General features: G+C 37.7%; 4 protein-coding genes across 6 annotated transcripts; 2 read left to right on the plus strand and 2 right to left on the minus strand.

The window, feature by feature from the left end:
* The first annotated feature begins 6,404 nt into the window (after positions 1 to 6,404).
* PPID (peptidylprolyl isomerase D) lies at positions 6,405 to 20,908 on the plus strand. Its single transcript, XM_038134751.1, has 10 exons — positions 6,405 to 6,575; positions 8,345 to 8,485; positions 8,931 to 9,037; positions 12,367 to 12,555; positions 13,308 to 13,430; positions 14,944 to 15,050; positions 17,565 to 17,706; positions 19,941 to 20,027; positions 20,105 to 20,147; positions 20,679 to 20,908. Exons 1-10 carry the CDS (start codon positions 6,491 to 6,493, stop codon positions 20,765 to 20,767), a joined length of 1,113 nt encoding a protein of 370 aa, XP_037990679.1. The 5' UTR covers positions 6,405 to 6,490; the 3' UTR covers positions 20,768 to 20,908.
* Positions 20,909 to 21,256: 348 nt separating this feature from the next.
* ETFDH (electron transfer flavoprotein dehydrogenase) lies at positions 21,257 to 40,948 on the minus strand. Its single transcript, XM_038134750.1, has 13 exons — positions 40,791 to 40,948; positions 38,681 to 38,827; positions 38,037 to 38,266; positions 37,112 to 37,193; positions 36,722 to 36,840; positions 36,327 to 36,404; positions 33,641 to 33,787; positions 31,757 to 31,897; positions 29,666 to 29,809; positions 24,612 to 24,780; positions 22,728 to 22,910; positions 22,154 to 22,375; positions 21,257 to 21,861 (listed from the first exon to the last, which is right to left on the minus strand). Exons 1-13 carry the CDS (start codon positions 40,822 to 40,824, stop codon positions 21,698 to 21,700), a joined length of 1,860 nt encoding a protein of 619 aa, XP_037990678.1. The 5' UTR covers positions 40,825 to 40,948; the 3' UTR covers positions 21,257 to 21,697.
* A 37-nt stretch (positions 40,949 to 40,985) lies between these two features.
* On the plus strand, positions 40,986 to 42,559 carry C4H4orf46 (chromosome 4 C4orf46 homolog). Its single transcript, XM_038134753.1, has 2 exons — positions 40,986 to 41,251; positions 41,347 to 42,559. The coding sequence occupies exons 1-2, from the start codon at positions 41,090 to 41,092 to the stop codon at positions 41,500 to 41,502; spliced, it is 318 nt and encodes a 105-aa protein (XP_037990681.1). The 5' UTR covers positions 40,986 to 41,089; the 3' UTR covers positions 41,503 to 42,559.
* On the minus strand, positions 41,730 to 90,459 carry RXFP1 (relaxin family peptide receptor 1). 3 transcript variants are annotated; one of them, XM_038134748.1, is made up of 18 exons: positions 90,008 to 90,459; positions 73,395 to 73,550; positions 61,258 to 61,362; positions 60,354 to 60,459; positions 59,013 to 59,084; positions 57,363 to 57,434; positions 56,256 to 56,327; positions 55,381 to 55,452; positions 54,548 to 54,622; positions 54,199 to 54,270; positions 53,214 to 53,285; positions 52,417 to 52,488; positions 51,948 to 52,019; positions 49,904 to 49,972; positions 49,448 to 49,677; positions 47,582 to 47,992; positions 46,844 to 47,062; positions 41,730 to 44,761 (listed from the first exon to the last, which is right to left on the minus strand). In XM_038134748.1, the coding sequence occupies exons 1-18, from the start codon at positions 90,054 to 90,056 to the stop codon at positions 44,460 to 44,462; spliced, it is 2,298 nt and encodes a 765-aa protein (XP_037990676.1). In that variant the 5' UTR covers positions 90,057 to 90,459; the 3' UTR covers positions 41,730 to 44,459. The 3 variants fall into 3 exon arrangements, with proteins under 3 accessions (XP_037990676.1, XP_037990675.1, XP_037990677.1); XM_038134747.1 differs by having other exon boundaries at positions 49,904 to 49,975; XM_038134749.1 differs by lacking the exon at positions 90,008 to 90,459 and adding an exon at positions 81,448 to 81,549 and having other exon boundaries at positions 49,904 to 49,975.
* Positions 90,460 to 127,887: the final 37,428 nt, after the last annotated feature.

The following is a 127,887-nucleotide window of genomic DNA, read 5'->3' on the forward strand; positions in this document are numbered from 1 at the left end:
TTATTTTGGACTGATTGCAGTCTGGTGCTGTCAGCAGAATGCATGTCAGTGGTTGAAGAACACTGAATGCATTTCTGAAAAATATGTGGTTTAGTTTCATCTGAAAATGATCCGCTTTGTATGCCTGGATGCCACTCCAAAATGTGAAGCAAGACAAAGTCAGTGAAGACAATTGGGATACTCTCTTCACAAATAGCAGTGTAAATGCACCCTACATCTTGGCCCAGTGCAAAATTAGTTCTCAGTGTGTTCTGTTAATGTGTGTGACCATCACTACTGAAATTGAGAACGACACATTAATACACTAGTGTTCTGAAGGCTATTTCTGAAAAAAAAGAAATCAAAAAGGGAAAACAGCAGAATCAGCAAAGGACTGCAAAATAATTTTCACAATCAGAATGCACTGTCACACCCCAAACAGAGTTGGGCTATAAAGAACACCTGGCAAAGCCAATGCAGTGATTTTTCACTGACCCCAGAGTGCAAAATAGGAGCAGATGTAAAGAAAATAGCCATATCAGCTGTCAAGCAAAGATCATTTACAGCAAGACAGTGTGTCTACAGCCCTCACTCTTCTAGGAAATACAGGAAATAAAAATGACAAAAATCAAAAACTGATATTCTGTCTGAGGGTCAGACTCTTTATGTGCAGCGAAAGACAATTTAGTCATTTAAATTTCAGTCAGAAAAAGAGCCAGATTCTCAATGCAGAAATAGATGAGACCTTGTTAGGAAACTGACAATACATACAAAGGATCATTCAAATCCAGCATTGCTGAATGCTCGGAAAAGCATATCAATGTTTCATGGTGCATAAATCTCTTTTAAGATTCTTTCCCGAAAATGTAGCCAGGTTTAATCGCCAGGACAGGCACGATTAAAAGCCAAGTCTTCTAAGTCACACTTGGCTTCCCCATCACTTACACCTGGATGAAATGTTGAGTTCCTTTGTGGATGATTTCATTCCACTTTGCTCAGTCCTTAATGCACAATTCCAAAATGCTCCTAAACCTCTGTTGTCAGAACTAGGCTTTGGAGGTACTGCAAAGAGAAGCAAGAGGCCAGAACAGGTAAACTCCAAAGATTTAACAAAAAGTTTGGTAATCCAAGTTGCTTGTTTATGATTTACTGCTTAGTGCAGTAATTCATGCTGTCTAGGTTACATGAACACAGGTAAGTCTTGATACACTTCGCAATGCATCAGCAACATTTTTGATTCTGTAAAATAAATAAAATTCAGTTTGTAATGCCAATCCAAGCATGCCAAGTAAAATGTGATATGAAGAAATACCCAGAATTATTCTCTCTCCATATTGTTATTATTACTATTTAGCACATTAAATCTAAATTACTCTCCATAGAGGATTTAAAAACCTATTGTAAAATGTATTTCACTTCACAAGCACAGACAGAAACTGACAGAAAAGGAAAGCTTGGGCTTACAGCCCCCTGCAAACCAGCTTACTCATCCTTCATTGAAGCATTATATAACTTGAGCTGTTGCTGCAGCAACTTTCCCCAGCCCCTGAACAGAGCCACAAAGGTGCTGCCATAATACAGATAAGCAGTTTCACTGCCTTTTTACATGGAACACATATTCAGTTAGAAACCAAAGAGAGTTTGAAGGGAAATACTAATTTGTTTCAAAACTACTGGGAAATATTGATGTATGTTATGAAACATTTAATTTTCAATAGTCTTTGGTGTTAAAAGCAAAGAGAATGGCCAGATGAGGAATGTCTTCTTTTAATCACCAAAATATAAATATCAAGTATAATATGGAGAGAATAGGATTGTGTGAAGGTGGTAAGTACAGTCCTCTGGAATCACTACTGTACATAAGTATCTTGTCAAATTTCCTCAAGCAAGGGTACACTACTTTTTCCTCCAGAGGACCCTGAAAATGTACATATCTGTGAATGGTCAAATACCTTTTTAGAACCTGGTTTGGTTCCTCTTCTCAACAAAGTTCTTAGCATTGGTAAATTGTATTTGTAAGTCTCCTGCCCAGGACTCCATCCAGAGTCTAGCTGGAAATCCTCATGTCCTGGATTTTCAATGGTGAAATCTGCCATGGGCCTTCCTATTTGCTGGCTGCACTCTTGTCTTTAACTCCATGCAGATGTAGTTCCCCTGGAACTCCATCCTACCTATGTTAGGTGCAGACCAAAACCATTTTCTACATAAGAAAGACTGCAGTCATTATAATTCCTATTTCAGTACCGTTTGAACTGTGATAAACATGCATTTACATGAAATTGCAATAATATCAGGACATACATTTGTATCAAAACTGAGGACAGAAAATTAGCAACAAAAGTGATATCCTGCAATACTGCAGCAGTGACCAGCAGCTAGCTGACACTTTGGGCCTTTCCTTGAAAGCCATGGCTTCTCCTGTTATCGAGAAGTCACAGGCACCCTCTTCCATTCCTCCTCACATCCTGAGTTCCTAAGCACTAATCTGAATATTTGCATCTAAAACATGTTTTAAGCAGACCTAAAATACATAGCAAAAAAGTCTGCTTATTCTTGCTTGGATCTTAACCATTTCTTCAGGGATCAGCATATCAAAAAGTTAGTGACAAGTAAATGCATGACTTTATTTTCAGTTTCTGTCATGTCATCTCTGTGTGGAAAATTTTCTTTTTAAAACATCCTCAGGCAAGAACATGTAGTTCTTTCATTGTTTAACATTGCATTTTAACTCAGCTTAGAGGAATCTGCACTAGTTAATGACTGCTCAGTATGAGTTTAATCTGGGCCCTCTTTATTTAATTTTATGCAGAAAAATACTTGGTGCAGGTGGGTAACAATAAACCTGATGGTGAAAAACCAGATTGCTTTTTCCTGTCTCGTGTGTCTCTCATGAAGGTGACATGCTTGATGTTCCAGGTCACATGGGAATAGCACATGATGCACCCTGTGTGTCACAGGGCACAGGGAAGGCTGAGTGGCTGCTCTCTTTCGCAGCCAGCAGTGAAAGCATCCTTTCCAAGAATGTTTGCATGTTGGGAGCTTCTTGATAGCTGTTCTGAAAAGCTGATGAGGTATGTATTTGAATTGCTTGTCAGATGGATCCCATCACTACTGCACCATATTCTGAAGCTGCGGTTCAGTCCAATGAGAACCTCACATATGATTACTTCTGTACAAAGCAAAATGGCTTTTAATATCCTTAGACAAGGCAGTCCTGCACTGAGCCAAAGCACTCACTTTCCAGTGGAATTAGCATATTCAAGCCTCTATTTTCTTTACAGTGTCAAATACAGATTTAAAGGTGAAAAAGAAGCAAGAAAAACAAAAAGAAAAAAAATCCTAGTCTGTATGTGTGCACATTTGCCCATCTTAACACAATCTGCAGCAACTATAAATAATCTTTATTTTACAGTTTATTCTTTCATGAATGCAAATTGACAAGCTAATAGAATAATTATGAAATAAATCCACTTATTTTGTATTCCATCAGAATACCAGTTTTAGAATTACATATGTATTTCTCTGCATTTATCAATGATTGCTTGCTTATTTAGTCAGCGAAGGAAGAAGAGGTAAAACTAAAGATTTATAACAGGCTGATCTTTTGAGTTTAATTAGGCTCGAGGGTCATACTCCAGAAAGTATGATGTACTTGGTAGAAGGGAGACCTGTACTTGAAGCCATTTGCTTCAGGATTTTAGGGCTCACAACACGTTTATCTATTGATAATACTCAAACTAATTTACTGGGTAGCCAAACCTGTATGCATGGAAAAATAAATACATGAACTAAAAACTAAAAAGCAGACAATTCAGTTATAGTGAGTATTTTCAATGTACTGTTTTACAGGCATTTACGACATAAACAATTGGAAGTGTCAAAAGATAAGAGGTATTTTGGTGATAGGAAATATTTTTAAATTACAAGACCACAAAGGATTAGAGGATCACAGGGGTGGTTTTACTGCTTGAAAAGAGATTTCAGAGGACTTTATAATGGAAGTCTGACTTTGTTAGAGGTTACTTGTGTATAAATTCAGTGTATAATTTAATACATGAATTTGAACATGAAATCACTCAGTAAATTCTTGACAGAAGTCACATCATGTTTGTTTTTTACAATCTGTCAATGACTATAAATTAATGTGAAACTAATTGTGCTACTGCAGTGCTTGGGAGATATTAATTCAGCTCACATATTTTCCAGAATCTCCTACTGGAACTGAGAAACTCACTTGATTTCTCTCTTGTTCAGCTCACATCTCTAAATTATCATGGAGATGCCTCTTTCTTTGTACTGCTAAAGGACGCTGCACATAGGGACTTCCAAGCAACTAGTGTAAAAATAATTACTCATCTAGAATCTAGACTATTCCAGCTTCACCAGCAAAAAACCCTGTAGGGACTGAACAAGTCTACTCCTGGAAGAATGAATCACTGCTTCTTCCTGAGAGGAAGCTGCCAACAGCTCTTGCGGGGGACACACACCAACAACACACACTTTACTCTGCTGTCTGCTACAGAAATCTCTTATAGACTCTACTCACTTGGCTAGCAACTGACTCACTGAGATCATAGAATATTTTAGGTTGGGAGGGACTTATAAAGGTCTTCTAGTCCAAGCCCCCTACAATGAGCTAGGATATCTTCAATTAGACTAGGTAGTGCAGACCCCTGCTCATCCTGGTCAGAGATGTTTCCAGGGATGATGTATCTGCCACTTCTTGGGGCAACCCATTCCAGTGTTTCACCACCCACATTATAACACCGTTCTTTCTTTTATTTAATCTAAATTGATGCTTCCTCTGTTTGAAACCATTAACCCTTGCCATATAAAACCAGGCCCTATTAAAAAAGTTTGTCCCTGTCTTTCTTATAGGCTCCCTGAAGTTCTCCATTTAGTTCTTCCCCAGAGCCCTCTCTTCTCCGGGCTGAACAATCCCAGCTCCCTCACCCCTTCCTCCTAGAAGAGGTCCTGTAATCATCCCTTCATCCTTTACATGATCTTGGTGTCTCCTCTGGACTCCCTCTAACAGGTTGTCATCCTTCCTGTGCTGGAAACCCCAGAGGTGGATGCAGCACTGTAGGTGGGGTCTCACAAGGGCAGAGCAGAAGGGCAGAATAGTCTCCCTCACCCTGATGGCCACACTGCTTTTAATGTAGTCCAGGACATGGCTGGCTTACGGGGTGGCAAGTGCACATTGCTGGTGTGAGACCACTTCTCCTACACCACTGCAACTCATCTACGCTAAGCATAATGATAAAAATATCTCAGCCAGTGACCATGGCCAAATGCCTCGTGAATTACAGATGACTCAAGGCTTTGGTGGCCTCTGACATCGTGGAGCATGTGAAATCCCTGACACAGCTGCATGACCTGGCTCAGAGAGAGAAATGCCTTAGTGTGGTTCCACTGATTTCTCACTAAGTGTTCCCAGATGTAGCAGATGGCTTTTCCTTCTGTTAAGGGTTCCCAGATGCAATGTGTAACAGCACTCCATGCCGATCACCTCTCCTACCCAACATCTGTGCAGATGTGTGGGAATGATTACAATGCAGTATATGGACTGCAGTTATTAATATAAATGCTACTTTATATTTTCTTTCAATCTGGGAATTACAACTGCCCTCTGACACATCCAATATTGAGAACATACTGAGAGAGATGAAAACCAGCTTGATGAAGCTCCAGTCCAGACATATAGACATGAATTACCGGAGAAAGCCTTTGGAGAACACAATGAATCAAAGAATGAGAGGTTTTGGGGATGGATTAGAGAAGTCCAAGAAATAGAGGCTCATTTTGATTGGCGACATTCCCAGAAGGACTGTAAGTTTGCAAGAGTCAGACCCCAGAACTCTTCTGCCCCTTCTATTTTTGCCATAGGTACCTTGCCTCCATGATGCTACTGAGTGTGGGACTTGGCCATGTTGGACCATTCACCTGCTTGGTAATCAAGCACCCGGAGGAGCCCCAACCAAGTGTATCACGTCCATTAATCAACACAAATGTCCAAAAGAGATTGTTTGCCTTGGAGCAATTATTTTGACATTCATCCTTTGGGATGAAACATATTTTGTTTTCAGACCTTATGAAGGCTGGAGTTATTCTGCATTTCTAAATCTTTATGGGATAATAGTCACTTCTGACAATTTGCCCATTTTACCACGGATCACCACTTTTCACACAGCCTGCCATTTTTCTCATAAAATACAAACCCAGGCAAAATCTAAAATCTCTCTCCTTCCCCATATTTCCAGGCCTTGTGTGTGTGTATAGCCTCGAGAAAGCAATGCTTCTTCTCTGCGGATTATCTCCGAGTCACTTAGGGCCGCTCGGAGGCAGGACAGGGGAGGACCAGTCCTGCAGCCATCTGCGGGCTCCGGGCTCCACGGGGACCGGCCGCCCGCCCCCGCCGGTGGGAGGAGCGCCGAGCGGCCCCGACCCGCGGGCGGCCGGGATCGCGGGCGGCCGAGCGGGCGGAGCCACCGCGCCAGCGGGCAGCTGCGGCATGTCGCACCCGTCCCCTGTCGCCCGGCCCAGCAAGGCCAGCAACCCCCGCGCCTTCTTCGATGTGGACATCGGGGGCGAGCGAGGTGGGGAGGGGGCGCGACGGAACCCGGGCGAGCGCCCCGGGCCGGGGCGTTGTGCGGGCCGCGCGGGGCCCGGGCCGGGCTGCAGGAGCGGCGGGAGCGGCTCCGGGCCGGGCCGGGCCGGGCCGGGCCGCAGCGTTCAGGACTTGGGGGAACCCTGGGGGCTCCTGGGCTGTGAGCGCACAGCCCCAGCAGCGGGGGGAGGAGGAGGAGGAGGGCGCCCCGCCAGAGCGAACGGGCCTCCCCGCGGGGCTCCCCCGGCAGAGCGAACAGGCCCGAGGAACGTGGCGAGAAAGGCAACATGGCAGCACAGGCCCCGGCCGGGGTGATGCCGGGGGTCGGGCACGTCGTTCCCATGGCAGCCGGCGCTGCCCGGCCTCGGCTCCCGGCGCTGCCCACGTGTGCGGCCGCTCCCGCGCCGCTCTCCACGTGCTGCGCTGCGCCGAGCGCGGCCCCGCTCAGAGCCGCCCCCCGGCTCCCGTGGCTGGGCCCCGCCGCGGCCGGGACCTGCCGCGGCTCGGCGAGCCTTGCCTGGCTGCCGGGCCGGCAGTGGGAGCTGCGCGGCGAAAGCTCGGGGAAACCGCAGCCCTGGTTCTCTTGGCAGCGCCAGTGCTGCCAGAGGTCACTCAGAAATCTGGGCAAACGGTCAAAATCGAAATAAGGAAACAACAGCAAGTTAGCTGGGGTACTGCTTGAAAGGTTTAAAAAATTTACATGGAAAAAGATAGGGACTGCCTAAATCTTGTCAGGATACTGCTTTCCATTTATTCATTCTCAGAAGAATAAAATTTACATGGAAAAAGATAGGGACTGCCTAAATCTTGTCAGGATACTGCTTTTCACGTATTCATTCTGTTACTCAGAAGAATAAAAGAAGAAAGTCTATGAGATGATTTGCCTTTTATTGACTTTCAGTTGTCTAATTTGTTTTCATTCCTGTATTAATTAGAATCAATATATTTACATTTAGCTACCGGTAGAGTGAAGTTATGTTAATTAATTGACTGTGAGGCTGATGAGAAAACAGGAGTGTCAACTGATGGAGGCTGCTAGGAGTGAGAAATAGCTCTGTGAGAAGCCAGTTTGTGAAGGAATGACAATTCAGCACAGAATCCATTTATCAGCTATTACAGGATCTGTTTGCTACTCAAGTTTAATTTCCTTCAGTTAAAACATGAACAGCAATTGTTAAACAATTGCTTGTGGTGTCTCTAATTGTAAATAGCCATTATTCATATGCATATAAAGTGTATCACTATGTCTTAGTTAAATTCAGGTTTAAGAGAGTGAGTGGTAAGGGATGTGTTTAGCATAAGCTTTTTTATGGATTAAAAGTCTCCACAAAGCAGTCTTTGTATTGTATCTACTTTTGATTGAACAAACTACATATATACTAAAATTGACATAAAATAAGTGTGCATATTAAAATTCATAATTTGGCTTTAATAGACGTGTGTGTGATTTCCCACACACCTTGTTTTTGGCAGAAAATGCGTTCGGCATTTTCATTCGTTTTTGGCAGAATCTGCCTTTATCCCTGCTACATTATTCTTGACAGGGCAATTCACTGTTGGTAATAACATTGCTAAAAAACCAATGTAACTCTGTGACCAATTGCAATGGAGCAACCCCAAGATGGAAATCGAATAGTAATCTAAATAAAAATAATAATAAAGCTTGAAACATTAATTTCTTTTGACATATAATGCTAAACGCATCACTGTGCCAAGGACAAGACTTAAAAATGTCTTACTCTCTCTTTGTCATTTCAGTTGGACGTATTGTCTTTGAATTATTTGCTGACGTCGTACCTAAAACTGCTGAGAACTTCCGTGCGTTATGTACAGGAGAAAAAGGAACAGGGCCTACCACTGGAAAACCTCTCCATTATAAAGGATGTCCTTTCCACAGAAGTACGTTTTGTTAAATCCTCCATTTTCCTGTTGGTAACGAAAGTTGTCTACCATGAATATTTGAAATAATATTAAATAATATTTCAAGTACTTGTTAAAGAAACAACTTTACTGAAGGAAAGTTTTTCACTTTCTGATCCTCCTAATGACTACATGTTCTTGCCATGCACTGACAATAGTACATTATAAATTTACTAGTAATTTTTCAAAACTAGATTACTCTGAGTTGTAAACAGGTTGAAATGAATTTCAGGTAAATATCAAATGATATCCACATAACTGAAAAGGAGTACTTAGGTGACACTTGGTAAATAAAAGATGGATTTTGGTTCCATTTAGGTGCTGGTGACAAGGATTGCTTTTCATCTTAGAATTGTTTAGTATTTTTTTTTCCCTCATGCTTTTGTGCCTTGCTGATACATTTTATAACTATTTTCTTTTACAGTTATTAAGCAATTTATGGTTCAAGGTGGAGATTTCTCAAACCAAAATGGCACAGGTGGAGAAAGTATATATGGTGAAAAATTTGAAGATGAAAACTTTCATTATCAGGTACTCTATTGAAAACACTGATTCTATTCAGTTGTGACATTTCAGTGATGTTACTCCTGCTTCAGTGATAACAATTGTCAGCATTGGCACTAACCATTTTCATATCATGTTATATGTGGAAGCATATGATGGACTCTAAACAACACTGACTGAAAAACTTACAGATACCACTGTCCCGTGGTTAAAGCAAAGCCCTGACTGCAGTTGTACTTGCCCCCAAACAGTATTTTAGGAGAAGAAAATAGAGCAGTCTTCTACTAATCAGATAACAAAATCCTGTATCAGGCTCACAAAATCACTGAGTCCGTTAGATTGGAAAACACTTACAGCATCAGTGAGTCCAAGCCTTGACCAATCGCCACCTTGTCAACTAGAGTATAGCACTAAGTGCCATATACAGTCAGGTCTTGAACATCTCCAGGAATGATGACTACACCACTTCCCTGGGCAGCCCATCCCCTTCTGTCAAGAAATTCCTCACAATGTCCAACCTTAACCTCCCCTTGTGCAACATGAGGCCATTTCCTCTTACCCTGTTGCTGATTGCCTGGGAGAACAGACTGACCCCCCCCACCTTGCTTTCAGGTAGTTGTAGGGAGTGAACCTACAACTTCCTACACTACTTTCAGGTAGTGTAGGGAGGTGTAGGTCACTCTTGAACCTTCATTTCTCCAGGCTAAAAAACCTCAGCTCCCTCAGCCACTCCTCACAGGACTGAAAGGACTTAAGTTTGGAGCAGTAACTGGAATTGTGACTCCAGTGTTCATCATAAGGATAATTCCAGTTGTGTTCTCTGAAGTCTGACACTCTGGTAGTGCCCACAGCACTGCTGCTAACAGTGTCTGTTCATTGGTACTGTCACAGGATCACATCCCTGAAGATGACTTTGTGTCATTATGTTTTTGGTTGTTCTTTGAGATCTGGAGGTAATTATGAACATGATACAAATTATTCCCATTTCTGTACTTCTCAGCTCTAACAAATGTTGTCACAGTGCCAGAGATATGTTGAAGAACCCATTTGGATCCCGTACAGAGTCTAAGAGCTTGATTGCTGTTATCTGTTTGCAAAGTATGTTAGGATTTTACTGGGAGTTTGAATGTCTGTGTTACGTAGAAATTCACTGGCTCTTGCACTTAATCCAGCAGCCCTGCAGTGTTCTCACCCACTGTCTCAGAAAACAAAAGAATTATTTTTGTTGATGTTTAAGGACACTGGAACTGTTTGTTCTTGTGCTGGTTGCATGGACTGTTGCAAATTGCAGTAAACTGCAAAACTTTTTGTCAGTAGTCACCTTATCATCTCAGATCAATCCCACTAGGCTTTTCTTGATGCCACTTCTCCAACTAACAGCTCTGCTGTTTGTGGAACACCCAACTTACACAACCCCAAGCACTGTTACTATGGCATAGTTTTGCAAGCCTTGGATCTGTCAGAGAATCTGATTTTGTTCAGATTTTTTTGCTTGCTTTATAAGCTTACAAAATGACCGCAGAAACCATAATGGGAAAGACACCCCATCTGTCTGCAGTGTTTTTCAAAACACAGCAAGAAAGAGACTCTCGTAATTGGGGACTAAAATTGATAATTGGGCCCAAACAAAATAGGGTGGTGTATAAGTGGGGAAACTGAAGGCACCAGACTGCTCTCCAACTTGTCCCCCTACATCTTTACAGACAAAAGGTAAACCTGGAGGTATAAGGCAACACCTGAACTTACTGTTACTTGGTTTTTTGTTTACAAACCCTTGCTGTCTAGCATTAGCTGTAACTGGGGAGAGAGGGGGGGAAGCTAAGATTTACAGGTCTTAGGCAGTGAAGCAGTGACCAGCCTCAAATGGTATTTGCAGAAATCTGCTGAGGGGCAACCCTTCTGTTTGACTTGTTTGCCAGCAACTACAATGCAAAGTGTCAGATATTTGTTTTGGAGGCTGCAATTCTACCAGCTGCCTTCTCTTGCTCTGGAACACGGGCTCCTCTGTCATTTGCCATCTCTGACTCCCAGGGCAAGTTTCAAGGTTAAAACAGTCAAAGCCAAGATTCCAGTAGCTTTCTGTTGGCTGGGTGTGATTCTGGCTCTCAGCTGTAGAACCTTTTCCCAGAGTTCCTAAGCCAAATCCTGACTGAAGAGATTCAGACTTACTGTGCCTTATGACCAGATGAACAGTTCAGGCAAGGAGGTCTCCCTACCACTATGGAAATCCAAACACTGTGTGGGAGAACAATTTTCAAAACAACAGATTCTTGAAAGTGGTAGAGAATGTAGGGGAAAAAACAGATGCTTAAATACACCAGGCTCAGATTGTTATCTCAAACTAGTCAACCTTTCATTGAGCTCTGAAATCTGTTTCTACATCCTTTGTGCTATCATCATTTTTTGCCCCTCCTCTCATTCCCACAGTATCAAGTTTCTTAACAGTACCACAGCATGAATGCTTTAGATGTGTACCAGTGTCTAGGTATAACATCCTCACTTATATTAAATGGAGTTCCTTGCACTTAATAACCAGACCAACTTGGGGAGAGTAACATCTTCATGGCTGGGTTGTGCCAGTTAAACAAGACATTCACAACACATAAGAAAAAATACATTTTTGCAGTGCAGAATAATCTACGTGATAGGACAAGAAAAGTCTTAGTTCAGAAAAGGAAAAAGTACTTGCAAGAAACAGGATAAACAGTATCTTCTTACATTAGGCTGTTTAACAATTCTCTTTTAGTTTGAGGCCTAGTGGCTTAAGTGGCAAAATAATTATATAGTTAAAAATCCCAACAGACTAAAAACTGTGTCTCCACTAAAGTGAAGGAGATCCCCCAAAAAAATCACCAAATGATGAATTTCAAAGACCACAGTCCTCTAAACTCCACAGTTCTACACCATACTTTGTCTGAGTAGTCCTTATAAAATTGGCATTACATACCCATCTTAGCAGCTCAACATTAAAGTTGGTTTCAGTGGTGTTTAGCCTCATTTCTTAAGCCAGTGGTCTTAAATAATTCAGTGAGGAACTTCACTCCTTTCTCAGGTGATCTGCCTAAACTCATCATCTGTGTAGCGGGTGGAGTGCAGAAGCTGCAGACAGGTGTTACAGCATAAAGTCACATGTGGCTGTGCTTGCTAGATTGGTAGGGTGCAGGTAGAGACCCAGAGCTGAGCATTTGCCCTCTTCAGTCATGGTAGGTAAAATTAGTTGGCACTTGTATGTAATTGGTTTACCAAGTTGTTATAGCTGTCCTGGCTGTGTTTATGATCAGCCTTACAGAATCTTCCATATGGTTTTATAACATATTTTAAATGTTGATGGTGATTTTTTTTCCCCCCCAATGCAGCATGATAAACCAGGTCTGCTGAGCATGGCAAATGCAGGACCTGGTACTAATGGCTCTCAGTTCTTTATTACAACGGTGCCTACTCCTCACCTGGATGGGAAACATGTGGTGTTTGGCCAAGTGATCAAAGGAATGGGTGTAGTTAAAATATTAGAAAACGTTGAAGTTAAAGGAGAAAATCCTGCTAAGGTAAGCAAAATGCAAAGCACTGAGGGATGATGTTTATTATTTCATTACATGATGTATAATCGTTTCTTCTAAATTCTTGGTGTAATATTTAGAACTATTAAATGTTAGTTATTTTTACTAACTGGTAATTTCCATTTTACTGTCCTTGTTAAGAGGCTTTTGTTCTTGCACTGTACGTTTTCCTTGCACAAACCATTTATTGTTCAACACAGCTGTGAGGGTGGAAGCCTTTGCCAGAAGTGTAGGATGGGCGATGAAATTAAAAGGTGGAATTCACAATCCCACCTAAATGATACGTAATTCATATAATTTTTATGTCAGAAGTCATGTTTCTGAAAAAGCAATTGTTGTGCAGGTCATAGCAGCTTGTGGGTGTTGGATGAATTAATACCTCTAACTTTAAAAGTCTTGGCAGTTGAAGAAAGAACCATCTTCTCTAATGTAGTAGAATTTCCATGTCTTGTTTTTTGCTGCACTTCAGCTTGCTGCCAGTTCCTCTTCCAGCCTCCCAGTGAAGCGTGGGTATGATGTTTTAGTAATGCTGATCTTCTGAACACAACACTTGTGTGTTGGATAGGCTAATGTGTGGATAGGCTAATGATGTGATGGGTTTCTGAAATAAATGCACCCAAACAACAGATGAAAAAGCCTTTTTATGGACTTTCAAAAATTTCAAAGAGCACTTGGAAGTTATTGCTTTTTAAAAAATTGTCTTAATAAGCAATACTACTATTTACACTTCATTTTTTCAGTTGTGTGTCATCGCCGAATGTGGAGAGCTAAAGGAAGGAGATGACTGGGGAATAACTCCCAGTGATGGATCTGGAGATGCTCATCCAGATTTTCCTGAAGATTCAGATATAGACTTGAAAGATGTAAGTATTTTTCTTCTTGGGTATTTTACAGATTGCAAGACTTGCAGGTGATCTGAGTTACGTGGTGTCAGTGATGATGTTCATTAAGCTTTTTTTCTTTAGGATGGATCCAGGTCCGAATTAAATGGTGACATTCCATTTTAAGAAAGAGAAGGCTGTATGGGAAGGGATTGTTATCTCTTTTTTTTTCAGTGCTAATTTCAGCCATTTTTTCCCCCAGTAACTAAAACCTCACTTAAAATTGTCACATTTATTTTCTACTCTTGATTTCTTTTTATTTTTGTTTGTGCTGTAATGTAAGGTTGCAATTACTAGAACTCCATCCTGCAGATGTCTAACTTAATGTTGTTGTCTACACACTTTTTAAAATACTCACCCTTTAACAGACTCTGCCTCACTTATTAGAAATAAAGCATTGGCCTTTTTAGAAGGTTTTTACTACATCAGAACTAGTTGTTTTTAATTCCCACTAGTTGTTTACTTTTTAGATTGTTCAAACCTGCAGAAGATCTGTTGTTGGGAGTTAAGGAGCAGACTGGTCAAAGCAGCTCTTCTGCAGGGTTTTAATTTCTCATGTAGATGAACTAGACAAACTGTGTACGTCAAACAGTGATTTGTGAGAAAGGGAAGAAAAGGGGGCTGCATGAGAATTAGAATAGTAAAAATCCCTTTGAGCTAGAAAACAAACTCCTTGGCTGTTGAGAAGCACTTCAACTTATGAAAATGTTTTTGGATAGCATTTGATGTGGTGCAGAATCAAAGTTGGCAGGTGCCTGTGCCCTTTAACTTAAAACTTGTTCATATAAACCAGCTACAGAAACCATGGTGACATTGGTCTTACACTGATCAGTTTTTGCCAAGGTTACTGGTTCTAGTAGGGTAGAATAGACAGCTGTAATTATAAACTATTTATAATTACCACTAGAAAAGTAACTTGAAGTGTACAGTTCTGGAAGTAGAAATTGTGGACTTGATAAAGACAGGCAGTTCTTTTCTCCTTGCATTGAGACTTTAAGTGTCCAGAGAGAAGGAGAATTGTGTTGACATGATTTCCACTTTGAGTGTGTGCAGAATTCATGTGAGTGATACTGTTTTGAGAAGCAGAAGACAACATTTCATCAGGAATAAGACAGTCTTGGTTGAATACTTTGCTTGTAAATGGATCTTCTTTTCTTTGAATAATGGTCAACACCTTTATATATAGCTCTATGTGGGTAGCAGCATTTAGGGAGAAGAGTTGGACTATTCTGTCTTCTCTAGTATTTTCTCACCATTTATACTGTAGAAAAGCCACTAGGAATTTCATCTTTCAGATCTTTGTGTTACATGAAGTAGAGAATATTACGGAAGTGGTTTGAAGGTAGTATTTTGTCTAAAATTGCAGTATTTCTATTCTGAGATTTTATAAACCTTGAAAGAGGATGGGCCTGGGATTGTACTGTTAAATGTTAGTTAATTCACAACTTCTTTCATAAATACGTTCATACTTTATATTTCCCATCTGTTTTATTAGGTTGACAAGATTGTGGCCATAGCAGAAGACACAAAGAATATAGGAAATACTTTCTTCAAATCACAAAATTGGGCAATGGCAGCTAAAAAGTATAGTAAAAGTTTACGGTAAGGCTCTCATCACTCAATCAGGTAGTTCCTGTAACCAAAATGAATACCGCTATTAAGCAATGATTTGTGACTTTTAAGGGTGCCTGGTGCAGTGCTCTTTTCTTTTTTAAACAAAGAGCCTTCTGAATATTGAAAACATCTGGTTGATTTTTAGCTACGTAATCAAGTAGGTCTTCTACTCATTGCTAGGTAAGAGCTACAGGCAGGAAGTATTGCTGAGAACTGCCTAAATACTCTTTTAATAATACTGCCACTGTGGTGGTACATACCTGGGAAGAAAAGCACAGGAATATCCAGGGTAGTTAATGGACAGCAAGGAAGGGAAATACTTTTTCTATGATTTATAAAAAGCAGTAGGTTTAGGAAATTGATAAGTTCAAAAGACAAATGCGGCCCTTACTCATTCATTACTGGCTTGTTTTCTGTGGGTCCATACCATCATCCTGACTTCATGTATAATTCAAACTTGCCTTCAAAATCATAGTCTTCCTGCTTTTGTTTCCATACTGCTTCTTTCATATTTTCATGCTTTTTGCTTTAATATGAACATCTCCTAAAAATAAAGTTATACTTAGTGACCTTTATCCCGACCTTCTTAATGATCACTGGTTAAGCAACAGTGACAATAATGAAAGAAAAAAAAATCAGGCATATTTAATGCTTCAGCTGAGATTTTAGCAGACTGGGTTTCAAATAAATGTCACCTTTCTGAACCATAAAATGAATCCTTTAATTGCAGATGTTAACCCAAGGTGCAGTGTCTCGACCTGCCCCCAAAAAGCTCATCATAGAAACAGAAACCTCAAAGTAAAAAGGATTTCTATGCAAACCTTTTGGAAATTGTACATAAAAAAAGGCTGGAATGGATCGTTAAGGATCTTTGTTGTATCTGTCCATTTTCTCTCCCCATTCTTAAGTAAATGCCACGTATAATTACACCATCCCTTCCCATTAGGTGTCTTGCTCACTTTTAAGCACACCCAGTGAAGGCTGAGCTGCTTTGGTGCTTAATTCTTCTTGTAGGTGGAAATCATAGTAATTTTTCTAGACTAAACAAATCTGATCTTTCCAGCTTTTCCTTATAGGCCATACTTTTATGGACATGCCCTGTATCTTAGAATCTAATACTTTATGTAGGATGGTGACCTTTAGCTGGCACTTCACCAGAACTGATAGGCAAAGAATAGTTCTTACCAGGGTATCCCATGGCTTAGGTACAGTTCACCTGGCACACCATCTGAAAATGCATTTTCTTTTCACCTACAGTAACCATTATAATCTTCTGTTCTTCTTCTTGTTTTATTGCTTCTTAGCCTTTTTAAAAAATACATTTTATGTGTTAAAATTGACACCTTTAAAAAAAAAAGTATTACTTCCTCTTATCTCCCTTGATATTTACTTCACTGATTTCTTTAACTTGGAAGCTCTAATCTTATGTCCAGAATGGTTGCAGTCTTTCATGTTCTGGTGTGATTTATAAATATTATACATGTGTTCCATTTGTTTTGAACATAATACAGATTTGTGGTATAACTCTCCTTGCCTTTTACATGTTTGCTCTTTCTTCTTGTTCTCATCTTTCTCATGATGCCTAGCAAGTGGAACAAGCACTGGGACTGCATCTAATTTGCAAGCACAAAGCATCTAATTTACTTTTTAAGTATTGCTAATTTTTGTGATCCAAAGGTTGTATATGAACAACAAAAAAGACAGGACATGCAAAAAGTGAACTTCCATAGGCCCTGATCTGCAAAGACTACATTAATTCATGGCATGCTTAAAATGTGAATCTATGCAAACACAATTTTTTAAAAATAAAACTCAGAAAAGTTCTATCAAATAGACCATTTAGGAGTTAAAACTTTTGTATCCACTGCAGACCTTTGCCACTGAAAATAAAAACCAGACAGCATTAGCACATTGTAAATTAAGAAATGTGCTTTCAAAACAGAGATGTAGTAACTGCTGTGGCTCCGTCCTGAACCAGTGTCAGTTTTGAAGTTCAAGACAGTGGGAAGAAGGTGGTGTTACTAATGCTCATGAACCACACTCCTTTACAAAGTAAAGTTAGCTCCAGATTTTAGCCACAAATGCCTAAGCTAATTAAAAGATTATTGAGGGAACTCAAGAAGAGATGAAGCTTCTCGTGAATGTGGAAGGTGTAGTGGTGGTGTTGATTTTCTGGTACTGATGAGCAACGTGTTGGAGAATAAACTGAGATAAATTATGATGTTTTCCTGCAGTAGAATTGTGCTTTTGTCTCAGAAAAAGAATGTGCTAATACAGTGGAGGACTAAGAGTCACAGGAAAACATTCTTTAGTGAGTTGATTGGTTTTTATTAGGGTGGGTTTTACGTATTTAGTTTAATAAGGAATTGTAACACTTGGAGCTGCTTTAGAAGTAGTATGGATAGGCCAGCTCACACATATCTGTGGAGAGATAGCTAAGGGCAGGACAAAATGGAAGTTGCAACACTAATCCATGTTGTGTGTGAATCTGTTTTTCTGCAGGTATGTAGAAGCTTCTGAAGCAGTGGCAGAGGAGGCAGACAAACCCAAGTTAAAGACTGTTGCTTTGAGCTGTGTTCTAAACATCGGTGCTTGCAAACTAAAACTGTCAGATTGGCAGGGAGCCATTGAGAGCTGTTCAGAGGTAAATGTCATGTTCAGTATCTTGATCAAGAATTGGCCTGTATAGACACAAGACTACTAAGGTTTTTTAAAGTCTTCCGACAAGCTTATGATTTGATAGTAAACAAGCAGGAGCTCATGGTGAAGTTCATACTAACTTTCCAATATGTGGCTTTTTAAAGACTCTGAAATTGAAATGAATCATTAGAAACAAACAAAAGAGGGCTGTTGCTTACTGCTAGGAAGAATGCACATCATTGTCAATTTGGTTTTTAGAGCTATTTCTTACATTACAAAGAGTTAAACTGTGTTTGGTGAAAGAGAAATACTTTTCTCGGGAAGACGAGTATGAGCAAAATGTTTTACTTGCCTCTAGATTTGATGGCCTTGTATTTTATTCATGGCAGGGACTTTCTAACTAGATATCTAACCTTTCAGGTACATTTAGTGGTGAAATAAAATGACTGAATAGGAGGAAAGAAACAAGGTAATCATAAATCTGGAAAAAAAGAAAACCAGGAGAATTAAAGGAAAAAAGAGGAATGACGACATGGGCATAGTGAAAATCTAGTAAATTTAAGGAAACTTTAAATAATTCAGTAAAACTCCAGTAATATAAAGGAATCAGAGGAAAGAATGCTCTTATCTGTTAGCAAAGGATCCTGAGCAGCATCTCCTAGGGCCTTGTGCTGAAAGCAGGAGTCTCAGCTAATCTGTGTGTGAGGTCATTAGAAAGCTGGCTTGCTTTCTAGCTTGCTGATGGTAGAAAACCTTCGTAAACCTATATTTAGAACAGACAAATGGGGAATGAGGAAAGGAGAAAATAGGAAAAATATTGTGTAATGTGATATCTGTCACCTAGAAAATGGTAAAAACTGAAACAAATGTGTTACAGGTAGAAATAACTATAACTAATAATACATGCCATTGTGGGAAGAAAATTACTCTTCCTTTTTTTAAGAGTAAACAATTGTTAGATGAAGGCAACTCCATAGCTATAATAGACTTCTGTAAGTCATTTAGCTTATGTCTCATAACTGTGTCAGTGCTTTAATCAGAACACCAGTTTCCTAAAATTAGCTAATAAAGTTCTAGGTAATTGTTAATGAGAAACTGTACACTTTCACTTTTATGATTTCACATGGCCAAAAGCAATTAAAGTTAACAGCCTGGAATACGTGCATTGTTTGGTGTAAATAATGAATTATGAACAGCTGAACCTGTTCAAACAAACCTTGCATTGAAATAGCTGTAAGCACGATGGTCAAGGTAAAACCAAAGAATGCTACCTCTGTGTATGCAATCCAGACAACTCATTCTTAGCACAGAAGAGGCTGAAGGCTTTATAGTAGGTAGATCAATAGGAGCACCCACAGTAATACTTCCTTTGTATTAACAGCCAATACTTAAGTGATTTAAAAAATATGGATGTGTTGTCTATAAATGATTTAAAGTTAATAAATTAAATTAATAAAGCAACACATTGCTGTGAAGACATTGCCTATAAACACTGAGAAATTATATTCTTTAAAATAATAAAGACACACAATAGAAGAAACTGCAATAAAAATGTGATCTTCACAGGCAAGATAAGGTAACAGCTAGCTGACCAAATTATCCAAGGTATTCTGAAAAAATAATCCAAGTAATCAAATAGTGGAACAATCTCTTTGCCCAGCCACTGTATTTCCTATTTTGATACTGTCATATTAGAGCTGGCATATACACATTATTGAAAACATTCAGCTGAAAAAAGGCATAATGACTGGAACTTGGCAAAGTTCCTGAAGCATGATGAGATGGATTGCTTGCATATATTTTTCTAGCCCACAGTGAAAAAAATCTTTAGAGGAAATCTCTTTATTTATGATGCCATTTGAGGAGGTTTTGGTATGAAGGAAGGAGCTGCAATAGAGAGATGCCCTGTGAGACTCAAGGTTAGGATAATTTGAACTGCAGCAACTCCTCAGCCTTGACAGCTATCTATATAGACACGCACACACCAGCTGTTCCATTTGGGCCTCGTGTGTGCTCATCCTTCACAAAAGATCACTTTTGCTGCAGTGGTACTGAAGCTGATTACTTGCTATTCAGTGTGCTGCATTATAGCATTCCTTTTTACACAGTTAATGTTTTGACAGCTTACCCTCAAACCAACTGTGAAGATTGTCTGCTGGTGTGAATTGTGCCATTTGTGGAGATGGGAGGCTGTGAAGTATAAGAAATGTTAATGTGACAATTTTATTAAATTTACAGGCTCTTAAAATAGATCCAGCAAATACTAAAGCACTCTACAGACGGGCTCAAGGATGGCAGGGAATAAAAGATCTCGATCAAGCACTGGTAATGATCACTTCTTTTTGTCTTTTTAAATTTAAAATTTTGTCAGATCATTAATTTGTATTTTTCTTTTATTTAAGGCTGATCTTAAAAAGGCTCATGAAATAGCCCCTGAAGACAAAGGTAAAATAAGCTCTTTCTTTTAAAATTCCCATAAGACTTTAACAAAGTATCTAGGGTAGTATTCAGTTGGAATTCATACTAGTGTGATGCCTAAAATGCTAGCTTCTTAAACATTGATGTTCTAAGCACAGAACCCACTGAGGTGGAAAACCTGATTTTATACAGCAGTGATGCTTCTGTTGCACTGGAAAACCTACTTATGTAGGTCAGCAGCATTCCTCTTGAACTATGTCTGTATCTCACAGGGCTCTTACTAGCTTATTTCCTGCTCTAATTGGGTGAGATTTTTATCTCCTAAGTTCTCTGTTGGCACCAACGCCATACTTGCTGCATGCTCCTCGATGTGGTTGCCTTACTAGTTGAGACAAAGCAAGGGGACAAGGCTTTTGCTGCTAGTATCTGACCTAATCAAAGATTAAATGCAGTTTTATGAAATAACATAGGTAAGTTCCAGCAGTGACCTGGTGTTAACCTATGAGGAGACCTAATGTAAAGAGATGACTGTAACTCTGTAATTTTCTTTTTGAGCAGCTATCCAGACGGAAACACTCAAAATCAAGCAGAAGATAAAAGCCCAAAAGGAGAAAGAGAAAGCAGCTTATGCTAAAATGTTTGCTTGATTTTTTTCCTAACCATTTAAATCTATGCACTAATTCTTGCAAAAGGATAAATGGAGCTGCTTCTTTCATTTGCCCTCTGCTGCAGTTTTCAGTATTTACAACACAAAGGTCTAATAATAAAGACAAACTGTTCAAAGGTGATGTGGTTTTCTCTTCTTTTAAGCTGTAATAACTTGTGTTTTGCAACTCAGGTATTTTTCTAATGTGTAAAGCAATGGTGGTTGTTTTCACAGCTTAATAGTGCTTCCTGAGCAGCTTGGTTTCACATGAAGAGAATGTAGGCATTTTCATAGTTCCTATTAGAGGAGGCCTGATTTGTAAGGAATAAAAATGCTGGTAGACATAGAATGAAGATGCAGATTTTTTTTTTTTAGAACCACTTTACAATAGGTATTCCCTATTGTCATCATCAGAGAAAAAAAAAAAAAAAACAAACCCAAACCCGCCCCAAACTGAAAATTCGATGTAAAATGTAACACTTTAAAGCAGTGACAATTTTCTAGACTGATTTATTTCCCTGACTGCCAGATATGATTACATGTAAATTGCTCCATCTCGAGAGAGAAAATACTTCTTTAAAGGAGGGTACTAAATTATTCCACTATATGCACAATTCTGGATATGGCTGCTGTTATCACTGAACTTCAGCAGTAAATCCAAGATCCAAAGCTCCTTCGTCAGTCCTGATAAGAACTTTTGCCTGCCATACAGCTCCTGTAAAGAAGTGCTATTTAAATAAGGCTAGGGTTTAACCAGAAGGCACCAACTTTCTATTTAATGCAACAGTCAAATGTAGAATTCAGAATGGCACATTAGTCTCAAACTCTTTTTAACATTCAAGTCAGTGCTGTACATTAATTATGCTGCAGCATAAAATACTCCAACATATTTGTTGGTGATCACAAGTCACTGAATAGATCTCCTGTTAGTTTACATTCCATTATAAGCTGGTCCTCCTCCACCTTCAGGTACCACCCAGTTAATATTCTGACTTGGGTCTTTAATATCACATGTTTTGCAGTGGACACAGTTCTGAGCATTTATCTGCAGCCTTGATCCTTCTCCCGTTTCCAGAGGAACATACTCATAGACTCCTGCAAAGACAAGAAAGGAGCTATCACTTTGCCGAACAGCTTTCCCCTGCCTGTATACTCCACTTATCAGCAAGTGTAACAAGGGAAGTATATTACTAATTCCCTTCTAACACATTCAACAGTTATTTCATCACAAAAGTACTGCTAACATGTTTTAAGACCTTCAGTTGAACCCCCTTCTGGGAGGAAAATTGGGATAGAATGCTTGAAGTGAGTAGGAGGCCAGGTGGATCCTTCCTACTTAGTCTTTCATCTTGCAGAAACAGCTGACACACACATTTTTGTTACCTACCTGCTGGACAAAATCTTTGCTCTGGTCCATCGAATACAGCCAGATTCCTGCTCACAGGGATGCTGTCATCTTTGAGAGTTAAATGAGCGGGCTGGTCATGTTCATGGTTTGTACCACTTAAAGCCACAGATGACAGGAGATCAAAACTGATTTTTCCATCAGGCTTTGGGTATTCAATAGGGGTGCAGTCTTTGGCTGGCTTGAGCTGAGCAAAATCTGGTCCTAAATACATTTTAAATAAATTTCAGTATAGAATTACTGTAACTTGCAGTCACTCAAGAACAATTTTAACTACGCTGTTTTAACTTCCCTCGTCATCAGAATGAAGTACTTAATAAAAGGTAGCCTTTTTCATGAGACAAATATCTATACCAAGTTATACTAAGCAGTGTTTTAATGTCTTAATTTACATTGCGTGGTAGGTGATACGACAGTCTGTCTCAATGCTTTATCATCCATTTCTTTTGTACACTTTAAGGCCTCACAACTGGACCAGAGGTGCACTAGCTGAAACTAAGACCAGAAAAGACTGACATATAATTTGAGAATCTTCTTCAGGAGATAATGAAATTACCTGGATGTTTTAATGTCCATGGTTCCATTCCTCTCAGTAGCCAATAAAATATGCCTGTATATATCATTCCTCCATACACACCAAGTACGCTATGGCAGGATGGTCGGATGTTTCTCACCGCATACAGCTCTTTCCAGACCCAGGACTTCTTCAGGTTCTCTTCATATTCTTGCACATCAAGTCCTAAGGCAGTACATTACTTGTTAGGTACCTACAGTACATCAAGACTATCCTTGAAATAAAAGAATAGATGCTGAATAAAGGCAACTGCTAGCAATGAAATCAGCAAAATGAGAATTTCAGAACAGTAAGCTAAGAATAGACTAAATAATGTGTTTCAGCCTCTTGAATCAAGGGACCTGTTTTGTTGGCAGACATGTACTGCTTCCTTGTAGCCTCTATTAAATGAGCCACAAGCAGCATTAAATTGCCTCAAAACTCAGCAAAATATAATCAGACAGGTGGCTCCATTGGCACCTCTGTGGGAAAGCAGCGACTCACAGAATCTGAGCGCTGACCAGTCTACCTGTGATCCAAAGCCAGGTTTGCAATTTTAACGTCAAGTTCTAAGCTTTTTCCAAAGAAGTTTTGCAACCTAAGTCCCATTTCAGTAACGATGGCTATGGCTCAATGGATAATGCCAATGCTAGATAATTTCTCCCTTTGTAATCAGCACATTTGTGAGATGTATTTGACTGCAGACTTTTGATTTAAACTCTTTGTATTTTTACAAATACTAGACATTTCACACTTGATACATCTATCACAGTGTAGCTAAAGTCAAGTACTTATCTGTAAAAATAATGTTTCTTCAAATGAAAATTATTTGAGAGCTTTCTCTTCACCATTCTCCATTATTACTGTATAGGAATAAATGTTCTAAATAATAACTTTTAAGCCCTGTCTACATATCAAAATCATGCTTCAGTCCATATTTCCCATAAAGCCCATTATCCCTGCAAAGAGAAGAAAGTGGGCGGTAGTAGTCCAGCCTTGACAAGACTGCATCTAAAACCTGTCCATAATCAAGCAGGAGTGGCACACTACCCACCAACAGTGTTTATAGCTTCAGATGGATTCTAAGCATTTTAGCATGTCTAGCTGAAGTCTTAGTTGTTCAGCACGCCTGTGTATGGTGTTTTAGCTCAATGAGAGCTCATTAGGCCTCAATCCACCAGTACAGAGAGAAGATTTCTAAAACAATCATCATGTGGCACCTGGGTATAGTCTAAGTTCCAGAGTGACTGAAATTCTAGTTCTCTCTCACCCCCTAAAGAATTCATTAACAGATTTAAGGGGACAACTAAGCTTAAACAAAGCACTACACAAAGTGGTCAGGACCAGGTGATTACTATAATGTGCTTGTGTTATGTATAGAATAAAACACATGTAGTCTTAAACTGAGACAGCTAAAACATTAAAAGACAGAAAAAAGGACTGGACAAAACCAGGATCCTAACAACGGTATGAGCAAATTTGAAAAATCTCATGCTGTTTTGCTTCATTTCATCTATTCCTTTTTTTTTTTTCTTGTTTCAGCAGGCTTTCAGTAACACTTTCTGAATCATAAAGCACTACTTTTTATTGTGTTTGTAGGAACAAAACTATTCTTGTTTACTTATACAGGAAGCCTTTTTCAGATGGTCATTAGAGCTTCTAGCAGTAGGATCAATACTTATGAATAACAGCAAATATTAATTTCTTTCATAAATCATTTGACATTATCAATAGTAAATAAACAATAAAATATATTTTAAACACACTAATTTCATTATTTATTCACATTTCCAACTAAGTCGTTCAGCCTGATTAATTACTGCTGTTAGTTGGTGGTGGGTCTAATTGAACACAAGGTAATTACAAATCAAAGTAAAATGATCTTACCTATTGTCTTTGATTGGAGATTTTCATTGATTAATCGACTAAAAATGGCTTCTGAAGCCAACATGCCACTTTTCATTGCAGTATGCGTTCCTTTGATCTTGGGAACATTCAAGAGTCCAGGACTGCAACCAATTAATAATCCACCTGGGAAGGTGAGTTTGGGTATTGACTGAAGGGAAAAGAGAAAGAAAGGTTTTGTTCTTGTCTCTTTTTGTTCTTGTTTGTTGAAGTGAAAATAACATTCTGAAATTAAACGGGCCTAAGGCTTGAGTGTCCTTTCCATTTTCAGACTTGGCACGTGTACTCTCTAAACATACACCAGTTAACTCCACTCACTCATGGAATTTGAGCATAGTACGCACATAGGAATAGAGACACTTTACTTGTGCTAAGTATCAAAGTGATATTTTCCTTATATCCTCTCTACAGCTGCCTTATCTGCAGCAAAACTCTGTAGTGTCACCCACCGATATGGTTTTCCTCCTTCAATCGCAAGTGAAATTTTTAAAACAAAAAACCCAAACTCTCATTTTTTTCCCTGATTTCCACACAGTAAGTTGTACTCATCTCACTTCACAGTGCTTTTTTCCACAAATCTTTCTCTGTGAAACTGCACAATGCTATCATGCCTGCCCCCCTCCTCCTTATTTTAGAAGTTGCTCACAGCCAGCAAATATATTTTGGTGCAAAATCACCATCTTACTCCCATTCTGTAAGCATATCACAGAGGATGCTCAACTCAAAAACCTAACACAGCCAAGATGATTTGCAAATACCAGGTCAATAGTATTAATATACTACATTACATCTATATTAACTAGGAAATACCTCAACTACCAAGGTGATTAAGACATTACACTGGGAACAGCTTCAAAATGCAGACTGACTGCAGAACTTCGAGCAGAAAGCTCTGATCAAAGCCTAAGTCACAAATTGCTGAAGGTTAAGTTTTGAACATACCCTTCCTCCAAAAGTCTTTCATGCTCAGCAGCACATCTTAATCTAGCATCCTGATTTTTATTAAAACTGTCTGAAAGAATTAATTTTGCTAAACAAGTAGTTGAATTTAATGAAAAATGTCAAAAAAATTTATCCCTTGGAATTCAAGATAACCCAAACCAAAAGTTTTGTTTCTTCTGCTTGTTCAATTGTTACCTCTTTATTAGTCACCCAGGGCTGCCTGCTTTTGTATAGTCATATAGCAATCACTAAAAAAAGTTATATTACACAGCATTTCCTCTGTGTTTTGTGCAATTTGTTTAATCAGAGACGTAGTGATTTGGTTCATAGGAAAGACAATTCAGGCTGAAAACACAACTACAACTTACTTTTCTGGGAAAAGAAGTTTTAAGTTCAGCTACATAACACTATTTCAAAGGGATTAAGTATGTGGGATGTTCTCTCTTTTCTCAGAAAACAGCCATTCTATGTTATCTATTAGGATTCAATGGTGCAGCACTGACATAAGCATAGGAAGACTTCTTGACTGACTCTGAATTGCACAGAAAGATGGTGATCAAGTACTTCTCTTCTGCAAACACTGTTTCACGTAATATGCACAATGGCCCACCATACTGCTAAAGAACAAATGAGATTAAAGATGAGTCATGTAACACAAAAGGTAGCACATACTGCAGCTTTGGTAGTAATTCTCATTATTAGTACTATGGCACTTGGTGCCTGCTTTCACAGTCAGTGGAAGAAACACATCATACCCCTGAGATACAGACACAAAACAAGACTGCTTTAGAGAAAGGGAGACACCTGCTCCCTGCAGAGTCTTTCCTGCTGGCAGACAGGAAACCTCATGTTCTTCCTCCCCTTAGCTCCAGATCAGGGCTTAAAATCTGTTGAGTCTAATATTTGACACTTTAATGGGTTGTCAGGTTTTTCCCCCTGATATTCATAGCATACACTGCTCAATAACTGCAACACCTTTTTCTCCACAAAACTCTTAAACCTTTCAAAAGTTTTTGATAAAATAGAGACAAAATAGAGGGTGCATGGGAATTTAGGTGCTTTGTTTTGCAATTTTAATATATATAATAAATAGTATCTACAGAGATTAAGTTACTAAACTCTCATCCTTCCTTCCACATACATTAAAAAAACATGTGCACTTTCTCTCTCCCTTCAGTCTGTGCTAAAGATTGAAGATCACAGTCATTAGGTTATGTATAACAAAAAAGCTGAAGTTGATGGTAACTCTATACACCTATGTGATGATATTCTGTTACCAAAATCAAAAACTAGAGCTACGGAATGACTTACATAAGAAAATATTCCTGGACTACAGTGATACAAATGAGTCAGACTGCTACAGTTATTAATCAAAGCAACACATGCAAAAGAAGAGCTAATCTTAAAACTCTTCCTAAGTGAATCATCAATAAAGCTTTTTTAACTGAAGCCATGTATTAAAAAAAGTATTTTAGAAGAGTGACTTCATGATCACCTAATCAAATCTATATACAGGAAATTAAAAAAAACCACCATAAAACCAACAAAGCAAAACATATTAGGAACAATGGAAAGTAAGGGACATATTGGTTTAAATTCAGCAAAGATGTCCAAAGATGAGGCAGAGATGTGCAAGATCTGTAGTTCTACTGTGTAACTTAGCGCAATGTCTTGAAGTGACTTAAAAAAAATACTGCATTCTTTCAGCTATAGGTTTTGAGTATAAGGAGGATGCAACTAAAATCACAATCTGGGTACTTCACCAAAGCCAGAAATTCGATGACTATGTGTGACAGAGAAACCAGTGCACAGGGTGGAAAAAGAAGCCCCTCTTGCATAAAAGTCTAGATTAAAGCATCTTGGTATTTTTCATGGTATCTGTGCTAATAATGGAGTGGCAATGGTTTTTGAAATAAGCCAGGAACACAGCTGTGTTACAATGTGTTATGACATATTTCCACTGCAGAGTGGACAAAATCAACGCTCAGATGGATTAAATGAGCAGTATGGGTGTAATCAAGATGCTGCTTCCTGAACTCACATGACGCACTGCCAGGAATGCACACTGGGGTCAAAGCCTAACTCCACATGACTGTGACAAGAGTGAAGCTGTGATGAAATTCTGCTCGTATTGCAAGAACCTCGTGAAGCCACGTTTATACCAAGAAGTTCAAAAAGGAAAGGCAAAGTAGTCAGAGAGCAGAGTGGCATGACCCCACATACAGGCTGCAGATCATGGACACTCAGACCAGTTTTAAGGTCCAAACTGAAAGGAGCATCTGGAAGATGGATCTGGGAGTACAGAACATACTGCCACACCCTGTGTTTCAAGATGAGAAGCTAACAGGTTGAATGTACTTTAAAACTGTTAAATATAAACTCCAGAACATTTTTACAAGCTTTTCCAGCCCTTTCAACTGATCTTAGTCAGAAAGGTCGGTATTTAAAGGGAAATGTATTCATCAGAAAGCCTTGAATACATATATGAATACATATTCAAAATTTTACCTTTTGCACTACTTAAGTTAACAAAATAAACAAAGTATTCCACCTCCCAAGAAAGCAGAAATTCAAAGTTGTGCACAAAAGAAACTCAAGGTATTCATTTTTGAAGAGGTAAAGGTTTACCTGCCAAACTACTTTACAGTTTCAGCACCATCAGTGACTTAAGGCTTAAGCACTGAAAAGGAGTTTTTTTGCTGGGATAAATAAGCAATTTGGAAAACCTCAAAAGAACAGATCAGCGGTATTACCCTGTCTTCCCCAAGATTCCAGGCAAAACAAAAGATTGTCTGTGGCATCTCTGCTGCTGAACATTCTTGACTGCAATATAAATTCCACTTCACTGGCTGCTCACAGCTTGGACAAACACTCTGCTGGGTAAAAACTCTGAATATCTGGGCTCAGAGAATGTTGATGAGTGGAGTTACATCCAGTTGGCAGCCAGTCACTAGTGGGATTCTGCAGGGCTCAGAACTGGGGCCAGACCTGGTTAATATCTTTATCAATGACCTGGACAAGGGGATTGAGTGAATCCTCTGTCAGTCTGCAGGCAGCACTAAGATGGATAGGAATGCTGATCATCTGCAGAGGGATCTGGACAGGATGGATCTATGGACCAAGGCTGATTATACTGACGTCCAGTAAGGCAAACTGCTGTGTCCTGTCCTTGGGTTACAACAGCTCCATGCAGTGCCTTAGGCTGGAGGAAGAGTGACTGGAAAACTGCCAAGCAAAAAGGACATGGGGAGTCCTGCCAGCTGAACATGAGCCAGCATATGCCCAGGTGGCCAAGAAGGCCAATGGCATCCTAGCTTGGATCACAAATAGTGTGGCCAGCAGGACCAGGGCAGTGATTATTCCCCTGTCGTCAGCACTGGTGATGCTGAATCTTGAATCCTTTGCCCAGTTTTGGGCCCCTCACAAGACATTGAAATGCTGGAGTGTATCTAGGGAAGAGCAACGGAATTTACGAAGGGCCTGGAGCTCAGGTCTTATGAGGAGCAGCTGAGGGAGCTGGGGGTGTTTAACCTGGAGAAAAGGAGGCTCAGGGGGACCTTACTGTTCTCTACAACCAACTGAAAGGAGGGTGCACTGAGGTGAGGGTCAGTCTCTCCTCACAAGTGGCAGGAAGAGAGGAAAGGGGCTCAAGTTGTGCCTAAACCAGAGGAGGTTTAGATTGGATATTAGGAAAAATATCTTCACAGGAAGGGTTGTCAAGCACTTGCACAAGCTGCCCAGAGAAGTGGTGGAGTTGCCATGCCTGGATAAGACATAAAGATGTGGCACTTAGGGACATGGTTTAGTGGTGGACTGGGCAGTGGTGGACTAGTTATTGGACTGATGTAAATAGTCTTTTCCAATCTAAATGTTTCTATGATTCTGTATTTCATTTAGAAAGTAAAGTGAGTATGTCAGAAGATTTTCAGTAAGATAGAGCCTAAGACTAGCAAATTTCAGCAGCCAGTACCCAGCAAGACAAGAACTTTTTTCTGTCCAGCAAAACATTTGGTATAGCATGCAACCCAAATCTACTGCACTAAATATATGGCTATAGAGAACTCAAAAATAAAAACTTTGTGAAAAAAAATTACCTGGATACCACCTTCATTTAAAGCTCTGGCACCATAAGCAATCCTTGTTCCACCCTCCAAAGTAGGCTGTACACTAGGATGATGCTTCCACCTCTGAAATTCTCTAAATGGATTCAAATAGGGATTTTGATAATCTAAACCAACCTTAAAAAAAGAAAAAAGTGCACATCAATAAAATAAGGTATGAAATATCAACAAAAATTTCAAATCAAAGCAATTGCATATTACCACATCAAGTCTTTAAATCTATTTTATATTAAAGCATCCTCAGGTCTTTCTACTTAAACTACTGCCAAAAATATATTTTATTAATGGTATAGCAGGAGCAAATCTGAAAATTTGCTGCTACAGGTCTGCTCTTGTCCCCACATGAACTATGGAAAATATTTAATTGCATTGTAACCTCCTTTCAGCTGTCTTTGGTATAAAAGGATTAAATTAAGCATGATTTAATGGGTGGGATAAGCAGCAAAACTTGTTTTAAATTTGCATTTCATACCTCTGGCCCAAAAAAGCTGGAAAAAGAGGTAAACAATTAATTTTTGATTGTTATGTCCTTGTGCTCTCATACTTTAAACAGTTCTTCAAATTGTTTAGTAGTCAGTTATAATTTCCAATTAGGTGAGCCATTGTAATAAAGCACAGGAGAGCAATGATGAAAGCAGAAAATGGGGTAAAACAGATTGCTAGTGGGCTGGATGCCCAGGATTCTTATACATTTGAGAATTTGACCAAATATATACTCTGCATTTCCCATCTTTAAGATACTCTTAAAAATAATTAACTTGCTGAATTTTTCTCTTTTGAGAAAGGGATTATTTCTGGTTCCTGTGAGCTTTATTGGAGATACGTAACAAAATACATCATGAGTCAGCAGCAATCAAGACTTTGGTATCTGTGGCAGCTCACTGCTTTTAGAGCAGTGCTTGCATCTGCGTTGCTGACAAGACAAAATTAATGAACAAGTTCCAAAATAAGGGTAAAATAACCCTACTACAAGAATCCTCTCAGACTGAAATAAAGTTCAAAGAAAAAAAGTGATTGTGTGTCCACAGGGAAGTTGATTTTTTCCTCTCTGGAGAGCATATGAACGTTACTGATTGCCTACCATTCTCTGCAAGAATCAGAGCTCTCACCCCCTCTAAAATCAAACAGAAATTGAGTATCTACTGTATGTACTTATTAATTCCAATACTGGAAATCTGTACAGGACAAGTATGTGTGTCTGAGAAAGTTAATGAGTTTTTTTTCAATGCTTCTTACAAAACAGACACAAATAGAATTTTTCCACACACTCTATAATCCTTCTGAAATCTAGGACACGGAAGTGTCAGCTCAGTCCCATGCTGCTGAAAGTCCAATTTGTATGCTTGACTCTTACAACATCTATGTTGAAGCACGTGCACAGGGTAAATAGTGAATTTTTCATTTTGGACTGTAGGTGAGAGAGAACATTTCCAATCCTTGCTCCTCACATCACGTGGCTGCCAGAATGACACCAGACTATCTCTAGAGATCTCACAGCTTCTGATGTAGTGGCAATAAGCAGGAAGAAGCTGCCTGCCCAATTCAGAAAGGCAGTTGCTAAAGAGGGCAACGCCAACAGGGTGGAAAATACCAAAAACAAAGTGAAGAGCTCAGAAATTAAAGGGACATTCCTAGTAGCATTGCAGTGCTTCCACTTTAGACACTTCTCCCAAAAAGTGGCGTTACACACAAGATTGACACATGAATTAGGAAATGGAACTGTACAAAGTGCATGTGATTTAGATTTCCTAACTTACAAGAATCTTTTGAGCACAGTTTTGATTAGTCATTTGGTTTTGCCATTACCAAAATTTGCTTGATTTGCAAAGAAATTATGAATAAGTTTTCTAGTTGGTCTGAATAAAAGACACTGGATTAAAGACAGATTAATGTGACAAATTAACTTTCCCTAGTATGGGCATAAGTACACTTAAGATTGAGAAAGGATTAAATTTCATCTGTTCCTATTCTTGTATTTACATTTTCTCATTAAAACAGAGAAAAGAAAATGCATGAAATGAAGATCAAACAACATGTAAGAATGAAAAAACTAACTTCACTTACCACAAATCCAAGAGCAACTAAAGGCTCACGCTCATTTAAGTGATAAAGAAAGGACCCTCCATATGTATGTCTGTCTAATGGCCAGCCTACAGTATGTTCCACTCTTCCTGGTTTCCATTTCGATTTATCAATAGTCCATAACTGAAATGAGGATGACCAAAAAATTACTTCAGATTGCAAACTAATGGCCTTTCAATAATATATTAAAACACACAATTACATATAGGAGAAACTTAATTTACTTCTATGAGCAATGCAAATATTCATACAGCAAAATACCAACTGTTCAATACAGTTTTTTGGATTATCATTTAAGGTTTTCCTAATACCTCTCTTAAAATGCTGTGTATCAGAAAATGTGACTGAGACTCCAGTACTACACCCAAAATTTTAATTCAACCACAAGATTCCTAATATTAGTCACTTTGACAGATACTTCTGCCACAGAATGCAATGCTTATGTTGACTTTTTTCTTTGAAAGTATTATTTTTTCATATGATTCTATGAATTATCTTGTGAGTTTTTCAAGGTCAGGACAAAGCAATATGCCTGAGTTGATCTAAATATTTCCTGTCAAACAAATTGTCCCATCTCTGCTGTCTCCTACATGTTTTCAGTGCTCCACTGACCCATGGTGAACTCAGAGATGCATTTTCATGTTTTCAGGATTGAGTCCATTTTCTGCTCATTTCACAAAACCATGGAGGTATATGCCAGGCACAGTCTAATGACAGGAGGGCAGTTGAGCACCACAGATCAGTTCAAGCATTGAGGGCACATCTACAATAATGTACAATAATTCCAGTTTAGATTAAAGAGCACATTTTTGAGCGGAACTTCTGATTCCTCCCACTTACTGTGTTTTGACTCATATCATACAGCAGCCATGGAAGCAGCCATGGATTCCTTCAATGTGAAACTAAAAGACAGGGTCCTACAAGTCCATCTAAAACATTCCAGTCATGAAAGGGCACTCAGTCCACGGGACTAGATCACAGCTAGTCCAAAATAAAAATAAACCTGAGGCGTGTATAGTACGGATCACAGCTCATCAGCACTAGCTACTTCAGATCCACTCCTGTTGGACTGCACTATTTGCTAAAGCAGACAGCCTCATCTGGAAGTAAGGGAACTCTACAGGAAAACAATTCTTTGATGACAGTCTCAGTATTAGACACTGTAACTAAGATTATGTCATATTTACAGAATGGTTATTCTCTACAGAGTGTAAACTAATCAGTTAACAAATATTCTGTAGCTGTAAGCACATACTGAAGTAATTCTGTTATAGTCAAAACTCTGAACATATTCTAAAACAATACAGCTCTTTTTCATGAGTGATATTTCCTGAGTATAGACTATTTTAAAAAGGAAACTTCATTCCTATCCCAATTTTATACACCCAATGAAGGGAGTTTTTTTTTAAAGAATGAAGCACCTTCTGGATGAGCCTGAGACCACGATTCATCATCTGAAACAGCTCTCCTCTTCCCCCTTTCACTAACATACAGAAAGCATTTTCTTCCTTCCTCATGTACTAAAGCCCCCACAAAATTAGGCAGCACAAATTCCTCCCTTGTTTAGCAGATATATGGAAAACAGGTACCACAAACGACTGTAATTTGAAAATGTTTACAGAGCAGATTCACAGGGGCCTCTAGTTATAACAGATACAAGAGAAGCAGCAGCTGAAGTGGGACAGTCCTGATATTCAGGGAGCATCTGCTCTGATCAGCTTCAGAACAGCAAAGATTCTGAAGTCTCAAAGTGTAACTCAAATTCTTTAATTCTTATGTCTTACAAAAATTACCTAAAAAGCAAACAGAATCTACCTTAAAGTCTTATGATATTTTCTTTAATTGTTAAAATTATGCAAGTGGTACCTCTTTCAATCCAATGCCATAGCTCTGGGGTTGACAATTCTCCCTTAGATTGTATTTTTTGTACAGCTGTTTGGCTAGATGTCCATGACAACCTTCAGCAAAGACTGTGACTTTAGCATGGAGTTCCAAGCCTCTTTCAAAGGTAGCCTGCAAAAGTACAGCATTTCATCAGCAGTTACATCTGTGCCACACCACACTCACAGCAAGAAAATGGAAAGTAATAAAGTGATTTTACACTGCTTGGTAACATAGCTCAGACACTACAGACCATTGCAAATTATAGCTCTAGTTCAGTTGTCTTTTCCACCTAACCATGACGCACCCCAGGCAAGTCCTGGAAGGGGATTCCAGTAGAGCAGCCCCACAGTGAATTGCTATTCATCACTGAAAAAGAGAATCTTTCCAGATCAGAGGGTACTTATATCAAATCTGCTCATTCACAAGGTGCAAAGGAACTCTGACAGACAAAGAATCTTTACCTGTAACATCACACTTTAACTTTTGCTCATGAAGTCACATTACAATAAAAAATTGTGTGTGTGTGCCCCAACACACATGACATAGACTAGACAGAACTACCATATCTGAAAAACCTGAATCACCCCTGCTCCCAAAAGGACCCACTACTTCAGAATAATGATGTTACTCCAATCTGGCATGTTAAAACATACAATAAAATTAAACTAAATAAAATACAACTATAAAAAAAAATCTAATTAAAAATTCCAACAAGGATTGAGAGCCAGGTAAGGGGAATTGGCATAGTGCTGTATGAGTACATCACCTGCATGTGTGAGTGCACTGGACAAGAATATAGATTATGTTTAAAATTTTTTTATAATGAAAAAACCTTGATTTCAGTCAGAAAGTTTGATGTTGAAAAAGACAAGGAAAACGGTTTTGGATGAACCTCTCCAGCAGTACTCAAACCATCTCAAGGTAAGCCAGCATAGGTTCAAAAGAAGCTTACTGCTTTGCTTTTTAATTGTCTCTCAGGTGCAATCTGTTTGTAACTCACAAATGAAAATGTTCCCTCTAGTTGAGAATTACATTTAAACAGGAGTCAGGGGATTTTGTGAAATTTTTTGTACCCTTTGAATTTCTGATTGTCAATGTGAACATGAATTCATTTTACAAAATACTAAACAAGAGTTACCTCTTGAATATATAGTGTCCACTTTCAAGTAGCTTTATATAAAACAAATTAACTACAACTCCACATTGTAAATATTAGAAATTAATTAATTTGAAACATTTCAGTAATGTGACAGAGCTGTATTTTACATTTAACAACCTTTTCCAGTATCTACACAAGAATCAATGTGCAACCTGCTACAATGTTTTTTTTTTTTTACTACAGTCTTTTTTATTTGGTTGGTGCTGACTGCAAGGGGAAAATCTATTCATTAACCACAGTCTATCTGATTAGGCACTGTATAAACACACTGAAGATACTCTTGCCTTGGAGGTTATACAAACTTTGCCTATTTACCTGAGCCTTTTTGCACTGGAGGTAGTACCAACTGACAAAACTGACAGCTAAAAAACTTGAACTGAGTGACAGTGCAGTAAAAAAAGCTGCAGTAGAGCACACTCATTATGCACATGAAAGAAAAGACACATTCTCCCAGAACAAATGGGGGAAAATATGAATCTGTGTTTTGAGGATGTTAAGAAATACACCTAAAATTGTTCCTTCCCATCTTAAAACAAACCCAAACTCCCTATGAAACTGCACACGTTACTTGTGCCACCTTCTGGACAAAGCATGCACTGGAAAATGAGAGCATGTCTGTCCCCTACAGCAGATACACAATAATACACTGGAAAAATACACTACTCCTCCACTGGCTATATTCTCTCAAAACAAGAAAGAATCTTTTCTTCTCACTCCCTGCCTTAAATGGGGAAAAACAGCCCACACTTTATGTGAAAGTGAATACCTCTTTGCAACTCTAGGAAACTAGAATAAAACTTTATAAAAAAGGCAAGTAAATGTTAAGAAAACACTTGTACTCCTTATTTATGTAATCAAATAATTCCGTGTGAAAGTTGCTCCAACAAGTAACTCTGACGTGCCACATTCTCCCAACATATTTTACAGGGAAATAGCACACTTAGGGCAGCTTCTGGATTCCACTGAATACAACAAAAATCCAAGTCTGACACTTAGGGCAGATTACTGCATTCTTTTGGATGTAGAAACATGACCAACCAGCATAAAGGTATAAAGACTCAGTGTGTAACTTGCCCCAACAAGGTAGACAGACTGTCAGCAAGCGCAACTGCAGCTGTAAATATCAAGGAAACCAAACCAGCCAGAAGCACACTCTCCTACATGTTGCTAGTTACCAGATGGACTAAAGCTTTCTATTTCACCTTTGGACCTTTTTTCCAGGTGTTCTTCCCGTTGTTTCCAGATTTCACATATGCCAAAACACCCTTACATAATCTTCTTCAAGACAACTTTTATGAAAAGGCTTTTTCTACTAATCTCAGAAGAATTTTACAGTGTTCTGAGATGGGAACTTTCACAGGCAATCAATTCAATTAAATAGAGAGGGAAGACAGGTACTGAATTTTACAACTTTTCTTATGCTGCAGCACAACTACTGATGGCAGTAGAAGCAGATGTATCACAATTTCCATTATTAGACCCCTAGTTATGGGGAGGATAGATACTTACTTTAGGTGCTCCATCCTTCTGAATGCCTACATCATTAGTTGCTATCCCTTTCACGCTACCGTCTTCATGAAAAAGTACCTTTGGAAATATTTAAACAAACAAACACAAAGCATTGTAATGAAAGTGTACTTTGAATTTATTAATTAAAAGTTCTAAAGCAGAACTTCTAAGCACTATGAATTAAATGGTCAAACATGAAGATTATGTATTTATTCATGTACTGTATGATCCACTTGCACTTTGCTGGATCTGAGCCAGGGAACTGAGACAGAGAAACACAGTTTTCACAATAGGTATCAGTTAAAAGGAATGTTGCACATGTACAAATGATCATGACTGCACTGAGGGGGGTTCCAAAGCCACTCTTCATAAACACACACTGATGTCATTAGTACCTCAGCTGCTGCATAGCCTGGATATATCTCAACACCTAAAGCTTCTGCTTGTTCACCTAGCCAGCTCACAAGGTGGCCCAGACGTACTATGTAATTTCCATGATTCACCATCGGAAGCCCTAGGCAAAAAAAGACACACACACATATAACACATCGGACACTAAGCAAAACAACCAAAGCTGCAAACAGCAGATGTCACATCTACAGCTACTACCTTCAAGCTAATCTCATGTGTTATCAGAGCCATTACCTACACAGACTGTATCACTGTAACCTATTATAGTCTACATACACTTGCTGCACTACACTGAATCAAACTTCTTTTGATTCATGGAGAAGTTCTAAAAGACACAGAGGAAGCTGACTCTCTTCTCCCTCACTAAACTTTACCTGGAAGAATTGGCACTGGAATTCTTGATGTCTCTGTTAAAATTCCAAACTTGTCTTCAGTTACAGGAGTATTAAGTGGAGCCTACAAAATATAAAATAGAAGAATAGAGAGTTATGTTTTCTCAGCCAATCCAACAGAAACAACAAAATCAAACAATCAAACTGGCAGTCAAGTACAGGTTTAGTATAGCACTTCTATAGGAAGGTGTCACAAGAGAGAAGATAAAGTACTTCACAAGGCAGTCATCAGGCAAGAATCAACACAACTACTGAGGTAAAAAAAAAATACGGCTTTGCAAATAACATCTATTGGACACAGGCCTGTTCTTCATCAATATTCTAGACCTTTTTAAAGAAGGCAGCCCAACTTGCAGATTTATCACCATAAGGCAAACCAAAGCATTGACAGCTGACTTCTTGCAGCTCTCAGGTGATAGCAGGCAGCTGGCTGCAAGTTGGATGGCTGTTCTGGGATTTCTCTCCTAAAATCATCTTAGGCCTTTGTTACACCACAGTGTCAGCACAGAAGTCAGTATCAGTCATCTCCAGGAAGAGCTATTGTACAGATCCAGCACATCTGTCATTGCTAAGGACCAAACATCTTCCTGCTTGTACACAGGAGCTGGACTTTGCACAAAGGCTGCAAGTGCAAGCTGCACCAGACAAATTGTGTATATGCAGTAGGACTACTACAGAAAAGAGCAAGGGCCACAACATATCTGTGTAGACAGAAAACATTCAGCATTGTTGAACTACAGGAAACAGACTAAAAAGAAGGTACCAATTTTTGTTTTGTTCCAACAATGTATTTTAAAATGGTACTTATTACTAATGGTACCAGGTACTAACTCAAACCAGAATGAGTCAGATATGAAGTTCATTACAATCTGGTAATGAACTTCAGTGTTTACATGCTCATACATACCCCTCGCTCTTTCCAGTCTGGAAAGAGCTCTTCTAAGGACCTTGGCTCAACACAAGCACCAGACAACGTATGTGCACCAATCTGAGAAGCCTTTTCCACCAGACAAACACGCACTTCTTTGCTGTGCTCAGCAGCCAACTGCTTGAGTCGAATGGCTGCAGAAAGGCCTGCAGGGCCTGCTCCAACAATGACAACATCAGCTTCCTCCGCAAATCTTTCCATGTTTACACCTTCAATAGAAAAAAATGATAGTAACATAAGCCAATCCCCAGTTTCTTCCAACCTCTCTCTCACTAAACCCAAACCCTCACGGTAAGAACAACTGAAAAAAACCAAGCAGATACATACTGAACAGAACTAAATCTTGTTGTGATAATCCCTAAACCAAAAGCTGCTTGTATATTTTCTTTATGAAAACAAGCACAAAGTTTCTTCTGATATTATATTATAGCATTAAAGACACTCATTGTGACATGGCAAGCAAAAATTTCATTTGAAATATTAGTACTGTATTTAAGCATCGAGAATTTCCATAAAGAGAAAAAACCAGCAACACATTTTAGTGTCTTTAAGACTCAGCAATGACAATCATAATAATAATGATAATAATAATAAAGCAGTGTTTAAAGAATGCAGTGTTTTACCTTCCCATCGTTTGTCTTTGTCCCGAGGATGAATGGTGTAGTGCGTAGTTATGCGAGGCACAGAGGCAGTGGAGGCACATCGTGAGACGCGCAGCGAGAGAAGGCAATCTTTCTTTATCAACTTCAGAGCATGAAAGCACTGACGTGCTGCAAAAACCAGAAACAACTTTGTCAAATCAGAAGCTTTCCAAACTTTTCAAAATTTCAGAGATGCAAGTAGCACAACAAATATGACAGCTTTCCCCTCCCAAAGGCTACCAGGTGATGTGAAGATGAGGAACCATAAACACAGATTTTTAAATTTTCAAGTAAGGAGGATGCTGTGTAATTTTTTATCAAGGGGAAAAAAAAAAGCAGCTTCCCCTTTAAGCATTCTTTACTCAGTACTCAGGCCAGCCATGCACAGCTGACATAGGATAATATACACAGGTGTCAAACACATTTTAAGTTCTGATTTAATTTTGAAATTCAAAAGGTTTATTTCAAACTGCATTAAAAGTGACCAAACAATGGCAGAAACAGGACATGCAAGTTTAGCTCTGACATCTCAACACATGTTGAGACACACAGCTTGGGCTACTAACACAAGGCACTTCACCTGAAGTAAATGCCATGGTTGGCAGTAAAAGCACAGACCTGAACCCAAGTGTGCTTAGCCAAAGCTAGGAACAGTAGATACAGGTAACCATTACCTTTGCTGCAGATAGAGTAACTGTTGTGAAAACAAATTAGAATTTCTGTGTAGCAAATGACGGAAAATAAAGTTTCAAATTATCAAGCCAGGACACTTTTCAGAGGGCTATTACATGTCATAGTTTCCCTCTTTTAGAAACAGATAATAAATGTGTGTGCTTTGTAATAAAAAACTCTAGAACAGTTAGTATGAAAACTAGTTATGGTTAAAAGGTCTGTGAACTAATGCACCTTGACTAATAATTTTCTTTCCTTAAAAAAATTCTCTATTTTCAGGGATAAAGAAGAATAATACCATATTTAAAGTGGAATATTTCTGTAAAACTACATAAGTAAAATCACCAGCATGCTATGACTGAAATGTTTAGTTGAGAATGGCTACCCTTGAAAAAGGCCAGCACAAGCATCCTGTGTAATAACCCTGCCTGGTGACAATTAGGACAGAGGTCTCTATATGCCAGGTAGCAAGTATTATCCGTGTTGGTTCCTTAACAGGAATTCTGTACCTAACCAACATAACATAAAAGTTATTATCTATCATACCACCCCACGATTCTTAGTTATCTTTTACCTGCAACCAGGTAAAGGTTTTATATATATATATTTTAATATATTATATATATATATATATATATATAAATAAATAAATAAATATATTAAAAAATGAAACTTTAACTTAACTTTCAGGATTTTTTTTTATTTGACCATAAGTGATGGTACTAAGAATCACACTGCGTATAAAAAAAAATCAATTAATTTGCACACATGCAAAAGAAATGAAACTCTGCTCTGAACACCTCTGATAATAACAGAGGTGGGTGGAAACGCTGGACGGGCAGATTCTTGCCCAGTGAGCGCACAGAGCCTGGGCCACGACGCTATGGAGAGCTCAGGGACTCGGAAAGCGATGGGAAACGCCTGCACGAGCCTGGCAATCCCCAAGGAGAAACTTTGCGGCAGCTCCTCAGCAGCAGCTGTCGGGATGCTGTCTCCACAACTACTTCCCAAGAAGGACACTCATTCCGCTACTTTATTTCCCCCTCTAAAGGAGGTGACACCTAGCCTCGCTCAAAAATCCCGCCCATCTTTTTAGGCGCCCGGCTGCAGGTGAATAACCCAGGTCAATATCACAGAGCCGGGCCGCGGGCAGCGCTCACGCACAGCGCTGTCCTCCCGCCCTCGGGCGCACAGAGGCCGCGGGCAGGGGGAGCCGCGGGGTCCCCGCCCGCCGGCCCCGCTCCGGCCCCGCGCCCGCCCGGACACCGGCGCGACCCAGCCGCGACCTTTGCTCCGCCTCGGCGCCGCGCCAGCCGCCGGCCCCACCCGCCGCGCCGAGCGGCCGCCGCCGCAGCCCAGCCCAACCCAGCCCGAGCCGAGGCCCCGGGCCCGGGCCCTCCAGCCGGCCCCGGCGCGTTACCTCGGCCGGCGGACGGGCAGCGGCAGAACAGCATCGCAGCGGCCCCCGGCACCGTCCGCTTCCCGCGACCGCCCCGCGCACACCCCGCCGGCCTCGCCCCGCCGCGCCTGCGCGCCCGGCCGCGGCTCCGCCCCGTGCCGGCCGCGGGACTACAGCTCCCAGAGCCGCCCGCGGGGGCGGTGACCGCGGCGCTGCCGACCCACCCGCGGCCCGGGCGGCGCTGGGCGGGAGCGGGCCGGGCGTGCCGTGGGCGGCGCTCGGCCGGGAGGCGCGCCCGGCGCGGGAGAGCCGAGCGGGACATGGCCGAGGCGGGGCCGCTGCCGCCCGCCGCCGTGCCCGAGGGATCGCCCGGCGCCCGGCCCCGGAGGGTCCGCGGCGGGAGCGAGGGGTCGGGGTCGCCGGAGCTGCCCAGCGGCGACACGCGGGAGCTGCTGGAGGAGGTGGAGATGCAGATCGGCGACGTGAGTGCGGCGCGCTGCCCTCGGGCGGGCTCCGGGGCCCCCGCGGGGACGCTGCCGGGCGCCGGCGACCCCCAACCTCTCTGCCGTCCCTCCAGGCCGCCTGCTCGCTGGCGAAGATCCTGGAGGCGACGTCGGCCGTGTCGGCCCAGGTGGAGGAGCTGGCCACCAGGTGCTCGGAGAACGCCCGGTTCCTCAGGACGTGGCGGGACCTGCTGAGGGAGGGCTACGAGTCCCTGAAGCCCAGCGGCTGAGGCCGGCCCTGCCCGCTCGTCCCGCGCTGCGGCGGGGCTCTTTGCGACCGCCGCCTTTAGGGACCTCACGTGGAGTTTTGTTTTCCGCCAGAGTTCTTTCACAAATACTTGAGGGCTCTCGTATGGATGTTTTATGTTAGTCTACCGAATAAAAAAAACTTTGTTTAGGGAATCAGTTTTGACTTTTAGATTCTTCGTTGAAGCGCAAGCGATCTCATACTCTCCTCTTTTTTTGCTCTCGTGCTAACGTGGTAGATACAAAGTTAGTATGGGTGCTACTGCAGAACTCCTTACTAGTAGGGAAGTGGTGTCCTACAATAAAAAATTGTCAGCCCTCCTTTTTAAGAGCTATCACCAGCAGAAACCCTGCCAACCCCAGAGAAACTTTAACTACAGTTTTTTGTTACACACTTTTTTTACTTGACGTTAAGTATGGGATAATGTGACAAGTTGTGGCTTATTTATGAGCTGTAGAATAATCCTATCTCCCAAACAATTTTTAGCAGTATTGCAATGTATGTCTATAAAACTGCAGATTATTTTTTGAAAGATGTTTTATTACTGCAAACAATTTTACCCGAGCTTTTGTTGTAATAAAGTGCCTTATGATGGACCATATACCTCTGCAGGGTAGAAGTTTAGCAGCATTGTTTACTGATAGGATGGATTATTTTGAACTGTAAGTAAAAGCTTCTGTTAGTTAGAATAGAATCTGTGTCATGTATTCTCCCGTCTCTGGGGAAGCACCTCAGAGCTTTTCCAGTATTTGGTCCTGTTTTTTATCTTTGCCTTAAGCAGTGACTAGCTTGATAGTCTAGAGCTTATTGTTAATAGAACCTTTTGGTCTGAAGGATGGCTGATCTGCAATAAATAGCTGTCCTGACACTCCTGTACCTTAACCAGGCACTGTGGAAAAAAGTAATGCTGAGATGCAAGGACAGGCTGCAGGAGAACGTGACTCTGCCATGACTTATTAGCAGGCCTTATTTTTACTTATAGGATTTTGAGAAAGACTCACTGTAGCTTGCTTATCAAAACAATAAAGAAGTTGCAAAAATTATGAAGTATTGTCTGTTATTGTTACTGATAAAAACAAAGGTGAAGTGAATATAGCCATAATCACATGTAGTGAAAAACAAGTAATGGTGAGGTCAGGCATCCTTGCACATCTCACCAAAGGCAGTTTTGGAGTCCTTGGGAGGGCTTGGCCCCTGAATAAGGAACTTCTATTGAATTGAGTTCTAATTGTCCTAGTTAAAGACAATCCACGTGGCAGGATTTTGCTTAGGTGTTTTTAACCCCTACAACCCGAAATGTTGCTAAGCAGCTTGGAAAAGAAGTCGTTTTGTTTAGCAGATAATATTTTATTTCAGTAGAACATACAGTAGTGGAAACAAGATGCTTAACAATCTTCAGTTTCAAATCCAAAGATAATCCAAAGTTCTGTAAACAGTTGAAGTGTGAGCCACACTTTTCAAAATTTTACTTCTTATACTGCTAAGAAGTTAAGTGTGAACATTGGAAGTATCTTTTTACTTAATTTTAAATAGTTTCAAATCAATGCAAAAAAGAAGCTTTTTTTACCTTTTTGGGCTTCTAGGCCATCAGACTGAATACGGTACTGAAAGAAGAAGGGAAGTTGTAATAATTCATAATAGAAAACATTCTCTTCATTAAGAATGTATGAAGGAACTGCCTCTAGGGGATTATTTCAGATGGGATATTTTTTATTTTACCCTTGTAATTCTAGGAAGTAAAGTAATGCTTCAAAAAGTGCTGAATGGCTGTGGTCTTTAAATTACTTTAACTATAATGCATCCAATCATGTACAAAGTGATTAAAATTTAGATGTCATGACACCTATTAAGACTGATAATTTTCTATTTGACCATCTCCCTTGTACGTAGAGAGACATCTTAATACTGGAATTTGCTGAAGTCTGCAAGCTGTGATGAGCTACTTTTGGTAGCCTGTTAAGAAAAGTGAGGAAAAGAGCAGCAGCAAGGTGCTGGGATACTCAGTCCAGTCTTTCCAGAGTAAGAAGGGAGAAACTGCTACCAGTTAAATGTGAGGGACACTCACTTGGGGGAAAAAATCCAAAACAACCAAACAAACCAAACCTCTCCTTTCTATTTTTTTTTTCTTCACCACAGTTCTGGTTCTGCCTGAATTACAATCTTAAAGATCATCTAGTCCCAGCCTCTCCCTGCCATGGGCAGGGACACCTTCCAGTAGACCAGGTTGATCAAGGCCATGTCCAACGTGACAACTGTATCAGCACTATCACTACCATTTCACTATTGCCTTCACATGAGTGAAATAGTCTGTAATTTATAAAAGGAATATAATTTTCCCTTGTTTGGCTTTGACAAATATAGTTAACTGACCTAATTAAGAAATTTGAATGTCTTTCTTACGGCTATTGCTCCTTAAAGCTTTTTAAGAGATGATGCAGCCTAAATAGAGCCAGTCAGAAACTTTGAGGAGAAAATACATTTCTTAATGAGGAAAACAATTAACTCCTTAAAAAAATCAGCTGTTGAAATGGGAATTTACAAGAAGGAAAAAGAAAATACAGACACACACACACACACACGCACACACACACACACACTTCCCCATAAATAGATGATTTTCAAACAATCTGCTTTCAGGATGAGATGTTTCAAATGACAATTCATTTTTTTTCCACACTCTTGGCATCTGGAAGAAAAAAGCCCCAAACAACTGATTTCTCATTCTGATCTAGGATGAATTGTCAAAATGTCAGGTGCTGCTGTGAGATGGTAAAATGCCAGTTCTACCTGCAAACAGACACATGGCTCCCTCTTCTTCCCGCAGTGGTTCACATGAGCCCTGATGCCACACGTCCCTCATTTTCCCCGTGGCTGTAAAGCAGCAAGCCCACGGATGTGAAGCTAACAGTGCCGATGTCGCTGTGAGGACTCAAACCGTCATTACGTGTAGGAATTTAGTCTTGTTGACTGTGTAGTCACTGAAGCATCAGAAGAGTCTGTACAAAGCACAGGCTTCGTAACCTTTGGCGTGATTTCATGCATTGGCCACATCTCTACCCAAATGAATGATGGACCGTACGGTTTCTGGCTGCCTTTACCTCTTTTGGATCTTCTCTGTCTGTAGTTGTACCAAACCTGATGTATCATTTCTTTGAAAGGTCGTGTAGTCAAAGTGTAGAGAAGAGGATTCAAAGCACTATTTATTGGCAGTATAAAAATCACCACCCAAGAAGTTATGGTACCTTAGGGAGGGAAAAAGAAAGGCAGCTGTAATATGCATCCCAGTGTTTTCATTCTCTAGTTAGCATAAGCACTTGATGCCAATGCAGCACAGCTTGCTGGTGAGAGAGGGAGATCATGTGCTCTTAGGCTCAGCTCCTGGCTCAACAGGTGCTTTTCTTTTCCTTCTTTCTGTTACAAATGCACTGCTTTTTATCTCCCTCCGTTTTCAGTACTCCCTGCAAAAGCTGACATTTATTTATTCTCCCAGTAGTTCTATTTGTCCCTCTTTTCTATGCCACAGCTCCCTATTTGCCCTGACAGACTTCTTGTTCTGGCTGAGCCCCTTTTTCTTGCCCCAAAACCTTTTGTGTCTGCTTTGCTCCTTTTCTCTTCCTGTGATCTCTGTTCCCCATCCTCTTCCCAGGATTGATGACATGCAGTCCTAATCATTCCCCTGGTGTTCTGTCCTCCTGCAAAACTATCCTCCATTCCCCGTATCCCCTCAGAGCCTAATTTTCTCTTCTACACCAGGACTACTTCATTCCTCCCCCTGAAAAAGAGCATTGTATACATCCTCCTAATTTCCTTATTTTCCTGTTGGTAGGAGTTTCTGCATTCACTGTCTGCCTATGTCAGTCCGTGCATCTCTTCAACATCCCTTTCTCGTCCTTTACTGTTTGGGAGATAAGTTACCTGAGGGGCAGCTGGAGAAGGGACAGGATTAAAGTGCTGAAAGGTGTCAGTGGGTGCCCTCCATTGTGTTGTTTGACTTTTAAAATTGTTACAGAACTGTTCCAAGAGGCATAAAAACCTTAATTGACTCTCTCCTTCCGGGACACCCGTCCACGCCCCTCTTTGTTTTTACAACTTTGTTGCAATATCAAGACATTCCTGTTGACGCCCATCACATTGGCTACAGTTTTGGAAACTGGCAGGTGCTTAGTTCTAAAACTGTCACAATGTATCACCAACACAAAGCAAATGCTATCAAAAGAGGTTTGCAATTTGTGTCAATTTGGACAGCTAGCTGTCCCGTCTTTAGTTTCACAAATCGAGTAATTACTGCTTAATCTGGTTCATCTATTGCAGGGCACTAATTTGCTGAGCCCAAGATCACGCTGTGATTCAGTAAGATTTCTTCAAGGTTTCTTGACTTATAATACATCTGCTTCTACTTTTCAAGATATTTTCTTTCAAATATCATAGGTGGTTTGATGACTTCTTGAAGAACAGTTAAAAATATTTGAAGTAACCGAATATTTAACATAATCAGTGTAACATTCAGAGATTTGAGATGCAAGTCCAAACTTGGAAAATTTCAACTCCCAACTGTCCTGGTCAGCACATAAGGCAAAATCATCTGAGCTAAAACATTTTCTTGCCAATGTAATATTGTGACATACATCTGTACACTGAGTCAGAATCTGCTGTTGCTGCTTGTTCTCTTCATGCTCACATACCCTTTCCAACAGGGTTAACAAGCCTCACACAAAGAGGCATCTGGCATCTTTTTTCTGGCATCTACTGGTATTGCAAGGAGAAGGAAAAAATTAAGGTGCCATTTTAGTCTTTTAGGTTACACCATGGGAATATATTCACATGTATGAAGAAGATAAGCAGATTTTTATGTGACTTAATGATTTGCACTATAAATACCAGCTTGTAAAATAAAGTCATTTCAGAATAAGTTACATTATTGAATCAAGATAGAAAACATCATATTGTCCTGAGACATTTAGGCAACAGAACAAGCAAAAGTCCTGAGATGAGAAAAACCAATGCAACTCAGCCTTGATTTTCAAATATGTTTTGTACCATTTATAGATATTATATGCAGACAGACTTGAATGGTTTGAATTTTGGAGGTTTTTTATGTAACTCAAAGGTGGCTAATCTTTCATGATTATAGTAATAGAGCTTAATTAAATAGTAAATCTATATAGTTCATTATATATTGTGTATATATATATATATATATAGATATAGAACATGAAGTTAATTTCAGCAATACAGTTAATTTCATTAAATTATTTTTCTTCAGAAGTAGAAGGAACATTTCATGCAGGCACTGTTGAAACAGCCTCATAAAAGGAAGGACATACCTGGTATTTCTACACGAAGTAAAGAAAGGAGTTTCAAAATAAAAATAGGTATCCAACATAGTGCATCAGTAAATACAATGAAGAAAAACCGTTTAGCAAGGATCATCTCTTTTTTAATATGATTCCGAATTTCAGTAGCCATAATAGCTGTCTGGTGAACACTGTAGAACATACTCCCATAGGAAAACACAATGATGATAAAAGCTGCCAAGTTTACACCTGTTTAAAAGTTAAAATTAATTATACCTTCAAAGAATAATTGCAAGTCTACATCACCTATTTGCAGTCTGGGTAATAAAGAAGAATATTTCATCTAAACTGCAAGTTCCATGGAATCAAGTGGCCAGAAAAATCTCAGTCTGTCCTCATCCTGAAGACTGAATTTTTGTCTCTACTCAGGTATTCATTTTATTCACTGATAATTGGCAAAAGACTGCCATCTGATTAAAACTGAATTGTTCTTCTTTGGCCTTTACCATTGCTCTACTTCCCTAACATGGTCTATTAATTCAAGAACATAATAGTCAATAATTTCTTTCTATTTTCTCATCCCTTCATGCATTTTAAGATAAGTAGGCTCACATCTAATACAGTAAAGTATTTATATTGGAAATAGTCTTTAAATGCTTGCTGAAGCATCTAAATCCAAGGAGGTGTGAACATCACAGTTATCTTAATTGTTTGAAAACTTGGTTCCTTTGCAGCTCTAGTAATACATAAAGAAGAAAAGCAACTTACCTAAGAAAATCACAACAGAATAAATCTGACTTCCTGAACTTTCTGATTGTTCTGAGTGAAGAGGAAAACAGACGCCATTGGTGCCATAGTAGTTCCTGAAAAATTCCTTATTGCTCAGTGGGATAAAAGCAACAGCAAACCCGATTATCCAGATAAGAACCAAAATGGAAATTGTCCTGCATTTTCTGGGCTTCAAACACCTAAAAGGATAAACTATGCAGATGTATTTTTCCAAAGTCAGATAAGTCAACAGTAAGACTGACACCTCTGTAGACAGAATAGCCAGCGATCCAACCAATTGACAGTGGATACTGTCCATCCACAACTGAGCGTGCTTGTTGTATTCTCCACGATATTTAAGATCAAAAGCTCCAATCACAAATAAATATATTCCCATCAGACAGTCAGCACCTGTGGGCACAGTGCTTAACATCATTATTTACACATCTGAATTTCCCATTCTCTCTGTACATGTGTATTGGAAAACAGACACACACACACACATACACACATAAATAAATATATAAGTATCTACTTGCAAGTAAGCTACTACATAGATATAGATGTAAAATAGATATTAGATAGAAAGTCAATATTGCATAGATACAAAATCAATATTACATCTGGAATAGTACTATGAATTATAATTAAGTAATTATAATTACTTAATTATAGTAATTACTTAGTAATAAAGTAATTATATTCCTTTTTCCTTTTTTTGTTTTCCTTTTCATTTGGTCTGACCATTCATGATTCATACCTGTTTCCACTTTTTAAAGCTCTGGTAAAATTGTTTTGCAAATAGAAAAATATACAGTTTTATTTATAGAAATATTCTTGCAACCCTTTTTTATTAAGTCATTTCTTTATTTATTTCTATATTAACATTTGACTTAAGATAATTTTCTTTGAGTAGGCTGGATCTCTGCTGGATTTGAAGTTTATTTTTTCCACCTTTTGCTAGTTCAAAACTCATGTGCATAGTCTTCTAAGACTAGTAAGGGGAGATGACAGAACTGAAGGCTTCATGGGTATTTTGCTAAAAAAATTGCATAGTATTCAGATTGTTTTATGGGAAAAACAAAGTTTCAAAATCACTGACACTCTATATTTAGAAATGTTGTAATAATTTTGTACAATGTTGACAAATACCCCTCAAAATGCATCTAATTGCATTTGTGCAATCCTTGTAGACTCTCCTGTATTGAGAGAGTCAGGACTGTAGAGAGTGTATTGCCAAGAAGTTCATCCATAAACTTGTTGTGCTTTCAGGACTTACATTAAAAAAATCACCCCAATTCCTAATATTGGGGAGCTAGGACAAATTAATTTTCTGTATTTGCATAAACAACCTTTTGTTTGTGCAAAAATAGAATATTTTAACACAATAATTACATGCAGAAATCGCTACTTACTGAGAAATGCATAGTAAATTCTAGGTTTTTGGGCATACAAAATATTGGAATAGTTCTTCTATTTTTAGAATAGTTCTTGCTGAAGAAAGTGGGAATTTGACAGAGTTCCCACAGCATGAAAATCAAACATGAAATCTTTGGAATGTCCCAGTTGCCAAAGGCAGCATTTAATGAGGCCTCTTGGTATATAAGTCACAGCATTTAAAAAAAGACTGGATGTGGCACTTGGTGCCATGATCTAGTTGAGGTCTTGGAACATGGGTTGGACTCGATGATCTTAAAGGTTTCTTCCAACCTAGAAATTCTGTGATTCTGTGATTTTGTGTTTTCATTCGTAGTGTCACAAAAGCAGAGTTAATCCAATGCTGGAAATACGTCACTGTACTATAATAACAACTATCATACACGCCACAAGCAGACTAAAAAGATATTCTAGATATGGAGTACTCACAGCAGAGAGACATTATGGAGATGGCATGCAGCTTGTTCTCCGATCTGATGTAAGGCCTCATGCAGATAACAAAAATATTTCCAAAGCAGGTAATGGCAGATACAACCCAGACAAACACTCTCTGTATGATGCTAGCTAAAAGATTCTCGAGGGAGGAAATCCCATCAGTGTTGGGTTTGCAGCTGCGCACGTGAGGAGCATACCCACAGTACTGGAATTTCTTAAAATATCTGGTTGTGAGAAACAGATGAGAGATCATTCTAGATTGGTTGTCAGAATATCAAAATTATCTAGTAACTACTCAGAAAACATATTCTGAAAGAAGAAAAGTAAATAAAAAATGATCAAAATTTGACAACTGCTCACATGCTGCTTTTCACACACCTTTGTTTTCAATTATCCAGTATTGTAAAATTTAGGCCAAAGAAAGCAAACTTTCTAAAATAATCTACTTACATGTGGGAAAGGTTTCTCAGGGGACTGAACATTCTCCTCTGGATGTTTGCAATTTCAATGCCCTCCAAGCTGCTGTAAAAATACATTCTCAGTAAAAGGCCATAGAAACTCAGTAGCAAAAACCCAAATTTTATGAGCATTTAGTTGTGGTTTTATGATTATAGGAAACTAGAGAAGAACTTTATGGCATCTAATTTGTCAACCCTTTGAAACCTGACCAAAAACCCTTCGTAAAATCTGGAGTGGAAGAAAAAGGAATTGCAAATTATTTTAATAAACTCACTGTTCTTCCAGATTCATGAAGAAAACTCTTAGTGCTGCTCTCAGTCATGAGAATTGATTAATGTCTGATTAATATGTCACCCTTTCAAAGTACTATTCTACTGATGTTCTTTCATCATCTCTGGGGAAATAATAACTTGTTCTAGTAGTAATATTTTTCTCTTTTCTCTTCTCTCTTTTATCCCAGGGAGTGCTTCACTGGACAAACAAACCAACCCAAGAATTCAGTCTTCATTATGTCAAAAACAGCAGGAAGCTGGGACACAGAACACAGCATGTAAGAAAAAATGCTGGCTTTTTTGTGACGCACAGGTGGGACTCCTTATTTTAAATTTTATACCTATATATATGAAAGCAGTAATATTTTTTCCCCTGCAGTGCTAGATCAATAAAATTTAACTCTGTAAGATGTTCTTTTAGAACTTCAGGTTCTGTATTCCAGTCCCTCCCATTCTCTGGTTAGATGTGCACCTGGTCAGGGGTCTTTTGTTCTTCTTGTGGGGAGCCTCATTTGGATTTATTGTTCAAAGATTTGAATGTAATAATCCTGTGAGTTCTGAATTCATTTAGGCAAAAATGGAGAAAAGTACAGACTTACTGGTTAGTTGATGTGGGTTTGTGGGCATTTTTGCTGGCAGATAAGAAAGCCGCAACATGGAATTATGCTACTTTCATTTAAGTGCTGCAATGAATCCTAGGGAGTGCTTTCCCCAACTATTTCTACTATTTCAAACAGATGAACAGGGAACTGGTGATCTACAGACTGCCAAAATACAGTTGCCTGTTAATCTATCTCAAGATTTAATAGTTTTTTAACTAAAACTGGTGGAAGGCCATCATCACTGAGTTGTATGAGTTCTTTGGTGTTAAATAATCGATACAATGATAAAATCACGCTGTAGCTTGACTGTTAAGGAGGTAATTGGTTATTATTTTCTGTGCTCAGCTGCTTATTTGCATAAAACTTATAGAGATTTAGGATTTTCAGTTCATTTGCCTTTTACCAAATTTAGTTGCATTTGGCCAGGGGATTCCAGTCACGGTGAGGAAGCAGGTCTGATCAACAAAGGTATGTGTACTGCTGGCTATGGCTCACACATAATGGTATCAGGTCAAACCATAAACTCTTACTACACTGCTGTCCAAGAAAACATCTGGTTTTTAATCTCCACAACCATTTTTAGTAGGGCCTGTTGCAATAGGACAAGGGGTAATAGTTTTAAACTAAAAAATGGTAGATTTTAGACTAAATATTAGGAAGAAATGTTTGATGAATAGCTGGTGAAACACTGAGTAGGTGGTCTAGAAACATGGTAGATACCCCATGCCTGGGAACATTTCTGATCAGGCTGGACAGAGCTCTGAGCAGCCTGACCTACTTGAGGATATTCCTGCTCATTGCAGGGGAGTTGAACTAGAGGACTTTTAAGGGTCACTTCTAAAACAAGCTGTTCTATGATTTTGGAGTGATGTCTGACAAGAACCAATACTTCAGAGGTGAAGTGACCAGTGAAGAGGTACTTATATCTAATGCAGGATAATTTTAGATTTGCAAGATTGTTGCTGCACTATCTCAGATTTTTAGGAGAAGCTCTGCTGGCAGAATTCCAGTTAGAGCTACTGTGTTAGTGCACCTGCAAAACTCCCCCTAAACTCTTCAGGGGCAATTTCTTACAAAACATATTCTGGATCATGTCCTACTGAGGGAGATGTGCAAAATCACAAAGAAAATATAGCTAAAATATAAAAACTTGATACTTACAGGGATTTGAGTTTAATTAGAAAATCAAACTGGTCTATTTGTATTTTCTTGATGGGGTTGTAAGAAAGGTTCCTGCAAACGCAACAAAAATAACTTTGGCCACATTCCTTACAGCTTGTTCTAAAAACAAAGTCAATCTACTTTTAAAGTTAAACCCTGACATCATGTTAATTGTTTCCATGAAATTATTAATTTCTCATGATGTAGCTAGCATAGCTCATCTTGCATGGACTAACAAGATCTAGAAAAGGTAGAATTTGAACATGCTGTCTTTTGGGACATGAAAATGCACATCTTTGACAAAATTATTCTGGATACAATTCTATAGAAAATTTCTTTTGGTTTGTTTTTAGGCAGAGCTTAAATGATGCATACAAACAAATGTGCTCTTTTCTGACACATGTGACTGAAAACATAATATCAAATGAAGAACACACAGTTATGTATAATAATAAACAAGAATCCTTACAGTTGTGAAAGCTCCTTTAGTTCCTTAAATATATATGGAGGAAGTGATTCAATCTTGTTGCCAGCTAAATCTCTGCAGAAACACACAGGTTACAGTAAGTTTTTACTACACACAGTAATTTTACTGAATAGTTTTGCAGTTTCAATATACACAATTTTATTTGCCAAATAGGATATTATTTATTCTCTAGGTTATCAGAAATCTGGACTACAAAAGAATGATGTTAAAACAAGGTGGGAAACTAGATCTGTCAGATCTTGCTTTGTCTCATTAGTTCAGATATACTGTTAGATTCATAATTTATTGTTATTTTACTTCTTATTTATCAAAAAGAAAGTAAGATACCATTAATTTGACTTGTAGAATCTTACAAACTAATTGAACATATTGTTACATGATGGGAATGTTTGCACATGGGCTAAACTACATTTATTTCTACCTTTCATCTTTGACTATGCAGAAATCCTAACAGGGGAATAAAGGTCTCAGTCCAGCCAAAACTGTCAAGCTGGTCTAAAAGACACTGAAGGCATACATGCACCTAGATTGTAGTGATACAAGAATAAATAATATTGTTATATTCAGGGAACACAGTGTGAGAAAAGCCCCAATATAATTGATGCAGATGATGTATTTTATTGATTATTTCTTTCCTGTTCAATATATCTTTAAAAAATATCCTAAGGAAGGATGCCATCTCCAGAGCATGTTATATGAAATAGAATTTATGATGAATGATATTTCTAATATGAATCAGAAAACTGTGTGATTTGTACAAAGAGAAGAAATCTACTTACAATTCATCTAACATCTGGAGAGAAGAAAAGCTGTTTTCATTTAGGGAACTGATTTTATTTCGTCTCATCACCCTGAAAGAATAAAACAAATCTGTTTTTTCTTCTTGGTGTCTACTTAATTTTGAATATAAGGTTTTATAAACTTTAAAAGTTCTCTGTTCTCTGCATCTTCAAATATTTGCCCAATTCATTTAAGAAGCTAATTACATCTAGAAGTTTGCCATTTTATCATTTGATAAATAACTTTTTTTTGCCTATACATGCATGTACACATGCATGTGCATATACCTATATATAAACATACTTGTGCACTCATTTCACACTTCCATGAGGAAGGCTGGTGCAAATTGACTGAGGGCAGGAGGAAGATTAAGTGGGCTGGAAGGCATGTGACCTAGTCATGTCTCAGACACAGGTACACGGTTGTGCAATTTTTCATTCACCCTTATTTCATCTGCCACTGAGATTGGGAAGCCAAGAACATGGGTACTGCAGAGGAGTAAAAAATTGAAAGTGACACTCACCATGGAGCCTACTGATCTACTGAAAAGTAGAAGGGATTTTCTGAAGATAGTTACATCATCACTGAAGAAACTTTGGAGAAAATTCTAAAATTTATGAGCCAGTCAACTCACCAGCCAATCAAAATAAGGAACAAGTGATGTATTTTGTATGTTTGCTGGTTCTCATTATGAGATCTTTGACTCCAATACAAAGATTGTAATGAAAATTTCTAAATCTTAGTATCAGCCAAAGTCTCTTCAGTGAAGTCTTGTTATATATTTCAATGCTGAACTTTGCTGTAAAATATAAACAGTGGATATTCTGTGTGGTGCCCACTTCAAACCAAACATTTTAATTCAATATCCTCAAGAGATAAATAACCATCATACTCAGGAAACTTTTATATTAGCTGTAATGAATCACTTGACTGTTCAGTATAAGCACATCTCACTCTGGCTAGCTAGCATATCCAATTACTTACAGTACAGTTAGAGTGCTGCAGGACATGAAAGTGGCATTTTTCACATGATGGATATGGTTGCCTTCAAGGTCTCTGGGATACAAAAGAACCCCATCAATCATTGAAAATAAACTCAGGCACTTATTCTAAGGTAATTGAAGGAAAATGCTACCGGAACTTGACTACACAGAAGAGAGTGGGAGGCAGACATTTAATACTTCTGGACACTTAACTGATGACTTCAGGCCATCAGCTCTGCTGTGACCCAGCAGGCACTCTGCAAGATCCAGCACCCCTTAAGAAAAGTGGTGTGGAAGTGCCATACAAAGACAACAAAACAATATTTTCCAGTGAAATAAGGTAGACTCACAGCCAGTTTAATCTTGGCATATATTGGCACAGAGGTTTATCAGGCAAACGAGCAAGAGAATTATTCATCATCTCTCTAAAAAAAAAAAAAAAAAAGAGGAATAGTACATCTGGTTATATATGCACAGTTGTATTATAGAAAATATTCATGTCTCTTATGTACTTTTGAAAAAAAAAGACAACATTCCAATCTTGAACAGTTTTGAAAGTAGTGTTATTTTCTTCAACTTCCACCTATTTTCCCTGTGGCATTCTGTGCAGCAGTATTTTATCCTTAGCTTGCTAATGTCCAGGTAAAGGAAAGATATTCACTCCACTTCACTGCCATTAAAATGAAATTTAGAAATCCAACACAAATCCAGTCAGAACATATAACTTCTATGGGTGATGGAGGAAGTGGGATGTGGAGGGAGGTTTCCCTCTGGGATGCAGGAGAAGAGGGTCCCTCATCTTTCAGGCTGGAGAGAGCAGTGGCAGGTCATAGACAAGGTTTTGGGGAGGGGGGTCAGGGACTATGGCACCTCTCCTGTCCCACCATGGCTCTGGAGGACACCTGGAACTCAGTGCTGCAGCTGCCTCGACCCTGCCCTCTCAGTGACACCTTTTATCACTTTCTCCACCCTTCTCTCTGTTCTTTTCCAGACACTGTGTGTCCACTGCTGCCAAAATCCTCCCACTCTAGCACATTTTGCCTGGGGTAAGGGAAAGCTGCAGGTGTACTGCCAGCGCTCTGGGGTGAGCAAGCACAGTTGGTGTAAAAAGGTTTTTATATGTGTATGCCTTTCTTATTCTATTATTTTAAATAGCACCTGTTTTATCTTGTTTCATACTTACAGAAGAATAAGGGATTTGAGTCCATAGAATGTTAATGGATAGATCCGATTTATCCTGTTGTTTTCAATTATCCTATAAATTACAGCAAAATATGTATCAGATTGATAATTGACTGCAGTCCTAAACTGAAGAGATAATAAGAGGTGACAAGCTTTGTGGTGAATTTCTTCAAATTCCAGTCAAACTACTTATAAAAATTAACACAGTGTTCCTTGATGGGTTAAGATATAAATTTCCTTTCAGAAAAATTTAATAAAAAAGTAACTTAGAGAAAATAATTTCTTTCAACTTAGAAAAAAGCATTTTCCTTTAAGGATTTAAATAATTTGATCAAGACACTTTGAATGGATTCTCTGTAAAAACAAAGCAGCACAACCTAATAGTATTCTGTGGCAATCCAACAGTCTCAAACATGCAGAAGAATGTAAGATACAGTATTTGCTTATTTTTGATAACTCATTCAAAATCTCTCTGAAAAGCAGTAATAGGCCAATATTTCAGGTTTTGACAGTAATTTTATTTGGACAATTTAAGCACTATTTACAGGAAAAGTCCTGCCCAAAAAATATCTGTCTACTGTTTTATAGTACCTAGGTTATTCAATATGTTCATTTGTAACAAGTGATTACTAATAAACATGGTTTGCAATTGTTAAAAGTAATCAATCATTGAAGCCATTAAGGTTCAAGAACTATTTTCTGCTCTCAGCAAAGCCAAATGCAATTTTACCTTGCACAGTGTAACAGGAGTTCCTTAGTTATTAGCTAGTCTAAATTAATGCCATGCATAGAAATGAAAGCAATCAAAATCTTTATATATATTTTTAACCACTTATTTATTGAGTAAATAAACAAACAAATAAGAAAACAACATACAGCCATTCAAGTCTGTGGAGGTCTGCAAACACAAAAGGCTCCAAATTTGTTATCTTGTTGTTGCTCAGGTATCTAAAACAAGACCAACCAAAGATGAATGAATGGAATGACTATTTAGCAGCCAACACAGGAAAAGGGGTTTAAGACTATTTTTCCTTGATAATTTACCAGAATACTCCTTTTTTGTTTACATATTTTTTTAACTTTGGAAATCTTCATGCCATTGTTTGAGAGCAAGGCAGGATTCTCTCTAGTGAGGATTTTAAGAGCAATTATGTACAGCACTTTGTCTTATCTACAAGAAAGCACAGCCAGCTAAATATTTTCACTGTGTCATATTTTAGACCCTTTCCAGTTTCCTTCTGTGGAGTGATTTGTTCCATTCAAGTTTCCAGGATCCCGTTCAGTCTTTGCTAAGGATATTAGTCATAAATGTAGATACCAGAATAATGGAAAAAGAAAAGCTGAAAATGAATGGGGAGAGGTACTATAAATGGTCTGGGAAGATAATAACAGCAGCTGTAATAACAGATAATCAGCCACACTTGTGTGATGGAAACAATAAGAGGTACAGCTTTGTAAAACTTTCCTTCTGAAAACATTGCAGTAAAAGTCCTGAACCAAACAGCGCAGTTTATGTGTTGTATCTTTCACTGAGCATTTCCCTTAAAAGTTAGAAACACCTTTCAACAACTTGCTGCAAAATAAAGAAAAAAAGTGTTCCTTTCATCACCTATACTGGTTACTATGAATTGCATTTGCAAACCAAAACATCGTGTTAAAGAATTTTCACTCATCACAAGCTCTCACTTTCATCTTTCTTCATTCTCTTTGGTTTTTTGCAGGGCAAATACCATACTGTCTCCTCCCATTCAGAGGATTTGGGGAATAGGATGGAAGAAGTATGGAAACAGCTTGTGTTTTCAAAGTCCTGTCCTGCCAAACTTGCACAGAGATCTCCTAATCTGTCTTTGCTTTCTCAATTCAATCATTGTATTAAAGTTTCGGACCACTCTGCAAGCTCCTAATATGGAATCAGGAAGAGAGAGATTCCCACAGCTCTGCCTGCTGCTTTTTACTTCAGTATCCCAAAAAAGCAATACTTACAGTTTTGTCAAGTTGTATAAACCTTTGAAAGCACGTTCAGATATGGCTCTGATTTTATTATTCTGAAGATACCTAGGAACATACAAACCCAAAATAAGTTATTCTCTAAACAAGTGAAGTTAAAGCAAACATAAGTAACCAATTGAAATCTATCAGCTAAACTGAATGCACATTTGATACTTTAAAATAAGCTTTTATATTTCTTACATCTTGAATTTTACAATAACCATTTCACAGCTAAAGCTGGAAAGATTGCAAGGCTGTTTTTAAAGAAATTCAAACAAAGAGCAAAATCATAAAAATAATTCCAATGGATGCTTGCTTTGCTAAAGATGAACAGTGGAGTGGTGGTTTGCAACCTCCTTGATTAGGTCCTAACCTTGCAGTGCTCACCTGTGTGACCTGATCTCTGTGTTTACCCAGATCTTTGCTGCAGCCAAAATTTTGCATGGTAAATGTAAAACTATAATAAGTTTTGATTTTTTTTGTGGTACCAGAGAATTCTCAAAATACTGCATTTGTAAGATGATATATTTAAAAATATACAGCAAATCTTATTAACCTCCTGTTAACTAAAGATACTGGTTTTTTAAATTCTGGATTTCTTTATCTATTTTGATGAAGTAATGAATTGAAAAGTATCAACTGCAAATGCCAAGTCTTTTTCAAATAATTTTAATGCATTATAACATTATTCTCTGAATAATATTTAAACCTAAGTCCTTTAAATCAAATTCCACCTAATGAAGCATCTAGATGCATTCCTGCTGGAAAGCAGTAAGAAATCAGACATTGGCTTTTGCAAAATGGATTTCTGCCAAACACTGCTCAAGATCTTTTGGAAAATGTAAAATTGTCTGTCAGAAGGGTGTGAAATTGATGTTAGAATATTTTTTTTTATACATACATATATAGATAGAAAAGGATTTATTTATTTTAGTGAAAACTTACCTTTCAGGAATTTAAGGGACATAATGGGCCTTGACTTGCAGAACACAAGATGGTGCTGCAGTGTAGCACAGCTCCCATGAAAGAACACTTTGAATAGGTTACATAGAAGCCCTACTCTAGACCTCTGCATTTAATTTTTATTTCATTACTTCTATATAAAGAAAACTTGTTAAAGGCTATGATTTTTGAACAGCATGTATGTTACATGCTGGAAAACATAACACAGTATTATATTGCCATAATAATTTGACTTGTTGGGCATTATCAAATCAGTACCAGACATAATTAGGAGTAAAACCATGTGCCATGGGAATGAGCTTTCCATGATAATGGGAAGTTTGAGTTTCCAAACTTTTTTTTGCCAGAATAAATCAATTAACTTAATTTAATTCAATTTGGCATATTACTGTTTATTATAAATGTAGCATCCTTCAGACAAAATTAAAATGTAGTATTTTTCTGGTATAAAGCAGTCTATAAACATAAACCTGGGAATATGCAGAAATTATGGTTTTGCAAAAAGACAGATGTCAATACAAGGTACTTGAGCCAAACAGGGTACACATGAGGTACCAAAGGGTGAGACAAACCAGACTTTTGGTAGTTAAATGTTAAGCTCCATGTGTGTACATATGGGGGAAGGAAAAGATGAATATTTAAGACACCAGATAGGTATTTTATATTATAGCACTCCCTTACAGATTTTTAAGATCTTGGTATTTCTTGAAAACATCAGCAGAAAGTTTCCTTAGCAGATTCCTCTGAAGAGACCTGTAGGAATGAATGCATACAGTAAAACTACTGTCCCAGGTTCCTACAACACTTTTGTTATTTAATAAGGGCAGCTCTCACTCTGCCAAATAACAAAAGCAATATGAAACCATCTGAACATGCTACTTCTGTTTTTCTGTATGCTTGTATCTACTTAAACAGTAAGAAAAATACGTTATAGTAAAAAAAAAAAATCCATGTCCCCAGGAAAAAGTGGCAAAATAATAGTTAAATCTAAGAATGAGAAAGATTTGAATATAAACTACAGATTTATTTAAAACCTTAAATGCACACAGAGTGTATTTCCCAGTTCAGGCGTCCCTATGTCCCATCTCCACTGGGGACACTCAAGTGTCCTGTCAAGAATAAAATTCCTTTAGGATGGGGTCTGATTAGAAGAGAACTTAGCCTGAAAGCCAGCTGAACTCGCTGCTTTTGCTACAGCTAGAACTGGGTCAGTATTTTTGAACTCTTTTTCAACCCTGAGCCAGAAGCCAGTTTAAATAGATGTTTGACATTCCACATCAGTTTTTGTTAGGAATGGTTGCAGTATTTGAATGTGGACCCAACAAGGAGAACTTCAGCCACATGTGAACACAGACTGGTACCAAAAGGAAAGATCCATGACTCGGATCTACAGGGGAGCTCCTCAGGTAAGGACATGGAATGCTGCTCCCTGCTCACCACAACTAATACTGCTTCTCAAACAGCAATGTGCACATCAAGAGCGCATCAACCATATTCTGATCTCTTAAAAAAGAGTTTGGCTTACACTTACATATCTGCATGATGAGTCAGACCAATTAAATCCTTTCAAATAACAGCATATTCAGAGACATCAAATGAGAACTAAATAGATTTGCTCCAGCAGGGAGTTCCACCAAGTTCAAGGTTATTGACTTTATTGACAGGAACACAGACTAGGAATATTGGCAGGATCATAGAGTAAGAAACAGGTTCTAAGCATTTTGTCTTAAAAGGAAGCATTTCTTTTGTAGATTTCCTTAGATATCCTGAAATTGTTTTTAGCTCAAGTCACTGTTGCAAACATGAAATGATCAGTTCATAGAGTTTTTTGGTTCTTTAGTTTATTTTCTCCCTTTATGTAAGGAAAATCTGTACTTAAAATATTTAAGTACTTGTCAACAGAGAGACACAGTGCTTCCCCAGCATCAGCTGATGATAATTATAAGGCTGTAGTTGTGAAAAAGTTGTGGAATTGACAGTCAAACCTGAACAAGCAAGAGACCAGGTTACTTCTCTACTTACATTATGGTTATGTTTGAAGAGACTGATGGGACAGCACGTAGTTTGGCAGCATCACAGAAAACCTCCAGGCCTTGGCAGGTACACTCTGCTGGCACATCACCAGCCACTGCAGGAGAACAAGAACATGGTGGGGGCAAAGGTGGCATATGAGGTGTGATGGGATGTGGAGAAAAGAAATATGGTATAATAGAACAATGAGCACAAAGACAGACACAGCAGGCTCTTTTAAACACAATTAAGGCACATGTTTTTACAAAATTGACTTAGACCTTGGAGGAATCTAACAATAAATACAAAAGGACACAAAAATTATATTACCTCTGTGAAAGAGCTTGTAAAAGCTCTTGAACCTTAGACATGATATATAGAAATCTGGAATGTGATTTTTGCAACATATCTTTAGATTATTCAGCAATCTTATTACTAGAAGGAGCACAATTTCTATAAATGAAAATAGGTCAAAAATGGGTCAGAAAGTCTTTGGTCATCATAGAAGAATCAAAAAGATCAAAAAGTCTGTGCAAAGAGCTGCGTAAGTGGAGGGGGTTTGCAAATTTCATTTGATGTACAAAGAAATGAACTGGGAGCAATGTTGCCTTCATTTCACTCTGAAATATATACCAGTTCTATGGCCTCCCCAGCAGTATCAGCATATTTAGATAAACATTTATATTGTCCTCCTAATTGGCATTTGCTAATTAAAATATGTTTGACACTTTTCTTGCAGAAAATGAATCATCCTTAATGGAACTGAAAATAGCTTCAAATTAGCATTCATTCATTTGAGATATTATGCTGTTTTACTATAAATAAAATAGCACTAAATTTCCTGCTAAGAATATATTTGCTCTGTATTTCTTTCAAGGAATCATCATAAATAAAATAATATCTGTAATTTACTTACAGCACTCAGGTGTCTTTGTCTGAAATGCATACAGAGATTTCAGTTTATTGTATTTGTCCTTTGTATAATGTTTGTCAAATTGCAGAGACCATCCATTGTTGTCCTCTAATAAAAAAACAAAAAACACACAACATAAACAGACCACAAATAGAAGATCTCAAAATAGAAATGGAAGGTAGAAATGTCTTCACTTAATGTAGTTGCATCCATTTTTGTCTAATTAATACAGTTCTTTATTCCAGAGCATTTCACACACCATTAGATAATTTTATACAGCTGCTTAATCTTACATATCTACAAACAATATGAGCTGCATAGAAGTAACAGCTTATTATACCTTCAATAACATCTGCTGTGACAGTCACACTGAAAAAGTATAGTTGTGACTTCAGAAATGTTTATTTATATAGGAGCCTAAAAATGAGGAACAATATTTTCATACTTCCTTAAACATGCAGGTTTGCCACGTTGTCCAGGAAAGTTGAAATGATTACTATGACTTGACTAGTTTCTGCAGAGGGATGTCTTGCACTATCACAGCCTATAATTTCTTTCTTGAAAATCTAGATGAAGGCCAAAGGAACACTGCTTTTCAGGAGAAGAAGGGACTTGGTGTAACATATTCATGTCAGAATGTTCATGTTAAGTTTAATATGCATCTTAAACAAAGCATGATTCTGTATTACCCCTTTGGTCACTGTGCGTAGATGTACTGGAACTAAGTAGGTTATGTCTGTAACAGCAAAATTTAAGAGCAAACCTCTTATTTCCTTCCAAAAAATGGGCATTTCAAGATATAGTGGTGCTAGAAATAACCACAGATCTGTTAGTTGCTTGTTTCTTGGAAATCTATTGTATATCTGAGACCTGTAGATTGACTGATCAGGTAGCTACTTTCCAAACAGGCTGGAAAGGGAAAGGGAACTTGCCTTTAAAAGCTGTGATTGGATTCTAGTTTTCTTAGTTTGAGTCTGACTTTAGTTTTCTTAATTTGAGTCTGTCTTCTCTTCAGCTTTTAAAGCCTCTCCTTTACTGAATAAGCAGCAGTAGCAGAAATGCTCCTTGGGATGGCACTCACAAGCTGGCAAGCCAAAGCATCCATGACAATTGAAAGCAGCACACTTTAAGGATATCTACTGCAAAACAACATTTCTATGAGAACTTTCAGGATGGCTCTGCTTTTTTAGTCTTAGATTCACCTTTATGATGTACTGGCAATAGTCCTTACTCCTGCAATTTCACAGCTTAATAGTTTAGTTATGCTTAAGTACAAATCCTCATGGACATTTCTCTATAAATCTTTATATTTAACTAAGCATTATTATAATGTATATAGGCTTCAAAATAGGCAGGGAGAAATAAAAATATTTACTTCTTTGCAGATTTTCCCATTCTGAAATGGCTTCTCATTTTTCACGTTACATTACAACTCAGTTGTTGTTTCCTCAGACAGGCAGGGAAACAACCTTGAAAGCATCTCCTGACACCTGCCTACAGATGAAGCTGGTTTTGAGAGATGCTTGCCTCTTTGCTGTCTAAGCTGAAAAGATGTGTTATATGTACTGATTAATGATAATAAGAAATATTAAGTAACTTCAGGCAAACTATCCTTCATCTAGTTATTTGTTTGTTATGCATTAATTAAAAAGATGAAAGATTCAAAGCAAACATAAGTGCTTGTCTTCAGGAATTGCTCCAGTGAGAGAAAAGATAGACCTGGTAAGACATTTAAGAACATTTTACTAATTTCCTCAAGAGCACCTTGCATGCTCTAAGCCATTAGCAGTTTTGCCATTCTAGATCATTAGGCTAATATTTAGAATCAGCCTAATGCATTTTGGACAAAATGAAAGGTATTGGCCAACCTCCTCCTGCCTGCTTTAAATGCTCGAAAGAAGATCAGTTTTAAGACTGCCTGCAGCATGACATTTGTGATTGATGAAGTGATGAGAACAGACCCTTTGTAAAGTGGCAAGTGCATTAAAACCTACTGCCCTGTGGATGGGACCATAATGAGGTTTTCTCTACCATTATTCCTGAATATTTAACTGCAACACATCCATTGACTTTCATTTGTATGACTGGACTCAGCAATATGTGGAAATCCAACATACACAGAGAAAGTAAGATTTTTAAATAGAAACTTGGAAAAATGGTTTAAAAATGAGGTTATTCTTGAAGTATAAATTATACCAGATGCAGTCAGGAATATAGTATGAAAATACTCTTGGATTTTCTAATTCATTGTTATGTTCATAGAAAGTGGATATATGAGATTTTATTCCACATTTTTGTACTTTTAAGATGTCTTGTCATGTGACAAAGCATGTACAAGGGGTGACCATCAATGCATTTCACATTTGCAGAGAAAAAGGATGAGAAGGGCCTCCCACACTAACAGGAATGATGGAGCAGTTTGCTACAAAGGGGAAGTTCCTCAGCATTTTTGAGGAAGTCTAGAGGCAGCTGTGGATTTTTGGGCGGCCATAAAAAAGAAGGGGAAAAAGGCACAGAGAAGATGGCTTATTTTGTACCGGAATCGTTCCAGCTGTTTGGTGTTTCTAGTGAGTTCATTTTAAATAATGGGCTTTTCTCATGGCATGCTTTCCAGTAGAAATAGAAAGGCATATCTGAATATAATAAAACAAGTTACTAAACATCCCTTAACCTCCAGAAATATATGCTTTGGGCCAAACTTTGTGCCCAAGCATGGGACAGTCTCTATTTTAAAGAATGTATTGTGCAAATAACTAAGTTTAGTATAATCATTTGGTGAAACACTCAAGTGGCAGAACTGTAAATTAATTTTTTGGTTCTTCAGAGTTTAGATGAAGGTTTGTGGCCTGTTTTTACCTCTTTCAAGGTGATGTTCTCCAAACACTTTAAGAAATGACTGGTAATAATACTGGTCTTGAAATCCCAAATCTATCATTTGAGGGAGTACTACTCAGATGAGAAATTATTTTTACCCTGATCCAGTACTAAAATAGATTATGCTGGCTGTGGTTCTGTTAAAAAAAAAAAAAAGAGATCTGAGAAAATAAGGCATCATCAAATCTTTCTCTACATGGGATAAGTGAAGTAAGTGGTGGCAAACTGGATTTATCTGACTAGAGATTAATATGCTCTTACTGAAAGTTTCCAATTACCACTTCTGATGGGAATGAGAAAGAGCATGTTAATCCAAACAAACTACAGATCTGAGTAATCATTTCAGTGACAGATCCAAGAAAGTATCATCTTTTCTCAATTGAAGACATATCTCTTACTTAGTATGGATGATGAGGATGATGAGGATGCTATCTAAATGACTTCCCCCTTCTCTCAGCCATGTCTCCATGGGTGTTATACAGAGAAATGCTATCAGCTAAATGCATAAAGACTCTAAAGAGACACTGTGTCACCCTTTGAGTTTGCCTTTGCTTTTGGTGGTCATAACCTGTGGACATATTTCTTTTTGTCACTTGTTCAAATATACTTTTTCTCGCTGTAGAGAATTCAGGCTTTTCACAAAAGTATCTTTTGGTACAAGGAAGACCCATGTCCTCCAGACAAGAAGAATTTCCTTTAAAAATATTTACAGATTGAGGAACATAACTGTCCTTTTCCAGAGTGTTGAGGCATCCTGATACAGCCTCATAACTTACAGCAAGACCAAAACCACACGGAGATTTTACAAAACCAAGGGCTGTGGTGCCTGGAGGGAGGACAAAGTTGTGAGGGAATTTACACTGTCTCAGTTTCAGTATCCAAGCAGAAAAAATCAAGAACTTAGAGCTGACAGCTTATCAATCAATTCAAAGGTAAGTTACCCCACAGCAATCTGCATGGCACATATACTGTGTCCTCTACCTGCTGATTAATTGAAATCACACGCAGCTTGTCTGCTTATATGTGACAATGCAATTATAGTAAACCAGACAGGAAACAAATTAATTTGCATAAGGTTTACAGTTCTCTGGATGAACTAGATTACATACTTAATCATAAAAAGTTTTTTTAATGATTTTAGGGCACCTTTATTAAGCTACTTTTAAGAAAACTGACAGGCTAAATTTTCCAGAAGATAAATATCTTCTCAATGTTTAATCTTTATTTCTGTGAAACATGTGCATGGAATTTTCTAGTTTTATAGCAATACTTTTAGCCTATGCAAGGTTTTCTGTTTTTATATTCTGTTTTTCTTGAAGTATAATAAATTTTTAAAATTAAAATAATCTAACAGCATGAATACATCTATAGAACTTTTTATTGCTTGAAACTTCCTTTGGCAGTAACCCACTACAGTGGAGATGAGGAGACATATAAGTCTAATGAAATGCAATTTCCTCTTAATTACCAACAATATTTAAAAATCACAGTAGCAAAACTGATTATAAACCCTCAAAATTTCAGCAAAGCTGTTCCATGGGCTGATACTTGCACATCAGAGTAAACCTTATTATTTTGGTGCCATATACTGTGGATGGATGGCAATGACAATAAAATTTGGCCATATACAAAAAATTTCTATGTGAAGCTTGAAAATTCTATGTTTTCCCAGGTATTTGATACATTTTGAGTATTCTATTGACTGTCAAATATTTACTTTATGCTTCACAAACAGAATTTGCTATCTAGGCTCAAAACTGAATAGCACCTCATACATTCAAATCCTGCATTTTAAGTATGGCGGTAAAAATGCCATGCCAGGAAAACACAAGACCAACCATAACATTATTAATTACTAGTATCAATTTGAAATATAAAAAATCAAGGTCTTCTGCAATGTGCTGAGACAAAAATGAAATTTCTCATCCCTCATGAGCAATCCTGTAACATCAAAACATAAATCTTTTGTATAGATGTTTGGAAATATCCCATAGAAATTTAGATTTCTGATATGGAAATATAGAAGACGATTTAATGAACCCACAGAACTGCAATAATTCTGTGTACAATTATAGATCTTCAAAGAAACACATACAAATCAGCATTACATTATACAGATTGTTAGTGTGTTTATCCTGTTGAATTTTTATTGGTCCCTTTTAAAAAAAGAGCTGCTCTGTTGTAACTGATTTCTTGAGGCCAGCCAGTCACCTGGTGACAGTGTGGCACACCGTAACAGATGAGGTCTGTGTTTTTAGAGGCAAATAGGTGCAAGACTTCAAACAGACACTCCCTGCCCCAGCTCTTTAGGAAATCTCTGTGTGTGATGAACGTCTGAAAGTGAATTTACAACTGGGGAGCGGAACGCTGTCCTTTGTTCGGGGAATTCTCGGGGCTGAGAGCAACACAATAGTAAATACATCTAGCCGGCAAAAAACTCCTCTGGAGTCAGAAAGAAATTAAATCTGCCTGCCTGTTCCTGCTTCACTAGACTGGAAAAATGTGGCTATGACACTGTGATTAAAAAACAAATGCAGACACACTGCAACTATTGCCTAGCTGCCAAAAAACCAGTTTTACAGAACTATCAGCAAAATTGTCCAGAAGCCAAATTTTTAAACACTGAGGAAACTTGTGCTCTCAAAATAGCTCAGGCTACTTTGTTCCATTAACTGCTCTACATAATTAAAGATACTGCTTACAAAAAAAATATAGAATTGAACACTAGCACATTTTTTTCTTCCATTCTGCCTTTTATTATTGCTTGTATGAAAAGAGTAGCCAAATGTGTAACAATAATTGCTGTTTTATAATGCCCCATTCATGGCAAAACAGACTGGTTTGCATAGGGGCAAGGGATTAGGGCCAATATGTGTGATTTTTTTTTTTTTTAATTAATAAGAATTCTGGTGCTTGCATTTTTTACAATTTTTGCATTAAAATACATTTTATTCTAAGTAGGACTTATACCTGTGTTACTTGCACACAAAAACTTCCTCTAGAGATTTATTAGTAATAAATGGAGAGCCTATATTAACAACCAGTTCTGAGACGGAGCATAAGAGCTATTCAGTAGCGTGATATGACAGTAACACTAATTTTAAATGAAGAATAAACTGTACTTCATCAACCAATTAAGTTTGAGATAAAAAAGAATGAAGTATTTGTTTATGAAATCTATATATCACAGACTGCATGGGAAGAGACTGTATATTATACCTGATATTTCTGTGATAGCTTACACAACCTAGATTTCTTCATCTAAAGGAAAAAAACCCACTGCTACCCAGTGCTTCCAATCTTTTCTAGATCTATTGAGGACGCTGGTACATGAGTAACAAACACTGGGTTTTCAAAATATATGAGCATTTTATTAGTTTTGCTAACTTAGGAAAGTTTGATTCTTAGCTCAGTGAAGACAGTGGGAGTCTTTCTGTTGGCTTTAGTGGAGTCAGTCCAGGTCAGTTCTCACTGGGCTTGGCTTTACTTCATAAGCCAGGTGTTGTGACTGAAGATATCACATCAGTCATACTGTTTGCATTTTAAATTAGAACTGAAAATAACCAATCCAGTAACTGTATGGATTTAAACTGCGTGTTTGTATGGTACCAAACCCTAATGCAAGTTAAGAAAAAACTTTTAAATTTGAAAGCAGGATTATTTATAAAGGAATGAGTCCACCTTTATATACAAGGGATTTTCAGAACCTGTAGCTACAGGATGCTGACACACAGTATTAGTTATATTAGTGACAGAGCAATAGAGATTAATCTCAGTCTTCCAGACATATAAAATGTATTTTCAAATTGGCCAGGTAGGATACAAAGTCCAGAGGAAAGCCCAGTAGCTTTTGAAGTCTGATTTTGTTTCTATATTTTCCCCAAACTAAATTTGACAGTTGATGGGTGGTTTTGAAACAAGAAACTGGAGGTAACCTTCACTGCAATTTACTGGAAGGCTTCTCCCCAAAAACTGGCATCATATTAACAGCAGAGATAATTTACAGTTCTGATGATCGAATTGTGCTGATCACCCAGCAGAGTATATGGAATATGAGAAAAAAAAAATTGCAACAAATTTCATAGAAAATCAGGCAGGAAAAACATCTATTCAGTCTTTCACTGGTTCAAAATTTACCTGCATTTAGAATTTTTGCATACTAATTTTTAATTAGTATGTTATGACTACAAAATGGCAACTGACCCAGTGTTGTATCCAGCAGAGATAATTACACAAATGTTGTTTGATTGAGAGCATTGCTCTTTTATCCCTGCACCCAATAGTAGGACAATTTTAGTCAGGGAAAGCTGACTCATATCTAGGAAAAAAACTTGTTCATTCAGCCCTCTAAGTAGAAGGCACATCAGAGAATAAAAAAAAAAAAGTGTAAGATTTAAAATTTAAATATTTAATTAGGAGCATATGAAAGAACTTTTTTGTGTTTGTCTAAAGCTATTCTAGGTATTTTGAAAACATAAATAACCATGGATCATTATTGGCAGTGTTAGCTGTCTTCGTCCAAATGAATGGAGTACATTTGTGTTATGATTAACTTTTAATATTTTTTTCCAATACTTCGCGTGTCAAGATTTGTTCATCTAAAGAAACACACACCTTGAAATGAGAAAACACACATAGGCTCAGTGCAAATCTACATAGTAAATATTGTTCTGTTATTTTTCCTTTGCATTAATCAACTGTTACTCTTACCTATTGTTAGTTTTGTTTTTATCATTATACATCAGTGTGAAGGCAGAGATCTCAAAACTCTTCTTCCCATGAGTTTGTACTTGGGAATACATACCTGGCACTTTTAGTACGCCACTGGACATCAAAGAGTTTGCCTAGAGATTGTTTAGACTGCGTTAACAGTCATATTGCAGCAGTAGTGTCTTCAATGTGAGAAATATTTGTTGCTTTTTTTAGGAACAATTTCCATGTCAACACTACCACGACATTATGTGAGCAGAATTTGTGATTATGCCTGTTTATCCTTGCTCAGTTTTAAAAAACAATGAAGTAAACAAAAGTTCTAACCTCCCATCTATAAATGCCAAGTAGCTACAGATTCAAACTTTACAGCTGTAAATAAATGGGAAAAGCTGTTCCCTGGAAAATCAGGCTGAAGCCATTATGTTTGAAATCAAAGATACTAGGTCTAAACAATATCTGCTCTGCTTTGCCAGCTTCATCTTGAAACAAGCTTGGGCACAGAAGGATGCTGAAATTGCTATGTCTTATTTCCCTACACATTTTGAATTTTGCAAATAGATACAAAAATAACTCCAAGTGAAACATGATAGAGGCTAAATTGCCTCACAATGCCCTCAGCCTAATTAAGAACTCGGTACTTCAGCAAGGATGACCATGGAGCAGAACAGCAGAGTAAAATTTACTGCTCTCTCAAGCCTAAAAAAGGAAATTCCTCAAAACCATAAGCTTTATGACAAATTACAAAACTCAAAATTAATTTTATTTAAAAATGTTATTTTCACGACAGATTTGCAGAGATGTTTGCTTCCTCTTTGTGGACTATGTTTTCGAGTTCAAAAGGTGAGATTACATTTTCCATGCACATTTAAGGTTATCCAGCCATAGTTCAAGCAGAGCCTCCCATCACTGCAGGCATGATAAATTGCCAGCTGCCTCCTCTTATTGCAGTTTACTACATTGCCTCAAGCTCTTCCCCATTAGGGTATAGCACACAGTATTTTATTGATTTTGGAAAGCAAGCTAGGTGGCAAAGGCATGAATTTTCAAAGATGAGTGGCTTCACTCTAGTGTGAAATATCAGCAATAACTCATTCCTTCACAGAAGTGGAAGAAATGCTGAAGATGAGCTAGGATATCCACGCCCTGAGGTTAAACACTAACACAGCATTCTGAGTCTGTTCCCAACTCTATCTATGATCCTAATTTGAGATCTTCACTACTCAGGACCTTATTTTTGTGTTTAGTATTTGGAAGTGGAAAGGAGGGTGGAAATGAAAGAGGAAGCAGAATTGAAGAGGGCACCACAAAGCCAATCTTTGTGTGCCTAAACTGGATAATGAGCAGTGATCACAGCACATTTGAAAACACATGTCTCAGTGAGGATTTGGTTTAGTTTGAAATATTCATAATCATGTTTTGCTGTTACCAGGCACACAGAGCCTGAAACAAGATTAATACTGCAAATAATCTCAGAGACTTCAGCAACAATTTCTTACAACAATAATTTCTAACAAATATAATTTTACAAAGATTACAACAATAATTTCCTTATAGAAATAAAATGAGGAATGAGACAAATTTGTTCACTAAAAGAAGAAAGGAGCCACTACAAGATAGTTGGAGTGAAACATCTAATGACATATTTTGCTTTGTGTTTCCATGCTATATATCTGATTTTACTATAGACTTGAGATAGTGCTTTACCATTACTGTTAGTGAAACAATTGGTTTACCTAGCTTTGTTTGAAATATATGCACTAAAAAGAAAAAAAAAGGGGGGGTATTTTTGAACTGCTTTGAGGGTCTTCATAGATTTTTTTTTCCCTCCCACACTTGTTGGGTTGAATCCTGCAGACTGGTCACCTCAAAGTTCCTCACATTGATGCAAAATTGCTCAGGAATTGAAAAGCTGAGCTATTTAATTAGAATACCTCATACATAAGATTAAAATTTCCATGGCACTGAATGAAACAATTACTAAATTACTACACTAGCATAATCTCATTTTTAATTTCTTTTCTGTAACCAAGAGCAATGACTTTAACTGAAAACTAGTTGTAAATTTTTAAAAAAATGGGGAGAAGGAGCCAGATATAACTGCTAGCATGAGGCAGGCATCCTGAAGTGATCCTAGGAATGGCAGGGGAAAAAGAAAAGACATGTGGTTTCTCTGTCTCAGGAACATTGAGGCCTCTTGTATTTTAAGCCAGATGAATAATCAAAAGCAGAGTTACCCCACAAAGATCTCCCCACTTACTATGTGTGGAGTCATTGCAGAAAATCTCCTCAGAACATTCCATGTACTCAGACAAGGAAGTGACTCTAACTGTACAACAAAGTATGACTGTAACACCAATTTTTGAGAAAACGTTACTGCTGAATATTATACTAATGCATTTCTAAGTGAGAAGAGGGGGTCAAGAAATGAGAAAAACATGAGCAGCATAGTTTTTCCCTGTAGATCCATGCAATGACTCTTCATCTTTTGTAATTTAGGTTTTCAAAAATCAAGGCTAGCTCATTTTTGAATTACAATACACAGAAGAGGATTCAATACCGCAGCTGAATTGTTTTGTATGTTCATTTCTGTTGAACACTAAGGCATTACTAAGGACGTTTTTATTCATTGCTTCAGGGTTCAGTACTAAATCACTTCTTGCAGCACCCTTTCTGCTCACTGACAACCCACGTTACTTCTAATTGAATTTTTGAAATTGGTTATTCATAATCCAAGAATACCTCAGTTCTGTGTTAGTAATAGATGAGATGCAAAGGGCTCTTTGATCAATGGTCTCAATGATCTTAAATTTCTTTTCCTACCTAAAATTCTATGATCTTATACTCTCTTGTACCTCCCATTATAAAACTGTGTATATCCTAATTAGCATCATACTAAGCTGTATCTTTCAGCAAGTCCTTGTATGATAGTCTTTGTGGTGTTATACAGAAATGAAATATGGATAAAGCAACTGTTTATTGTCCTTGGACTTCTTAAACATGAGAGGACATCATCATTGGCAATTTCTGCTACTGCAGGTCAAGATGACAACAGAAAATACAGAGCAAGCCATTTTTGTTCAGGATTTTGATTATTTGCAACAGAAAGTAGGTTTAAACCCCCAACAAATGGTAAAAACTACAAAATGGTGCAGGTTCCTTATATGGGATTAGAATTTAAAATCACTTTCATACGGAGTAAGACCCTGAAATTTCATAGGTATAGTAATAAGATACTTCTCATAGGTACACAAATCAGCTTCACATGCAATGAGAACAACTATTTTAAAACCTCGTTGACTTTGCTGAGAGTGCTGGTGAAAAATACCTTTACCATATTTTGTTTGAAATTTTTTACAGAAAATTTCTTTCAGTATACATAGCATGGAATTTTCACTTAATATTAATAAGTCTTTGCAGTTCTCCCACCCAGATCTGATGGCAACATGCCTGTCTGGGACAGACAAACAGTTCAGCTGCTTGGCTCTGGGGGGCTGGAGGCAGTGTGTGGGACAGGGCACAGCGCACCTGGCTGTCCTCCATGGCTATAGGAAAACTACTAAGGAGTAGGAAGCCTACTCCCCCCATCTGCCACAGATCAGCAGCTCTGGAGAGCACCTCTGAAATATCCAGGCTGTAAGTAAGATGGCAATAACAGTGAATAAAATGTGCTAGGGTCGATTTTCTCTCCCTGTGGTCTTAGCTCACAACCAAATGGTGAAGCTCTCTCTTCACAGAACATAGGGGCCCCTTTCCAGACTATCCCAGGTCTATGGCAGCTCTGAGCTGTGTCCAACAATACATGAGAGATGCTGCTCAGCACAGACAAGAGCCATGCCAGGACCATGCTCACAAAGAAGCAGCATGGACAGGTAAGTGCCCATGAAAATCCCTGGCCCTTCCTGGTTTGCTGTAGAGGTAAAGGTAAAGCCAAAGCCCACAAGCCAAATCAAGATCACAGCTACCATCCAGAGGGGCTAGGAGTGACAAGGATCAAAACAGCATGCACAAGTGACCTGACTATGTGTATGCCCTGGGATTTTTACATTTTCAATCACCAAAGCCTGCTGTTAGTGCAGCTTGCACAGTACACTTACAGATGCACATGTTTCTCCCAAATTAGGGCATGAATAATTTCTGAAAAACCTTGAAAATTCTTCTAAATTATGTTTCCAACATTAAGCCACATTAAGCTTTTCATAAATTCTGTTGGAGCACACATCTAACTCTCCTCAGCAACAGTCTTTGATAGATCACATACATCCATTTGTAGACATAAAAATGACATGTACAAAGAAGTTCAAAGCAGGGAAAAAATTGGGTACTGATAACTGATACCATATACAAAGAAAAATGTGGCCCATTCTTCTTTCCCTAGCAAATGGTTTGCTAGGGAAAGAAGGTGGCTTTATCAGCTACAGCAGACCTGCTGCATCCTCTGCAAAGCATGTAATTTTCCTACTGCAGACACTCCACAGCCTCTTGTTTGGTGTGAGCACTGCCTGGGTTTCAGTGACTACAGGTCCTGGACACAAAGCAAAGTCGCAGCCACGTACCGCAGTTGTCTTCGTCAGCCCGATTCCCGCAGTCATCCTCACCATTACAGTGCAGCTGTTGGGGCAAACACTTTGTGATATTGCCACATGGAAAGTAGCCCAGGGGACACCTGGTGCCAGCTCCAGAAAGGTGATCTTCCAAAGAGTCACAGATGACTAAATAGGAACAGAAAAAATATGTTTATTTTATTATGTGTTTAAAGATATTTGATATTATGACTTTGTAAATACTCATTTACATTTGAATGTGAATTTCAAGCAACAAAAATGTATTTATTCATTGGACATGAAATTAAAAACAGTATATGAAGTACTTGTTAAACTTGGCAAAAGTATTTTATATTGTTAGCTAATTAAAATTTCATTTGATATAAAGCAAACAGGTAATTCTCAAACAGGTAATTCCTCGCTATTCTTTCTCAGAATAAGATCAAAATGTTAACAATACAAGACAAATGACCTAAGGCTACCATTTTAAAGGATTTTTTCACTATTTATAATAACAACATACCAGATAAGCTATAGGTATTCCTGCCTCTGGAAGGATGGCCGGAGCTAGATGATCTTTAGGGTCCCTTCAAACCCAAACCACTCTAAGACATTAATTAGTGCTGAAATTTTAGATCCAGATAGGTAAGTCCCTTTATTCAAATTCAGTTCTATATATGTTTGATTATATTAAAATTTTAAAGAAACCACTTGGTGTAAATGGATCAAGGATCAAAAAACAAGGCAACTAAGATGAAATCTGTGACACAGTTTTGCTGAAAATTTAGTAAGACATCACGAAGGGGCCAATTATGAATCCCTCAGAAGACCTGTCAGTCTGATCCAAAAACTGTGGAGATATTGAATATATCAGAATATATCAGTGTGAAGTTTAGATACACAGGTGCTGTTTTGCTGAGCCCGTGCTCTGTAGGAAGGAATTTTGGAGAACACAGGACTTCATTCAAGCGGAGCTGAGGGGAAAGGTAGAGGGATGCTGATGAGGGACAGCCAAGGCTGCAGGAGGACTCTGCCTGTTCTCTGTTCTTCAGTTCTCTGTGCTGCAGCAGCTGCAATCACTCACATCTGCAGATGCATGATGCCTTACCAGTCTCACCAGTGCACCTGAGGGACAAATTCTGCCATCACCATTTTTTTCCTGAAAAAGTGTGACTTAACTACAATTTCTGCAATGGATTGCAGGATGCCAAGTCAGATTTCTTGTTGTACAAGACCAACTTCTTCCCAAGAGCATACTATGGAGAGGGTTTAAAACTACACTAGCATTAAATTTGTTCAGTCCACAATATGTTGGAAATGGAGAAAAGCATCATCAGGACAGAACACTAGTATTCTTCACTTCCAAGTCTTCCCTAAACCTACCTAGTACCTTTCTGCAAGGGTCTGCTAATAGAATTTTTGAAGCACTTTCAAAAGAAAGTATCATTTTCTTATTAGAGCTACCGCTTGACTTAATGCATACTGTCTCAAAAAACCCCCAAAATCAAACACAGATTTTATTTTAAATTTCACTGAGATCTTAGACCACTTCAAATACTCTCTCCAAACTTTATTAACTGCGAAGTGATGCTTGTTCAGATAGTAAACTGCTAATTCTGAAACATGCAACTATTTTTCCAGGCTATTTTCAAAGACAAAGTATAAATCTTTTACAGAACTTTCCCAGATTAACAAGGAATGTTCTTGGACAACATCTGATTTTTTGCACTAATTTTTCCGTAGGACTAAGAGAAATCACCTGAAATTCAATCAAGCACTTCAGATTCATAAAAAAAAATCTCCTCCAGAAGAATTTGCTTCCAGTTAAGCCCTTGACAATGTTTACAGCTCTGAAAAATTGGAGTGCAAGAGCTGTAGCTGAAGAAAACTGAGATAAATATCCTCCATAAGTACAGAATTATCCTTGCTGTCAGAAGCATCCTGCATAGAAAGTTGCATATTCTAGCTAACCACCACTGAATAACTTAGAAAAGTTTATTTGCTTTTATACACAACCATATGATCTATGCAATTACTTAAAGAGCATCAGCTCCTTAAGACTTTTATGTGTAGGTGCCAAAAATACAGCTACATCCTAATCACAGGGTGAATTCACACTTGCATATTGCTCATAAATTTCTCTGCTGCTCTGTGCTTGTATTCAGAACATTATGATTAACTTGTTCCAACCAAAAAGAAGTAGCAAGAAAAGCTTATGTAGGCATACTGTTAAGCAAACAGTGTATGTGTACTCCTTAGTGTCTTAAGTCTCTTTCTTAGCAAAAAGCTGAGCAGGCAACTGAGGCTCCCTTAAGAGCAGTGACCTGTTGCAATCTGAGTACCTACCAAACCATTGGTAAGAGACACCAGTATGGAAAAAAACCCTCATAAATGAAAATATCCCAAACAGACCATCAAAAAACCTCTCACATTTTGTCAATCTTTTTATCCTACATGCTAAAGATATATTTAGACTGATCTGAACCTTGTGCTTAAAGGGGCTGATCTCCATGCAATTTAAATTTCAAATGAAAGCATTTATCTTCTCACAGTACCATTCAATGGAATTTCACAGCGTGTTTCAAAAATTATTATTAATTATTCAAATATTATTAATCCCTGAACTAATAATGAATTTGCTGTTGCATTTTAGGAATCTGTACTTTGCCACAAAGAATAAGTCCTTCAAGATGTTCAATGTTTTGAATTCTCAGTACATTTATAGCCTCAATGATATCTATTCTGAATCTCTACATTATTAATTTGTGCTATGTTGGATTACCCTGGCATGTAAATATCTGCCTGGGAAAGGAGACAACACAGCTTCAAAACTCAACAACTTCACCCCAGTTATAAAATCAGTGAAAGCGCTGGTCTTTGTCCACTGACTTGTTAACATCACTTTGTTTATGCAAAAAAAGACAGAAGTTTGGACTCTGCCGATTGCAGGAGATTTATGTCTGGAAAAGCCCCCAGTTCTCTGGGGAAATATTTGGTAAAGCTGACAAAGGTAGAGAGGAGATAAGACAGTAAAAACTGTTGTAAAATGCTAGATAATATTCAAACAATTATCTTTCGGATTGAGGAAATTAAATTTCAGTCTTTTATGTGAGGAAAATGGGTAAAGATAGCAATGTAACAACAGCAATTAAAAATTATGGTTATTGTTTTGCAAATACAGACTTTACTGACATTGGAGTTCACCATGACAAGATAATGATCTATCACTCTATCTTTGTGATGTGGTATTAAAGTTGTTGGCTTTTCTACATTTGATTGATTTTCCACTATGAAAAAATTGAACCACTCTTCTCGTATCTTGTTTGTTCTTTTTTTTTAGCAGCTGAAAGAAGATGAAAATGATAAACCCGTGACAGACTTGCTTATCAGAAGGTTTGTTTTTACAGATACCAAGTAAAGGAGCCTCTTCTTTATATACCTTGTGAAGAAAATCATCTGCTCCCTGTGACATAGAGATAATTGCAGACATTGCAGCTATTCTGTACCAGGAAATTTCTTTTCATAATATTAAGAATAAATATTAAAATATTTACAATGTTTCAAGAAAAAGAGAAAATAAATAGGTGAACTGGTATCAGTACAAACAACAAAACCACAAAAAAAAACTTCTTTCTGACTCTTGTCTCAATACAGAAAAATGTTCTACTTAGCAGCATGTTCATGATACTGCAAATTAAATATTTCTGACTGTTGTGTATTTAGGGTCCTCTGCAATCCTCCAGATTAATCTCAAATTTTCAAAAAGAAAACAAGAATTTCTGTTGTGCACTTTTTAAACTTGTCCAGACCGGCTGCTTTGAGATGCTTACTGCTACAAGACGCGTGCGGTGAGGAAGAAAGTGGATAATTTTCCCTGCTTGTCTTTAAATACCTGACTAAGTTAACACTGCTTTCCTTTGCTAAAGGAATAAGCATGAGTTGGGTTGTCATCTAGTAAATATGATAAGGCTTTTTACTCTGTAGCATGGATGCGGAATCACTGGGGAAAGAACATGATAGCCCCTCTTCAAACAGTCATAAAATGAAATTGAAAGAAGAAACGCATTTGGGAAAGCCAAGAACAAGATGTTCCCAGGACAACATGGCTTGGCTTCCAACTAAATTGATTAATTAGGCTTCCCAGTTTTGTGCATTCTTTGAAATACAGTGATTGGGTCACAAGTGCTGTTTGAGAAACCAAATAAGGCACATGTGCCCTACAAGAACACAGATTTAGCACTTGTAGGTTCCATAAAATAAGCGAGGATGACTCTGTAAAGGGAACAGTTCTGGGCTAAGGGGGGCTGAGTCATGAGCACTGAAATTAACCTAAGGCATTACTCATTGCTTGGTACCCAGCAGTCACACCAGTCTCAACTGTGCCACATATAGGTTCAAATAAAGGCATATCATAATACCAGGACAATATTTTTGTGTTTTCAGGAATTTGAATAACATGAAGTCCAGTGTCATGAATCCAAAATGACTCATGAATTCCATCAGCCAAATAAGCTAACTTGTTTTTCCCCACTTTAAGTGAGTTAGCACTTCAAAATGGTTGAGGAAATCCAATTGCTTTTTAAAAAGGCTCCTTAGATGCCAAGAACTGAGGAATGATTATGGTACTGAAGAATCCACCCTGTACTTTTCTGATGGGAAATTATTTTACCTACAAAAGCCCAAGTTCTTCAAATGCACTCATGCAAAACTGGTGGCACTTTTCCACTCTTACATAACTTTTTTTAGTTGCTGTACTTCTAGACACAGTGGGAGATGGGCTGGAGAAACAGGAGTCTGAAAATATTCTTGCTTTGATACAGAATGTTTTGTTCTAATAAAACAGAATCAACTCAGAAAATATTGAAGTTAAAATCGATTTCACCTGTAATTTTTGTGCTAGCTTGAATACTTCAAGCTGGCAGTTGATTAAAAAATATCCTGTTCTGCTGAATGGTATATTAAGGGCATGTGAAATGGCTTCGGAAAACCTTTAGCATAACATAGAACTGGTCTCCTAGGCCTATTACCTTCATTTGTAAAGATGAATCATCAGAACATTATCAGAACAAGGTTATAAAAGTTTACAACTATGAATTACTTTAACTTACAAGATGTTTAATTAATTATTAACAAAGAATAGAAGTGACTAGTGACTAACTTTGATCAGATGCATTTGAATCACCGAATAACAGAAGATACAGCCTAAAAGATACTTTTAAAAAATAATTTGTTGTCTGAATTTGACCATTACAACCATATGTAGAAGTGAGTGAAGAGATGAAGTTCATTCTTAGATTAATTTTCCTGGTTTTGTTCAGAATTTTCAGCTTCTTCCCACTAAACACAGGATTTTTGAGTAATATATAACTGAGACAAGGATGAAGTTAATATATTTAAGGATAGAAATAAAAAGTTAACTTCTGCATAATTTCATTTAACTTATTATAAATTTATCAGTGAGAATGTTTTTTTTTCCATCACGTAATTTTATAAAGACTCTCCCAAAATTTTCTTTTAGGAAAAGCTTTCTAGTGATATCTGGGAAAATGTAACAGGAATCTCATATTATTAAATATCAATAAAACTAGAATTTAAACTGTGCATAAATAGCATATTGAAAATAGATTCCAGTTTCATACAAGAACAAAACAGAGTTTATACACTTGTACTTTAGTGTTGTTAATGTACACACCCTTGGGCAAAATTTGTAGACCAAAATAGACCTTGATCTAGTGGCAATAGATTCTTTGGCATTAATGCTTGAGACAAAGTGTCTGTGGCTTAAAGGATTTAAATATCTGTACAGGGCACTCACAGAAGTGTAATCAACCTGTTATCATCACACTGCCTTTTCTGCAATTTGTGCCTCTGTTTTGATAATTGTCCAGCCCTGAAGTCCATAACATTTTCCAAAAATATGTATTTATTGCATATGCATTGTGTTTTTAATTTTAGGTTTGATTGGGTGTGAGTGACACAGTGTCATTTATTCAGTATGACAGATTCATTTCTAAAACACTAGATTTTTTTTTTTTTAATATTTAGCTATTACTTTTGCAACCAGAAATACACTTTCAGTTTTATTGCATTACATTTATCTTTAGCAAACTATATTAGATGTCACACTAGGAATATGTAGTACTTGAACTACACAACTAAGTTTATATTTGCTTCCATTTAAACACAATATAGTGCAATGGATTTTAGCAAAATGGTGCATATATTATGACTCTTGCATGCCAATCTGGTAGTTATCTTGGATTTTAATTTCATAAAGCACCTTCATATCTTGCTGTGGATTATACAATATCATTTCAGAAGCATTTTCCAGAGCAGAAAATTTGTGCTATCTTTTTTGAAAATATCTACTCCAATCTCACAACAACATCACATGTTATCAGTTATGCCACAGATAATTCAGTCTGACTAATACAGTTATAGGGTTGGAAGATCCTTGTTGTCTAACTGCCAGATAAATCCTCTCCAAGGCTGGAAACTGCCAGTAGAACAACTCAGACTGGTGACATGGCACAATGCCACAGGATTTGGCTTTTATACCTTTTATTAATTTGTTGTTTTGTTCTGATTGCACAGAACTTAGAATAAGTGCATAAGGAACCGAAAGAGATAATACTTCTAAAAGCCCCAACATGAAGTAAAATAAGTTCCATCCAAGCCCTCCAATTTTGTAGGGCTTTCTCAGAGGATGAGAGCTCAGCATAATACCTAACAAAGACACAAATTAATGAACAGAATCAAACCTTTTTATTGCTCCACTTCCCCTCTTCTTCCTCTCTCCAAATAAACAGAATTTAAACGATATCTGAGTATTATTTCTGTTTAGAAAAAAGTTCTAGCTCCATATTCTGACATGATTTTCCAATAGAAAAGACATCAAGGTAGGTTTTCCTTTGCTCCTGTGCTTTTTGCCTCAGTGTTACTCCCCAGTTTCACTAATTTCTTTTTCACAGCAGTGCAATATCAAGTTGAAAGCTGGCTGTATGAAACACTGGGGTTTTGTTCAAGTGGTGTTAGGTATTGCATAGAAATGAAGGCACCAATCTAAATGTGTTAAATACACTGTGCTAGTCAGTACCATCCACCTGGAGGGCCTGGAAGGCGAAGGGTTAACCAACAAAATAAAGAAAACTGCTCTCCCAGGAGTTAATTCTTTCTCACAACCACTATTGAGTGTGTTTGGCCTGGTTCTTTGAGCTCCAAAGAGAAAAGAAGTTTGTTGCAAGTAATTTTTTCCCCCTTCATTTGAAATGCAGCATTTATGAGGTAATGCAATTAAAAAAAAAAAAAAAAAAGCCCAATTAAAAATTACCTATGAAGTTTCATACCTGGAATGGCATTTTTGCAGTTTTGTAATCCCGGGGTAAAAGGTTTCTTCTATTGCAATATTTGCCAGGTATCTTACAATTATTTTGTACCTTATAATATAGTAGTATGCTAATGAATGTTCTTTTTTTTTTTTTTTTTTTAATCTGAGCAATCCCATAATTGAAAATAAACTTTAACCAAAAAAATTAAGGACAGATGTTTATCAATAAATTAGTGTCCCTCAAGCAACATTCACCTCATCTAGATAACCAGCATTCAGAATTTCAATACGTAAGGACAGTAGTTAGAGATTACTATAAGTACATGAATTTCTGACTTGCTGCTTTCAGCAAGTTAATCCAGCCAGCCATGCATAAAGTAAGCAAAAGTGAAACACTTGACTAGTGAAAACTAAATTATTTAAATTACAAACAACAGACATTTGTAATATTTCTCTTAAGTTTCCATAAACAAAAGGCAGATTTAAGTGACTTCATGACACAATGTCATATACAGGAGGAAGTTTGTGTACATGTGCATTCATGCATGGAAGAAAAGCATTCAAGCAAAAAGAAACCCAGCAGATGAGACAAAAAGTACTTGTAGCAAAGCCTTAAGAGAAAGCTGCAATGAGAAGGGGGAATGAAACTAGAAAGGCAATGAACATGGAAATTACTTGCTGATATTCAGATTGTAGGAAGACATTATTTTGCAAAAGAACAGAACAGATAAGAATTACCTGCTTATCATTAACTTGTCCTCAAGGCAGAAAAAGCCTAAAAGATCATAACCAACTGCTTAACTTTTCTTCTGTCAAACAGGGCAAGCCTGTCTTCCATTTGTTTCCTGTGAAGTATTTACACTCTCACCCCCACCCCAAGCCAGAAGTTATCGCTAAATTATGCAATTTATTCCAACTTTGGTATGTTCTTGGGATGGAGGAAAAACCCCACAAAACCCCAACAACATGGTAGAATGAGCATCTTGCAGTGCTGATGATAGAAAAATAAGTTTGAGAACAGCCAGCCCAAACAGTCTGAGGAAAAGAACCTGAAGGGTGGCAGTGGGAGATTCTATTATCTCTTTCTCTGTCTTCTTTTGCTCTCTAATCTCTTATTTTGCTACAGAGGCACTAGAGCTAAGCAAGCTGGACATCAGCCACAATTTCAGGTTCCACTATTTTTCCTCTTCTCCCAGGTAGCACAATCCCAATAAGTCTTTAAAAAATAATCTCAGTTATGCTTTTTCGAAGACTCTAAACAGAGAAAAAGTGTCTTGGGAGCCCTAATGCTGTATTTGAAATATGAAACATAATCTGGGGGGGTTTTCTCTTTTTCTTTTTTCTCCCTTTATTGTGGTTTTAGAAAAGACTAAAAGGATTGCAATAATAGTTCTTACAAATGGAACCAAGCCAGCATAATTTGAAGTGAAGCTCTGAAGCACACTCAAGATTAATCTTGTAACAATGAAAATGCATTATTTCCTGGTCAGCCAGAGACAGGACTGTCTGATATATTTTATTAATTCACATACCTTTGTTACTAAGAACCATTTATAACTATTAAGAATTTAAATGGAATATAGAACTACAAGTTCAGATTTGGGAGGTGGCTGTGCCCTGTGCCCTACGAGATTCCACCCTCCTTAAGTATAATAAAATATGGAACCCTTTGTTGCTCTGTTTTGAAGTGAAATATTTTAGCAAATCTGTTTTCCAAGAACTCACAGAAGTATTTTGTGAAAAATCAATTTGCAGAATGTGCTTAAATAAATGCATTATTATTGGATTCTGACTCATTAATCTTTGCTTCGATTTAAACATCACAAGTTTTCCAATCTCTGCTGTATTCCACTATGAGTACACATAACTCACCACTAAAAGTTGTGACACTCCAGTTAAGTGCATAAAACAGAAATTATCTCAGGTTAATAGGATTTCTGACCTTCATCAAGTGAATAATGTTAGCTGGTTAAACCACAGAACTGGGGACTAATTTAGGTTGGAAAAAGCCTCTGAGATCATGTTACCCAGCTGTTTGGACCCCATGACCAGAGACATCTGGCTTATTTCTTCTTGTGCAGGTTGTATCAAAATGTGCCTGAAGATTAAGAGCAACAGATCTTTAAATTATATCTTGTAGATTTTATGCATTTATTAATGTACATAAAGAAATGTCACATTAGCAGCACATATTTGGAAGTGTGGATATCCAAATTAGAAAATATAACAAGAAACAGCATTCAGAAGTGTGGCCCTGTTTTGGATGCACTTTGACTAAGCAATATTTTTGTGTGAATTGCTGTGCATTTAACCTTCACATAGTCTATAGCTCCTGCTTCTCTTAATTTCATGCCACTTCATCTAAACTAAAAGAGGATGGTGTCTGCTCCTGACACTGTTTTCTCATTGCCAGAAGTGAGAGCCTGCTCTGTGGAGCCAATCTACAAACCAAGAAACCAATCTAGTTAAATGATGATGTGAAAGCAGTGAATATGCAAATAAAAGATTATAAAAGAAAAAATGAAAATTTAACCAAATAGTGATAGAACAGAAAGATGTACAAGGTATTTAATTTTTGTTACACCATTTCAAGAAAAGCAAAGACCTCATGTGACATCTAAGTTTTAGGGATATAGAAAAAACAATCTGTTTCTGATATGTTTTTAGAAAAAGTAGTAAGTGGCTGTACTCTTTCTGCATGGTGCTGAGAATCCATACTGAAGAAAAAGCAGGATTTATAAATGCATGTTTGCAGCATTACTTGATTACTAGAAAAGAATTTATGACTGAAAACCACTGTCTATAATTTCTAGGTAAGACTACATAACAATTGATTCACATGTTTTACATGGAATTGGAGTCAAAAAAATGAGGTCAAGAAGCATATTTTTATGGTAGATGGACCTTCTTGAATAAAACTTCTAGAAATTCAGATTATCTTTGTCAAGTGTATTGCTATTAAGTACTCCAGACTAATCAAGGCATTCAATCACACAGCTTTTAAATTCATGAATTTTGTCATTTTCTTCCCCATACACACAAAAATTGGCTTGAACTATGATGTGGGCAGTTTCATTAAGGGATTCTGCTCTTAGCATATTCCAAAAAAGAGTTGATCTATTCCTATCTATTTGAAAAAAAAACCAAACCAAACCAAACCAAAAAAAACCAGGGCAAAAATATATTTCTAAGCTTAAAAATTCCACTTCTACTCTTCCAAGCACTACGCCTTTTTCCCTATGTTGAGCATAACATTGACAATCAGGTCTGTGGTGGGAAAGGTCTCTTCTCCCAGGTCAAGCCAGTTATTTCTTCTGCAGAACAGAGGAGAAGGAGGTAATGTTCACCTGCTTTGACAGACTTGTGCATGCCTTTGAGCCTCAGTGACTGCACAGTCTCTCCCACTCCCAGTGCTGTATTGACGCTTGCTCTTCTCTGGAGGAAGCACTGACTTGACTGAGACAGACCACTTTGACCAAATAAAGCCTCAGGATTGGTGCAGAGCAGCTGGGTGGAACACCACGAGCTGTGCTACAGGGGACTGGGTGATTTAACATCCCCTCTGCATAAGCTCTGCTAAGTCATCTCACAGGCACAGATCCCTCAGGATCAGAGTCACTGCTGCTGGGCTCTTCTTCCCACTGCCTGTCTACCCTCACACCACGACATTAATTCAGCCTGTGCTCCCAGGGCTGCATCTCCCCATCAGGCCACAGCTGGTGGCTCCTTAGACTCGTTCAAACCTTTGTTTTCCCATCAGTCTTTCTTCCTGGTGTATTTGTCTTGCCCTGTCACACCAGTCAGCTGCATGTTGGATCCCTCATGTGCCTTGGGGGACACACAGCAGGGAGTGAGCGCAAGACTCTGCATTACTTCTTTGCTTATACACAGCCACTTTATGTGCAGCATCCATTATTAGCAACATGTAATCCACACCTGGATTCAAACTCAAGATCTCTATATTTCATACATTTCTGATAACACACCTCCATATATTACTAAAGGCATTTTATCAATGCTTTGATTAGTCTTCTAGTGTATTACTGGCATCTTGCTCTTTAGTCTACAGTTTAACCACTTAGAAGCTTCAACATTAAGTTCCTAATTAGTTCCTCATACTGCTAAAATAATTAGACTTCCCACTTTTAAGTCTTCAGAGATTACTTGGATTACAGTTTAGAATATGATATTATTGCCCAGATGGGGACCTGAGACATTAACATATGTATGACAAGGGTTTCTGCTAATTTGAGGTTTTTACTTTCTGACTCAGTCAGTTTCACAGAGTACTTAGAGCACAGCTTTTACAGACGTCAGTGGGAACCATGCAATGAGCACTGCCACATCAGGATGATCAAACCAAAACCCCCAGAAAATCTGCTATATAATTATTATCCATTTGTAAGGCTTTTAGAGCAAAAAACAGGAAAAGTTTTCCACAGCAGAGTTCAGTTGATTTCATGAAATGGCCTTTATTTTGTAATCCCCAGCCTCATCCACATTTTATCTTAATCTTCTTCAGCAAATGAAGAAGAGATCACACAGGCAGCATAATTCACCATAATTTTTGATTCATCCTTTTAATGCAGGACACAAAGAATGTGTTTCTGTGGAGTTATAACATGAAGAAAATTCAGTATGGGCACATAGCACAAATTAAGATTGTGTTCTTTGCCTAAATTCCTAAGCATTGAGTTTACAAAATTAAAACATTCTCTGACATAGGTAACATTTACTATTAGAAGAGGAAATCAGTTTCCCTCCAGCATTTTATAACAGGACAGCATGCTGCATCACTAGTTCAGATCCTTCAGCTCTCCAGACCTTTGTTTTTTGAGAGGCTAGAGTGATCTGACAGTGCTGATTACCAGCCTCTGAGCAGAGGCGCTGCTCAGGAGGAGACATTTTGAAAGAAGTCAGTAAGTCACAGGACAATCTTGGGCTTCATTCTGGCTTTGTAATACAGACCTCACCCTACCAAGCACAGCTCCTTTTTCTGCTCAGGGCCATCTTTGTCTCACCCCAGATGCTTCACTCCCATCCTTTTTTGTCTGATCACTACCTGCTTCCCATCATCTCATCCCCTTCTTTCTGTACAGAATCCTAGTTCTGATCTCACCATCCTCTGACTTCATTCTTCAGATGTTACTCCCCTCTCTCAGAACTCCCTGTTCTTCTCCTTTAATTAACTTTCTGTTCCCTGCTGGCTCCCTCTCTCACATCCCTTTCCTCAGTCTCTACTCTCCTGGACTAACAGTCCTCCTAATTTCCATTTTCCCTTTCTAAGTAGCATTAGCCTTTTCCCTCAGCTCTCTGTTCCATTGTCCCATCTACCTGTCCCTTTCATCTCTACCTTTGTTGTCCTTTTACAGTCCTTCCCAATACATTTTCACCTCCTCTGTCTTTCAGACACAACAATTATGACTTCCTGATCCTCTCAGCTTCTTGTGCCTCCCAGCCTTGCACAAGCTATTTGAAAGTCTGATTTGATGGCTTCAAAGTCATGGCACTCAAGAGAAAACTCATGCTGAGGTGGCTGGTGGCAGATCCTCTGAGTGTCACACTGGTCTCTAGCAGCAAGTAACATCTATTAGAAAAGGTTATTTTCACTTTACTGCAACCAGGCTTGAGCAGCCTCATCAGCTCTAGTGGGATGACCTGTCAGAAGACTGTCTCTCTGGCACAGTGATATTATAGAGGGATACTTCAAAAGTACTGTTTAAGAAAATGCTTTGCTTAATGCAAGATTATCCAAAGTGATCAATGTAGGCAAAATAATGATTCCTCAGATTCAGAAAAAAATTTGGAAAAGTTTTGCTTGTCTTCTTGCTCAAGGTCCACAGATTGCACATAAAATATCAGAGCAAATGGTTCAAGTCTGATAGAGTTGCTATAAACAGTCAATATGGGTTTTCAACTTGGGTAGCTCCTGGGGCTGTTAACAAAGAGGTGAAAACATTCTTGCCCAAGCAGCAGCTACAGGATCTAACTTTCAAAGTTTCAGTTTACCATTCAGTAGATTTTTCACCATCCTTTAACTGATACTAGGGTAAATTTTCCTCAGGAAATCTAGCTTGAATCACCAATTTTCTGCAAATATACTGATTTTCATGTTATGCTCATGTTGATTCACAAGATGCACATTGTTCTTCAAACTACAGGGAAGCCAGACAAATTAATGCCCAAGTTAAATGAAAGAAATAACCAAACATTATTATTACACAATGATTATTTGAGCTTGTGCAAAGGCTGAAGTAATTTCACTTTCCTATTTACAAATCTGAAAAGAATCTTAAAATATGCTACAAACTATGTAAACAGGAGCACAATCATAAACTTGCAATTTTCTGAAGGATTCAGGATTGTCTCTTCCGCAAATTTGACAGAAAGCATTTGGTATAAAAGATCTTGGCCTTGAAAACAGCTGTCACCTGCATGAAGCACCAGAACAAGTAATGAGATTCAGATGGTTTAAAGAAAGTTGTCCTTGGCGTTTTAAAGTGAGGGTAAAGGATGGAAAAAATATGAGGGGAGAACAGAAAGAGGAGGCTAAAGGAGCTGGAGGTACAAGCAGAAATAGGATTAGAAGCAGCAGGTAGAGGCACAGAGCATAAAGGGTTAAAATTGTAAGAGTTGTAATTGTTTTGCACAAGAAGCCTGCCAAATCCCTTTTGGAACTCACTTTGAATACTTTTCAATACTAATGTTCTTCTGTTTTGCTTAATGATTGATAAATGAATTGTTTGAGATCCTGTCACGTAGCCAAGGTCCAGGAGGATAAAATAGTTTTTGTCCCCAGAAAGCCAATCAAAGGCACTCTAGGGGCACAGCCGTGCAGTACAGTGATTGCAGCAGTTACAGCTGAGTGTTTTGCTAAGAGAAAAGACGCAGCAGCAGCCAGTGCAATGCCAGCCACACACCTGAAGTGACCTGCTAGCTTTGCAAGGGGGGGGTACCATCCAGGCAGAAGTTCATCCTGGCTACACATCCAGTGCTGCCAGTTCCACAGCTGGAGTCTGAATTTACTTATCTCCATGTTATAACCACTGCTGTTGTGTGGAGAAAAACCATGACACACATGCTGCTTTGTTTTCATAGAGAGCTCTACCAGGGACAGTGTATTCCACTTGGGAAGATACTCAAGTGGTTGCCAGTACTTACAAAGCTTGATTGCTTGAATTAATTTGTTTATTTAGATTTTGGAGGGAAAGGTTTTTCATACATAAAAAAAAGGGATTTAATGAAGAATCTCAAGGAAGAGAGTAAAACAGTGATTGAACTTCAGCTGCTGAATGGAAAACTGAAGGGACACAGCTTAAATGGATCTGGGTAAATCAAATGAGTAGCTTTTGTATAATATATACTGCTTATTTTACTTTTTAAAGAATTAGAAGGATATGTGACTTTAAAGAAATTAAAATAAAATACCAGCACCAAACATAAAAACGTCCACAACAAAACGCAGCTGAACTTGCAGCCATCCACCAAAAAAAAAAAATCCTTACTCTAGGAATGTTTAATACCAGCTAGCCTAAAGGCTTGAGCAGAGCTGATGTCTGTTGAGCAGATGAAATCAGTTAGCTTGTAGGTGTGGTTATAATTTGCATTGTTGACTAAAACTCTGAAAGGCGGTGAAGCTGTGAACTGTGCACTGAGCAAGGTGAGGAGATGGGACACTAAACAGGAGCTAATTTTGGTGCAAAACAGAGCACTAACAGGTGTCAGAGACTCCAGGCATGAAAGTGTTTTAATCTATGAATTCACTCCTCACTTTACAAATCTAGATAAACCATGTGTTTTTTTTATAATACACTATATATGATGTATAAACCGAAAAAGGTAACAGCCATCATGTCATGGCTTGTAGTCATTTACAGTCCTCATTTGCTATCCTATTTTGCAGTATGCTTTTATATATTCCAATGTTTCATAAACACCATAGCAGAGATGAATTTAACAGCAGAAATTATAGCAACAATTTGCACGTATTTTATGAATGTTTCTATGTTTTAATGTTTTGGCATAAAAAACAGTAATGTGAAAGGCTTAATTTGTTGAAAACCCTTAGCCTTTATTCTGCATAACTGGAAGTACTACTTTAAATATTGAATTATAGCTCACGGAAAATGCAGGTGCATTTGAAACCAGACCTTGCTCACAGGTTTGATATTATGTCATTATTGCTGCTTTCTTAATTCCAAATACATTAATATCAGTTATTTCATGCATGCAGGTTGCAATTATGTATTCCTCTAAAACGTACAGGAACTTCTTAGAGTTTTTCCACTGATTTAATTGAATTTTGCAGCTAGAAAAATAGCTGTGTATACAGCTCTATTTCCCAAACTCCTAGTGGGGGCAATACCCCTTACAAATCTTATCTTAAGCAGCATCCTATGAACACATGAACCCAAAATTATTTCATTTAAAAACAGGAAAGACAACAAGCTGTTGCACAATACAAAAGAAGATGACAGAATTTGACTTTTTGCTCCTATTATTTTAACAAAACTATTCATATTGTAAAGAGTAGCTGTTTTCATCTCTGCAATTAATGAAAAACACTATTTTAGTATTGGCGTTGTGCAATAGAAAGTAACTTATAATTATTACAACTAAAGAAGATGATAATCATTGGGAAATTTCAGCATATAGATCAGCATCAGCAGCTTCACAGGGACAGCTTTACCAAGTCATAAGAAGCACATAAAAACAGGGTACTCAAATGAAATGAAGAAAACACAACTAAAGTAAGCAGTATGTTTGGTGTAACTCCCATCACACTGAAGTGATTTGCATCTGAAGGAAAACTACAATTGAATTCAGTCTCCTTCTTGCATGTTATACTGCCTATCATGCTAAAAATTCCCATTGCCTGAACACATTCTGCCCTCTGAGAACTACCTATTCTAGTAGCACTGGCACAGTATCCCTTCAAACTACTGAACTGAGTCTAAAATGTGGATTTCATGGCATCTGAGTTAAGTCAGTTCTGCAGGTACCTTCAATAAATATTTACAGCAAGTATTTAGGCAATGTTTAAGCTCTTTCTCATTTTTAAAGTTCAGCTCATAACTATTAATAGTAACACTCAAGGCATTAAGTGCAAAAAACATCTGATCCTGACATGTAGCTAGTAACCTTGAGAGACTGCATTACATTTCGATTCAATTGAAAAATAATTGATGTGAAGAAATGTAAAATAACACTGAGGTTTTTCAAAGAAATCCGCTCCTGAAGTTTATCAGCTCTCTGCTTTGCAATGTTCAAAACAAGAAAGGAAGCCAGGGACACTTACCCTTGGTACCAATAAGCAAGAACATGTAGAAGCAGCAGTTGGGTGTCATGTCTGTCCTTCAGCGATTCAATGAATACAGTCAATGAATGCTGTCCTTTGAACGGCACACCAGCCGGAGTGCTGCACGCTCAGTCTGCCTCTGAGAGCCCTCAGCAGTGTGTGAAGAGAGCTCCCTTCTCTCCCTGCCTTCCTCTCTACTCGCCTCTGCTCTAGGTCTCCCTCTCTCCCCCTCCCTGGCACACAGGCACATGAAAGTTTCCAGGATCACACTCAGGCTGTGCCTTACAGGCTGGGATGTGCTCTGTGGCAGGCGAAGGCTGGGCTGTGTGCATGGACACGGCTCTGCCCCAAGCAAAGCTGCTGCTGCTGCACAAAACACAGCCAGGTCCCAAGAGCTGCCATCAATAGTCCAATCGTTCTTCCCTCTTTTTTTCCTCTTCCTAAAATTTCAATGCTGCAAGAGCTCTGAGAAGCACAGTTTTATTTCGTCTAATCTGTTTGAAAGCAAATGTTTTCTGTAGTTTAGATAAAAACTGGAGGTTTTTCAACTAAGGGGAAGTGAAATTTATAAATACAGTCCCTCTGTAGCAATCCAGCCACTCACTGAAATATAGAAAAATGCACAATGTAATTTATTTCCAATATCAGCATGTCACTACTTTTACACACTAACCACTCTTCATGACTAATGCTAAGGAAAACAATCTGAAAGAACAAAGAGGAGTGTTCAAAAACGTATTCTTTATGAGGAAAAGTTTTTTGACGGATTTTTGTCTTACTTGAACACTTCGAGACTTTCCTATCTGGCTCTTGATTTTACTGTCACCAGTAGATCATGGTATTCCCCATTACATAAACACTCACAACAGTTAAAATCTGGTTTATGATGTGAAGGCTAACATTTAGCAGCACAGCAAGACTTGTTTCAAAACAATTTGGTCAGTTGAGATCAACTGGAGAGAGGAGTTAAATTTCACGTGTTTCAGACTTTAAAGTTTTGTTGGTTTTTTTTTTTTTTTCCAAAAAAACCAGCTTATCAGGATGCCAGTGGTCAGAAAGCACTGGTAATCTGTGAGCAGCTATGTCAGATACTGAAGCAAAAGAGTTTCTCTGACTAAGGAAATCTGTGCATACAAGAACACATCCACAAAATGGTGAACTTAGAAAATTAGAAAAACCTTTATCACAGTCGAAATCTAAGTCCACATTGTTGCTATGGCAAAGTTGTCTACAAAATAGGCATTATGAACTGCCAGCCTCTTGATTTCTGATATAAAAGGATACAGAACTGAGAGGGGTTTACAAAAAGGATGTTGTCTATGGAAACCTCAAGAAATACTTTGACATCTGCTATAAGAAACAGCACCAGTAATAGGCAATGTACAGGCAAAAATGGATCAAAAGGACTAGACAACCACAAAATATTTCTTTTATAAGGTGGGGACTAGCTTTTGAGCATATCAATTAAGATCACACTTGCTTCAAACAACTGTTTAAGAGTTAATCTAACTCCTACATACTCTAGGGCTAATGTCTCGGGTGAAAACTCTTCCAAGGTGATAAAACAGAAGAAACTGAACCAAGAAAGTGAATAAAAAGTGAAATACTCTTTCAATGAAAAGTAAAATAAAAGCTTTACCTCTTCAGTACAGGGTGAGACAAAACTTACATTCTAAATAAAGGATTTTCTTTCTTGTACAGTTTCCTCTGTAGCTTTCTGCTCCTGATCTAGGCATAATTACTTGAGATGTGTAAGAACCATACACGTGTTTGGAACAGATCCTTTCACCCGATAATGCAATAAATCAAGCATGCTGCTTCTTTAAAAAGCAGTCTGACCCACTACAAAAGTTGAAGATATTCTACCTCAGAGCAAACAGGGGAAACCCCCAAATGTGGTAAATACCACTCACACATATTTTCTGAAGCACAGCCCCAGTGGGAGTTGTCACTTTTCAGCCTTCCTCTTTTTTAAGGACCTTTAGCAAGGATACTCAATAAAGTTAATTTTGCTGCAAATAAACACTTGCTCTGTGGAAAATTCACTCAGATTTTCCCTCTTCTAAACTTCTTACACAGTCATAATATCACAAACAGAAGCAGCAGCAGTTCCCAGCCCATTCTCTCAGTATAATTATATTTAAATCAAGAAGCTAGGGTTACAAACACATGCATTGCTGAACTGTGGAATGCAGAGCAGGAAAAGGAGGAGAGACCAGCTTTTGAAAAGTAGTTTTGGCCTACCTTACTTGAATGCATTTTTGCTTCTTATTAGAAGAAACATGTCTGTGTATTAGAAAGGCAGTTAGTGTTTTCTCCTGACTAAAATGTAAAAAGTTACGGCATGTTGGCGTTTAAGAACTCTTTTCAAGAAAACAATAAGCTTGATAGACTAATTCTTTACACAGCAAAGAAATAAAGCATCAGAATTGCATGTTTTTCGAACAGCTTTGGAAATACATTAGACTTCATTGGGATAGTCAGTATTTGCTTTTATTTCTATTTACAGTAGTTCTATAATTAAAATTCAGTTTAAAGAGTATCTAAACTGAAGGAACTTAATTGTCATATCTGTGGGGGACAACCCCCTCCAAATATTCAACAAACATTGTGCCACCAAACCACAAACCAACAGAATACATTAATGTTTCACTAAATCCAAATAATTGCCATTTGCTATCAAGAAGAGTCACCTCATGTGTCTATGACAAAGTGTTCAAAATCAAATTTTGAACTAAGAATTAAATAACTGCAATTATTAGACACTTTCAAATAAGTTGCTAGTGAAGTTCCAGCACCTTGTAGTCTTTTTTCTATTGTTCACATTGGGTGCTAGGTAGAAGGAGCTTCATAGAAGTAAAGAAGTCATAGCTACATGCATCGCCATTGTAATTTTCATCATTAAAAAATAAAAACACACTAAGCTGCAAATCTGCTACAAAGGAAATAAGTTAGAATTCCTTTTCAGCTTGAAGAAAAAAGATTTACTTATCTGCAGGCTGCTGCTACTCCTTTGAAGGTTAACAAACAGTACACCAAACTGGCTCAATGCTACAACTGATAAGCTTCAAGCAGATGCAGTACAGGTAGGAGAAAAGTTGTATCTCTAAGTTTTAGCCCACATGAGGCAGACAGATTCAGCCAAAGTCTACCTGATGCCATGCTTCTCCAAGCAGTGAGTAGTATGGATCTCAGCTATACTTCTGGTCTTTCCTAATGCTGGAATTTTCCTTGGTTTAATTAGGAATGCTCTCAAAGATGCTTTATGTCATGCATCAAATAGAAGACCCACAAGACAACTGCTATGCCAATGGTGGATTTATTACTAAGAGTTGCTCATTAGGCAAATCAAATTTTCAGCTGAAAATACTGACTCGATTGTCAGCTGTTTTGCTGTGTTTCTAGTGAAACACAAAAAAGTACAGGATGAAGCAGTGTAAGTAAAACAGGGCCCCTGTTGCCATCTGCAGTCATGAAGATTATGTAGTTCATACTTATAAATGACAGCTCCAGAAGTGACTCTCTTGTTTTCTCAGCCATTTGATGACCAAAATCTAGGTTTTTTATTATAGCTATGTGAATAACTAATGGACAGATAGGGCTTCAGAACACAGCATTTAAAATCTAAATCCTTCATTATGTCCATCAATCCTACAATCCAAAAGATTTAGCTGTGAAAATGAACATAATTGCCTTAATTATATTTAATTTACCCTGCATTTGAAGCTCTGTCAGTGTACTTTGCAGACAGTACAATTGAGAATAAGACATTTGTATTCTACAAGGCAATTCTTACCTTCAGAGGATATATTCCTCATTTAACACCCACATCCAGGTTCCCTGAGTTCAGAGCAAAGCAAACTAGAAGACCTCTTAAGAGAAGCACAAGAATGTCTAAGCTCAGAAAGATAGAAAAGACCTCATTTACAGCAGCTCTTTCCAAACATTCAGCTGTACTACAGTACCCTTATCTATCTCTCTATCTCATACACTTGTGCCTCAAGCTGTACGGTAAAAATGGACTACTTTTTTTTTTTTTTTTTTTTTTTTTTGGTAAAGATTACTCTTCCCATTTCACAATTACAGAGATTTAATAGGGTCTGCCTCTCAAAACCTGAAGAGCCTGGGACAGCTGACCAATGGGCCAGGCTAACTGTGCAGGCACCTCTGCAGAAGGACCTCCTGACTTCTCACTTCCTTCTCCAGGCCCTTTTTATCAGCACAGCTGCAGCTAAGCTGGAATTATTGACACTTACATTGGAGAAACGGGAGAGATATTTCTCTGTTGGAAAAACTGACCTAGATATTCTCACCTGGAGGGCTTTTTTTTTTTTCAGTGGAAATGTATATCCACCATGAGCCTTAAAACAGAAATCAGTTCTGCCAAGTTATTTTAAGCTAAAGATATTGTACAAAATTTGGCCCTAGTGGCAGCTCCCAGCTGCAGGGTGATCATAACTCCCCTGCTAGGTCTCAGGCTGCAGCTACAGAGGGCAACACAGAAAATGAGTTTCACTTTTCCACAAGAAACAGGCAGATAGAAGAGGAGAGAATAATGGATGACTATTTTTCCCTTACATGTCTTTTCTTTGTGGATGGGACAGTATATTGCCTGAAGACAATGGTGTTCAAGCAGCAGTAATTTAGCTCTGAGCTCACTGAAAGGCTTTTCTCTCTTCTGCAAAAGTACCCTCAGCCACTGGGTGCTTTGGTGACCTGCCCAGCTGTCCTTCTACAGCTGCTGTGGAAGAAGGCCACAGTCAGAGCAAACTTGCTCATTTCCTCCCTCATTATCCACTTTTCTCCAGCTGTTTCTTCCAACTGGGTGTTTTGACTAAATTAAATAAAACCTTATCAGCATGTCTGACTCAAAGCTGCCATTGAAATGTTGAAAGTACATTTCTAAAAACAACCAAACATATAAGCTTTGCTAATGATGTCTCTTCCTAACCAGCCATTTCCAGTCTTTTGACTGTTTAAAGATTGTAACAGTATTTTTATGACTGTGTATGACTACAGGTATGATGTTAATGGCTTTGGTAAATCATTATACCATTTGGGAACATTATAGGAACTGTATATGACTGAAAGATGCAAGATAAACTGAATCTTGATTTTTCAATATGACTTTTTCCAAGTTATGTCTGTCCTTCATATTTGAGGCAGTGCAATTTTGGTTTTACAGCACTTAAGATTCTAGAAGAAAAGGCAGACCTCCCAAGAATGAATAGCTGAATATCAAAAGTGCAAAGTTCATAAAATGTTCACTAGGAATTTTTTTACACATTTGAACATGAGATGGTACCAGACATAAACACTGACAATTAAGTTCCACTTCGATACAATGTACTCCAAAGAGATATAGTATATAAAGTTTTGAGAACGGAAGGTCTTTCAGTAACTCAGCCATGAAACCTTTGTGTTAGACAATTATCAAAGTCAACTTTAAAGTCAAAGAGAAATTGATGTGTGGTAGCAGCAAGGCTATACATTTGGGCTAACACCCATATTAAGAAAATATCTTCAGAGAACACCAAGACCCTTCTGAACTGTTTACAGTTTGCTTACTCATCAATGCCTTTACATGTGAATCCACAATGCTCCCTTTAAGGAAATAGTTCAATTGAGGGAATATTTAACCTAAAATCAAGAAAAGGAACTATTAGAAATGTGGGACAAACATATGTTAAAGTGAATACCCCCCTCCCCCACCTCCCCCCTAAAAAACCAACCAAAAACAAAACCAAAAAAACCCCAATAACATCTCCCAAAACTCAAAAGAAGTGAGGAGGAAGAGGATGAAAGTTACAGTACGAGGAAGCAGGGCTTATTAGAGGGCAAACATGTAATATAAGAAGACACTATCAAAGTTGGAACCACTGAAATGAAGAATGCATTTGAGACATTAAATGTAAGAATATCCATATCCACAGCTTGCCACTGCACTGTTGTGAAGAAAATAAATTCTCTAACATGAACCAACATTTTGGGAAGTAGGTATGGGAGCTGTGAAATTCAGAAATCCCAAGGCCATTGCTAGGTAATTACAAGTGATCAGTATCATAACATTCTCCTAAAGCTGGTAAATATTTAGGACCTAAATTCACTGGGGCTTTGAGCTCATTGTTTGGGGTACTATTTAGATTGCTCTTTTACACAGATACACATTAGATGCAATGAGCAAGTAAATATTTGTAATATCTAATATTGCAGCTTTTGAGAAGTATGAAATGAAAATTCCTTGAAAGATCTAGCAAAGATGTTGGGTTTGGGAATAGCTGATACCCTTCCATGAGGGAGCTTAAATTAGCAGAGTTTATTTATTTAGGTGAGTTTTGATTCCTTTCCTTCAAATAAATTGTGCATGAAAAAAAAATCAATATTTCTGTGAGCAGCTTGAACTAAAATGAGAATTGATTTCAATATTAAGCATACAGTTCTGAAGCCCTGGGAAAATACAAGTAGACAAAACCTTTTCAAAGTAACCATGCAGAACATATGGTTAAACCATAGGAAGCTACGGCCTATGGTTCAGGTTTTTTTTTTCTTATTTTCTTTCCTTATTTTGTTTTGAAACATAGCAGAAGTTTACAGATTTGCAGGACTAAGTAACAGTTTTAGATTTCAAGTAAAAGTATTTGATGTTTTTGCCAAGTGTCTGGCTAACACTATAAAAATAATTTTTCCCGTTGATGGTATTTATTTCCAATATTCTTGAATTTTCTAATATCTTTGAGAATTTAAAGTATAATCTAATGTAGAGTAAGATAACTTTAAAGAATGCATTTAGCCTGGCTTTGTATTTTATCCCAGGACAATTTCTATGTCAATTATAAGAAACATTTTTGTGATAGGGATGATAAAACAAAAATTCTAGACAGGTGCTTGAGCAGCTAGAATTGTAGTGGCACACTGTGTTTTGTACTCTCCTTCTGGCTGAGTCTGGGATTATTTTTTGTTCAGGAAAGTAGATTCATTAAAAGAAACAGCTCATTCTGTTACCCTTGATCCCTTGTGCGCTCCTCTCAGACATGAGAGCATTGAATAAAATTTCTCTCACCTGGCTCCAAAGCCTTGAATGCTGGGCTCTGACATGAAAGGAGGCAACACAATCAGTACTGCTTGGTGCTGACACACGCTCATATTAGAGGAAACAGCAGGGGCCATCATTATGTTTTGTATGGAGTTTGACTCCATTTCGTCCTACAGGTGTGCTCTGAAATTGTCTTCAGAGAGCTCAGGCAGATGAATACCTAGTTTCTGCATTCTGTTGAAGTAAAGTGAAATAAAACTTGCAGATAATGAACTGTATCTCCAGTGGCCTGAAAGCAGCAACTTAGCAATGAATTTTACTTGTATAAATGCTCTGGGATTTCAAAAAGCTGATACAGTTTTTAGCCTTTCTTACTTGCTTAAAAGATGTGATGTATATCTAAAGGTCTTGATCTCACACAATTTAATGTATGTGTTTTGATTATCCACGTTTCTAGCCATCAGCTTTAATAGTCAGATCTCTGCGGAAAACCAGATACAATAAATAATAATAATAATAGTTATTAATAAATTAAAAATTAATAATTATTATTACTTTTATGACTTTATAACTGCCCAAAATGTTAAAAAAAATAAATAGGAGCTGATGGGAAGAATTCTGAGAAGCAACAATTATTATTATATTTCTCATGCTTTATGCAGGCATCATTCAAATGCCTAGTAGTGTTGTCTTCCCCTAGGTCTCTACTTCTCTATAAATATAGAAAGCCTTTGAATTTTCTATTATAAAATATGAATCAATAACTGTGCTGAAGCAGCTTTAGCTTAAATAGTTGCATTCCAATGATAGAGAATATAATCCAAAAGCCCAGAGCAGAAGGAGTTCTGCATGCAGCCCATCCATACTGAGCACAGCTGGAGGTACTCTGGTGCCCTTATAGAACAAGGTGGGAAATTTGTACTTTTCTAAAGAAGCATTTGTAACCTGCAATCTAAACCCATGGTGGGAATCCATGCAACATCTGCCTGGTTTTAAAATCAGATTGCCAGATTTTAATACTGCTGCAACCAACAACAGTTACATTTAGAGCTGTCTGCTGGCTCTCTTTCCGTGGAATCCCTTTCAGTGACAAGTGTTACAGGTTAAATTCTTCTAAGGACATCTCGCCATCAAGCAAGATAGAAGTCTAGGTAATTTTTACTAAAAGTAAGCAAGTCACAAGATTTTTCTCAGATATTTTCTTCATAGCTGGATTACAGGAGTCATGGAAAATCAAGGTGAGGTAGGCAATTCTCCAAAGTTTTTGAAATACTTCTTTTATTTTGCTTTAAATGAGTTTGGTGTTTCTTTTGGCATAAGATTTCCATTTTGGTCATATGGTCTTAGCTGTGTGTTACTGCATGTATTTTAAAAAAGTTGCATCTTGGCTGCAATGTTGCACAAATTTTTCCTTTGGGGAAAGCTTTCCTCTCCTGTTTATGTCCTCATGAGATGAAATAAAAAAAAAATCACAAAATCCTTTGACAAGCTGCCACCTTTAGGCAGTCATTATTCCCTGCATGCTTATTGCATATACATGATATTTATTTTTTTCTTTATAGCATCTGCATGTGGTTTAACAAAACCCCAAATGGTCTGAAACTTGTGACATGTTTGGACAAAATACAGCTGTGGGAAAGCTTTGGCTCGAAAAGTTGGTGCAGTACAAAAAAATAAAAATAGCAGGCTTCAAAAAGCAGACTTCATAAATCAGAGGTTTCATAGGTGAAGTCTTCTGGGATACTGATCTAAAAAAAGCTCCTGAGGAAATCTGGCAGTTCCCTAGCAATGCAGTATTTAGAACTAAAGTGTAAACAATACTATTCTGGGGGGAAGAAAGGCAGAGTAGTGAAAAAATCAGATGGGTTCAACCAGTAATTTTTAATTCTCCAGTGCAGGAAAGAGCTATACTGGAAATTCAAATGAAATCAGATTCTTAGAAATGATCTATACTCACAAAGGTAGAGATCAGGCATGCTGGCCAAAATCAAATAACCAAAGGACAAAACCAAGGTGTCCCTTAGCAAGGGACATCAAGAGGAACAAGAAATTGCTGGACACATAACACATAATTTAAAAGAAAGGACAAAAGTGGGCTTTAAATGTCCTGTGAAGGCTCTGTAGCATAATAGCATTTAAGAGTTTTTAATGCTCTTTATCTGGATGTTTTCTCTCAAAACTTCAGGGTGATCAGCTGGCCAACATAAGAACAACAAATAGAGGCAAGTAGGTAAATAACATTTTGGGATACATGTAAACAAGTCTAAAATCTTTCTACTGCTTTGGCCCAATGATCTTCACCCTAGAGTGCCTCAAACATCTGGCTAAGTCAATTACAGAGTTTAATGATTATCTTTGCACCCAGTCAGGTTCATGAATACTTGACCTACTTTCCTGACAGTTTCTATAAATTGAAATTAGTGAAAAGGGAAGTTAAAATCTAGGAAAAAATGCTGAGAACGTGCTAAAAAATAATACAATATCTTTAGTGAGTTGCTTGCTCTACTTTCTCAAAATAGAGTTCAAAAGACAACTTGATTATAGGTTATGAGCACTTTCTTGCAGAGTTACTTCTGCTGGGTACTAATGGAATATTTAATATAGCAGACAAAGATGTAATATGAAGCAGCAATGAGGAGCTGAAAGCCAGATAAGCACAAACAAGAAATAATGCATGACTTTCTAATAATGGGGATAGTTAGTCAGTAGAATAAATGACCAGAGGAAACACTATATAAACTATGCTTTACACATATACAGTTTGGGTTCATTTGGGGGAAATTTCTGTAGAATTATGTGTGCTATACTCCTTCCCTCTTCCCTTTAGCTATTGTTTGAAGACTTAAAACTTATAAAATTCTTTTCATTTATCCACATGGCCAAAAATGACATAAGTACACTTTCCTTTTGGAACCATGATGGCACACAGAAGCCTCAGGCTACCTCTCAGAACAGAGAATATATGTTTATTACTTATTGCCTGATCAGAATTTAAATACTTTACAGCTAAGACATGCATACCTTTTTGGATTATAATGAGTTTATAAAGGCTAGAAATGTCGTTTTTCATGTAAACATATGTAGTTAGTAGCATAGCAAACACCGAAATACAGAATTGCATCCATTCACAGATGCTCCACAGATGCCACTGAGAATTTGGGAAAACTCTGCTCCTTTATTTTAAAGACTGAAAACATCATAATACTCCCCCCAGAAATCACGGGCTTTTTCAGTGTGGAATTTAAAAGTCCTTTTCAGCAAAATCCAACTCAGTACATGAAACGTCAAGCTAAGCACAGTCCATATAGCAACTTGGTGGGTATTGCTACTCAATAGTTCAAAAGTTGTCAATTAAAAGTGTGAACAAGAGATGAAGAAAAGATAGGGGCACCTTCAGGTGTGAATGCGCAATATATTTGGAACCAGCAGGCAAGGCTGATGTAAAAATACAACAAACAGATTTAATCAAGTCAAAATAGAGCTATTGAAAGTTTACTTTGAAGCAGAATTTACCATGATAAGAGCTCTGATAATGCCTATTAACCAGACCACTGAGGCAGAGAGAAGTCTTTTTTCCCTTGTATATTCCTCAAAGACTTAAATATAAGGGTTATCCTATGCAGCATGATGAAGGGGTTACTGAACACTAGCAAAGCTTGTGACTTCATGGGAGTGGTTCCTTCCCTTGGAAACAGAAACAAACCCTGTTTGTTTCAGCTGTATATTGCAGCCTTTCCTGAGACGAACCAGTGGCCACAGTCAGATCAGTCAGGTTTTGTTGCTCTTCTTCATCCAAGGTTTTGAGAATGAAACCAAAGGAAGTCCAAGTCAAGCAGTACTTGTTTAATTGGTTTTATGTTTGGGTTTTTTGATCCCCACTTTGACAGGTGCTATTTGCAAAATATTTAATTCCTTCATAAGCTGGCAAGGCAATTTTTACTTGAACACCACTAACAACAGTCAGCAGGTTTGAAATAACCTTTATGCAAATAGAAGAACAAATGTACTTGTCTTTGGTCCTGTAAAACACCTTTGTAAATGCTTAACTACCTATAAGGGATATTGCAGACTTCCATTCTAGTAGTGCTACACTACTCTTACTCCTGTTCAAAACCATTAGTATTTCTCTAGGACACAGATTAAGAGCTGCATTTAGAAGAAACAGTAATGCTTTTCTGTCAGTCTCCACCTTTTAATTTTGTTGAGATTCCACTTTTGTGGATAGTTAAAAAACCCCAGTAAATCTTGGAGAGTATAGATGTGCTTTTCATAAATTGACATATTGGTAAATGGAAAATTTGAATACAATTGCCAGTAGCAACCTCTCTTTCCATTTATGTGAAGGCTACAGTTTTGTCAAAACACTGCATTACACTAATAAGCAGTTTCAAACGATCAATGCAAGCCAATTAAATGTGATTCCACATTTCTAGACAACAAGCAGAGAGTTACATTTAAGTTGAAATTTTATTCAGCAAGGACACGTGCCCCTCTTCCACATGGCCTATAAAATTAACTGGGTACAATATGCCCCATGCAGATTGGCAGTTCCCTCTCTGTAGGGGCACAAAAAAATACAATCAGCAGGCACTTTGAAAGCTCCAAATTGTGTTAGAACAATGTACTTTGCCATATTTCCAGATCGGCAAAATTGCACGTGACATAGGAGTTAATCATTCAAAATCTCCCTATGTGGTGTGGCCAGTGATTATGTGCTGCATATCCCATTTCCTCTGCCACCCTGAGACTCACTTATGGCTAGAACAAGGACACTGGAAGATGCAGCACGCCACAGGCACGGAGAAAACATTTGCCATTACTCTTGTGCTTTGTTTCCTCATGCTCCTGCTGTTGTGTGCTGTCCAGTGATTTTCATTAAAGCTCATGAACTTTCCATGGCATGTGCATGAAGCTGCTCCCAAATGCAGTCACTGGGCTTTTTGGTCCTGTTAGGGGGGGTGTTTAGTCAGCTGATGTGTGCCACCTCAAACAGAGCCAGGCCTTCCCCCACAGCAGGGGAATAAATACAAGTTTGGTGCTTGCTTGCAGCAGCAAAACAGATCTGTGCACAGTTCTGAGGCTGCTAAGCCTCCTGTGGTTTCCTAATTGGGTTTATTTTGTGGGTCACAGAGGGTGAGTATTTCTGACCTGTGAGATGATAGGACAGCCATTAGGCTTGTCTTAATAAAGAACTGCCACTTTATACATGGAGTTAAAGTAGAAATCCCTTCTTTCAGCATTCCTTTGTATGTTTAATGTCAGCATCCTTGCCATCTATTTGGTTGGCAAATTCCCCAAACAACAGGTGCAAAATGCTGGGCTGCTCTCACATGACGCTTCTGAAGAGATCTCAGGCTTTGTCATAAAGACTCCACACCAACAATGCCCCTGAAGCTCACATGTGACCCTTCCATAGCTTCTTGACTAAGGCCATCAAGGGATGCTAATTTGCTCTGTAGTGATTGAGAGAGCAACACTTAGAGGGGTTTCTATCACTTGTGCAACCCTAGAGGTGAAACTGAGTCACATAATCCTCACTGGGCTCTAAATCCTTTTTCTTTTTTAGAGAGTAAAGATACTGGATCAATTTAGATGTTTCGTCCTGGCAATTTGATTAGACAACAAATACAGCTGAGCAAAAAAACTGTGGGTAGCAAGCTTCCTAGTGTCCCTGATTACTCATGTATAGAAGCAATGAGAAGATTGCTTCTCTGTACTGCCTTGTATCACCAGCTCCTTCTCCCTCAAAAAAACTCAAAAAAACCCAACCAAACAAACAAACAACCAAACAAAACAAAAAACAAATTAATGAAACAGAAAAACCTAATTCATACAGTCTAGATTTAGGCACCTAGTCTAGATGTCTGTAATAGGAAGCTCATGTTCCTGTGTTTCCAATGAAACTTGCAAGGATTATTCTAAATGTCACCATTCTGTTGAAAAGCTTTACTGACAATAAGGTACTTTGAGTTAGCTTCTAGATATGCACTCACAGAAGTTCTAAACAGCCATTATAAAATGCTGGAGACTGCTGAAGACTGATGTTTATATTTTTACTCATAATCCCCAAATATTCTCGCTAGCATCCTGTTTTAAATCTGCCAGATTGTTTTCGATTTGGCTCAAAATAATCTGTTTGATGAAAACATCTATCTCAACATTCCAGTTACGTTTCTTCTTTTTTGCTTCTCTCCACTTATGGCCTCCTTTATTACATGCCACATGTATCTTCCTAGAGATAGAATTGCTGTTTAGCAAGCATTGCAGTCTCCTTGTGTTGGAAACCATACAAGCTCTTCCCCAGAACTACATTTAAATCAAGTATATTGCTTAAAAAAGATCAATTGAGCTAACTGTGAAGTTCTTTTTTAAATACATATTGAGTAATATAAGATATTCAAGTTTAGGCTTTAAAATATTTGGGTGCACATAATTATTTTAACAGCAAGTAAGAAAAGAATGTAAGAATAGCAGTGCGGTAGTTTATATTTTCTTTTTAAGAATAATTGGTTTCTGGGGGCATTTGGACCAGGAGCAGGTGTCTTATGCTAGTTTGTTGTTCAGTTCCTTGTTGGGTCCCTCTGTGAAAATTAAGAGTAAAAAATAGTAGGGAAAAAAAGGAATGATTTACAGGTAGCAATTGCTTCCCTAAGGACACAGCAACAGTATTAGGGTTTTCTTGAAATTATATTGGGGTCTGCAAGTGAAAAATGCCATGAGCTGCACTGACTCAGCTGAAGAAATTTTTGAGTTTCAGTGAGTTCCCTGGAGATTTGATTTTTTAGAAAAAAAATTTTTCTTTCTTTTGTAGAACACACAATTTCAGTACAAGGGATCGATGAATGAAGAAGATTACATCTTGTGCAATACTTTTCCTCTGGGGAAGGTTATACAATTATGACTTTGATGCTACAATCATATTTGACAGCATGAAATTCTAGCTAGCACACAGATGGGCAACAACACAAAACTGTAGAAGAGGAAAATAGATTTGTTTTGGACTCTTCTTTAAAAAGCACAACACTCTCCTGCACAGACATTTTCATCAGCCAATTTATCCTAAGACTAAAGAAAAGCCATCAACAAAAAATGTATGTTGTCTGTCTTCCAGTATGCTGGATAGTCAGCGCTGCTAGAGGTGGACAATCAGTGTTTTCTGATGATTCTTCTAGATTTAATGGATCAAGATTCAAATAGCTAAATATATTTTGGTTCTGGTAGATGTGTGAAATACTTTGATTTTGTTCTGCTTCCTTTCTAGAATATGCCCTTCCAATAATAAAAGGAGTTAATGGAATTTTCTTTTGTTTATTATTCTTTTAAAATATGACATAATATAAATTATCCTAAGGAAGCAAAAAAGCCTCCTTGGTACAGAATTTCAGAGATCAGTTTTATGGACTCAGGGAACATTGATTTTTATTGCATTATTTCAACAGAAAGATAGCCAGTGTGTTGTCCTGATGTACAAGACTAACTGAAAATGGTGCCCACACTTCTCTAATTTCATTACCATCTCAAGGAAGAGATAGTGCTGTTACTCTTTTTTTCTCTTTTATTGTTACTTACATGTCTTTTCTTACTTACAGACTCTTCTTTTCTTGCCTTCATAAATTCTATAGGTTTTCTTAGTGATCAAAAATCAACTCACCATGACCCAGTCTTGATGTCTTTGGTTCAAATCCTTTGCTGTGATCCAGCTGATGAGTTTAGTGGTTGCAGTTTCAACTGGACCCCATGACTACTCTGTTCACCTTAACAGAAGTGAGAGGAGATAAAAAGAAAGCACTTTAAGATTGTTTCAGAATTTTAGCATTTGTCTGCTTAAAATCTTCCTGTACTCATGTTGTTTTTAATAGGGAATCACAAAATATTTAGTTGTTTCATAAGTGTAGAATACAATGTGTCTGAGCCTGTTATTGCAACAAAACTGCTGACAATATGGTTTATGAAAAACTGTACTGAGTTGCTAACAGCAATAAGATTCAGCATCCATGCTGAATACTAATCACTTTTAAAATGCAAGCAGTTTAATTTTCACAGGACAGCTGATATAAATATCTCTCTCACACTAATTAACAAATATTCTGAGGAAAATATAATTTACTGCAATTTATCTTCCAAATGAATACAATTTCATTTACTTGAATTTCACAGATAATCCTATTCCTTTTACATTCTAAAATTTTCAATACTTGTGGTAAGGTAGAATGGTTACTAAAAAATCCCTTTTTTAAAAAATAATTTTGAGTAATAGTGCATGTCATTAGCCAAACTTAACATTTCTTTAGGTAACACCCAGAAAGAAGACACCTACAGTAATAATTGCTTATATATTTTTACTATTACTCAGATCTAAAATAAAAACATTTTTCTTGTGCTTAGTTAAAACTGAAAGCTAAATAGCACCAACTTGACATGCAAGTGATAAATTATCTCAGACCACAGAGGAAACATGAAACAAAGGGTACAAAATCCCAAATCCATGTGGGTCTTCAGTTCAAAGTCAAAGGGTCATAAAAAAGCAAAGCTTTTTAAAACCACTTCTTGCACAACTTTTGAGTACATTAGCATGTAAAGCCATTGAAGAAGAATAATTATATTTGCAACTCTTACAGGAAAAGGTCTGAAGGAAACCATTTTCTGATCAGTATTTCCTTCAGTAAGATTTCCCTGGTATTTTCTGGACAATTGCTGCTTCAAGCCACTGACAGTTCATATGATTTAATGGCTATCTTGCAGTAACAGATCACTAATAACTGTTTAATGCACAGTATCTGACATAGAATGTACTTTAAGCAGAATAACTTCCAGTAACAGACATAATTAAAATGAAAGATCATGAACCAGGAATATTGGGCATGTGATAATTGCACACTTTGTCTGAATATTGTTAAACCTAAAGTAGTTATGTTATTTTTGATTAACTTTCCTTTGACTGATATGCAAATAAAGGCTGTTGCATTGAAGAGTGTTTTATTTCACTGGTAGTAGACAGCTTTTGATATCACCTAAGATTTTAGGGAGTAATGCAAGCACTTCCTCAAGCAGTCTGCTCCTGTAACATTACTCATCCACAATAGGCTAAAAAATGGGGAATACTGTCACCTTAATAAAACTGTGTTTGTTGCTCTCATGGTGGAAAGCAGCAGCTATTTCTGATGAAGTTAAGATGATCAATATCTCACCCTACTCCCTAAAACCTTGCATGACCTGCACAAAGGGAGAACAGGAGCTAACACACATTTTGCAGAACAGCCACTGGGATCAGAAGAAAAAAATACCAGCCTCAAAGCCTTGTGCTTGTGGTTGATGGCCACACCAACTGCTTTTTTGCCATCTGCTTAGGGAAATAGAAATTCAAGCTCTGTGTCAGAATCCTGTTCAAAGTTACTCATAAATTCTACCCCTTAGATAGGGTAGAACGTAAGTGCCTCTGAATATAAGAAGCATCTAATAATGTAATACAGTTTCTTTGCCAATATTGAAAATAAAAGTAGCAGACATTTTCCAGAGGAATAGATTTTCACACACACCTACACAATAGTTCAAACAGATGTTTTTGATAGTCCCAGAAGTAGCTATCAAATCCACATTATTATTTTATTTAGCTGAGGTGCTACAGTTTCCTTAGTTTACTGGTGAATAGCAATGATGACTATCTCTTCCAGAAGATGACATCTTTGCCTATTGAAAGAATGGTCAGAATTATCCCAAATTAGTTATTTGCATGGCAAGAATATTTATGTTTTATGTATGTAGACTGATAAATTTTGTTTGTAATCAACTTAACTTAGTAGCATATGAAACATTAGTAATTGGAAAGGGCTCACAAGTCAGTACCTGAATATGGCTTCAAAGGGAAAGAAGAAAAGGGGATTGATTTCCTATATTCTGACTCAGGCATGGGCAAATATGCATATAGAGAGTATATGATCAAAGCTTTTTATCATAACTGATGAACAGAAAGAATTCTGGCTGAATATGTGAACTACCCATCTCTGTGTTAGCCATGATTGGCTTGCCAGATTTCACTTACAATTTCACTTATATAAAGGAATAAGAGGTGAAGATCAGTGATTTACACAGGAATTTTATTTTCAGATTGTCCCTTAAACCCTTCATTGAAGTAGTGTATGGAAAATACACTGATACACAGTGCTATAGAATGTGTCAATACATCATTAAAAACAAAGGGAATGAAAATATAGTTCAATTATTTGACAAGTCAGACCTGAAAAGCTCTTCTTGAACTGTTTTTTTTTCCTTCCCATAATAACCTTTCCACTAAACCATTCACAGATTTTCAGTCCCCAAAGTTTATCTTATAATTAATGTGAAGTTTTGCCAGAAGCAATAATGCTCCTTTCTCTCACTCATCCAAGAAATTCTGTTTAAAGTCTCTGAAATTTTTCCAAGTCAAGGGACTGAAATCAGAGAAGATAAAAACCTTGTTCTTTTAATTTTCCTCTGAATTTCCAGCTACCTGCTAAAAGTTTATTGCACTCAGAAGTCTCATTTAATTGAGAAAAGGGTTTCATTGTCTAAGGGGAAGTTTGAGGTAATTAAAAGATGTTAATATGCACTGAAAATGCTCATAAGTCTTCTCTTTTTTCCTTCTGGGACACACCATCATTTTCTGTGCATATTAACATCTTTGAATTACCTCAAACTTCCCCTTAGACAATGAAACCTCTCTCTCAATTACTCCATTGCTATAAGCATACCTAATAAGATTAGCTTACACAGACACCTTTTTTTTTTATTTCTTGCAGCTTGTTCCACCTTTCCATAGTACTTCATCTTATAACAGACTCGTTTTGTTTCCTTGTCACCTGCACAAGTGGAGTAACTTTTTGCCAGTCCTTAGCTGAGCAGGACTCATCCCTGATTTCAGTGATATCTCTGTCTGCCACACCAGCCATGTAAGAAAGCACCTTTCAGGCAAGAATATTTTCTATCTACACTAAGCCTCAAAACCTTTAAATTTTCAAACCTTGTTTCCCCTTCTCCTTTGTTCATAGAGGCAGAGAAAAGTGCTCTAAAGGTGGTATGATGCAGTTCATAGTCCTGGGACTGAAAAAGGCAAAAAATGCATTGAAAAAAGGCTTGTACATTAAAATGACAAAGACTCTCAGCTTTGGTAATTTACTATAATGATGGTCAGGTGTCTGTATGAGTCTGTGAAGTGAACAAAGATATTTTAGTGTGACATTCATCCTATTGTCTCTGCAAGGTGTGTTGATAATAATTTGAATGTCATTTAGCAATTACAGTTCTTTCCTTTAAAAAAAAAAAGGGAGGTAGTGGATGTAGGTGATGAAGACTTCTGGTATATGCAGATAGTTGTGATTTATGCTTTATTTTGGTGCAAGAGTGAACAGAATAGCAAGAACCTCAGGTAGAAATATTCAGGCACATTCAAGGCATTCTTAGAATGAAAGATTCACCTGAAAGAACTCTTCTGACTCCAGGGAAAATGTGTAATCATATTTTGTAGAATTAAATTATAATCTCAGTGATTGCTATCTTATGGTTAGGACATAAAAGATAGAACATTTTTCTCTCCTAGTATTCAATTTCTTTCAGAGTCTGAATCCAGTCTGACTGCACTTAACAGCATGTCTCTGCTAACAAAGATGAACAGTTGCAACAAACATTTATCTGAAAATATTTTTACATAATTCATATTCTAATGTTTACTTGGTTCCTTATGTCCTGAGTTCTTCAAACAGTATAGAGCTGTCCACATGTTTCAAGCCAGACATATACCTCAATATACAAAGCTGTGCATAATTCTATGCTTTGAGGTCATACAACAATGTTATGAAAATGAACTTATTGTACCATCTGCCTACATACCAATGCTAGTATAATATTCTTTATTTGGATATCTTTAATTTTGTAATTCATTTAACTTTACTTTAAGAAATAATTTAAGCAACTCTCATCCTTTTTATTCATTGACTTCCCCAAAGCAGGCTTCAGGTCACATATTGGCTCTGTGCAAGGTGGGCTTTGAAGATAATTATTTAATTTTCTCTTTCTTTTCTCTTGACCCCATAGAAATATAAAAAAGCTTAGCATTAAAAACTGTGTAGCTCAGCAGCTGCATGTGAACACAATGTCTTGAAAAATGGTGTAACACTAATACAGTAAGAATAAATGTATTTAGAATCTATACTTTTGACACTCCTGTCCCCCCACATATGGAATGTTACATGTGGGATTTATGCATGTTCATATATTCACTCCAAAATACATCCTAGTTCTCAAGGTGAAACAAAAAGCACTCTCTAACAAGCTGTCTTGCTGTTTGTTGGATGTCTAGGAGTACAGGACAGTTAGCAGAGGGGCCAGAATATTATTGAACTATTCTCAGAAGATATTGACCTTCTGCAGCACCTACTGAATATTCTCAGAAGGAATGGAAACTAATGAGGAGGTATGGAACTGTAGTCTCCGTAAATAAATCCTTCTGCTGTGCCTACTTGCTGTGCAATTTCTAAGCTTAAAAAGCATGGGGAGAAGGGAGGGAGAAAGCAAAGAGAGCAGGTATAGTTGCCATTTGGCCAGCTTGCAATTTATAATGTCAGCAGCTAAGCTTTGCACAGACCATTGGCACCGACACGGTACATAAGACTTGTCTCCTATTCCCTTCTTAATATTACCTCTCAGAGCCCAACAGTCAAAAGTTAATAATAGGTTAACAAAATGGTCTATACATAAAGACTTGTGCCAGCCGTAAATGCACAAGCTATCTAGTGACCAATGTGACTATTTATTATAATTCTGTGCTTTGAATAAAGTATTTGTTTTTCATGAATGATTAATTTTCCCTTTATTCAGCTCTAACTCCTGGACATCGGATCACAGACTGTTCTTCTTACCTCTCTTACAGTTCTCAGAGGATTTATAGCAGTGGTACACTTCACCATTGAAACTTAAAACCTGTTTTCCCTTTCCATTTCCTCTTTTTCTTATTTTACTCCCCTACATTTTAATCTCTTGCCCCCAGATTTTTACCAGTGCCTAAACATTCTCCTCTGTTATCCCTTTCCCCATGCCGTCCTGCTTTTATGCCCCTGCCTTTCTTATATTTTTTCCCCCTTGATTCCTTTTACTCTCTGTGGAGGGGCTTGTATTATCACACAGAAAACAAAGCTGCCAGAGCCCTCCCCAGGTCTGCAAGCTCTTGGGCTTTGAGCTTTTTGTTCCAGAAATGTTCAGGCTCTGTGTTCTCCGCTTCTGTGGGACATATCCCCAGAGTTATATGACGTGAATAGCCAATTTACAAGGGGATAAAAGCTGTATGTAAAATTATGATGTGATTTTAAGATGAAGATGAGAGTAAACAAAGTAAAGAAGTAAATAAGATATCTGATAGTTCCTGAAAGCAACTTTGAGTCTTAAAAGAAAATCAACTACAAATTTAATACTGAACAAACCAGTAGTTCCCATTTCCACTATGAAACTCCCAGGTTTTATGTTACTTTTATGAAAAGCTCTTCTGTCAGAAAACAACATTACATAGCTTCAGTAGATTTTTTTTTTTTGAATAGCACTGCTAACTTATTTTGTACCAAGGCTTTGTAGGAAAAAAAGTCACAGCAGAGAGTGGCTCCTATCAGCTTCAGATCTCTGCTGCCTTTTTTTTTTATGCCCTTTCCCCTAGGTTTTCTTCTGATTTGTAGTATTATATCAGTATTTCAAAGGAAAATGAGTGAAAAACCACTACCTTATACAAAACATAAGGCCTGACGGGACATGGAATTTTGTGCAGTCGATCTTTTTGGTTGTTACAACTTAACAGCGCTCTCTTTGGATTGCTCATACAGGATGAAAACATATAATGAAGTAGGTAATACAGAGAAATGGTATGCATATGCAAACAACATTCTAAAAAGGAATGCAGGAGCAGTACCCACTTGGCAATAGCCACATTATGTACTACGGGCTGTTTCTTAGTATTGTCAGAAGAAATACAATAGCATAATATTTAAAATATTATTAAAAAACAAATTATTTTTTGAAAGTTGGTCTTTAACTTCAAACAAGATTCTTTTTTTTCCTTCAGTGTCTCAGTGGAAGGGGTTGATTCAACTTTCCAAGTTGAACCATTCTACAATTCTATGATACTCCTTCTGAGTGTCATGAGATTTTGAGGTCATGTACAGAGGCTGACTGAATTAAATTTGCTTTTAGCATCTCCTATCTATGAATTAAAGGATTTGACCAAGAATCTTTACCTGAAATTTCACCAAAACCTGAAAGTGAAGGGGATGCTGCTCTCATGACTCAGTGTCTAAAGGAGCTGCATCGTTCCAGACACTGTTAAAATAGGCATTAGCTAATAATTCTGTAGCTGTGAACTCCCTGGGAGCTGGTTCATTCAGAGCAAAAAAATACTATTCTGATAGAAAGAGAAGACATACCATTTGGCCTCTGATGGCAAAATGAAAAGGCATTGAATATGACAAAATAGAAGGCAGAGTCTTGGTGACAGAAAAATAAGCTATTGCTCCCTTATTACATCAAAGTTCTTTACAGGGACTTGTGATAAATGGATGATTTCTTTCTTCTCAGGTTTTCTAGAACATATATCTCAGGTATAGATGATCTCATTTTTTTGAAGTAGCACTTAGGTGCAAAGGATGATTATTCCCATTACTGCAATGCAGATGTATTTGTAGGATTGCCAGGATGCTGCAGTCTAGTCTTAGAAGGAATTCTGACCAATTCAGGTCAGCTAGCATCTTTGTGAAATCCCAGAACCAACTGAATTTGGAAAATTGAGGTGAGTGTCACAGAGGGGTCTCTTTTATTTATTTTAATGTGTAATCAAGATCAAATAATCAAGATCATGAATCAGTTATTGCATGAAGTTCTAACAAAGATATTCCAAATATGCTTTCCTAGATGGGCATATGGAAATAAAGGGTGCTTTATCTTCTCTTTTCGAAGGCCAATATTCACCTGTATGTTGCAAAAGTGCCCCTAGATGTAAAGAGAAACAAAGCAAGTCCTTCCACACCCACTAAATCATGCTGCTGGCACTGTTGGGTTAGATTGTGTAAGCGTGTTGTGCTGAAGTTGAGTTATTCAGGTACTGAATTTAGATAGTGAGATATTGAAATTACTCTCTACAAATAGATGTGCCACAATACTTCATGGTAATAGCCCAGAGCTGAATCCATTTTCCTTGTGCATATTTAAGCCTATTAACAAATGTAAATTCATATACATAGACTAACAGAATATTTGAAAGGGATTTTTATCTAGACCTTATGAGCCTCTGCTAGTTGATGTGCTTTTGCTTTGATGGATTTGGAGCTAGACTGATTAGCACATTTATATCTACCCATTAAAGACTGCATACACGATTTTAATATCTTTTTTCATTTTTTTCTACAGGAACTTAGAATTGCTGATTGTCTCTTCTAAGATAACTCACTGTAAAATCAGATTAAACATGGAATAAAATCAAATTACACATTTTTTCTTTTCCTCACAATAACAAAACATTATTTAAAAAAAACCTGAAAAGGTAACATACTGGTGTTGTCAGCTAAAAAATAATCGCCTGTGTGCACTTTATTAGTTCTGGTGGAGGATATTAAACTGTTAAATTATTGAATGCATTATTTATTAATGCAATCAAGCAAAGCCATGGTTGTCACATCTCTTTCACCATTGGAAACCAGGCAAAGAGAAAGCTCACCAAAACTTTGGCACTTGTCAAAAGGATTTATACGAACAATGGAATGGTAGAGATTAGGGAAAACTGTCCAGCCTACTCCAGCTTCAGAAAATGGTGGTATTTCCTTGGAAGGAGAACAAGGGGGATACTTGCTAAATCAGGACTTCAAGAATTCTTATTTCAAGGCACTCAAGTTTTGAGATAGTTGGGAAGGTGTCCCTAGTGCTTAGGGAGAGAATGAAAGAGCGAGGTGTAAGTTTCATAACAGAAGTCTGTAAAACCAGGCAAGGTACGGTGACACAACTGCAGAAAGAGAAAGGAGTTTCTGTGAGCTCACAGAGGGGAGAGGAGGGAAGATGACTGACCTGTCTGAAATGATCAGAACAGATAAGGGAAATTACATGGGGACCATATACAGATATTTTGCATTTCTTTCAGGATTTTGCTTTTGAGTGAGGCATGATTATTTTAAGATTTAATAATATAATTCTCAGAAATAATTAAAAAAAAATAATTGTCTTCATAGCCTTGAGTTATTTGCTTCACTTGATTTGTCCTGTAGAACTGATTTATGAACTCCAAGTGACCAGAAGGCGGTAGCAGTGAAAAATACTGCACTCACGATACTATCAGCAGTGACCCTTAAGATGTACAGGACAAGGGTAACTAAACCACAGTTTTGGGAAGCAGTAATGTCCAGAAATAGAAGGAAATTCATGTTGTGAATACACGTCTAAATTAAAAAAAAAAAAAATCATGGTGAGGGAGCTCAACTTAGATTTGTAGCAGTGTTATTACTTATTTTTAAAGCCAGTGGCAAACTGACCTTGAAGTGTAGCCTGATTTTTCTTTTGTTTAATTTCTAGTTCCTGTAATCTAAAATCATCCTCACTTTATATTTTATACCTCTCACTCAATGCTTACAAGAGTCACAGTAAAAAGCAAGACAGTCAACAAAATTATCAACAAAAGAGTTGATGTCCCTTGGTTGAAAATAATTGCAGTGACAGAATGACAGAGACAGAAAACTTTTTATGGACCATGAAGAATTTGGGCTTCGGTAGTGTTTGTTCTAAGGCAGACTGGAAATGAAAAGAGGGACAAACAGCTTGTTCTTGTGATATACATGTAAAAGAAAAATGAATTTCAGCCACAAAAAAGAATAAAACAGGATGATGGCTGTACTTCCCTCATGGCAACCTACAGAGAAAGCAAACAGCACTCAGAGAAATAGGCTGGGGTCTTCCAAAGAACAGAACAACAACTTGTGGAACCTCATAATTACAAAGAAGCATGAGTGTATTTTTCTTGAGATAATTCTCTGCAAACACACAATATTTTAGAGGAGATTCTCCCTCCCCCCACAAAAAAAAATTTGCTTGGGAGCTCTTATCTCACAATATGGAAAAAAAAATGGCTAGCAGATAAAGAATTAAAAAAAAATTCAGCACAATTATATTCAGAGTTATGATCTTCAAATTAATCTGAGATCTATGTAAAAAAAAAATTATTAATTTTACTGTAAAGACACTGCCCTCCTGTACAGCTGGGGATCAAGTTGTCTCCTTAAGCCATACCATGTGGTGAAGAATTGCTTGAGGTTTTCATCTTCTAACAACATCCTTATTCAGTTGTTTACCCAAAGGCATGACAAAACAAGCTGGGCAAAGTGTGATTTGCTAGGAAGAGCAAATCCTTCAGAAGATTTTTTTCCAATGAACTCTCTAAGATCCTCGAATAATTACTGAAAAAAACAAAAATGGCATAATATTTCCTTCATTTCAAGCACAAAAAGAGGTAAAGAATGGAATTACACAGCATGTTGGTTTTGCAGAAACTGCTAAAGCAAGTACTGTATTGTTTAAGAGTGCATAACATTCTGTAGAAACTCTGTTGCTACCAATTAATCCCAGTGGAATGAAATTCATTGTTTTATTTCATGAAACAGGATAGGCAAGGGACGCAAGAACTACATTATCCATCTTGGACAAGTGAGCTATGCAATATGTAGAAGTGCAGTAAAATTCTGAATGTTGTTCTCAGAACTTGGATCAATTTTCTGTCAGAGGTAATAGAAAACCATTACCATTAACCATAATGTAGTTCAAACTAGACTTTGACATTCACAGGCTAAAACTGCATATTCATTTTCCCAGGAAACTGTCCTCTGTTCTAAAACCCCATAAAATGATGTTGATACAAAGCAGATGACAGCACTTTCATGGTTTAAGATTCTTGAAATTGTAGTGGTGTTGCTCTGAGATGTTTGACAAAGTACAAGAAAACACACAGCCCTATTAGTCCACAAAAAATGGAAAGTTTTCAAGCTAGGACATTAAGTACAAGAATTCTGACGGGGTTATTTTAGTTTTTTAATCCCCAACAACACAGAATTGATAAAGAACATAAAATTGCCTGGATATAATTCATTATCAGATTCAGCATATTGAGTGTGAAACTTACAATTAAGGATCTTGAGAAAAGATTACTCCTACTTGATTGATGATTAGCAAACAAGTTGAACTAACAACTCCTGCTTACTAGCTCAGCTGAGGAAGGAATACAATTTCCAGAAAGATGGAAATATCATTAACCCTAAAGTAGAAATGGAGGTGAAGTTTAAAGTATGTGAGCTAGTTTTCTTCCTTTTAAAATAAAAACTAGACTATGTAAAAATTACACCTGTTTTTGTTTAAAGGACATTGAGCAGTTGAGAGTGAGTATTTGGAATTACTTGAGTAACTGTAGTTTTATATGCCAATAAAATTCAACATGATAATTCACACTTTAGTGAAATGTAAGTTTTAGCTTTTGATTTCAGTCCCAATCACTCCAGAAATATAGAATCAAAACTGCATTTCCCCCTCAACTAGAATCTCAAAAATTGTATCTGATCTAGTACAAAATCCTATTAAAAATAATAAAAAATTGCATAAATAGGAGATTTACAGAAGGTTATCTTAACCCCATTCATCACTGCAGTGAATATTGTTAATGTCAATTATTGAGGGACCAGGACAAAGCAACCTTTGATGCACAGCTGAGGACTCCATTATAACCTCAGTAAGGTGCCCTCAATTACTAATATCCCCAAAGTAGCAGGAATCTGTTCACATAAGAATTCTCAGTAAAGCACTGTTGAATTACTTTTTATATCTCGAACCAGAAAATAAGTGTAATGTCTAGGAGAAATTCCTTGAAAAATGATTCCTATGCAGAGAACAAGAAGCATTGCTTTTTGAAACCTCTCTGCTGCAAACATGTCCTTATATACTATCACTATTCACAGACTTTACTGGCAAATCTAGAAAAAACAGGAGATATTTAATATTGAAGTACTAACAGGTTTGCATAGAGAGCTATAAAGAGTGAGTTATCCACAATAATCTGATTTTCTTTCATGATTTCTTCATTACTTGAAGCATCACATATCCTAACTCTTAAAAAACCAACCAACCAAAAGCTACAACAAAAAAAAAAAACAAACAGCTGCCAAGACAAAATTTGATTGAATAATGAAACCCCCCCATTGTGCCTCTGGTTAACTGCTACCAGAGTTCATTTCTATTTCTGTAATTTTTTGTCTTAATGAAGGCTCATACCTCCTCCTTAAAAGGATCGACCTCAAACTCAGAATGATCAGTGCAACTTCAGCTATATTCTGGGTGTGGAGAGACTTTATAACAATGTCATGGAGAATTGTATAAACAAGCAGAAAGATTTGCACAAAGTCACTGTATGTGTCTTATTCTAAAGGAAAACAAATAAACATCCCTTAGATGTTCCATGGGAGAAAGACAGGTTCACATGTGTACCAATATTTAATATTTTAAATAATGAAAGAGATGAACATATAGAGAGCAAACTGGCAAGGTTTGTGTAGTAGCTTCAAAGATGTTCAACATGGTGTTGATATCTCGGACAAATTCTGGGGTTAAAATGAACCAGAAACATCAAAGCACTTTACAGATTGTTATTATAGCTTGTTGCAAAACTCCCCCAAATCTTAATGTGACACTGATGCATATTAATAAGCAAATGAGGAAGAGGTTATTCTTTTATTCCAGCTGATACTGGTGGGATCTCACTGGGCCAAAAGACTGGGTGTGTTTGAAACATGTTCTCAAAGGAAATGGCCAATAGAGACTCCAGAAGAAAAAGAGTGAGAATGATGAGAGGTTTATAATGTAAGAAGACAGCTTATTTTCTTTGGAAAAAAAAGAAGACAGATTCTTGGAAAAGAAGTATTTAGATGAGAGAAGAAGCATTTGCTGTTAGCTCTTCAGAAATGAAAAGCAGTAAAGGTCAAAATATTAGGGCTGTTAGTGTTCTCAGATCTCAAACAGCAGCGTGGGTAGAGAAGAATCAGCAGCCAGTACTATCCCAAAGGTAAGCATCAGAAAATAATGCCTGATGCCTACTCCACAGCAACACTCAGTATGAACAGACTGGAGCAGATTTTTAGTTGGTGATTTGGTTTTTTCTACTTTTATAGCAACCGGAGCTGAGGCTGTCAGGCACACACTGCATCCAATGCTGTCAGAGAGGAGGAGCTAGCATTCCACAGATGCCTGCGTGGCTCAGGGGCAGCTCCAGCAGCTGCCAGAATTCAGCCAACACAAGGCCTGAGCTACACTTTCATTCTGTTTCTTTCCAGGCTTACAGAGACATTGCACTGCTGTAATTTGCTCTTAAACTCTCAGACTGTGTGTAACTAATCTCATACCATATCTACCTAATGCCTTAGCAGAACTCCAAGCTGCACCTTCACTTGTGGTGCCAGGAAATTCTGAATCTGAAGATCTTCTCTCAGAGGTGGGGGAAGTGGCTGGAGGAGAGAAAGAGGCAAAAGATTTAATCACTGATTAGCTCATTTTCTGATATTTGACCTAATTGCTATTCATTTATTATGTTTTGTGAGGACTAAAAATTTGCCTCCATGAATTCATTTTAGGTTACAATTCTTTTTTGCTCCAGGTAACAAAACTCCCCTTGAGTCACTAAGAAGAGCTTAGTTAAGATGAAGGCCCAACTATGTCAGTTGCCTTGTAAAAGGCCAAGAAAGTTCAGGATAATTTCCATGAATGGAGAGTTGTTAATTATGGATTCAGGTCAGTACAGCCAGTTTTTCTTCTTTTTATTTTAAGACTTACAAGAATTCTGTCTCCTATCAGGCTGAATAAAAACACAAGTACACAAGGTTGGATTTTGTCTGTTGGAACTCCAATCTCATTTGAAGCAGTCTAGATTCAAGCAGCAGCTCTGACAATTAAGAGAGCTAGTTGCTTCTACTACAAATGCTTTGTGGCATATTTTTCAGAGTTATTCTTAAGGAAAGTATTTGCAACATACTTTGGCCTCTTAAAAGAGATGACCAAGTAATTATGTACAATCAGTTTAAGTTCTCTTCCCCACCAGGCATCCTCTGAGATATGTTATTTTTTTCCAGGATCACAATTTAGGAGAAAGCTCTATTGCCCTTGTTGAGTTACAGCCTTACAAAAGCAAAGTGCCTTGAAACAACATCTGTTTTTCCTTACTCAGCTTCTAGAGAGCTACTGTGTCCCCTCCCCAGCGCCTCTCAGGTCGGACCCCTTGCTCAGAGTAACAAGTCTGGTTTAGGATTGCTCCTTCTTTGCCTTCCACTTCTCAGTTCACACACCCCACCAAAAATTCACTTACATCGTGAACACAAAACAAAAATATTAACCAGAAACTCCATCTGTCTTTCTATGAGATAGTTTTTAAAGCAATGTCTGTTGTAAGTGGGAAAGATTGCTACAATCATGCCTGATTGCTACCTGTCAGGAGGGATCCACACTTTGTTCTTATGATAGAACATAAGAAAGTGGTATAATTCAGCATAGAAAAAAATTAAGGCCAAGGGAAAAAACTTAATTCCTCTAGGTCTAGCTGCTGGATTAAACACTAATGAAGGGAAAGAACTATAAAACAGAATTGCCTTGAGAATAAATGAACAAATTCTCTACCATGATGGGAAAAATGAGTGTATTGCATTTGCAGGGAATGCCCCGACAAAGACAGGAATGATGCATCTGACTCCAAGTTCAGAAGGCTAATTGATTACTTTATAACACTATATTATATTAAAGAATACTTACTGACTAAAGAATACAGAAAGGGCACTTACTCATTGCTAAAAAGACAATAATGAAAACTCGTGACCTTTTCCAGAGTCTCAACACAGCTTGGCCCTGATTGGCCAATGAGTCAAAACTACTCCCACCAGAACCCAACGAAACAATCACCTGTGGGTAAACAGTCTCCAAACACACTCCACATGAGCAAAACAGAGGAGAAGCAAATGGGATAAGAAATGTTTTCCTTTTCTCTGAGGCTTCTCAGCTTCCCAGGAGAAAAATCCTGGGCGAAGGGATTTTTTCAGAGAATGTGAATGCCACAGGAGTGGAACTCTCTATCTTTTAGAAATGGCAGGGGTGAGAAAACTAGTTATGGTCAAGATGTATGTACTTGTTACTTCCCTGGATGTACTAATATGACATTATTGCATGTCACAAGAGGGCAGTGGAAAATGCCTGTCCAAACCTACAAACCGGCTTTATTACTAACAGTGCTTGAAACAGAAATGGAGTCTGTTGTGAAGTGTATCCCACAAACCATATCTAAAAAGTATATGATGCTCTAAAAATTTGGATACCCAATGCATCTTTGACAAACTGGATGAAAGTTATTTTATCCATTATAAACCTCAGCAGCACATTTGAATTCTCGCACCAAAAAGATTGTGTCCTTTGGTCTAAAGAAATTAATAATTTATGTGTATGTGGATATTTGTAACATTATCCTCACAATAAAATTTAGAAATATTATGCATATCTCCAAGGCAAAAAGCAGCATTTGTTGGTTTAAAATGAAAGATATTTGGATATTCTTTATAAGATTATTATGCACCTTAAATGGAGATTGTTCTTCATTTAAGACCTTCGTAAGGGCTTAAAATTCAAGGACATGGCTCTTTCAGTGTGTTTTAAACAGGCACTTTTCATTGAAGAAATCCTAGAGACTGTATTTGTACTGCTTCAAAAATCTCATGGCCCTCATTGTAGAGCCCTTGCATCAAATTTCTTGACCAACTTGTTTGAAACCAGTTCCCTAGAATCCATTTTTACTTGCCAATAGGAGAATGAAAGGAATTATCTCCATGTTTGTCATCTGTATAGAAACAAAATTGTCCGATAAACGTTCACAGCCAGAATAGGTATAAGCACATTCATAACAAGATACCATTAAAACTGATGGTAAGAGAAGTAGATGCTATTCCAGATAAGAAAGGTACAAGGAGGACACACACACACACACATATATATATATATACACACACATATATATACACGCACACACACATACATATTTAAGAATGTAATGAACAAACCACTGTCTCACAGGTGCTAGATTAGGTTAATAAAAAAAACCTGACACTATTACAGTCTATGCATTTTCTGCCATGTGGATAAGTAAAGAAGACTATTATCTCCAGCTCTGCCAACATGAAACATTTTAAATGCATTTTAATTTTTAAGAAGAATAAATTACTGAGAAGTGCCCATATCTGCTCTGAAAGAACATATGCCTTAGGAGGATTAATAACATCTGATGAAAACACCAGCCAAAAAGCCACAGAACTTCAAAGCTTAAAATGGTTTTAATAAGTTAAATAAAAGAAACAGCTACACAGTGTAGAGAGAAAATAACTTTTGGTTAGCGTAGATAATTTCCTTGGGAGCCAGGATTGGCCTCAGTGCTGTTGTTACTTTACACAGCATGTATGAATTTTAATTAACTCTGCCTCTGATACATCTAAAATGTGGGACAGATCATTTAGTGTATCCACAGAACATGGTGCCCTGGGAGATACAATCCTTCACAAAATTAACCAAATTGTGCCCAACCGTGAAAAAGGTCATTTAAGCAATAGATGTGTTTCAATCACAAAGTGCACTACGTGAAAAATGTTCTGTTTGAATGCCTTCCTTGCCAACCAAAGAGAGGCAAGCAGCCAAAGCCCCATTCCCTTTCTGCCTGCTTTGGGACTGCCTTGGATGGCAGCAACACCCTTAACTTGTCTGTAGGCAGCAAGTGAATGAAAGCAGGTTACAACCTGGAGCAGGAACATGCCTTACAATACTCAAAAAGATTGGAGTGTACAATCAGAACATGATTTAGAAGGTCTTTCATTGAAATTGTAGTTACCACCAAGACAATATCTTCCAATCACTTAATTGTAGATTATAAAGTGATAGAAGTTAGTAAGAGAATGCAGAGGACAAATTTACAGTTCTGCAAACCAGCTTCTACAAATTTGTATGCATTTTGGGGCACAGGAGTCATGAAGACAGAGAGCAACAAAAAACAAGTTAGCAGAAAGAAAATAGTTAGCAAGATGAAAAAAAAATTCTCCAGACTTTCAATACCAAAAGCACTTACATATTGCAAATCAGGAAGCTCAACACTAACCACTATTTTTTTCTTTTTTTTTTTTTTTTTGCTACAGGAACTAGAGAATCAGCTTTCTAAAACAATAATTTAAAATTTTAAAATACTTTAAAATACTGTTCCATTCCTGAGCCCTAAACCCAAAATGTGTAAAATACATACTGATTCTCTGACTACAGCACTGAGACAAGCTTAAGCAACTACAGTACTACTGACAGGGTAATGAGAGACTATATATCAGGAATTTTATAACCTTGAGAAATTCTTCATTTGCCCCTTGGCCCTAAGTTAGAGGAGAAATATTACATTTTAAATGTTTCTAGATGATACACTTGCAGTGTTCAGATGCAAAGTCCCCTCAAAAATAGGGACTTCTGAGCAAGTTTTGAAAACCACTCCTTTTAATGTCTTGAGAAAAACTCAGAAAGACCTGCTATGGAGAAAACCAATTTCTATGTGCAATGATCCAGTCATTTTTCCTTGCTCTGTGAGATGATTAGGAAAGGGGTGGTATAACATCCTTTGAATACACTCTACCATTAACTTCCTGAATGTCTTTTCCTACAGAACCTAGTCTCACAGCTTGGCAGCTCTGAAGAGAATTCAGCTGGTGCTTGCCTGTTGCTGGGCGTGCATGGGAATGTGTTTTCCAACATCAGAGCAGTTCTCTGCCTGCAGTACTGATTCACTAAAAAGCTGAATACTGGTCACAGCCTTTCACCATTTCCAAACTGATTTTTTTTCTTTGCATCCATTGACAATTCCCCTTATGCAGGAGGTAATGTTTTATTTAAAATAATATCCTTCCTTGTGTTGAAAAAATCATAATAGCTAGTGATTTGAAAAACACAGAAATATTTGCTTTATCCCCAGCCGTCTGACATTTTTAGCTCTTATTACTTAGATATTCTTCACATCCTTATTTTCCTGCAAGTGATTAACCTTTCAGAGCTCTAGAGAATAAATTGTTTGCTTCTGCTAAGAAGGAAGGGAATAAATAAAAAATAACCCCCAAAAATCTATTTCTCATTGCTTTATTCCTTTTTTCTTGCCTTATTTCTCAAGAGATGAATATTTGCAATATTGGCAAACTTTTAGACTACATCTTTTTTCAAACTGTTCTGCCACAGCTGTTCAAAATAGCATATTTGTTTGCAGATCTATGCCCAAATCACATGCTGAAAAGCAATGCTGTTTTAATTGAGGACCAAAACATTTTCTATAGATTGCCCCTTCCCTGAATCACAAAATCTTTCTATGGAAGCATTCAACAGTTTTCGATTTGTGGAAGGCTAACTAATGAAGTTTTAAGTAAGGCACAGCAAATTTAAGCCTACTGTCAAGCAGTTACCTTTCACACTTTGAAGAAATCTGTAGACTGAAAGCTTTTCTCCACATCATATTGCGATTTTGGATCACAAACCACTTTTTTTTTTTTTCTCCTAAAATTAACTCTCTATATATTGGCAGGTGGAAACCAGAAATTTTTTCTTCTGTTTGCTGAGTTCTTCCATGGTTTAGAAGACTACAAAAGAAGGTGGCAATCAGCACAGCCAGTATGCCTTGGTCTTTCAGTTTTGGCTTGTGGAGACCCTCTGATGTGACTGTATCACTGAGTTGTAGCTATCCTTACTTTCAGAGCAGCCTTTCTGAAGCTAGTCAGAAGTAACTGGAATGGGATCAGAGCAGCCTTAAGCCAGGCCTCATACCAAAGAAATGAAAATAAAATCTGTAATTTCTCTCCTGTGTGAATCTGACTGGTGGCTATTTATCTACCAAAAATGAAAATTCACTTGCAAAGAATAAAGCTATATAATCCCATAAAAACCCCAAACATCATGCTGTTTTCTAGGTACTGTAAAGCTCCCTTCAGGAGATATGCATTTTACTGCTGTGTTTGCAAAAAATAATTTGTTCTCTGCAACCAAGCCCTTGAAATCAATAATGCTGCATCACTTTTTGTTGACATCCAGAGAATTTGGGAATCAAAGCCTAGCACAGTTTATTTTACATTTCTCATCAGATTAAAAAGCAATAAAAAACCCTCACAAAAGGATTTCCTCTAATTTTGATGCCTTCTCCTCCTTTACTCATTTAGGCATAACGTGTCCTAGGAATCTCAGTCTAAGACAATCACTGTGTTTTCCTTTCATTAAATGGTACATATCAAAAGTTGTTTAAAGCAGACTCAGAAAGCACATTCTGGAAAACACTAGCCCAACAGGAGCCAAAGTTTACTCTCCACCCATGAATTTTAGATTTCATATGGGGTAAGCTGGACTAGTCCAGCACTGTTACAAATAATGAAGATCACAGAATCATAGAATATCCTGAGTTGTGAGGGACCCACACAAGGATCACTCTTGGTCCTGAGCAGGACAGCCCCAAAAACAAGACCATGGGCTGAGAGTATTTGCTAAACACATCTGGAACACTGTCAGGCTTGGTGCTGTGACCACTTCCCTGGGGAGCTGTTCCAGTGCCCAACCACTCTCTGGGTGAGGAACCTTTTCCTGATATCCAACCTCAACGTCCCCTGACACAGCTTCAGGCCATTCCCTCGGGTTCTGTCACTGTCACCACACAGAAGAGCTCAGTGCCTGCCCCTCCTGTGCCCCTCACGAGGGAGTTGTAACTGCAGTGAGGTCTCCCCTCAGTCTCCTCCAGCTGAACAGACCAAGCGCCCTCAAACACTCCTCATAGGGCTTCTCCTCAAGGCCCTTCACCATGGAGCCCTAAGGAATCTCACTGGTGACCACTCACAAGCCTGGTGTTAGCCCTCTTAGCAATCATACAGGATTAGCATTCCCCACTTCTTTAAAACTATGAAAGAGCAATCTGCAAAAAAAGATGTTGCATGACAAGCAGCACAAATGGAAAGTATATTTGATAACTTCTGCTTAATTAATTCTTCTCAAAGACTATCCTCTTTGAGACAAGTTCTTTTTGCGTTATATCTTTCTCAGGATTTAAATTCAGCAGAATCATAAAATTCAAGATTTAGAGTAGTTTTATAATTAATGATTATTAGCTGAATTCTCTTTTACTAAAACATAAGGCTGTTTTGTTTGTTTTGTTTCTGTTTTTAAGGAAACATGATACCTGTCTAATAGCACTTCATTTCTCAACCTAAGTAGCTTTCATACTAAAAGCATTCTCCACTTCTACCCTGAAGTATCGGATTTTTTCTTAAAGGAACAGTAGAAAGCCAACAATGACATTCAAAATTTTTTGTTTATTTTTGGTGAGCATGAAACTGTTTTCAAATTCTTGGCACTATGTGTGTAAAACACAGGAGGTTCTAGCTGAATTTTAGGCATGATGTTATATCTGAAATATCTCAGTGTTCCAACTAAACAAAAGCAACAGTACACTATAACCCAAATAATTGATATGATACTCTAAATAATACCTACCAATCATCAGATGGCTCGTGAATCCTCCAAGAGCTGAAGCTGAACAACCTGTTTGAAGGGGTATTCATGAAAAATAACCTAAGTACAACATTAGTCTACATAAAATGTCTTGGCAGGGCACAGGTGAGGAGAAGAAGCCTCGTGTCTGTCAGGTGCCTTATTTATAGCTCTTAGTCTATACAGAGCCATGTCTCACATGTGGATGAGAATCTAATCAATTGTTTTCCAGCTGACAATGGAGAGAAAGTTTTCTTTCCATAAGTTAACAGAACAGTTGTGTTGAGAAATAATCCATTTAAATAATCCCATGTCTCCTCAGAATTAACATGTCTTCCACCATCATACATTTGTAATACAATGCCTATTAAAGGAAAACTTCCACACAGAAAAATTTTGCAAAGACTATTTATATAAAAAAATATGCTTAGCTATTACTTCACTTTGCTTGTTAAGCTTTTCTTACTCATAGTATCTTGCAGTGATCATAATTCAACAGCAATTACATCATAGTATCTTGCTATGGAAAATGTTATGAGGTTATTTCACTAAAATGCAGAGTAGTTGAAGGCTGACTTTTTATAAAGGAGGAGGTCACCAACCTCAAAGTTGAAAATTCCTGTTATTGAGTTAAAAGTGTCAGAGAAAATCGTTACACTGGAAAAAAAAAAAGGCAGAGGGAAGGAAAGTACTTTATAAGTGACATTTTAAAACAGTGACATGGTCTTAACCAAATTCAGAGTTCAGAAATTGCTTATTTTAAAAATAATATACTGACAGCATCTCTTTAAAATAGTTGAAAGATCATAAGAAGCAAGAAAAGAGCAAGCATTAGTAGAAATGCGCCTGTTTAGAGCAAATGAATTTAGTTAATAGGTCTATTTGTAATGGACACCAAATTGAATGTACTTTGCTAAAGGGAATTGAATAGAGATATCTACCTTGAAAGTTTCCAAAGTTCCTTGAAAAGGTTTCTGTGCAAATTTTCAAAAAATTTCCAAGTTTTTAGCTCTGAAAGAGAAAATGCATCCCAAGGAAAAGCAGCACACATTATCCTACCTATGTGTCCTACCTGCTATTAGTGAGATCTTAGGCCTGTAGCCCCACTGGCCAGGTAAACTGGGGACTTGTGGCACCTGGTGGTAATTACTATCACCAAGCAGTGGTAATTACTACCCAGGGCCTTTCCAGCTGGATGTGAGCTGTAACCTGTAGGTCAGTGCAGCTGATGCAGAGCAGCTGTCAAGTAAAAACAAAGCTCAGCAACACTGATCTGAAACAAACCCAGTCATCTGTAGGTTCAGCACTGTGGATCCCAAACAATATCCTTTTAATGTAGTTTTGATTAAAATTCCTACTTCTCAAATGTTATATGTTCATTTCACCTCTTATTGAAAAGTAATGTCTCAGTACTTAATGCTTGAGCTGTGCTGAAATGCATAGGATGTGTGACTAAATGCATTTGAAGGTTAATTAACTTTCTTTGAGGAATCAAATTGTGATTTAACAGTCTGCAACATTATCTTTAGTGCAGTGATAAGAATTTTCAAAGCCAACCTTCTTTCAAAGGACCAAGAAAAAGAAGCATTCCTTCTCTTCTTATCCTTCTGTTGATAAAATCTCTTTCACAGGCGTCTCCTTTAGAGAAACAAATTTGTCTGCAAAAATAAAAATATCAACAAAACCAATGATAATAATGTTGGAAGGGAACTATCACAAAAAAATTGTAAGCTAAGCTGAGGAGAACAAATAGAAATAGAAAAAATCTATGGGGAAACATGCCTCTTCTTAAATTGCTCATGATGGAATATACTGTTCTGCACAGGGTTTCTTAAGGTTGAGAAATAGTATGCGTTTGTATTCTTAAATGTTCTCAATTCAGTTGTGCTTTACCATGCCAGCAGAGTCAGGTATGGAAGAGGCAAAACACTCTTGGTACAAATGAGGGTGTATTAAAATGATCACACTGTACCAATGTGGTAAATTAGTTATGTGAGCTCTACTGAGAAAAATGCAGTTTTGCTGGTACAGCTTTTCAATTTTAAGGACTTCTGCTGATGTAATTCAATTGAGCAAGCACCACAACGTTTTGAACCCCACAGTAGTCTAATGCTGCTGTATTAACTTAGCTGTCAGTAAAGGAGAAACTATTAAACTGATGCAGGTTGCAGTGACTTGGACAAGCACCTCTGCCAACATTTGCTTTTTTCTTCTATTTTGCATTAAAAAAATCTGCAAATGGACCCATTATAATTCTGAGTTTTGAATTTCCCTCATATTCTGGAAAAGTAATCCAAAATTGTTGTTTGATAAAAATTTGTTTTTTGTTTCTTGCTTTCTGTATTTCTTTGCACAATTACATTAAAATGTTAATGAAATATTTATTTCTTCAATTTAATTTTAAACAAATAAAGGAAAGAGGAAACAGAAACTAATACAATGTGAATAATTGGGATCAAGAACAAGTCACTTTCCCTAGTAAACCACAACAAAACAATGATGTCACTGTGGTAACCACAGGGAAACATTGAAACCAACTATCAGGAAACAAGGCCCATGGAGGCTTGACCCTTTCTCAATGGGATGCTCTGAGAAGTGTTCACAGCTGCTCAATCCAGACCAGTGTCTCTTTCTGTCCCCTTCCACAGAAATAATCTTATCCTAATTAAATAATGAGAGACCTGCTAAGACAGGCTTCTGATATGTTTCTTTTGCTTTTTTCTGGGGTTTTTTATTCTGGGGTTATTTATTTTTACTTATAGATTGCTGCAGAGAATGAACATAAAAGGTTTTGGAGGCCCCAGATGTCTCACGCAGGGAATGTCTGGTAGCACTGGGTGGTACAAGGGCTGACCAGGGCGTACCTGCGTCTTCCAAGACCGGCATCCAGAACTCTGTATATGGTTTCCCATGTACTCTAACTTATTTCTCTCATTTTGAAAACTTCTAAGATATTTCAGCAGATCAACCCTACAAGCAAAGTGTGTCAATGATTTCATTTTATCCTTGTTGTCAAACACTCCTGCACGAGCATTGTTTTACTGCATTTTGGCCAAACTGAGCAAATCCAAATTCTGCATTCATGACGGTTCCATACCCTCAGTTTCCTGGCGATGCAGCAGAAAGCTCACTTAGGAGCATTTAGGGTAATCTAGGTTGGATCTAGTGGGTTAAAAGGATGTGGTAACATAAGGAAATTGCATAAGGAATTTAGTTTACAAGAGGAAAGTCAGGAGAATGGTTTGAGAAGAATGGAGGA

Source organism: Motacilla alba, chromosome 4 (assembly GCF_015832195.1).
Source record: "Motacilla alba alba isolate MOTALB_02 chromosome 4, Motacilla_alba_V1.0_pri, whole genome shotgun sequence".
In the NCBI taxonomy this organism is placed as follows: Eukaryota; Metazoa; Chordata; class Aves; order Passeriformes; family Motacillidae; genus Motacilla; species Motacilla alba.

Coding starts and splice junctions, on each gene's coding strand:
- PPID (XM_038134751.1), top strand. CDS start 6,491: ATGTCGCACCCGTCCCCTGTCGCCCGGCCCAGCAAGGCCAGCAACCCC. Junction 20,028..20,104: donor AAGATCTCGATCAAGCACTG/GTAATGATCACT, acceptor CTTTTATTTAAG/GCTGATCTTAAAAAGGCTCA. Junction 20,148..20,678: donor AATAGCCCCTGAAGACAAAG/GTAAAATAAGCT, acceptor CTTTTTGAGCAG/CTATCCAGACGGAAACACTC.
- ETFDH (XM_038134750.1), bottom strand. CDS start 40,824: ATGCTGTTCTGCCGCTGCCCGTCCGCCGGCCGAG. Junction 36,405..36,721: donor CAGGCTATGCAGCAGCTGAG/GTACTAATGACA, acceptor ATATTTCCAAAG/GTACTTTTTCATGAAGACGG. Junction 29,810..31,756: donor TAGTTGCTCTTGGATTTGTG/GTAAGTGAAGTT, acceptor TCTTTTTTTAAG/GTTGGTTTAGATTATCAAAA.
- C4H4orf46 (XM_038134753.1), top strand. CDS start 41,090: ATGGCCGAGGCGGGGCCGCTGCCGCCCGCCGCCGTGCCCGAGGGATCG. Junction 41,252..41,346: donor TGGAGATGCAGATCGGCGAC/GTGAGTGCGGCG, acceptor CCGTCCCTCCAG/GCCGCCTGCTCGCTGGCGAA.
- RXFP1 (XM_038134747.1), bottom strand. CDS start 90,056: ATGACACCCAACTGCTGCTTCTACATGTTCTTGCTTATTGGTACCAAG. Junction 55,453..56,255: donor CTCCACAGACTTGAATGGCT/GTATGTTGTTTT, acceptor TGTAATTTATAG/GATAATTGAAAACAACAGGA. Junction 54,271..54,547: donor ATGCCAAGATTAAACTGGCT/GTGAGTCTACCT, acceptor TTTGTATCCCAG/AGACCTTGAAGGCAACCATA.